The following is a 134170-nucleotide window of genomic DNA, read 5'->3' as shown; positions in this document are numbered from 1 at the left end:
TGTTTACAGGTGCAGAGTATAGAGTGGTGTTAAGAGCAGTCAAAGGAAGACAAAAAAGAAAGTAAACAAATTTCCTATAGTCAAAATTGTGCTATGAGGGTAACAAAGAGGATGCTGAGATAGAAAATAAAGCAGGGCAGTCTGGGAAGGCTCTCTGGACAGGTGACACTTAACCTAAGACCTGAAGGAGAAGGAGTCAACCATGGAAGGGAGAGAGTGTTCCAGACTGAGGGAATAGCATTCACTCACTCATCCATATGTTATATGTGCCAGGTACTGTTCTAGTTACTAGAACAGAGATGAACAAACAATAGAAGGGAAATCCTTCTCTCATGGAGCTTGTGTTCTAGTGGAAGGAGACAGAAAACAAACAAACAAACAAACACAATTTCAGGGAGTAATGAATGCTTTGAAGAAAATAAAAGCGAGGTTATGTGATAGAAAATGACTAAGGATGAGGGGGCTGTGGCAGATAGAGTGATGAGGGAAGGCCGCTCAGAGGCCTGAATGATGAGAAGGAGCTAGCTATGCAAAGGCTTGGGGGAAGAGCATTCCAGACAGAGGGAGCAGGAAGTGGGAATGAGTTTAGCGGGTTTAAGCCATATGACTGTGGGAGAGTGATGGGCAGTGAGGTGCAGGGAGTAGGTAATGAAGGGCATGGCAAAGCTAGGTGAGGAGTTTGGATTTTATTAGGAGAAGCTGATGGGGGAATGTGGGCAGGGGAGGGGTCTGATTCCTCTGGCTGTTCTGTGTGGGTGTGGGGTGAGGGGATGGGAGGGTAGGAGTGGAAGCAGTTAGGAGGCTATTGCAATAGGCTGGGCAAGATGGTGTTGGCCTGGACTAGAGTAGTAGCAGTGGAGATGGAGGCAAGTGAACAGATATATCTATGGGCTGAACTGAAAGGACTTAATGACTATTTATTTGGATGTAGGGTAGGGGTGAAGGAAAAGGATGACTCTTTTTTTTTTTTTTTTTGTGAGGAAGATCAGCCCTGAGCTAACATCCATGCTAATCCTCCTCTTTTTTTTGCTGAGGAAGACCGGCTCTGAGCTAACATCTATTGCCAATCCTCCTCCTTTTCTTTCCCCCAAAGCCCCAGTAGATAGTTGTATGTCATAGTTGCACAGCCTTCTAGTTGCTGTATGTGGGACGCGGCCTCAGCATGGCCGGAGAAGCGGTGCGTCAGTGCGTGCCCGGGATCTGAACCCGGGCCGCCAGTAGCGGAGCAGGTGCACTTAACCGCTAAGCCACGGGGCTGGCCCGATGACTCTTTGGATTTTAATTCCCACAACCGGATGGATGGTGATGCCATTGATTGAGTTGGGGTGGAAAATGAGAATTCAGCTTTGGAGAACTTACAGAGATTTCTGGTAGACAGACAAGTTGGAGATGCCGTGCAGGCAGCTGGCTCTCTGAGCCTGGGGCTCAGCGGAGAAGATTGGTTTAGAGACAATATTTGGCTTGGGGCATGGGACAGCGCTGGTTAGGCCAGCAGTGCCAGTGCTGTTCAAGGCACTAGAGCTAAGCTGTCCAGTACAGTAGCCAGCACTGGACATATGTCTTGTCTGAGGTGAGATGCCTGCAAGTGTTAAATACACACCAGATTTTGAAGATATAGCATGGGAAAAAGAATGTAGCATATCTCATTAACAAGTTTACATGTTGAAACTTGGATATTGGGACCATATTCTGGATATATTGGGTTAAATAAAATATATTACTGAAATTAATTTCACCTGTTTCTTTTTACCTTTTTTAATGTGGCTACTAGAAAATTTAAAGTTGCATTTGTGGCTTGCATTCTATTTCTGTTTGGCGGTGCTGCACTAGAGGGCCGGGCTGATGGGACACTGTAGGATGTGGCAGGTCAGGGCACCAGGGGGCAGCAGTAGATAGGAAATTGAAGGGCACCTCCAATGAAGGAAATCCTATATTTTGATACCCCGAGTAGTGTTTTTGGCTTGGCTCTCCCTTGCTCCCCTTCCTGGGATCTTGTCAGAGCAGAACTGCAGTACACCCTCTGGATTTCCCAACTCCTTGGCTTCTCAATTGGAGTTGAGGAAGAGGCACGAAGGGTCCCAATGAGGTGACAGTGGGAAGGACTCGGAAGGTGCTGTTACCTCAGATGCTGAATTCCCATCCTCTTCTATCACCCCTGGCTGACATCACCCTGCCAGGGGAATATTTCCACCCCTTGGGCTGAGCAGGGTATGCCAACCAACAGTTGGGTAGTCAAGGCAACCAAAGCCATAAAACTCACACTGATTAATTTATATGAAGTAGATGCGTCTGTAACCCATTTTCATCCATTAGCATTCTAAACACCTTATTCAAACTGCCTATAGTGTTTCTAGTTGGCAGGAAAACTGCCATTAGGGGAAAAAGAGCAGTGAGATGATTGGGGGCGAGATTGCATTCACTTCAGCTACTTTGGTGTGACTTTCGTGAGCCCCACTGTGTGCCAGACTGGGTTATTTAATGTGCTATCTTCAGGGAATATACGTCCAAATACCTTAATACTGTGGAAAAGTAAATAGAGGCCCATGAGAGCTCAGAGGAAGCGAAATTAATGGCAGTGCGCGCACGCACGTGTGTGTAACTTTGAACTCAGAGCAGGTGGCATCAGAGCAGAGGGGCAGGATTTGGCCATGCAGTGGAAGAGTGGAGAGAGGTTTTTCCGGGCACGTGGGAAATAGCAGGAAAGAACATGATTCAGGGAAGGGCAGGGAGAACATTTGGTTAGAATGTGGCGCATGTGGAGCAGGGTCCTAGGAAAAGAAAGTTGGTGCCAGATCTTGAGAGGCCTTCATTTCCAGATTAAGGACAATTGGCTTTAGATTGTAGGCCCTTGGGAATTATTGAGGAGGGACTGATCTGGACAACACTGTGCCTAGGAAGAAGAAACCACTTGCCTGGATCTTCTGGTGCTCAGGGGGCAGGACAGGGCAGGGAGAAGAAAAGGAGCTTGTATGAAGAATGGCGGGAGGTTAAGAGCCTTTCTGGGATTACCCTGCAAATAAGGCAGTGTACTGTAGAGGTTAAAAGCATTCATTTTGGAAATTGAAAGACCTGGATTTGAGCTATAGTCTTATAATTTTTTTGCAATAGCTTTACTGAGATATAATTCACATACCATACAATTCACTCATTTAAAGTGTACAATTCGGGCCGGCCCCGTGGCTTAGCGGTTAAGTACGCGCGCTCTGCTGCTGGCAGCCCGGGTTCGGATTCCGGGCACGCACCGAGGCACGGTTTCTCTGGCCCTGCTGAGGCCGCGTCCCACATACAGCAACTAGAAGAATGTGCAGCTATGATGTACAACTATCTACTGGGGCTTTGGGGGGAAAAGAAAATTTAAAGTGTACAATGCAGTAGTGTTTAGTATATTCACAGTTATACAACCATAACCACAATCAATTTTTCTTTTTAAAAATTGAGATATAATTCATATACCATAAAATTGACCATTTTGAAATGTACATTTCATTGGTTTTTAGTATATTCAAAAGGTTGTACAAACATCACCACTATCTAGTTCCAGAACATTTTCATCACTTGAAAAAGAAACCTAATACCTGTTAGCAGTCCCTCCCATTCTCCCCTACCCCCAGCCTCTGACAACCACTAATCTACTTTCTGTGTCTATGGATTTGCCTATTCTGGATATTTCATGTACTTGGAATTAAACAATATGTGGCCTTTTGTGTCTGACTTCTTTCACTCAGCATAATGCAGTTGTGAAACATAATTTTTAATAGTTTTTGTTGAGGAAGGGACCCATGAAGGCAACAGTGCCTAGGATCCATGAAAGTCCTACTGTGGCTCTGATAACATCTACCTCATAGGGTTATTGGGAGGATTAAGTATGATAATCAAGTCAAATACCATGCACTGTGCTGGCCCATAGTAGGCTGTCAGTAAATGGTCATTATTTATGGGGGAGCAGAGAGAATCTCCCTCACCAGCTTGGGCCCCTTTAACAGGACCGGCGCCTTGGCAGACTGGTGAATGATTGACTGTGCAAACCCATGAGGGAGCCACCCAGAGAGGTCAAGGGAAGGTCAGTGCTAAGGAGTTGCCCCTCTGCCCTGATTTCCTGCTCTGATACCTCTGAGGGCTCTGGGGGCACCTGTGGCCTCATTAGGCAGAAAGAGAGTTGCTGAGGTGGAGAGGAGGGGGACGATGACTGAACGCTCTGCCTCAATGCCTGGCCAGCTTGGTAAAGGTCTGTAGCTGTGACTTCCCGACTTTGTTAGGCAGAGGCCTTGGTGGAGAAGGCAATGCCAATGCAGAGTGATTTAAATGGCCCTGACAGCCCAGGTCTTTTTTTTTGAGGTGGAATTTATACAACATAAAATTAACTATTTTAAGATGTATAATTCAGTGGCATTTAGGACACGTTATTGTGCAGTTATAACCTCTATCTAGTTCCAAAACATTTTTATCACCCCAAAGGGGAAATGTACCAATTAGTAGTCAAGCCCTATTTCTCCCTCTGCTCAGTCCCTGGCAACCACTTATCTGTTCTCTGTCTCTATGGATTTGCCTATGCTGGACATTTCATATACATGGAATCATACAATACGTGACCTTTTGTGTCTGGCTTCTTTCACTTTGCGTAATGTTTTCAAGGTGCATCCATGTTGTAGCATGTGTCGGTACAGTCATGTGTCACTTAACAGGGATATGTTCTGAGAAATGCGTCGTTAGGCGATTTCATCGTTGTGCAAACATGATAGAGTGTGCTTACACAAACCTAGATGGTGTAGCCTACTACACACCTAGGCCATATGGTACTAATCTTATGGGACCACCATTGTATATGTGGTCCATCATTGACCAAAACATCATTATGTGGTGCATGACTGTACTTCATTCCTTTTTATGGCTGAATAACATTTCATTGTAGGGATATACCACATTTAGTTTATCCTTTGACCAATTAATTGACATTTGGATTGTTTGCTCCTTTTGGCTACTGTGAATAGTGCTGCAATGAACATTCATGTCCAGTTTTTGGTGGGATGTATGTTTTCATTTCTCTTGGGTAGATACCTAGGAGTGGAATTGCTTATATGGTAATTCTATGTTTAACTTTTTGAGAAACCATCAAACTGTTTTTCACACAAGTCGCACAATTTTACATTCCCACCATCAATGTAGGAGGGTTCTGATTCCTCAACATCCACATCAATGCTTGGTTTTTTTTTGATTATAACCATCCTAGTGGGTGTGAAGTGATATCTCATTATGGTTTTGATTTGCGTTTCCCTAATGACTGGTGATGTTGAGCTTCTTTTCATGTGCTTGTTGTCATCTCTTCCACTCTTGAGCTAAATCAAGCCCTGATGTATAGAAGTGTATCACCTAGAGGAGTTAGATGTGCCTGTGGCATAATCTGAGATTCTTTTGATCTAAGCTTGGTTAATTCTCCCTGAGGTCCTATACGAAAACCCTGCCCTGTGGAGGTTCCCTAAAGGGCTCTAGACTTAGATATTAAGTGTGCAGTCTAAGTGCCTTTCTGTCTCATGCATCCTGGTGGCCCCTTCTCTACCTGGCCTTATCCCAGTCCTTGCCCCAGGCTTTGGGCCTTTTCAGTTGGCTGCACCATTCCCAAGGGGTATCAATTGTGTCCCTGGGAGCTCTTCTCCTTTGCCCTGACAGATTCCTTATCATTTTTTTTTATCTGGAGCTTACCCACTGTAGCCTCTGTTCACTTTGGCCTCACTGAATTCTTTTCACCTCCTACTCATTCCCAGTTATCTTATATTTCTTGGCCTCCAAGGTTTCCTAGACTCTCCCTCTTAGTCCTAGGTAGCCTGGGTTGGCAAACTTTCCAATGTGGGGGCCCTTCTGTTCTGGTACATCTTGAGGAAGGGCAGGAGACTGGCTGGCTGGCCTCTCCAAGGTGAAGGGTGTTGGGGTGCTGATGATTCATCCTTCAGTTCTCACCAGGAATGGTGGGGGAGGTCTCTGGAGGACCCTGGCTGTGGAGAAGGAGGAGGTTGCCATCCTAACCCTCATGGTAGGAGCATGACAGTGATGGCAACCTGCATGTCATTCGTGAGGTACCGCCCCCTGGTCTGGTTTGGACTTAGGGATTCCTTCTTTCTGCAAGACAGCTCTCACTTTCTCTGATCTCTCACTCACTCACCTACTCATTCCCAACATATGTTTATTGAGTGCCGTCTCTGCAAGGCACTTTGCTAGGCCTTGCGACAATAAAGCTCAGAATTTGAAGACCTGGTAGTCTAGGGAGATAGACAAACACATCAATGCAATATGATGTGATGTGTATTAAAATAGAGGAATGTGTAAATTGCAATGGAAACATAGCTGAAGGAGGAATAATTTTGCCTTGAGAGAAAGAATGGGTAGCTCAAACTTCAGGGAAAAGGTGACATTTGAGTTGGGTCTTGAAGGAGGAGAGGCTGACACAGGGGAGAAAGGCATTCTAGGTAAAGGACTCAGGGATTCTTTGCATGCACTCAGATCAGGAGTGATTATGGGAGGCTCAGAAGCCCACCCCATTTCCTTTCATGTGACTGCCTCCCCAACAACACTGGGGAAACCTCGAAATCAAGAGACTCTATCTTCCAGAGAAGTGGCCCATACCCCAGACTGTCTCTTGTCCTCTCATGTTAATTCATTTCTCCTATGTCCTACCTACTCCAGATGCAGCCAACCAAGGTGATAAACTCACCCATACTGTGTTATTGGGACTGGATGGGTTAGTTAATTACTTAAATAAATAATTCACTCATCTAGCATTTATTTCAGTTTACTATGTACAAGGCATATGAAAGATTATAGTGGGGTGCTTAATAGGACAGGCCTAAAATCAGAATGACCTAGGTTCGAATTCTACCCATAGCTGGGAGACCTCACTCGAGGTATTTAACCTCTCAGTTTTCTCCTCAATAAAAAACAAACAATAGTGCTCTATAGTGTTGTGGGGATTAAATAAGATAGTATGAACTCTAAGCATGGTGCCTGATATAGTAAACATTAATTAAATGGTGGAATATACAGTATTCACATAAATACACATATATATGTATATATAGCATATACATACAAAATATATACATGGTAGTACATACATAATATATACAAATAAAATGAGTTATATATACACACATAGTTTATACATATAAAATATATACATGGTGTATATATAGTATATACATAAAATATATACATTATATATACATATATACATAGTATACATAAATATATATAATCTCCCTATTTTTTTTTTTTTTTGGTGAAGGAGAGTGGCCCTGAGATAACATCTGTTGCCAATATTCCGCTTTATGCTTGAGGAAGATTGTCCCTGAGCTAAAATCTGTGCCAATCTTCCTCTATTTTGTATGTAGGACGCCCCCACAGCATGGCTTGATGAGCAGTGTGTAGGTCCGTGCCAGGATCCGAACCTGTGAACTCTGGGCCGCCAAAGCAGAGCACGTGAACTTAACCACTATGCCACCAGGCTGGCCCCAATCTTCCTATTCTTAAACAGTTTAAAGACTTCAAATGGGAAAGAAAAGCACTCAAGTCAACTATAAAATAATACAGTATACAGGGACCTTCTGGAGACATTAATCAAAGGACAGTTATTCCCAGGAAGATTAATGTTTTTGAGAGGGAGAGTAGGACCAATGAATGAAAGTTGCTAGGAGGTAGATTTTTGTTCCAGTATGAAAGAGAAATTTGTAAGAGAGCATCTTGGAGGTAGTGAGTGCCTCATGTCCTGCGAGGTGACCAAGCAGAGGCTGGCTCACCTATTGGTAGAGGGGCTTCCTGGATCCCTAAGAAGGCTGTAGAGAGGATGCTGGGCTCCTGATGGGAATTTGGCAAGGGCTGTCTTTTCCAACCCTGTTCCCAGAAGCCCTTGCCCTCTCCCATTTTGGTGGCTCCTTTCTTTGGTAGGACCTGGAAAGCTGCAGGTATTGCGGTGCCAAAGACGGCTGCCAGGGCGGGTCCTCCTGCAGATGACCTGGCACCTCATCTCCCCTGCCCCCATCTCTCTCCTGTCTTTTCCGGTTTACCTCCTAGAGGAGAAATAACCCAGGGCCAAACATTAACTGTGAAACCATAAAACCACGTGAAGCTCAAGTGGCTCCCAGCGGCCTGGACTCGGCCTTGACTCTCGGTGCCCCTGTTATCAGAAAATTCTACCTCACCTCCCTATGGGTGGGGAGGGTGGAATGGCTGGAATGATGAGGGGAACCCAGCACTTCAGGCTTCCACCCTGGCAGAGCAGTGGGCAGAGGATGCTGCTAGTCTCTGAGGCTCAGGTGAGGCCTGTTTTGAATCTGATCCTTGGGGCTGGGGAGAAAACACAGCAGCATCTTTCAGCATCAATAGAAGATGTACCCTCACTTATGCAATCAGGAACTTCCCTAGCTCCATGTGGGCCTGATGTCCACATACCTATGTGCAGTGATTTCACAGACACCTACATAGTACTGAAAAACGTGTCTACCACTCATGTACCCTCGCGCACACCCATCCATATACTGTGTCTTATTCATCCCCAGGGCCTTGCACAGTGCCTGCAACATCAGTACATCTTCACTGAACTGATGGGTGAATGGTGAGTGAACAAATATTTATGCTTACCCACATACTCATCCACACGTGTACACATTTTCAGGAGGGTCTACACTACACACACATATACAACACATGCACACACTCAAACTAAACACAATAGCCTATCCATACACACCTGGACCTAAGAGTCATATGCATATGAATATGTGCATGTATTTACGGGTTCCTGAATGACCCTGCTAAACAGCAAAGCTGGGTATCATGAGAGAATATGGTTCCACGGATGCTGTACAGGGCAAAGATGATATTTCAGCTGGGAAACCCATCTCCCACTTGTGTGTTGGGGTGCTTGCCCACACTCCAAAGCTTTGACTCCTCTCTTCTCCCTGCTAAGCAAGGAGGAGGAATCCCCTTATTACAGAAGAATCTTTGAGAAAAATGTATTGATCTGGCTGGGAACTCACTGGGCTGTTTTTCCTTTAGAGAATGATGATAAAAGAGGGAAGAAAAACAGCCCTAGATTCTAAAGAGGTGGAGCCCTGAGCAGTCTGGAGCCAGTGTGAAGATATTCACAAAGTGTGTGTGTGTGTGTGTGTGTGTGTTTTCTTACATTGGTATGGAGGCAGAAACAGGCTGTAATTTCTTAAAAAGAGGGTTAAGTTATGATTTCTCTGTGCGCTGCACACCCCAAAACCCAGGATTGGGAGGCAGTTTCACACTCCCGTTAAGTGGTTGTCCTGCCTCCTGGGGTCCCTGTGAGGATCCAAGGAGCTAAGAGAGCTTCCAGGTGCTTTGAAGAGTGAAGAACATTTCCTAGTAGTCAGGGCTTATTTCTTAGCTCGGTGAAAAGAATTTCAAGTGTTCCAGCATCTTCAACAATGAACCTGTGCATAGGATAAAAGGTTGAACACAATACAGTTTCTACTCTGAAGGGGAGCAGCCAAGTAGGAAGAAGTACCCACAGGAGAGGTAGCTACAACCCCAGGCAGTCAGTGCTAAGCACCTTATCCTGGGGTAGAGTATAGTATAGTGAGGTTGTCAGAGGAGGTTGTGGTCGCAGGGACTTGGGGAGTCAGAAAGGTTTCATGGAGGAAGTGAGGATTGCAGAATTTAGTCAGAGGGAGGGGGACATTGGGGTGGGAGGTGAAGCACTCTGGACAGAAGGTGGGGCGATGGCACCCGGACCATGGAGGCAGGAGAGGGGCAATGCCTCACCAGAGTTACAAGTGGTAAAGATTAAAAGGGAAAACAGAGTAACCAAGTTAATTTTTGAGTCCTTTCTGGAACTGACCCAGCCCAATGGTTAATCATTGGACCCTTTAGGAATTACTTGGACCCTGTCCCAGGCATACATACACACAACCGGAGGATCAGGGGGGCCCAGAGTAGAGCTGAGGGGAAACTTGGAAGCCACCTCATCCAAGCCTGATCCTCTTCCAGAGGCTAAACTGAGGCCAGGAGAGGACGAACAGAGGGGCTGAGGTTTCACAGGGAGTTAGTGGCAGAGCAGGGATTTGAACTCAGGTCTCCTGAGTCTAGGCCATTATCACCTGGATCTTAAAAGTGGGCTGGGTTTCAGAGGTTTTCTGCCTAGTGTTGGGTAAGCCTGCAAGTTTGGATCCTTCCTTGTAAGTGTAGCTGTGTGTATTTGTTGATTGTTTCTAGGTGCAGAGCCTAAGGTTGCACGATGGCTAGGTTCCTGCAAGTAACCGAGGTAGGCAGTTCCCTGTGCCTGGGGATTTCAGAGGTGACCAGAAGGCCCTCCGTGTTCCTACCCGGCTAACTGATAGCTAACGTTCCACAGGTGGAGCTTCATGCCCACGGCACTAGGTTCTAACGTTTTTTGAAACCCTGTTCTGCTCTGGGAGGAGGAACATATGTAGTAAGTTGTTCACTGGTTGCTCATAGCTCAGTGTAAATGGGATGAGCAGATCCTTTCTTGAGAGCCAGTGTTGATGGGGAAAGAAAGCATGAAGGTATTCAGAGCTACCAAACGATGAGGGCAGCCTGGGAGGCCCAGCCTTTACAATCTGGTCTAGAGGTTAGGAGCTCAGTTTTAGAATCAGGCAGATTGATTTTTCTTATTAAAAAAGCAGTATCCGCTCATTACAGGAGAATCAGAAAATACGGAGGGCAATAATAACAGAAGAAATAAACCCCACAGTTTCATTCTCCCCTCCCTCCTTAGATGGCCATCATTAATACCTAGATATATGCCCCTCTGGTCCATTCTCTATGCATAGTCTGTGTGTATGTGGGTGTGTATAATGTACGTGTGTGAGTGTATATACGTGGATATTATTTATATGTATACTATATGTATATGTGTGTATGTAAATAAAAAATAATATGTAATCTCTTTGATTTCACTCTTGTCTGGGAAGTACACACTGATGGACATCTCAAAGAAGGTCCTTCTGTGCTTAACAATCATGCCAATTTGTTCTAGATTCCTCTCCTTGTCATTCTTCATTACTCTCAGAACAGGGGTTGGCAAACTTTTTCTGTAGAAGGCCAGATAGTAAATATCTTGTTCTATGGGCTGTATAGTCTCTGTCATATCTCCTCGACTCTGCCAGTGTAGCATAAAAGCCATCATAGGCAGTATGTAAATGAATGGCTGTGGCTGTGTTCCAATGACACTTTATTTATAGACACTGAAATTTGAATTTCATATAATTTTCACATCACAAAATATTCTTCTTCTTTGAAATTTTCAACCATTTAAAAATGTAAAAACCATTCCTAGCTTGTGGGCCATACCAAAACAGGTGATGGGCTGGGTTTAGCCCATGGGCCTCTAGAGCAGTAGCGTCCAATAGAACTTTCTGCTCTGATGGAAATGTTCTATATCTGTGTTGCCAGATACAGTAACCATGAGCCACATGTGGCTACTGAGCAGTTAGAATGTGGCCAGTGCAATTGAGGAACTGAATTTTCAATCTTATTTCATTTTAACTGATTTATTTATTTATTTATTTATTTATTTTTTTAAAAGATTTTATTTATTTTTTGCCCCCAAAGCCCCAGTAGATAGTTGTATGTCACAGCTGCACACCCTTCTAGTTGCTGTATGCGGGACTCGGCCTCAGGCTGGACAGAGAAGTGGTGCCTCGATGCGCACCCGGGATCCGAACCCGGGCCGCCAGCATCGCAGCGCGCGCACTTAACCACCAAGCCACAGGGCCGGCCCTCATTTTAACTGATTTAAATTTTTTTTTTATTTTTGTGAGGAAGATCAGCCCTGAGCTAACATCCATGCCAATCCTCCTCTTTTTGCTGAGGAAGACTGGCCCTGGACTAACATCCATGCCCATCCTCCTCCACTTTATATGGGACGCTGCCACAGCATGGCCTGACAAGTGGTGCATCGGTGGGCGCCCGGGATCCGAACCTGGCCAGCAGCGGAGCGTGCGCACTTAACCGCTACACCACGGGGCCGGCCCCTTAACTGATTTAAATTTAAATAGCAACATGTGGCTTGTGATTCCTATATTGGGTAGGGTATTATTTTCTGAGAGTTAACATAACAAAAATTGTCACAAACTGGGCGGCTTAAAACAACAGAAGTTTATTCTCTTACAGTTCTGGAGACTCGAAGTCTGAAATCAAGGTGTCAGCAGAGTTGTGCTCCCTCTGAAGGCTCTAGGGAGGAATCTTTCCTTGCTTCTCTCCTAGCTTCTGGTAACTCCTGGTAATCCTTAGCATTCCTTGGCTTGTAGATGCCTCACTCCAATCTCTGCCTCTGTTGTCATGTAGCAGTCACCCTGTGTGTCTGTGTCTCTGCTTCTCTGTTTTCTCCATTTATAAGGACACTAATCATGGCGTTTGGGGCCCACCCTAATCCAGCATGACTTCATCTTAACTAATTACGTCTGCAAAGAGCCTATTTCCAAATAAGCTCACATTCTGAGGTTCTGAGTAGATATGAATTTTGGGAGGACACTAATCAACCCAGCATAGATAGAGTAGCTCTAAAGCAGTGGTTCTCAAATTTAGTGAGCATCAGAACCCCCTGGAGGGCTTGCTGAAACAGATTGTTGGGATCCATCCCCAGAGTTTCTAATTGGTAGGTCTTGCCTGTCTAACAAATCCAGGTGCTGCTGATTCTGCTTCTCTAGGGACCACACTTTGAGAACCACTGCTCTAGAGGGCTTCTGTTAGTTTGCTAGGGCTGCCATAAAAAGTACCACACACCAGGTGGCTTAAAAAACAGAAATTTATTGTCTCACAGTTCTGGAGGCTAGAAGTCCAAGATCAAGGTGTCAGCAGAGTTGGTTCCTTCTCAGAGTTCTAAGGGAAGGATCTGTTCCATGCTTCTCTCCTTGGCTTGTAGATGGCTGAATTCATGTTCACATGGCCTTCTCCCTGTATATGTGTCTCTGAGCCCAAACTTCTCCTTTTTATAAAGACACCAGTCATACTGGATTAGGGCCCACCCTAACGACCTTATTGTAACTTGATTACCTCCATAAAGACCCTATCTCCAAATAAGGTCACACTCTGAGCTACTGGAGGTTAGGACTTCAACATATGAATTTTGAGGGGACAAAATTCAACCCATAGCAGAGCTTGACTGTGCATTTGGCACCCTGAGCCAAGGGGTACTTTCTTGGAGGCCCTATGTACAAGAAGACCCTGCTTCTCTTGTCTTTGAACTTTGGATGGAAGCTGTCCTGGATAGGAGCTTCTAGGACTGGGAGGCAGGAGTCTTGGCTTCCCATTCTGCTCTGTTGACATCTGACTGGGGGACCTTGGATAAATCACTTGTTTTGAGGCCTTAGTATCTCCCTGGTCTTCAGTTAGTTCTGGCAATCTATGATTCCCAGGTGGCAAGACAAGTTTAGTTTTTGGTTAGTTCTTGGCTTCCATGCTGTCTTGTAGACCTTTGATTTGTGCTAATGGGAACTCATTGATTTTTTTTCTGTGCTCTATCAATTTTTCATTCATTCATTCATTCATTCAGTCATCCTCAAACACTTATTGAGCATCTGCTGTATACAAGTCATTGCACTCAGCAGGTCAATCCCGGCCCTCTGAATTCAGTCTGGTGGAGAGATAGATATATAACCAAATGCTCAAACATATTCGATGAGTGCTGTAGCTGTGTTGTAAATACCATGTGCTATGGGTCCTGGGAGAATGAGGTGGATGATTCTGCCTGGAGGAGTCAGGGAAGGCTTTAGCAAGGAGATGAGTTGTATCTTAAAGGTTGAATAGTAGTTCTACAGGGAGAGGAGGCCAGAAGAGGAATTCTAAGTAAAGGGAACAGCTTGTGCTGTTTCTGGTGGTATTAAAGAGTAATTAGATGTGGCTGGTGCTCTGAGACATGTGAACAACTAGTGGGGACAAGGATAGACATGTGGCTTCAGAGCTCACTGTGGAGGATATTATTTGCCAGGCCAAGGAGTTTAGACTTCATCCTGAGACAAAAAAGGAACCATGAGGTTTTACATGGGGGATTTATATGTTCTCATGTTTGTTTTGGGAAGATGTCTCTCGCAGCAGCCTGAGAGAAGTGTTAGAAGGGAAGAGGCTGGAGGCAGGGCAAACACTTAGAGGCCAGTCCAACAGCTCAGGCCCATGATGAGAGACATTTAAGAGGTCTTCAGCTTGGGCCACTGGGTGTTTTGTTGTGCAGTGGCTGGTGAGGGAAGAGGAGGGGGATTTGGTTGGAGAAAGTAATGACTTCTTTTTTGGACACATTGCATTTAAGGGGCCTGGGTACTACCCAGGAAGGTGTGTGCTGTCAGCTTGTGAACTGTAGGTCTGGAGCTCCAGAGAGGGGCAGGGGTCGTCATCTGCTGCCCACTGTTCCAGCCACACTACCCTCCTGTCTCTTCTTAGATCATGCCAGCCAAGCTCATTCTCACTGTAGGGCTTCTGGTTTTCTGCATGGCTGGGTCCTCTCGTTCTTTATTTCTCAGCTCCATGAGGGCAGAGACCTTGACTGTTTTGTTGAGTGCTGTATCCTTAGGGCCAAGCACGGTGCCTAGCACATAGTAGCTTCTCAATGAATGTCTGTTGAATGAATAAGAGAACAGTAGCTAAAGTCTGGGAATGAAGCAGGGGGAAAGGATGTACATTAATATTAAGGGCTCTGAGGGGAGTCCAAGAGCTCCATAGTTGGAGGGAGGCACTGGAATCCTTTCTGTGTTATTTTTGTTGATAACAATAGTATTAAAAACAACAGTGTAAGAGTCGGAGTGCCTAGGTTCAAATTCCCCTCTTACTGGCTGTCTGATCTTGGACTAGTGCCTCAGTTTCCTCCTCTGTAAAATGGGTATAATAACGGTATCGACCACTTTGAGTCGTGAAGATTAAATGAAATAACGCCTGTGTAGACAGGCACAGAGTAAGTGTTCAGTAAATATCAGCTATTATTATTAATTGAATGTTACTTTATGCCACGTGTTATGCTAAGGACTTTCAATGCAAGTTCTTAGTTAATTTTCCCAATAACTTGGTGAGATAGGAATTTTGTTTTTTTAAAATTCATGTTTCATCAATGAGGAAATGGAAGCTCAGAAAGAGGAAGTGACTGAATCACACATTTACCAGCTGGGAGGTGGAGGCACTGGGAGTTAAGCCCAGGTTTTCCTGACTTCAATGCCTGTGCACTTAACCATTGCTCCACACTGCAACCCCTCTGCAGGAGTGACCCTGAAGTCCTGGTGTGGTAAAGGGAACTGGCCGCAGAGGCTGATCAGAACTCCAGGGTCTTGCCTCCTAGACTTTAGGCTTCCTGGGTCTGCAGAGGGCCTCTGTGGAAGGGCAGCAGAAAAGGTATCCCAATACAGGGGGCACCCCAAGATCAATCTTCCTACCTCTGACCAGGAAGGCTGGGCAGGGAACCTGTGAGACTCTGGCATTTACAGCCTGGTGACCCACACCAACGTATAGACCAGAATGTTAATAACTAGTCATCACATTTCTCTCCAGGATCTAGAACATTTCGGTAGGATAGGAGACTTCAATTAAAACACCATCTTCCCCTTTGACCAATCAGTCTTTAATTATCTTCCTACTCACTAACCTTGGTTGATATCATGATAAGCAAGAGGAAATGACTTTAGAATTAGTTTATTGACAATAAAGTCTTCCAAGGACACAGCGTTTTATATATACACGGATACACATGAACACACTGTTCAGCTGAAAACATGCAAATATGTGCCTCCCAGGGCATGTGTCTACACTGGCCACATACTCCTGGGAACACAAACAACCTTGCAAGGAACTTGCTGCACGTGCAAGGACTCTTATCTACTCAATTATGCACACATAGCAAAAAACAAAACAAAGCAACCACAGACACACACACACACACAAACCCTCAGATGACACTTAAGTTTGGAAGGACAGAGACTAAGTAAAAAAATAATATCAGTTTCCATTCATTGAGTGCTCACTGAGCGCTGGGGATTAGTGTTATGCACTTTACATATACTGTCTCACCTAATCGTCTTAACCACCATATCAAGCAGATATTAGCATCCCTGTGTTTCCTACAAGGAGACTGAGGCTGTGGTAAAATCCGGATGCCCCTGTGGTTTGTTTGCACAACAAAGTTTGGAAGCCTTGTGGTATAGCTTGCCTGAGGTCACACAAATAGTAAAACACAGAAACCAACATTGAATGCAGCTGCGTTCTGAGTACAAAACCTCTGTTTTTAACCACTAAAATCTTATCCATTTGTATTTCCATGACAGGGGCAGAGAGAAGAAATATGGATTTAATTTTTACTCAACAGCAGCATGAGACATCTTCCATAGCCATCACCTTTGGCTTAGAAGGAGAAGCTATTTAAAAAAAATTGTGGGGGGCCAGCCCTGTGGCTTAGCGGTTGAGTGCGCACGCTCCATTGCTGGCGGCCTGGGTTCGGATCCCGGGCGCGCACGGACGCACTGCTTGTCCGGCCATGCTGAGGCAGCATCCCACATATGGCAACTAGAAGGATGTGCAAAAGCCCAGAAATAAACCCACACATCTATGGACAGCTAATCTTTGACAAAGGAGCCAAGAACATACAATGGAGAAAAGAAAGTCTCTTCAACAAATGGTGTTGAGAAAACTGGACAGCCACATGCAAAAAAGTGAAAGTAGACCCTTACCTTACACCATACACAAAAATTAACTCAAAATGGATTAAAGACTTGAATGTAAGACCTGAAACTATGAAACTTCTAGAAGAAAACATAGGCAGTACACTCTTCGACATTGGTCTTAGCAACATATTTTCAAGCACCATGTCTGACCGGGCAAGAGAAACAATAGAAAAAATAAACAAATGGGACTACATCAAACTAAAAAGCTTCTGCACAGCAAAGGAAACCATCAACAAAAGGAAAAGACAGCCTAACAATTGGGAGAAGACTTTTGGAAACCATACATCTGATAAAGGCTTAATCTCCAAAATATACAAAGAACTGATGCATCTCAACAACAAAAAAACTAACAACGCAATTAAAAAATGGGCAAAAGACCTGAACAGACATTTCTCCAAAGAAGATATACAGATGGCCAACAGGCACATGAAAAGATGTTCAAAATCATTAACTATCAGGGAAATGCAAATCAAAACTACAACGAGATATCACCTCATGCCCATCAGAATGGCTATACTTAACAAGACAGGAAACAACATGTGTTGGAGAGGATGTGGAGAGAAGGGAACTCTCATACACTGCTGGTGGGAGTGCAAACTGGTGCAGCCACTATGGAAAACAGTATGGAGATTCCTCAAGAAAAGGATAGAACTACCATATGATCCAGCTATTCCACTGCTGGGTATTTATCCAAAGAACTTGAAAACACCAATGCATAAAGATACATGCACCCCTGTGTTCATTGCAGCGTTATTCACAATAGCCAAGACTTGGAAGCAACCTAAGTGCCCATCAAAGGATGAATGGCTAAAGAAGATGTGGTATATATACACAATGGAATACTACTCAGCCATAAGAAACGATGAAATCCAGCCATTTGTGACAACATGGCTGGACATTGAGGGTATTATGCAAAGTGAAATAAGTCAGAGGGAGAAGGTCAAATACCGTATGATTTCCTTCATTAAGTAGTAGATAACAACAACAATAAACAAACACATAGAGACAGAGATTGGATTGGTGGTTACCAGAGGGGAAGGGGGGAGGGAGGAGGGCGAAAGGGATAATTTGGCACATATGTGTGGTGATGGGTTGTAATTAGTATTTGGGTGGTGAACATGATGTAATCTATGCAGAAATAGAAGCATAATGATGTACACCTGAAATTTATACAATGTTATAAACCAATGTTACTGCAATAAACAAAAAAATTAAAAAAAAAAGAAGGATGTGCAACTATGACATACAGCTATCTACTGGGGCTTTGGGGAGAAAAAGGGAAAAAAAGGAGGAGGATTGGCAATAGATGTTAGCTCAGGGCTGGTCTTCCTCAGTAAAAAGAGGAGGATTGGCATGGATGTTAGCTCAGGGCTGACACAATAAAAAAAAATTGTTATAAAATATACGTAACATACAATTTACCTATTAAATCATTTTTAAGTGTCCAATTCAATGGCATTAAGGACATTCATGGTGTTGTGCAACCATCACCACTATCTATTTCCAGAACTTTTTCTTTATCCCAAACAGAAAATCGGTACCCATCAAACAAAGTCCCCTTTCCTCTCTTCCCCTAATCCCTTGGTAACCACTATTCTACTTTCTGTCTCTGTGAATTTGCCTATTCTAGGTACCTTCTATAATGTTGAATGTTTTCAAGATTCACCCATGTTGTAGCATGTATCAGAATTAGAAGGAGCAGTTTTAAGATAAACAAAATCCAGGAAGATGTCTTCTTTTACACGGCAAAGAGTTCATACCGAGAACATTATCCCAAAGTGGTGCTATAGTCAGAAAATCAAACAGATTCAGTGTGGGTTTAGACACAGCCTAGATGAGCGTTCTTGAGCTGGTTAGAAACAGGAATTCAGGAGGTTTGAGGAAGGCGTTCACAAAAAAGGATGGTCTTAAGAAGGACAGCCAGGCTTTCCCCGGCTCCTGGTTCAGGGTCTTCACCCCAGACAGCCTCTGCTCTGTTCTTTGCTCCAACCCTGGTAGGCTTCTCTTAGGAGTTGGGAGGGTCTGGTCAAGAACTTGACTCTTGGGGAGAGGGCGAAAGGGGTAAAGGGGCACATATGTATGGCGACAGATAAAAATTAGACAATTGTTGGTGAGCACGATGCAGTCTATACAGAAACTGATATATAATAACGTACACCTGAAATTACACATTGTTATGAACAAATATGACCTCAATAAAATAATTGGAAAAAAAAAAAAAGAACTTGAGTCTTGCCTTAGATTGCCTAAGGTTACAAGAAAACAGTGTGATGTAGTGGAAACAGCCTCAGGTGGGGAGGGCTTCAGTCTGGCTCCCTCGTTCCTCACTGTGTGATCTACAAGACACTTCCTGTTGGTCACTGAGCCCTGGTTTCCCCCTACAGAGGACACCACCACAGAGAGGGCTGTGAGGATCAAGATGAAATCAGAGATGTGAAAGGAGCTTTTTTTGTACACATGGAGATTACCTGTGTTTCTGTAGGGACCGAGTCTTCTGACTAAATAGCAAATGCGTTTTTTTCTGACCTAACTTTATTTGCTGAGGGCACCCAGACTCAGGCACCAGGCTCCAAATTTTTCTAGAAACTATCTGGGACGATATTATCCCTCTTGCCTCAGACTCGTTTGTGGACTGGAGAAGGGGAGTGGTGTGGGGGGGAGGTAGTGAGAGCCTTTCTCCTCTCCTTCTTTTTCATACCACCCAGGAGTGGGGGAAGGTGGTTCAAGTGAGAGAGAAGCAAGGAAACTTGAACCAAGGAAAGACCGAGCTTTAGTGACCTCATCTGTAAAATGGGTGATAATGTTTTTGCCATGTTTTTTTGTGTCTGTGAGAATTAATGAGACAATGAATATCAAGTGCCCTGTAAGAGAAAAAGGCACAAGTTAAGTGGTTATTATGAGCTTGCTGATTGGCTTAGCAAAGGGGCTAGGGGTGGGGGCTGAGCAAGTAGGTCAGGAAGTTCTCAAGGCCCGGGGCCGCATCCAGCACTGTGCCTGAAACATAGAGAAGCCTCAAGAAACATTTGTTGAATCAAAGAATAAACTAATCCAGAGTTGAAAAACTATAAAGTCAAGCCAAATTTTGTTCTATTTTTTTTTTCTGGTGGCTTTTCCCACCTGTGTGATGCCCCTATTTCTTTCCCTCCTCTGTTCCTCCAGGAAAACATTCTTAGGGCAAGACCTAACGAGAAACAGCGTGGAGCAGCAGAAAGAGCCCTGGACTGGGAATCAGGAGACCAAGGTTTCACCCTGGCTTTGACACTGAATGATCATGGGCCAGTCTCTTCTCTCTGGGCTTGTGTTCCTCGTTAGTATTGTAAGAGAGTTGGCTTGGCTAATCTTTAGGTTTGTTTTTTTTTTTTAATTTTATTTATTTATTTATTTTTTCCCCCAAAGCACCAGTAGATAGATGTATGTCATAGTTGCACATCCTTCTAGTTGCTGTATGTAGGACTCAGCCTCAGCATGGCGGGAGAAGTGGCGCGTTGGTGCGCTCCCGGGATCCGAACCCGGGCCGCCAGCAGCAGAGCGTGCGCACTTAACCACTAAGCCACGGGGCCGGCCCATAATCTTTAGGTTTTGTTCCAGTTTTGGCTTTCCAGATTTAATGCTACCCTCATAGTAAGGTGGCAGTGTTACTTCTTGCAAGGGTGTATTTGCATTTAAACACAGGACAGAGCCTTAGGCCGGAGGAAACAAGGGCTGATGGTGGAATAATAGGCTTCCTCATGTGGCTGTGAGCGGTATTTCCCTGTTATCACACCACCTAGGAAAGTACAGATGAGGTGGGTTCTGAACCCAGCCCCTGAAACTTGCCAGCTCCTAAGTTCAGCCCTGACTCACACTCAAGGGAGTGGTGGAGGAGTCTGTGGAGCAATCCCTGGGAACAGGGCCTCATACCTGACTGGTCTGAGTCCCTGTGGGCAGCTGGTATGAATAAGCCTGTATTCCTGGACACTCCCTGGGGTTTCACTAGGGATTAGTATGCCTAATGGGTAAGAGGAAAGGGTTGCATGGAAAGAATTGGTCACTGGAGAACAGGAAGGTTGAGGTTTAGTCCTGAGTCTGTCACTTGCTTGGCTAGTTGTGTGACTTGAGCAAAGTCTCTTCTCTCTGGGCAACAGTTTCCTCATAGATAACATAAAGGAGTTGAACCCTATAGTCTCCTTCCACTCTTTGGCCACCTGGACCTTCCAATTTCTCAGATGCACCACAGTCTCTCTCTGTTCTAGGCGTTTGTCCACCTGGAACACTCCCTTACCACATCTCCTACCCGCCTCACCTGGCTCTCTCCTTCATGGCATGTCTTTCAGGGTTCAGGCCACCTCATAAGAGATTTACTGAGCAGAATACAATACGGAGTGGTGGGGACCGTGGAAAACTGGAGTGTGCATGTCCCACTGAAGCTATTCAGGTGCTTGTTTTTTGTGAGGAAGATCAGCCCTGAGCTAACATCTGTTGTCATTCCTCCTCTTTTTGCTGAGGAAGATGGGCCCTGGGCTAACATCTGGGCCCATCTTCCTCTACTTTATATGGGACGCCTGCCACAGCATGGCTTGACAGGCGGTGCGTCGGTGCGTGCCCGGGATCCAAACCTGCGAACCCTGGGCCGCCAAATTGGAGTGTGCAAACTTAACTGCTACGCCACCAGGCCAGCCCCTCGGGTGCTGGCCAAAAACTTGTCTGTGGTTGAATTTGTCCCAGGCACCATGAGTTTGCAACCTCTGGCCTACAGACATGTAAAGCCCCTTCTGGACGCTCTCTGGGCACCCCACATTCTGCTTTTCATAACACTTATCATTTTTATGGTAATTATTTATTTATTACAGCCCTTCCTATTAGACTGTAAACTCCATTTGGGCAAGTACCCAACTGTCTCATTCTCAACTCTATCTCTAGCCTTTTTTTTCTTTTTATTTGGTGAGGAAGATCAGCCCTCAGCTAACATCCATGCTGATCCTCCTCTTTTTGCTGAGGAAGACTGGCCCTGAGCTAACATCTGTGCCCATCTTCCTCCACTTTATATGGGATGCCGCCACAGCATGGCCTGACAAGCGGTGCTTCGGTGTGTGCCCGGGATCCGAACCCGGGCCGCCAGCAGCAGAGCGTGCACATAACCGCTACGTCAGTCAGCCCCCAACCACAGTTTAACCATTCACCCACTGAAGGACATCCGGGTTGTTTCCACATTTTGGCTATTATGAATAGAGCTGCTATGAACATTCATGTACAGGTTTTCTTGTGAACATAAGTTTCCATTTCTTTGGGATAGACTCCCAAGAGTGAATTGCTGAATAGTATGGTAGTGTCATGTTTATTTTAGTATTTTTCTTAAAAAGGAAATAAACTGTTTTCTAGAATGTATGTACAGTCATCCCCCAGTATGTGCAGGGGATTGATTGGCTCCAGGACCCCTGCAGATACCAAAATCTGCTGATGCTAAAGTCCCTCAGTTGGCTCTCCACATCCACATGTGCAGAACCCGCTGATACGAAGGGCCAAGGGCCAATTGCTCCTTTTTACATGCCCACCAGCAAAGTATGTTGATCCAGTTTCTCTGCATTCTTGCCATCATTCAGTGTTGTCAATATTTTTAATTTTAGCCATTCTGATAGGTGTGTCGTGACATATCATTGTGGTGTCATATTACATCTCCCTAATGGCTAATGAAGTTGAGCATCTTTTCATGTGCTTATTTGCAATCTGTATATCCTGATGAAATGTCTCTTCATGTCTTTTGCCCATTTTCTAATTGAGTTGTTTGTGTTTATTGTTGAGTTTTGAGAGATCTTTATATATTCTAGATACTGGTCTTTTGTTGGATATATATTTTGCAAATATTTTCTCCCAGTCTGTAGCTTATCTTTTCATCTTCTTAACAGAGTCTTTCGCAGAGCCAAGTTTTAAATTTTGATGAGGTCCAATTTATAAAATTTTCTTTTTATGAATCATGCTTTTGGTGTGCAGTATGAGATCTCTTTGCATAGCTCTAGATCCTGAAGAGTTTTTCCTATGTTTTAAAGTTTTACATTTCACATTTACATCTATGATCTATTTTGAGTTTTTATATAAGGTGTGAAGTTTAGGTTGAAGTTAATTTTTTTGCATATGAATGTCTAATTGATCCAGCACCATTTGTTTTATTATTTTTAAATTTAATTTAATTTAAATTTTTTAGTCAAACAGAGGTAACTTTTATTAGTCTAATGAGCAGAGAGCACTGTCAGTGTCCCAACTGTGCCCTTCTCTAACTCAATGCTTCCCAAACCTTCATGTGCACACGTCACCTGGGGATCTGTTAAAGAAGCTTCTGATCCAGCTGGAGCGGAGTGGAGCTGAGACCCTGCATTCCTCCCCGCCGCCCCCAGCACCATTTGTTTTAATTTGCAATTCCCTAATAACATATGATGTTGAAAATCTTCTCATATACTATTTTCCATCTGTATATCTTCTTTGGTGAGGTATCTGTGCATATCTTTGGCTCATTTTTAAACTGAGTTGTTCATTTTCTTATTGTTGAGTTTTAAGAGTTCTTTGTATATTTTGGATAACAGTCCTTCATCAGATGTGTCTTGTGCAAATATTTTCTCCTAGTCTGTGGCTTGTTTTCTCATCCTCTTGACAGTGTCTTTTGCAGAGCAGAAGTTTTAAATTTTAATGAAGTCCAGCCTATCAATTATTTCTTTCACGGCTTGTGCTGTTGGTTTTGTATCTAAAAAGTCATCACCACACCCAAGGTCACCTAGATTTTCTCTTATGTTGCCTTCTAGGAGTTTTATAGTTTTGCATTTTACATTTAGATCTATGATCCATTTTGAGTTAATTTTTATGAAGGGTGTAAGGTTTATCTCTAGATTTATTTTTTTGCATGTGGATGTCCAGTTGTTGCAGGACCATTTGTTGAAAAGACTATCTTTTTCTATAGTATTGCCTTTGCTCCTTTGTCAAAGATCAGTTGACTATGTTTATGTGGGTCTAAATCTGAGCTCTCTATTCTGTTGCATTGATCTATTTGTCTATACTTTTGCCAATATCACACTGTCTTGATTACTGTAGCTTTATAGTAAATCCTGCAGTCAGGTAGTGTCAGCCCTCCAACTTTGTTCTTCATCTTCAATATTGTGTTGGCTATTCTGGGTCTTTTGCTCCCATATAAACTTTAGACTCATGTTGTCAATATCCACAAAATAACTTACTGGGATTTTGATTAGGATTGCATTGAATCTATAGATCAAGCTGGGAAGAAGGGACAACTTGGCAGTAATGAGTCTTTCTATCCATGAACATGGAATATATCTCCATTTATTTGGTTCTTCTCTCATCACGGTTTTGTAGTTTTCCTCATATAGATCTTGTATATATTTTCTTAGATTTATACCTAAGTATTTCATTTTTTTTGGTGCTAATGTAAATGGTTTTTTGTTTTTAATTTCAAATTCCACTTGTCCATTGCTGGTACGTAGGAAATCTGTTGACTTTTGTATATTAACCTTGTATCCTGCAACCTTGCTGTAATTGCTTATTAGTTTCTCTAGCACCACTTGTTGAAAAGGTGCAAAACGCTGTCTTTCCTTCTTTTTTACCTTTGTAAAAAGTCAGTTGGGTATTTATGGGTTCTCTATTCTATTCCATTGACCTATGTACTACCCTTCTGCCAGTAACACTCTCTTGATTACTATAGCTATATAGTGGTTCTTAATATCAGGTAGAGTGATTCCTCCCACTTTATTCTTCTCTTTCAAGATTGTTTTAGCTATTCTAAGGTCTATGCCCTTCCATACAAATTTTAGAATAAACTTGTTTGTGTCTACAAAAAACCTTGCAGGGATTTTGGTAGGAAGTACATTAAACCTATAGTAAAATTTTGGGAGAATTGACTTCTTTACTATGTTGAATCTTCCAATTTATGAACACAGATTTTAATTTATCTATTGGCTTTTTGGCTTTATCTCCTTGTATTTTTTATTGATTGTTCTAGAGATTATAATGTACATACCAAACTCTTCACAATCTGTTTTATTTTAGTAAAAGATAGAAACCTGATCACTGTACAGATTCTGTTACTCTCTCTCCGTTATATTATAGATATAATATGTATTAAATACGTATACATTGAAACTCCCTCAGACAATGTTATAATTTTTGTTTTCAAAAATCATACATATTTTAAAGAAATTAAGAAAGGAACAATGTTGTATTACATTTACCCAAATGTTTGCCATTTCTTTTGCTTTTTCTTTATTCCCAAAGGTTCAAGTTTACCTCTGGGATTACTTCTCTTTAGCTTGAAGAATTTCCTTTAGCATTCCTTTTAGAGCAGATCTGTCTGCTGTCAAATTTCTCTTAGTTGTCCTTAATCTGAGAATGTCTTTATTTTACCTTCTTCCAAAAGGGTATTTTCACTGGTTGTAGAATTCTGGGTTGACGGTCCTTTTCTTTCAACAATTTAAAATATTTTTTCACTGTCTTCTGGCCTCTGTGATTTCTCATGATAAACCTGTTGTCACTCAAACTGTGTTTCCCCTATATGCAATGTCTTGTTTTTCTCTGGTTGCTTTCAAGATCTTTTCTTTTTTCTTGGTTTTCAGTTTGATATTGTGTATTTGAACATGGTTTTCTTTGAGTTTATCCTGTTTGGAGGTTACTGAAGTTCTTGAATCTGTACATTTATATCTTTATCCCAATTTGGGAAAATTTCAGCCATTCTTTCTCCAAGTATTTTTTTTCTGCACCAGTCTTTTTCTACTTTCTTTCAGGGACTCCAATGGACATGAGTGCCAGGCATTTTGATATTGTCTCTCAAGTCCTCTGTTAATTTTTCTCAATCTTTTTTCTCTTTGTTCTTCAGGTTGGATAATTTTTATTGATCAGTCTTCAGATTTGCTGACTATTTTCCTGTACATCTCCATTCTGTTATTGAGGCCGTCCAATGATTTTTTTTTAAATTACGGATATTATATTTCTCAGTTCTAAAATTTCCATTTGGCTTGTTTTCTCAATAATTTCTATTTGTTTACTGAAATTTCTGTCTTTCCATTCATTTCAAGGGTGTTCATCTTTACCTCACAGTGGGTGGTTATAATAGTTGTTTTAAGGTCTTTGTCTTATAATTTCACCATTTGGGTCATCTCTGGGTGGGATCTATTGGTTGTCTTTTCCCTTGGAAATTGGTCAGATTTTCTTGGTTCTTAATATGTCAAGTATATTTGGATTGTAGCCTAGTCATTTTGTATGTTATGTTGCGAGACTCTGGGTCTTGTTAAAATCTTCTGGAGGATATTAATTTTGTTTATTTGAGCGGGAAATTAACTGTAGTTAGGTTCAGAACACAAGTTCTGTTTCACTTTCTGTGGGTGGTGATTCCAACGTCAGTTCAGTTTTTGAAGTCTGCTGGTTGTTTCAGTCTGCTCCTTGCATGCTCCATGCAGGAGTGGTTTCAGACTTGGGTCATTTATATGTTAGTTCAGTTCTCAAATTCTTACTTTGATTGTGCATGCACAGCTTGAGGGTGAGCCAAGGACTTGTGTTGGTTCATACATGGAATTAGGGGATCCCCTTTTCCTGCTCTCTTTTCTGTGAGATTTCCCCTACACTTCCCAGATCCCAGGAGCCCCTTCTCCCAGTCCTCTGGCTAAAAATACAGGTATTTCTCTTGGCATTGTAGCCACCATTGTTGCCATGCAATTCTGTGCACTGGGGCCCATACTCAGGGCAAAGCGGCAGGGCAAAAGTGAGAGATAAAAATAACAGGGCTTTCCTATACACTCTTCATACAGCAGGGGCCTTTTCTGGTTCATCTACCCAGAGGGACAGGTTTTCTCTTATAGTCTTTTAAGTTCCCAGGGTGCTGCTGATGCAGAGTGCAGCAACCAACTACGGCTGTGCTTGAGGCAGATCCAGGAGAGAATAAAGGAAAACCACCAATAACAAGGATTCTTCCCATACTTTCCAGCTTGCAAAGTCCCTTTTTCCCAGTCCTCTGGTCAGAAAGATGACTTTTTTCTTGGAGTTTTTTCTCTTTGTGCTCACTGTGAAATGTCCCAAATTGACTCGCCCTGTGTCAAAGCCAGAAGATAAAGAAAAAAATTCAAGGAAATTCACTGCCACCATTTCAGTGATTCTTCGGATTTTGACTTCCTTCCACAATCTACTCACTTGCTTTTCAGAGTCTTCAGGTAGTTGCTTCCTGCCCCCCACCCACCCTGGATTTATTGAGGTATAATTGGTATACAAAAAATTGCGCATAATTAATGTATACAAGTTGGTGAGTTTGGACATAGTACACTCGTTACATCACTACAATCCAGGTAGTAAACATATCCATCACCCCCAAAAGTTTCCTTGTGTCCTTCCCTTTTTTTGTGGTAAGAACACTTAACATGAGATCTACCCTCTTAACAAAATTTTAAGTACACAGTACCTTTTAAACTATAGGCATGATGTTGTACAGCATGGAACTTACTCATGTTGTATAACTGTAACTTTATACCCATTGAACAACAATTCTCCATATCCCCCCTCCCTGTATCTCCTGGTAATTACCGTTCCATTGTCTGCTTCCATATCTTTGACTATTTTAGACGCTTCATACAAGAGGAATCATGTAGTATTTGTTCTTCTGTGACTGACTATATTTCACTTAGAATAATGTCCTCCAGGTTCATCCATGTTGCCCCAAATGGCAGGATTTTCCTTCTTTTTAAAGGGAGAATAATATTCCATTGTGTGTGTATGTGTATATATGTATATATATATATTACATATATATATATATCACATTTTCTTTATCTATTCATCAGTTGATGGACATTTAGATTATTGGTTATTGTGAATAATGCTACAATGAACATGGGAGTGAAGATATCTCTTCGAGACCCTGATTTCTTTTGGATATACACCCAGAAGTGGAATTGCTGGATCATATGGTAGTTATTTTTAAAATTTTTTGAAGAACTCCATACTGTTTTTCATAGTGGCCGTACCAATGTACATTCCCATCAACAGTGTCCAAGGGTTTCAATTTCTCCTCACCCTCCCCAACACTTATCTTTTTTTGTGTGTGTGATAATAGCCACCCTAACAGGTGTAAGGCAATGTCTCATTGTGGTTTTGATTTGCATTTCCCTGATGATTAGTGATATTGAGCATCTATTCACAGAGCTGTTGGTGATTTATATGTTTTTGGAAAAATGTCTATTCAGGTCCTTTGCCCATTTAAAACATTAGTTTTTTTTAATTTTTGCTATTGAGTTGTAGGAGTTCCTTATATGTTTTGGAAATAAACCCCTTATCAGATTTTTTTTGTTTGTTTTTTATTTTTATTTTTTGTGAGGAAGATTAGCCCTGAGCTAACATCTGTTGCCAATCCTCCTCTTTTTTCTGAGGAAGATTGGCCCTGGGCTAACATCCGTGCCCATCTTCCTCTACTTTATATGGGATGCTGCCACAGCATGGCTTGACAAGCGGTGCATTGGTGTGTGCCCGGGATCCGAACCTGCGAACCTCGGGATCTGAACCTGCGAACCCTGGGCTGTGGCAGTGGAGCACATGCACTTAACGACTATGCCACCGGGCCAGCCCCCAGATATTTTTTTTCAAATATTTTCTCCCATCTCCCATTCCTTTGCTTTGTTTTGTCACTCTACTGATTGTTTCTTTTGCTGTGCAGAAGCTTTTTAGTTCGATGTAGTCCCATTTATCTATTTTTACTTTTGTTGCCTGTGCTTTTAGTGTCATGTCCAAGAAATCATTGCTGAGACTAATATCAAGAAGCTTTTCCCCTATGTTTTCTTCTAGGAGTTTTACAGTTTCAGGTCTTTTATGTTCAAATCTTTAATTCATTTTGAGTTAATTTTTGTGTATGGTGAAAGGATAAGGGTCCAATTTTATTCTTTTGGATGTAAATATCTAATTTTCCCAATACCACTTATTGAAGAGACTGTCCTTTACCCATTGTGTATCCTTGATACCCTTGTTGAAGATTCGTTGACTGTATATGTGTGGGTTTATGTGTGGGTTTATTTCTGGGCTCTCTTTTCTGTTTCATTGGTCTAAATGTTTGTTTTTATGCCAGTAATATACGTTTTGATTACTGTAGCTTTGTAATATATTTTGAAATCAGGAAGTGTGAGGCCTCCAGCATTGTTCTTCTTGCTCAAAATTGCTATTTGAGGTCTTTTATGGTTCCATATGAAATTTAGGATTGTTTTCTCTATGTCTTTGGGATTTTGATAGGGATTGCATTGAATCTATAGGTCACTTTCTGTGAACGTGGTGTCTTTCTATTTAGATAGTTGCTTTTTGTATTTTGTCTAGAGCTTTTAATTTTAATCAGTGAGAGAGATAGATTGCAATGGGTTTACACTGTCTTCATCAAAACCAGAAGACTTGAGAATTTTTCTTTGAACTTTATTTATTTTTTTTTGTAATTTTATTTATTTATTTTTTCCCCCCTAGGCCCCAGTAGATAGTTGTTTGTCATAGTTGCACATCCTTCTAGCTGCTGTATGTGGGACGCGGCCTCAGCATGGCCGGAGAAGCGGTGCGTCGGTGCGCGCCCGGGATCCGAACCCGGGCCGCCAGCAGCGGAGCGCGCGCACTTAACCGCTAAGCCACGGGACCGGCCCCTCTTTGAACTTTAAAAAACATTAATGGATGCAGGAAAGACTTGAAGCACAGCTAATTTGAGTCTTTGCAGAACACCTAGTGATCCTCCTGGGACACTAGAGGGTGGGAGGCCTGTAAGGTGCTACTATGAGACCATCTCCTACTCGCATTCTTACCTCCCCTGGGAAGCTGTCTTGAAACATTCCCTCATTGCCTCCAAGATTCTGATGAGATATGGGATTTTCTGCTCTGGCCCCTCAGAATAGAGCTGCAGAATATACAACCACTTAGCTTCAGTCTAGAATTGGCTCCTCAGCAGTGGGGAATCCCATAACTCATATTGCAGTCATCCAGCCCCTTTTATTTCAGTGTCATATTTTGGTGTGTAGGACAAGGACCATGGTGGACTGGCACCTTTGCTGATTCTTCCTTTTGCTGTTCATGTAAGTAATAAACTGTCTGAATCTAAGAGTGGCTCGTTGTGTTCTTACTGATTGAAGCAGTCAGGCCATGATCTTTGCTTTGTTTAGTCTTGTGTGCACTTGACATCATTAAAATTAATAAAGGAAACCTCAACTAAAATTGGAGCCTAGAAGGCCTTTAGAGGGAGCTCTCATGGCCTACCACTCATCATCAATTACTGCAGACAGGAAGACATCAGTTACAGACCCCAACAAGAAGCATCAGTTACTTCCTGAAATAGGCAGAGATGTACCTTACATTTCCAAGCAGGAAGTGCAACTGCTTTACCACTCCAGCAGGAGGAAGGAAGACTTCCTTCTTGCCCAGCAACAAGTTCAGCCAATGGAAAATGCTGCAGCTCAGCCAATGAGAAGCCACTGTCACTTGAACTTTTACTTTCCTCCAATGAACTTTCATTTTTTCTTTACTGATGACTTCCTTTCCTTGTCCCACCTTTCTTACTATAATCCTTCCATGTTGTGTAATCCCTCAGAGTATCTCTTTCCTTGCCAGATGAGATGTTCATGAATTCATGAACCATTTAATAAAGCCAATTAGATCTTCAAATTTACTCAGTTGAATTTTGTTTTTTAATAACACTAATCAAACTTTGCATTCTTATATTTTCAATAAATGGGCTCAGATGCCTACTAAAACCCATGGTTGGACAATTTTTTTTAAACTTTTTTATTGTGGTAAAATGTACATAACAAAATTTGCCATTTAAATCATTTCTAATGTATAATTTAGTGGCATTAAGTACACTTACAATGTTGTGCCGCCATCCCCACTATCCATTTCAAGAACTTTTTCATCATCCCAAACAGAAACTCTGAACCCATTAAACAATCATTCCCAATTCTGCCCTACCCCCAACCCTTGGGAACCTCTGTTCTACTCTCTGTCTCTGAATTTGCCTATTCCAGGTACCTCATATATGTGGAATCATACAATGTTTATCCTTGTGTGTCCGGCTTATTTCACTTAGCATAATGTTTTCAAGGTTCATTTTCTTTGAACTTTAATTTGACAATTTTAAACTTATAGAAAAGTTGCAAGAATAGTGCAAAGAATTCTCATATACCCTTCACCCAGATTTCCCAAATGTAACATTTTACCATTTTAGCTTTTAACTTTCTCTCTAGCTCTTTCTTTCTCTCCTCTCTCTCTCTCCTATATATGCATGCACACACATATATTTTTTTCTGAACTATTTGAGAGTCAGTTGTAAACATGATACCCCTGTACCCCTAAATACTTCAGTGTGATTTTCTGAAAACAAGGACACTATCTTATAAGACCACAATGACTCAGGGAATTAACATTGATATAATACTATTATCTAATCCACAGATCTTACTCAGATTTTGCCAAGTGTCTCAATGAAAAGAAAACCCCAGCTCATGTGTTACATTCAGTTGTCATGTCTCTTTAGTTTCTTGTCACTTCAAGCATTTCTTCAGTCTTTCTTAGTATTGCATGACACTGATATTTTTGAAGAGTATAGGCCAATTGTTTTGACCTGGGAGAGTTTTAAAAACTACTCATAGGGCCTCACTCTATGATTTTCTGTTTGATGGGTTAAAGGTCAGGCTTGCACATTGAGATTTTAAAAACTACAACAAATATAACAAAAGCTCTCCAATTTGTTCTAATGTGCAGCCAGGATTGAGAAACCGTTGGCCTTGGGACTTTAGAATAGGGTAGAAACCCTGCTGGGTGGGGCTAATTAGGGAAGGTGGGACTTTGGCTGAGCTTTGAATGATGATTTGTTAGGCCAAAGGCATGGACTCAGATATAAATTCAGATGCCAGCTTTGCCTCTTACTACCTGTGATTTTTGGGCCATTTACCTCACTTCTATGTGTCTCAGTTTATCTGTGAAACCTAGTAATAAATCTCACCTTATATAGGATTCTTGTGAAAATTAAACTAGCCAATATATTGAAAAGTGCCTAGCCCAGTACCTAGCACATAGTGAGTAGCTGCCATAATATTAGTATGGCAATGTTAGTACATCATTCATATTACTATTAAAGGGCAGGGCATTCTGGGCAGAAGTAAAGTAAAACTGTTGAGACAGGAACAGTGAGTTATGTAAGTGACATCTCTCTGATGAGGTCGAGGACCGTATCTGATTCATATTTGGCCTCCTGAGTGCTCAGCTATGTGCAGAGTGTTGTTCAGAGCAGGCTGGTGAGAGTCGGCTATGGCATGGGCAGGAGAAGAGCACTCTACCAGATGAGTAGTGTCTAAAATCAAGTAAAGTGGGCTTCATGGGTGGTTTTCAGTTGGTGTTGTGAGAGGCCCTAGGAGCCTGGGGCCTCTTGCAGGAAGCGGTGGCAAAGTGTACCAGATTCTGAGACTCCCCACCATGAGTTTCTGCTTTAATATATACTGGGGGGTCCGTGGGAGAGTTTATTTAAATCACAAACCTGCAAGATTAGATGGTGGCCAAGACTTTTCTTTGCAACTTGTGACTTTCCCCAAGACTGTGGGATGTGACTCTGGTCCAGCAGCTGGCTTGGCTGCCTCCTTCTTGCTGGGCCTGGGTGTGAAACACTTCTCCTCCAGTCACCTGCTGGTGTCTTCCCTGCCGTGAGAAGGGGAATAATGGCCCTGAAAGACATTTATATCCAAATCCCAGGAAACTATGAATGTTACCTTTTATGGGACTTTGCAGATGTGATTAAATTAAGGATCTTGAGATGGAGAGATTACCCTGGATTATCTGAGTGGGCCCAATGTCATCACAGGTGTTCTTGTAAAAGAGAAACAGGTGGAGATTTGACACAGAAGAAGAAGGCACTGTGACTGCTGAAGCAAGATAGTTCAAAGCTGTTGGCTTTGAAGATGGAAAAAGGGGCCGTGAGCTGCAAGAAATGCAGTTCTGGAAGCTGGAAAAGGCAAGCAAAAGGATTCTCTCCTAGAGCCTCTGGAAAGAGCATGGCCCTGCTGACACTTTGATTTCAGCCCAGTGAAACTGATTTCACACTTCTGATCTTGGAGTCAAAACTGTAAGAGAATAGATGTGTATGTTTTTTTTCGTTTTCAAATAAAATCAGTAATGAGAAAATCTTCATAAAAAAGTGCTAAGTAACAAAAGCAGGCTACAAAACTATATATACACAGTTTGCTTCACAAATAATTATATATGCTTGTGCGTGTGTGTGTGTGTGTGTGCGAGCACATGCATTAGGGGCTGTTGTATGTGCATACAATAACATACATAAAACTTGGAAGGAAAACTGTTAGTAGTGCTTATCTCTGGATGCTGGATGACTTAAAAATACTTTTTTTTTTTTCTGGGAAAGATTCGTCCTGAGTTAACATCTGTTGCCAGTCCTCCTCTCCCTCTTCTTTTTCCTCCCCAATGCCCCAGTACATAGTTGTATATTCTAGTTGTAAGTCCTTCTAGTTCTTCTATGTGAGCTGCCACCATAGCATGGCTACTGACAGATGAGTAGTGTGTTTCCACGCCTGGGAAACGAACCTGGGCTGCCAAAGCAGAGCGTGCCAAACTTTAACCACTAGACCATCTGGGCTGGTTCGACTTAAAAATACTTTTTAATAATAATTACGTTCCACAGCATATGGGAACCCTCAGCTATGGTTTGACAGACAACATAGAAGAAGTAGAGATGAGACACAAAGTTAGAACAAGAGAGTCTTGACATTATTTGGGTTTCTGGATCCAGTCATGCATAAATCCAGCTCCTCATTGCCCTTCCCACGATTTCGTTAAATATACAGATGTGTTACTCACACTTTGTTTTTTGCTTGTTTTGTTTTCCCTTGTGTAGGTTTAAACTGGGTTTCTATTAGTTGAATCAAATTTGTGTGTTGTTTTAAGCCACGAAGTTTGTGGTAATTTGTTATAGCAGCCATAGGAAACTAATACAACCGCCCTCCTCCCATCTTCACCCCACACCCTTTTTAGAACATCTGGATGTTCAAGATGCTGCTTTTGCATTTGTCAATCATAATGTGGGCTGTGGTTGAGACCCGGTTTACAACCTCCTCTATAGGACCATATGCAATACTGAAACAGTTAAAAAATGAAAAGAATAAACTAGATCTTTTCGGTTACATGATGTAAATAATTCAGATGAATTTTTTCATCAAATACGATGACTTTTTTTTTTTACTAAGCAGCTAGTTTTTTTCATTGATGTCATAATAGTTTATAACATTGTGAAATTTTGGTTGTACATTATTGTTTGTCAGTCATCATATACACGCTTCCCTTCACCCTTGGTACCCACCCCCCAACCCCTTTGCCCTTGGTAACCACCACACAGTTCTCTCTGTCCGTGTGTTAGTTTTTATTCCACATATGAGTGAAATCATGTGGTGTTTGTCTTTCTCTCTCTGGCTTATTTCACTTAACGTAATACCCTCCAGGTCCATCCATGTTGTTGCAAATGGGACGATTTTGTATTTTTTTATGGCTGAGTAGTATTCCATTATATATATGTACCACATTTTCTTTATCCAATCATCAGTAAAGGGACACTTGGGTTGCTTCCACTTCTTGGCTATAGTGAATAATGTTGCAATGAACATAGGGGTGCATAGGCCTCTTTGGATTGTTGATTTCAGGTTTGTTGGATAGATTCTCAGTAGTGGGATAGCTGGATCATAGGGTATTTCTATTTTTAATTTTTTGAGGAATCTCCATACTGTTTTCCATAGAGGCTGCATCAGTTTGCATTCCCACCAGCAGTGAATGAGAGTTCCTGTTTCTCCACATCTTCTGCAACATTTGTCTTTTGTCTTGGTGATTATAGTCATTCCAACGAGTGTAAGGTGATATCTTAGTGTTGTTTTGATTTGCATTTCCCTGATGATTAGTGATGTTGAACATCTTTTCACATGCCTATTGGCCATCTGTATATCTTCTTTGGAGAAGTGTCTGTTCATTTCCTCTGCCCATTTTTTGATCGGGTTGTTTGTTTTTTTGTTGTTCAGTTGTGTGAGTTCTTTATATATTATGGAGGTTAACCCCTTGTCGGTTACACGTTTTGCAAATATTTTCTCCCAGATGGTGGGTTGTCTATTCATTTTGATCCTGGTTTCATTTGCCTTGTAGAAGCTCTTTAATTTGATGAAGTCCCACGTGCTAAGCAGCTAATTTAATATTGAATTGAACTATAGTTAACAATACTGTATTACATACTTGAAAGTTGCTAAGAGAGTAGATCTTAAATGTTCTCGTCCCCAAAAATGTTAATTATGTGAGGTGATGGAAGTGTTTACCTTTATTGTGCTAATCATTTTGCAATATATATGTGTATCAAATCATCACATTGTACACCTTAAACTTACAGCATGTTATATGTCAACTATACCTTAGTGAAACTGGAAAAAAATACTGAATTGACAAAGTTGACTAGTTTTATATAATTCAGTATTTTTCCCTTCAAAATGATTGTTTTAAAATGTAATGTATTTTTTTCTCAGCAGATTAACCAAATTTACACTCACTGAAGTTGCTTATTTTTGCCCTGAATTTAGTGATTGCCTCTGCTCCACCCCAGGTGATCTGTAGAAAGAATCTGAGGCCAGGTAGCTCCCTGGAGTCTCTGGGCTCCCCACCCCAGCTGTGAAAAGAGAGATTTCCCAAGAAGAGGGTGTGACAATGCTCATAAGGTGATTAGTGTTTCTTGCTTCAGAGACAGGTGTAACTGGAAGAGGGTGGCGCCAGCCTCTTACGCCAAACTCCTCTTGAAATGAGCAGGTGAAAACATGTCCCTGCCTGACGCAGCTGGAGAAATGAAGGAGTACCATACAAAGGCCCAATATTCCTTCCCGAATCTTGGCATCATGAAATTGGGGCCGACCTCATGGATCATCTGAGGACATTGAGCTCAGGGCAGGGGTGAGACTTACCCAAGGTCACACGCCATGACTGTGGCAGAGAATCTCAGGACTCTGCCCTCCGCCCTAGGCTGCCTCTTATTTGGCAAGTACTTATCAAGCACTGTCTGTGTGCAGGGTGCAGTGATGCTCTGACTTGCCTCTGTGCTCCTTGTCTTGTGCTGTGCCTTCTGTCCATTTGCCCCTTTCTCCTGGATCATTATCAGCAGTCTTTTCAGACACCACTCACATCACTCTTCTGGGGAGCTTTCCCTGAGCATCTCCCTCCCAAGACACAGCCCCCATTTGGTGCCCTTTCTAGAAGCTCTCGAGCACTGTGTTGGTGTCTTGGTCATAGCACTTATGATCCTGTATGATATGGAGGTCAGCTGTTTCCTCGTTGTCTGCCTCCCCACTAGTCTCTGAGTCTTCAAAGCTGTAGGCCTGGTTTTATTTATCTCTGTATCCCCAGTTTTCTTCACAATTCTAGACACATAGCAGGAGCCATGTTTATTTTTATTATTAGTAATATTGCCTTATTAATCGAACACTTACTATGTGCCAGGCATTGTGTGTGATCTCATTAACCATTACAATAACTTTGTGAACTAGGTATTATCATCCCTATTTTGCAGAGGAGAAAACTGAGGCTCAGAATGCTTAAGTACTTGGCTGAAGGTCATGCTACTAGCACATGATAAAGCTTGGACTCATGCTAAGGTCTGTTGGACTCCAAAACTGTTTGATAAATTGTTAATGAAAGAAAGAATTAATCAATGAATAAAAGGCACCATGATGGGCCTGTGGGAAACATACAGATAGATGGATATGTATTCTGCTTTTGAGGAGGTTTGTATTCTGTTAGGAGAGAAAACAGGTACATAAATACTTAAGGTCTAAGGTATATCCACCAGAGGAGGGAGCAATTACTTCTCTTGGGAGTGGAGTATGGAGAGGCTTCACGGGGTGAGAGGGCATTTGAGCTGAGCCTTGTAGGACAGTAGATTTCAGACAGGTGGAGGTGACAGATGGGGTGGTTGGCAGGGCGGTCCTGCAAACTTGGTGGAGGAAACAGCACTGATCAAATGCAGGAGCAAAAGGGAGGTACTGAGAACAGCCACCAGTTGAGTTGGGCTATACTTGAGGTCTGTGGGGAAGGGAGGTAGAGGGGGCGGGAAGCTGTTAGCAAGCTGGCACCAGATGGTGGAGGGCCTTGAACACTAGGTCAAGGTTTTCCAGTTTTCTTTGGTAGGTATGGGGAGCCCCTGACAAGTTTTGGGTCAGAGAGTGACATGGCACATTGCCCAGGATGGACGAGAGGAAGGGGAGACTTGGAGGAGGGAGATCACAAGAGTCTGTTGCAACAATCTAGGGAGAGATGATGTGGCCTGGTCTGGGAGGCTGCCAGGGGAAAGGGGTGAAAAAACACTAGGAGAGGCATTTCAAAGGAAGATTCCATGGGGTCCAGTAACTGGCTGAGAGAAGAAACAAGGGCAAGCATCAAGGAGGCAATGTGGGGGCAGAAGGCCTGAGTTCTGGTTCCAGCTGAGCCATGTGGCCTCACTGGGCCTCAGTGTCCTGTTTTCGAACGGTGGAGGATGAGTTATGCCGTCTCTAGTGGCCTTTCCAGGGCTCACATTCAAGCTATGTAATTTCCAGGTCTTTGAAAGAAGCTGAACAAGTTGCAACTGAGGTGAGCAGATTTGGAAATGCAGACAAATTGGCTTCCTGTGGGCAGTGAACTGACTTTGGCAAGACTTCCGCTCTGGGCTCTTTGGTGAGGTAGCTGAGGAGTGGTGATGGCTTTGTTACACGTGTAATCGGGGAGCTGTGATAACAGTATCAGATACTCTGCTCCCTCAAACATTTTCACAGTGGGAGTATGTTGGCATGACTTAGATTATCTCCTAAATTGTGTACATTTTGAGAAGGGAGCGTGTGGTTTATTGGCCTCTGAAAGTACCAGACTCATTATGTGATAAAGCTCAAGTTATGGGCCTTGCTAAAGGTCACAGAGAAAGAGGCAAGGATCTTGAGCCAAGTGGAGCTCCCGGGAATCTCCTCTCCATCCCTCCACCCACAGGCCATCAAGACTTTGGGCCCCAGTCAGAACCTGAGTCTGGCACAGCTGGAAATATGGGTAAGAGGGGTCAGTAGCATGATGCTGGGATCCCCTAAAGGATGACGGAGGCCAATGGCTGAGGAATCAGGGAGATGCTAATGGAGGTGGGTTGCTGAGGATCTCATGGTTTTGAAGAGGAGCGGGGGGTCAGAGAGAGGAAGGGATTTGTCAGGGTGACACGGTGAGTCAGAGGTGGAGCCGAGACTGGAAGTCAGTATTTTAAGTTTCTTCTCAGGGTTTTTTTTTCTTCCCAAGACACTCTCTCGGCCCATTTTTTTCTTCAGCTTTATTTAAGTATAATTGACAGATAAAATTGTGTATATTTAAAGTGTACAATGCGATGATTTGATATATGTGTTCTTTTTGGGCACATATTTTTAATGTGTGGTTAAGAACAATGGGTTCAAATTCTAGTTCTGTCCTTCATGAGTTACTTAATTTCCCTAAGTCTCAGTTTCCTTATTTACAAATTGAGGATAATAGCACCTATCCCATAGGGATGTTGTGAGGATTAAAGGAGATAATGTTTGTAAAGCACTTACCACAGTGGTCAATAAATGATAGCAAGCCATCGCTTAATGATAGCTCTTTTGTTATTATTCTAACAATGGTCTCCCGGAGAATCATTGCCTGGGTTTAAGGGAGTTGGGGTTTGGTGCAAGGCCTTGAACTTCGCCTTCTTCTCTGGCCCTGCTCCCCTGACCTGTATACCTTCTCTCCTTTTTCCTACAGCTTAGGACTTGTCCGGACTGCGATCATCCCTTAACGCACACGCACACAATGTCAGAAATCTCCACAGCTTCAGGCCACCTCCAGGTCATGTAGGCACTTTTTTGCAGGTGGTCTCCAAAGACAGTCCCCCTCATATTCGCGGGTTTCTGCACCCTGGCTTTGGGGGGGGGTGCTCCAAAATGATTTCCAGTATTACTCATGCTATCTCTTCTCTCCAACTTTTAGGACAACTGACTTCCTTGCTTAATACCTCCCTTTTAGAGAGCTTCCTTCCAAATGGTGAGGGCCCTTTGTTCTCCCAGCCCTTCTCTGGGCATAACAGTCACACTCCTCCCCTCTTGGAAGAGAACTGTGCCTATTCTAAACACTTCCACACCCTCCCCCTTCCTTTGAGCCTCACCTGGAGATGGATAGCTAAACATTTTTACTTGCATTTGATGCATGGGGATACTGAGCCCCAGAGAGTTGAGGTGACTAGCCCAAGGTCAAAAAGAAAGTTAGTAGCAGACTCAGCATTTGCATACAGTAATCTTGATTCCTAGTCCAGTGTCCTTGCCTTTATGTTAAATTCCTGGAAGAATTCCTGCTGCTGGATTAAGCAGCAGCCAAGGCCTTTGATAACATAATCCTGAGTCTGTCTCTCCAACCTGCATTCTGTTCTCTCCCTGCTGGCCCCTCGGGGCCTTTGCCCTAGCTGTTCTGTCTACCTGGGAGACCTTTGCCCCAGACATCTACGTGGCTCAGTCCCTCTTTCCTCCCACGCCATTCAGGAGGGGCCGTCCTTGGTCACCCTTGCCCCTTCCTGGCCCTCTTTATCTCCTTATTCTGCTTTATTTTCCTTGCTAGCACTTATCATTGCCTGGTGTATTATATATACTATTTGCTTGCTTTTGCAAAATTTATCTTCCAGAACTAGAATGTGAATAAGGATTGTGCCTTCTTCCCTGCAGTACCTCTAATGCCTAGAGCAATGTATGTGGCACATAGAAAGTGTTCAATAACTATTTATGGAATTATATGAACAGGTATAGTAAATATCCATTCAAACTGGACTATTCATGTTCCCGGCCTTTGCCCATGCGGTTTCCTCTACCTGTCATGCCGGAGAAGCTTTATACATTACATAGGTGTTTTTTCCCCCACAGGAACACCTCATAGGTTTCTTTCTTTCTTTTTTATTGAAGTATAATTGACATATAATATTATATTAGTTTCAGGTGTACAACAGAATGATTTAATATTTGTATATATTGCAAAATGATCACAAGTCTAGTTAACATCCATCACGATACATAGTTACAAAATTTTTTTCTTGTGATGAGAACTTATAAGATCTACTCTCTTAGCAACTTTCAAATATACAATACAGTATTATTAACTATAGTCACTGTGCTGTACATTACACCCCCAGGACTTATTTATTTGATAACTGGAATTTGGTACCTTTTGACCCCCTTCATCCATTTCACCCACTCTCCATCCCCTGCCTCTGGCAGCCACCAATCTGTTCTCTGTATCTGTGAGTTTGTTTTTTTAGATTCCACATATAAGTGAGATCATGTGGTATTTGTCTTTCCCTGTCTGACTTTTAAATAGGTATTATTATGTTGCCTTCTCTATAAAGCTTTTCTTAGTTCTTCAAAGACACTAATAAATCTGTGTTAAACTCAGAATGGAAAATCATCTACTGGCATCGTCTTCTGCCAACACCTGTACTTATGTAGGCATACGCTTATGTACACCTTTATCTATATGAGGCATTATAAAAATTGCAACCTTGGACACACGAGCCAAAATGTCGGGCTACCCTCTTGTTGATTGCAACAAAACAACACAAAACAAAACTTGCCAGCAGAGTCACCTCCTGTTCCACAGATAGCCTCTTGACATCCAGCAATGTGAGAATGGGTTAGATGTGAGTCCTGCCTATACTCATTTATTTTTTTTCTAATTATGCCTGCAATACATTATATTACTTGAAAAAAAGAAAGACAATATAGACGAGCCAAAGGAAAAAAGTCTTATTCTTAAGCCCATATTGTATAAATTGCCACTGTTAACATTTGGTGTCTATATCCCCTCAGACTTTAAAATATGTATTAAATGTAATACAGTTATGTATTAAATATATTAATATTTATATCATCTATTTATAAATATCACATGCTTACAAAATGGGATTGTACTATAAATAACACTTTATAGATCTACAATATCCTTTTTATGACTGCAAATTATTCTAGCATATTGGTATATTTATGTTTATTTAATGAATCCTCTTTTTTCAGATATTTAGGCCATTTAGAGTTATTATCATTATAGATATTACTGAGATCAATGTTTCTGTCACACTTGTCTAATTATTTTCTTAGGACAAATTCCTAGGACAGGACTTGTTAGTCAAAGGGCTTGATTATTTTTAAGACTTTTATTTGTGTCGCCAAGCTGCTCTGCAGATGACATTTTCCTTAGCAGGATGTGAAATTGTGGGTTCACCCATATCTTTACCATAGTGGGATTTAGAATTCTTATTTTCTTGCTGGAATTTTTCTTTTCTGTTGTGGTAGAGTATATATAACATAAAATTTGCCATCTTAACCATTTTTAAGTTCAGTGGCATTAAGTACATTCACACTGTTGAGCAGCCATGACCAATTCCATCTTCAGAATTTTCCATCATCCCAAACTGAAATTCTGTACCCATTAAATACCAGCTCGCTATTTCCCCTCCCCCCAGCCCCTGGTAACCTCTGTTCTACTTTCAGTCTCTATGAATTTGCCTATTCCAGGATCCTCATGTGAGTGTAATCATACAGTATTTTTCCTTTTGGTGGCTTTCCAGACCAAAGCAAGCAAGGAAGCCCCACGTTTCTTTTCTTTTCTTCTTCCAAACTTTTATTGTGGCAACATACACATAACTTAAAATTTACAATCTTAACCATTTTTAAGTGTGAAGTTCACTGGTATTAACCACATTCATAATGTTGTGCAACCGTCACCACCATCCGTCTCCAGAATTTTTTTCATCTTGTAAAACTGAAACCCTATACCCATTAAACAATAATTCCCCATTACCCCCTACCCCCAGTCCCTGGTAACCACCATTCCACTTTATGTTTCCATGATTTTGACTCCTCTAAGTACCTCATATAAGTGGAAACATAAAATATTTTCCTTTTTCTGACTGGCTTATTTCACTTAGCATAACTCAAGATTCATCTATGTTATAGTATGTGTCAGAATTTTCTTCCTTTTTAAGCTTGAATAATATTTCACTGTATGGATATACCACATTTTGTTTATCCATTCATCTGTCAATGGACACTTGGGTTGCTTCCATCTTATGGCTGTTGTGAATAATGCTACTATGAACTACTACTGTTCAAATCCCTGCTTTCAATTATTTTGGGTATATACCCAGAAGTGGAATTGCTGGATCATATGGTAATTCTATTTTTTATTTTTTGAGAAACGCCATACTATTTTCCATAATGGCAGTACTATTTTACAATCCCACCAGCAGTGCACAAAAATTCTTTCTCCACATCCTTGCCAGCAATTATTTTCTTCTTTTTTTCCCCAACAATAATCATCCTAATGGGTGTGAAGAGGTGTCTGATTGTGATTATGATTTGCATTTTCCTGATGATTGGTAATGCTAGCATCTTTTTATATGATTATTAGAATTATTTTTAAAATTTGCTGATTTTGTCCCTATTTCAGTTTGGTTCAGTTCAGTTCACTGCAATTTAATTCACATGTATTTTCACACTCTTTCCTAGAGAGCTGTAACTCTTGTAAAACAAAGAACATCTGGAGATGTAGGAGAATGGCCCAATCAATTATCATACATACACACTATGGAATACTAGCGGCCATTTCAAAAAACAAGGCAGGAGCCGGCCCCACGGTGTAGTGGTTAAGTCTGGCATGCTCTGCTTTGGCGGCCTGGGTTCATGGGTTCGGATCCCAGGCGTGGACCTACACCACTCATCAAGCCATGCCATGGTGGCGACCCACATACAAAATACAGGAAGACTGGTGCAGATGTTAGTTCAGGGCAAATCTTCCTCAAGCAAAAAAAGAGGAAGATTGGCAACAGATGTTAGCTCAGAGCTCACCAAAAAACAAACAAAAAAAACTATACAACAAAAAAATAAGGCAGTTATTGATATATAAGAAAGTTTTCCTCAACATATTGTTATGTGAAAAGAGCTTTATAGGATTCTATATTCTAACCAATCCCCTACAGTGAACATTTAGATTTTTTCTAGTTTTTTACTCTAATGTGTAAATATTTTTGCTCACCTGTGTGATAGACACCTTAAAGTTGGAATTGCTGGGTCAGAGAGGACACATTTAAAAATTTGATAGATATTGCTAAATTACCAGAAAAATGTACACTCCTATTAACAATGTACTAGAGTGTCCATTTTCTCTTATCCTCACCAACACTGGATATTGTTAACCTTCTAGACATCTGACAATGTCACAGGTAGAAAATATCTTATTTTAATTTTTTTTTTGATTATTAAGATCTTACTTTTGCAGTGGTGGCAGATACCCTTGGGTGCAATAATACTGGGACTTGTTTCATAAGAAACCACCCTGTGGATGAATTCATTAGAACCTCGGAGTCCTCGACACCTAGCTGAGAGCAGGATCTGAGGAGCCAGAATTTACATGGGGAAGGAAAAGTGTAGAACTGGGATTTTCGGTTTAGCTTGGGGAAGTCAGGCATGGAGTCCCCAGAGGGATCTGAAGGCAGCACAGGCAACAGGACCAGGCCTCAAGCTGAGCGAGGAGAGAGAGGAGCAAAAGTGCAGTGGAGAGGCTCAGCGGTCCTGTGAGCAGAGGGAACCCACTGAGCCAGGAGCCAGGGGTCCAAGACCCTAGTCCCAACCCTGCCACTGATTCATTGTAGGACTTATCAGTCCCTGTCCCTCTGAGCTGCAGTGTCTGTCTGACAAGTGAGGGGTGGACTGCATGCCCTTCAGGTCCTGTGACCACAGAAAAGCTCCCAGTAGCTGGCCCAGGAGGCTGAGGCTGCTGCCTTTCAGTCTCTCCTATAAAAGGGAGACAGTGTCCCCTGCCCTACCTCTCTGACCTCACAGGGCTGTTGTGAGGTTATTGTGAGATGAGAAGTGGGAAAGTGCTCAGTGAACAGAAAAGAGCAATGCAAATGTAAGGGCTGGTCTTTTCCTTTTTTACTAATTAACTATGTTAAGGCACAAGTTACATACAATAAAATACACAGATTTTTTTTTTTGTGAGGAAGATTAGCCCTGAGCTAACATCCATGCCTATCTTTCTCTACTATATATGGGATGCCTGCCACAGCATGGCTTGATAAGTGGTGCATCAGTGTGCATCCAGGATCCGAACCTGTGAACCCTCAGGCAGCCGAAGCGGAGTGCATGCACTTAACCACTGCACCACCAGGCCAGCCCTAAAATACACAGATTTTAAGTGTACAGTTTGGTGAGTTTTGACAAATGTTTACACCCATGTAAACCACCATCTCAATCAAGTTATAGAACAATTGCCAAGACCCCAGAAAGATCTCTCCTACCCCTCTGCAACCAGTCACCACTCTCCTGCCCTAGACAACTATGATCTATTTTCTGTCACCATAGACCAGTTTGCCTGTTCTAGAACTACATACAAATGGAATAACACAGTATGTATTCTTTTACGTTTGCCTTCTTTTCTCAATTGAATGTCCATGAGATTCATCCATATTACTCTATGTATCGGCAGTTTGTTCCTTTCATTGAATGGATATACCACGATTCGTTTATCCACTTACATGTTAATGGACATTTGGGTTGTATCTAGTTTCTGGCTATTATAGATAAAGCTCCTATGAACATTCGTGTACAAGTCTGTCTGTGGATGTATGTTATCTTAGTCTGATTGGGCTGCTATAACAAAATACCACAGACTTGGTAGCTGATAAACAACAGACATTTATTTCTCACAGTTCTGGAGGCTAGAAAGAGATTAAGAGACTGGAAAGAGATCAAGGCGCCAGCGTGGTTGAGTTTTGGTGAGGACCTTCTTCCTGGTTTACAGCTGGCACCTTCCCTCTGTGTCCTCACATGATAGAAAGGGCTAGATGATCTCTCTGGAGCCTCTTTTATAAGAATACTAACCCTATTCATGAGGGTTCTGCCCTTGTGATCTAATCACCTTCCAAAGGCCTGACTTCCTAATACCATCACCTTTGGGGGATTCAACATATGACTTTTGTGGGACACATTCAGACTATAGCATATGTTTTTATTTCTCTTGAGTAAACACTTAGAAGTGCAATTGCTGGGTCATAGGATAGGTGCAAATTTAACTTTATAAGAAATTGTGAGAGTTTGTTTTGAACAATGTTTTTGGAGAAAGCAGAGCATTGGATGAGGAGCTCAGAGACCATGCCATGACCTTGGACAAGTCACCTTTCCTCTTTGGGTCTCAATTTCCACTATAGAATGAGGGGGTCGGGTGAGTGCTCTTAACCCTTTTCAGATTGAAGAGTCTATTATTCTTAGAGGTTGTGAAAATCAAAAACCTGGCACATGCCTGATTCAGGCATTAAAAGAACTGGCCCTCAAGGCCACTCACCAGCAGCTCCCTGTGCTCAAGAAGGCACAAGCAGCCCTCCCATATCAGGGCTATGTGGGCATAATCACAATGTTAATGATAATTGTATTTTAAAGAGGCCTTTGCCCCAAAGAGCTCACAACTCTTTCACATGGAGCAATGACTTTGGAGAATACTGAAGGAAGCTCTCCAAGCTCAGGTGCTTTCTCAAGGAATGGAAGTGGGGAACAAGTGAGGAGTGACTCGGGATGAGCCAAAACAAGAGATTAAATGGACCTGAGATGACTGCCGGCTGGAGAACAGAGAAAACAGGTTTTGCAGCGGCCCTCCATTGAAAATGAGGCCCTGTGGTTGGCTCCAGGGCCTAAACCCATAGAAAAAAATCTGTTTTTCTTCTCCACTCTTTTCAAGCACAACCCTGAACCACCTCCTCTCTCCCATCAGCAATTGCAGTCTCAGCAAGGATCAATTCCTTGTTCCACCTACCAGTCAGAGCCAAACTGAAGCTGGAAGGTCAACCAGCAGGCTCTCCTCCAATCACAGCATCACTCCAAAGACAGAGATTTTAGGATTTTGCATTTTGGAGCATCACGGTAGTTCTTTCTCTTAAGTATAACCAATTTAGAATTGATAATTCTTCATCTCAGACTTTTATTCTGTGCTTTGGGGTTGATATTTGTGTGTATGTCTATGTGAGCATGCATTTGTGGGAATGTGTATATGTGTTTGTATATATACGGTTTCATTTTTGTACATGTTATATAACACTTGAATCAAAGTCAGCCAAAAACAGTAGGCTAAGTACTAGCTGTTCGTTGTTACACATTTGTCATTCAAGGTAGTCAGAATGACACTCCTTTTTTCTTTTCTTGCTTCCTGGTAGGATTTCCCGAAATTGGAAAAACACTGTTGAGGAGTTTACCTAAGATCCTCAGAAAATCTAAGGGATCAGGGACACTTGACCGTAGATTAGGTTTTTTCCTCTTGCTCAGACAGAAGATCATTCTTTAGCTGAGTCTCTGTCTATGGCTTTGTTTTAGCATTTTTCATGTCTCAACAGGGACAGATGAACTATCATTTGGAAAAGTGTGTGTGTGTGTGTATTAATATTATTTATTTATTTAATATATCCTAGATAATTGTTTGTGTGAGTGGAGGATGAAGATCGGAAAGCACTGGGAGATCGTCCCATTGGCCGGCAGTGACTATGACTATTAGAAAGCCCGTGTAGGAGAGGAAAGCTCTTTCTGGGAAGCCAGTTTTGTGGTTCACTTATCTTTACACTCATAAACATTGCCTGCGTAATCAAGTCCATTTCCTTCACTACACTTTAAGCCCAGGGTAGGTAATAAAACCAAACAGGAGCCTGAAGACCTGAGTTTCAGACTTAGCTCTCCCACCAACTCCCTGGGTGACCTTTCGGAAAGGTCCATCCTTTTTCTGGGTCTCAGTTTCTCAGTGGTAAACTGTAAGGTCTTTTCCCCATTAGGTCGTGTACCCCTGTATCTTTGCATCTTGCTATCTAACAGCACCTGGAACAGTTCCAGGCATATATAAGGCACTCAAGATATATTTGTGGAGTCAATATATTATGGAGTCAAGTTTGAAGATCTCTGAGGTCCCTAACTGGATATTCAATGATCCTAGGGTAGTGTCCATCTTCATTCTCTCCCTCTTTACCTTCCTCCTTCCCTTCCTTCTATCTGTTGATCTAATAAATAATATATTCTCATGGTTCATAAAGTACATAATGGTACATAGAGAAAGCCTCCTGGTCATCCAAATTTTCTCCCTGAAGGCAATCAATTTAGCCAGTTTCTTGTGTATCCAAGAGATTATTTTGTTTGTTTGTTTTTTGTAAGAAGGACCAGCCCTGAGCTAACATCCATGCCAATCCTCCTCTTTTTGCTGAGGAAGAGCGGCCCTGGGCTAACATCCGTGCCCATTTTCCTCTACTTTATATGGGATGCCACCACAGCATGGCTTAACACGCTGTGCGTAGGTGTGTGCCCGGGATCCGAGCCGGCGAACTCCGGGCAGCCGCAGTGGACCGCGCGCACTTAACTGCTTGCGCCACTGGGCCGGCCTCCCAAGAGATTTTGTTAAATGTACGTGTAAGCAAATATGTACCTATATTCTTACTCCAACCCCTGATGTTTTACACTAATTTTAGTATGCTATATGTTGTTCTGCCCACTTCGCTTTTTTCACCTGACAAAATATCTTTGAGATCAATCCATATTGATATATAAGGGCTTTCTTACTTGTTTGTTTTCTTTTTCTTTTTTTTTTTGAGGAAGATTAGCCCTGTGCTAACATCTATTGCCAATCTTCCTCTTTTTCTTTTTTCTCCCCAAAGCCCCACTAGATAGTTGTGTACCATAGTTGTAGAGTTGTAGCTCTTCTATGTGGGATGCCGCCTCAGCGTGGCTTGATGAGCGGTGAATAGGTCCATGCCCAGGATCTGAACTGTTGAACGCTGGGCTGCCAAAGCAGAATGTGCAAACTCAACTGCTATGCCACTGGGCCAGCCCGCTTGCTTTCTTTTAATGGCTTCATAGTATTATTCCATTAAGTGGATAAACTGTAATATATTTAACCAGTCCTTTATGGATGGATGTTTAGGTTGCTTCTAATCTTTTCCCATTACAGATAATGCTGCAATAAATAACTTTGAATGTAGGTCATTTTGCTCTTACATTAGCCTATCTGTTGCATAAATTCTTAGAGGTAAAATTGTCGGGTCAAAGGGTATGTGCATGTATAATTTCTAAAATAGGCTTTATTTTTTTTAGAGCAGTTTTAAGTTCACAGCAAAATTGAGCAGAAAGTACAAGGAGTTCCCATATCCCACCCCCTCCCCTGCCCCAACCCCAACACACACACACACACACACACACACACACACAGCCTCTGTCACCATCAACTTGCTGCACCAGAGTGTTACATTTGTTACAATCAATGAACCTATATTGACACATCATTATCATCCAAAGTACACAGTTTATATTGGGGCTCACTCTTGGCACTGCACATTCTATAAGTAAGACAAATGTATAATGACACGTATCCACCATTATAGTATCATACAGAATAATTTCACTGCCCTAAGAATCCTCTGTGCTCCACTTATTCATCCCCCCTTCACCCCCCAAACTCTGGCAACCACTGATCTTTTTACTGTCTCCGTAGTTTTGCCTTTTCCAGAATGTCATATAGCTGGAATTATACAGTATATAGCCTTCTCAGATTGGCTTCTTTCACTTATTAATATACATTTAACATTCCTCCATGTCTTTTCATGGTTTGATAGCCTATTTCTTTTTATCACTGAATGCTATCCCATTGTCTGAATTACAGTTTGTTTATCCATTCATTTACTGAAGAACATCTTGGTTGCTTCCAAGTTTTGGCAATTATGAATAAAACTGCTATAAAAATCTGTGTGCAGGTTTTTGTGCAAACGTGTCTTCAACTCCTTTCAGTAAATACCAAGGAGCACAATTGCTGGATTGTATGGTATAAGTATGTTATTTTTGTAAGAAACCACCAAACTGGTTTCCAAAATGGCTGCACCATTTTGCATTCTCTCCAGCAATGAATGAGCATTTCTGTTGTTCCACATCTTTGCCAGCATTTAGGGTTGTCAGTGTTTTGGATTTTGGCCATTCTAATAGGTGTGTAGTGGTATCTCGTTGTTGTTTTAATTCGCAATTCCCTAATGACATATGATGTTGAGCATCTCTTCATATGCTTATTTGCATATCTTTACTTGCATGTCAGAAGATGTCTATATATCTTCTCTGATGAGGTGTCTGTTCAGATCTTTTGCCCATTTTTTAATCAGGTTGTTCATTTTATTGTTGAGTTTTGAGTTCTTTGTATAGTTTGTATAACAGTCCTTTATCAGACGTCTTTTGCAAATATTTTCTCCCAGTCTGTGGCTTGTCTTCTCATTTTCTTGACGTAATTTTGATTTATATTCTCAAATTACTCTGTTAGAGGTGGTACCAATTTATGCTCCCACCTGTAATGTATGAGAATACGTTTCCTCTTACAACACAATGTATTACCAATTTGTTTGCAATCTTTTCTAGTCTGATAGGTGAAAAATAGTATCTCACTGTAGTTCTAATTTGCATTTATCTAATAAGAGAGAGATTGGGTATCTTTTAATGTGTTTATGTGCCATTTGTATTTTCTTTGATATAAACTGTTTATATTTTTTGTTCATTTTTCTGTTGAAATTGGTTCTTACAGTTGCTTTCGATGGTGAGACTATGGGTGAGCAAATCCTGTGGGCCATTTCAGAGCAGAGCTCAATATTCTCAAAATCTCCTCTCTTTGCACTCTTCATTTATATTCACTTTTTTGGCATTTGGACCCCTTCACTGCCAGCATCCTCTGTGGCTCAAGGTCTTGAATTTTCAGTGACTCTGTTTTTGCTGTTTTGACTGATATTATGGTTGTTGCATATTTGATAATGAATGCGGTTTTTACCCAACTTGAATCACTCCCTTCCCAGGGTTTCCACTCCGGGAAACCCCATTCTTCTTAGTCAGCAACGCCTTAAGGTCTAGTACATAATCCTTTTACTGATGCATGCCAACTGTGATCATGAAATAGAACAGAGTTACTCATTTTTATGAATATTTTGAAATTCCCTTCAACTCAATACCACTTCCATTGTTATAATCGAGTCACTGTTACTTCTCAGTATCTCTGATGTCTGGTGTGTCATGTGGATGGGAAGTGTCACAGCCAGGACAGGAGACAGATCTCCTAACTCCCAGTTCGGAGGTCTTTCATTTATCTATCCGTCCATCTGTCAATCCATTATCTATATATCCAGCCATCCATTCAACCACCTACCCATCCTGTGACTACTCCTTATTTCAAAAAGGACTAAAAAATACCTACACACCCATGTTCATAGCAGCATTATTTGCAATGGCTAAAAAGTGGAAGCAACCCAAGTGTCCACCAATGAACAAATGGATAAACAAAATGTGACATATACATACAATGGAATTATTTAGCTTTAAAAAGGAATGAAAATGTGACAGGTATTACAATATGGATGAACTTTGAGGGCATTATGCTAAGTGAATTAAACCAGTCACAAAAGGACAAATACTATATGATTCTACTTATATGAGGTCCCTAGAGTAGCCAAAGTCATAGAAAGTAGAATGCCATGGGCTGGATAGGGGTGGGAGGATGGGGAGTTATTGTTTAGTGGGTACAGAATTTCAGTTTTGCAAGATGAAAGGAGTTCTCTGGATGGATGGTGGTGATGGTAGCACAACAATGTGAATGTACTTAATGCCACTGAACTGTACACTTTAAAATGGTTAAGATGGTAAATTTTATGTTATGTGTATTTTACCACAATTGAAAAAACACCTACAGTAAGATTTATTTAGTCCACAAATATTTATTGAGCTCTGTATGTTCCAGGCCATGTGTGCTAGGCACTGGATATATACCCTCAGACAAGAAAGACATGGAGGTTGCCTTCTAGTGAGGAAGACAGGCAATAAACAAATAAGCAAAGAAATCAACAAGATATTTATATTTTGTTATGAGTACAATGAAAGTCACAGACTGGGGTGGGGTGGGGTTAGGGTGGTCAGGGAAGGTGATTCTTAACCTTTTTTTTGAGTCACTGATCTTTCTGAGGATCTCAGGAAAGCCATGGGCCCTCTCTCCCAGAAAACCATAATCTGACCACAATTGTGTACGCAAGTTTAGGGAGTCCATGTATGTTCAAAACCCACCTTGAGGGGTCCATAAATTTAAGGTCAGGAACCTCTGCTTTACTGGCTCCTGAGTGTTCTATGGGATGGATTCCAGGATGCTTAGTATGCCACACGAGGACCCCTGTGGTCCAATTTCTGCCCACATCTCTGACTTTATCTTCTGCTGTTCTGCCCAGCCATGCAAACCACAAGCACTTACCGTTCCCTAAATACGCATGCTGTGTGCTCTCACATCTCAAAACCTTTCCCCAACTGTGTTGCCTCAGGAACTCCAACTTATCCCTAAAGACTCAGTGCAAATATCCCCTCTTAATGATTATTCCTTTTGCCCCTCTCTCTACATCCCTTAGCAAGACAAAGTCAGACATGTTCTGCCCCACCTTGCCTCACCATCAGAGCATCTATCACATTATAATTGTTTGTGTTCATTATTTTAATTCGTTTATTCACCCAGCTAATATTTATTGAGCACCTACTATATGCCAGCTCCAGTCCTAGGCACAGTGATGGCCAAGAGACACTGGCACTACCCTCATGAAGCCTATAGTATAGTGGAGACTATAGATATTAAACTTATAGTTTTACAACTAAATGTGAACTGAAAATTGAGACAAGTGTAGGAAGGATGAGAATAGGGGTTGAGAATAGGGTTCTCAGAGAGCTTTTAGGCTAGGGGTAGAGTGTAGGTCAGGAAGCTTCTTGAAAGAAATTTCAGCAGAGATTGAAGGATTATGAGAGTTAGCCAGGTGAAGAGCAGGGGAGAAAGGATTCTTGCATAGGGAACAGCATGTGCATATCAGATGTAAACTTTCCTTGATGGACTAGGAGGTCCCGAGGCAGAGATTGTGTCTTTTTTTTGGGGGGGGGGATAGGGTGTATTTTCTTCTTTTTTTCCCCACTCACTTTATTGAGGTGTAATTGACAAAACTGTGTATATTTAAGGTGAACAATGTGATGATTTGATATACATATACATTGTAAAATGATTGCTACAATCAAGTTAATTAACATATCCATTTTTTAATATCCAAAAAATAGAAGGAACTCATACAATATATGAGGAACCAACAGGCACATGAAAAGATGCTCAACATCACTAATCGTCAGGAAAATGCAAATCAAAATCACAATGAAATATCATCTCACACATGTTAGAATGACTATCATCAAAAAGGCAAGAGATAACAAGTGTTGGCAAGGATATGGTGAAAAGGGAACACTTGTGCACTGTTGGTGGGAGTGTAAATTGGTGCAGCCACTATGAAAAACAGTATGGAGGGTCCTCAAAAAATTAAAAATAGAACTACCATATGATCCAGCAATTCTACTTCTGGGTATATATCCTAAGGAGATAAAGTAAAGTATCTTGAAGTAATATCTGTACTCCCATGTTCATTGCAGAGATTGTGTCATATTCAAGGCACACCCCAGTGCCTGGCATGGAGAGGATACTCTGAATGAATGCATTTTCTCAATGTAGAGTTATCAGGACCAGCCATTAGATGGGAGAGAGTGTTCTTTTGATGGTGAAATAAATTCACCTTTTCATTCTCCTCAAATGACTTGTTGAACAAATGAATGAAACTCATGAAAATCTCAGGACCAGCCAACAGGTTGGGGAGAAATTATCTGGGTGGGGAATTAAATTTTTATTATCTCTAGGCCTGGTGCCTTGTGCATGGTTGTGGTTTTTTTTTTTTAATTGAGATAAAATTCACATAATATAAAATTAATCATTTTAAAGGGAACAATTCAGTGGGCATCGAGTGCATGCAACTGTCACCAATACCCTGTTCCAAAACATTTTCATTACCTCAAAAGGAAACCCCATACCCATTAAGCATGTGCATGGGTTTTAAGCTCCTGAAAGGCAAGGATTGCATTTGTCTTGTTCACTTTGTATGCCTGATGCCTAGACAAATGCTCAACTGGTATTTGTTGAATACATGAATGACTTGTCATCCCCACTGAAACCTTCAGCCCCAGTGTAACCCCACTGTGGGTCTTTCAGCGGCCCAAGGATTTTTGAGCCTGGTTTTTGTGTTCCTGGAATCCCAGCCTTAGTGGTGGGTTGATGGATGGGTGGCAGTTGGCTGTGTAGGAGGGTAAGGTTCACAGGTGAGAGCTCTGGTGAGTTCCTCAGGCAATGCCTGCAGGCCTCTGGCTGCCTCCTGCCAGGAGCTGCTTCTCTGTCTCATCTCACAGAGGGAGTTGGAACACATGGGGTGACAGTCACACTGAGGTATGGCTCTCAGAGAGCCGACTTCTCCAAGACCTGAGTGACAGTTAACCTTGCTACTCCACCTGCTCTCATTCTGGACTCTGGGTTTTCAGAAAATGAGAGTGTTTGGCAGAAGATAGTGCCTGTAATGCTGCAGACTTTTACCTGCATCTGTTATAATTAATGACTCACTGAAATGCCTCATACCTACAGGCACCTGGGGCCAGGTGCCAACCTGGGGGTGAGGTGGGAGGAGGAATAAAGGGAGACTGGCTGGGAAGTAGGCTCAGAATCAGGGCTCAGATTCACTTCCCTTTCCTTTGTCCCCTCCTCTCCCTGTTCTCTGCACCAGTGGTTAAAATATAGGCTTTGTTATTAGACCTACATGGGGTTGAGCTCCAGCTTGGCTTTTTACCAGCCTGGGCAAGTTACTTAACTCCTTTGAGTCTCAGTGTTCTCTTCCATAAAATGGGAATAACAATAGGGTCATTGTGAAGATTAAAGTTGTACCACTTGTCCCAAAACACAGTATATGTTTTGTTTTTTTGTATCTGTCTTTTGCTCGGTGAGGGTGGGCCCCCAGCTAGATGTCTTTGAGTCTAGATTAGATGATGATGAGGAAAATAAAACTTAATATTTTATTGAGCACCAAACATGTGCTTGGCAGTGTGCCGAAATGTTTTCATACATTCTCTCATTTATCTTAGATGTTATCATCCTCATTTTGTAGGTGAGGATACCAAGGCCCCCCAAAGTTAGAGAACTTGTTCCAAGACTACCTAGGTAATAAGAGGAGGATCCAGCATTCCAACCAGGTATGCTTCCCATGCTGCTTTAGAGCTCTGGAGCTCTTTGGGGGAGGAGTGTCCAGGGAGGGGTGAGATGCTTTATGAGCAATGGTCATGTTCCCCCTTTCCACTTAGAAATGGTGGTGAGCAATAGAAAATGTCAGCCCTGGGGCCAGCAGATGTAGCGGGGGGAAGAGACTTAGGATGAAGTGAGGTTGACATGTTTTTGACGTGTAACTGTCCAGGACTTATTGTCCCCAGTTTATAAATGAGAAAAGGAGGTTCAGGGAGCATCAGGGGTCTGACTAGAGTCATAGAATTGGTACCTGGATCCTTCTTAAGAGACTAGTTGGTCAAATTCTGCTAATTTGACAGGTGAGAAAAGTCTTAGAGAGGGAAGTGACTTCAAAAAAAAAAAATCAAAGCTGGAGGTATTACACTCCCTGATTTCAAAGTATACTATAAAGCTATAGTAATCAAAATAGCATGGTACTGGCAGAAAAACAGACACATAGATCAATGGAACAGAATTGAGAGCCCACAAATAAACCCACACATCTTTGAACAGCTAATTTTTGACAAAGGAGCCAAGAACATACACTGGAGAAAGGAAAGTCTCTTCAATAAATGGTGCTGGGAAAACTGGACAGCCACATGCAAAAGAATGAAAATAGACCATTATCTTACACCATACACAAAAATCAACTCAAAATGGATTAAAGATTTGAATGTAAGACCTGAAACCATAAAACTCCTAGAAGAAAACATAGGCAGCACGCTCTTTGACATTGGTCTTAGCAGTATCTTTTTGAATATGTCTCCTCAGGCAAGGAAAACAAAAGAAAAAAATAAACAAATAGGACTACATCAAACTAAAAAGCTTCTGCACGGCAAAGGAAACCATCAAGAAAACGAAAAGACCTAGCAACTGGGAGAAGATATTTGCAAATCTTGTATCTGATAAGGGGTTAATTTCCAAAATATATAAAGAACTTACACAACTCAACAACCAAAAAACAAACGACCCGATTAAAAAATGGGCAGACAGGGGCCAGCCTGGTGGCGTAGTGGTTAAGTTCACGTGCTCTGCTTTAGCAGCTTGGGGGTCACGGGTTTGGATCCTGGGCACAGACTGATGCACCACTCATCAGGCCATGCTATGGTGGCATCTCACATACAAAATAGAGGAAAAAGGGCAGAGATGTTAGCTCAGGGCTAATCTTCCTCAGCAAAAAAGAGGAGGATTGGCAATGGATGTTAGCTCAGAGCCAGTCTTCCTCACACACACACACACAAAAGGGCAGAGAATCTGAATAGACATTTTTCCAAAGAAGATATACAGATGGCCAAAAGGCACATGAAAAGATGTTCAACATCACTAATTATTAGGGAAATGCAAATTGAAACACAATGAGATATCACCTCATGCCTGACAGAATGGCTATTATTAAAAGACAAGAAATAAGTGTTGGAGAGGATGTGGAGAAAAGGGAACCCTCATATATTGCTGGTGGGAATATAGCCACTATGGAAAATAGTATGAAGATTCCTCAAAAAATTAAGAATAGAACTACCATATGATCCAGCTATTTCACTTCTGGGTATTTATCCAAAGAACATAAAAACACTAATTTGAAAAGATATATGCACCCCTAGGTTCATCACAGCCTTCCTCACAATAGCCAAGACTTGGAAACAACCTAAATGTCCATCAGCAGATGGATGGATAAAGATGTAGTATATCCAATGGAATGCTACTCAGACATAAAAAAGATGAAATCTTGCCATTTGCAAGAACGTGGATGGACCTTGAGGGTATTATGCTAAGCAAAATAAATCAGGTGGGGAAAGCCAAATACCATATGATTTCACTCGAATGTGGAAGATAAAACAACAACAACAAACAAACATATAGACACAGAGAATAGATTGGTAGTTACCAGACAGGAAAGGGGTAGAGGGAGGGTGAGAGGGGTAAAAGAGCACATTTCTATGGTGATGGATAGCAACTAGACTTTTGATGGTGAATACAATGTAATCTATACAGAAATCGAAATATAATGATGTACACGTGAAATTTATATAATGTTATAAACCAATGTTACCTCAATAAGAAAATGAAAAAAATTATATCATTTGAAAAAATAAATGCTGCCAATTTGACAGGTGAGGAAAGTCTTAGACAGGGAAGTGACTTGCCTAGGCCACTTGGTAGAGGAAGCAGCATCTGAACCCAGGCCTCCTAAATTCAGGCCGTGCTCTGTTCCTGCTGCCCCAGGCTGAGGACCAGGGTTGAGGCAGTGTTCTGTGAAGACCTCTGGGGATGGTAGGCTGGGGCATTTTACAGTGTCTTGCCCCGCAGCTCCTCCTTGAAGCCTGTCTGAGATTTGGGATCTAGAGGAAAGAGCTACGGCTCACCACCAAGCAAGCTGGGTTCTGGTCCCAGCCTGAAGGTGACATACATGGTGGGCACTCAACAAGCCTCTGTTGGATCAGATTGGATCTCCACTATAGAGGTGATTCTCAGAGAATGTAGGGACTTGCCCAAGGTCACCCAGCATGACAGAGGCCTACCCAGGGCTCGGACGCTTGGATGGGAGCCACAAGGGGACAACCCGCTGTTGACTTCAGCTTTAGAGGGAGGGTCAGGAGCACTTTGTCCCTCTCAGTTTTCTGTCTTCTCCCTTACTCCCCCCATGCCCAGCCACCGGCTTGGGGGCAGGGGGCAGGCAGCCCGAGGTCCACTCACTGGTTCCCTCTCTTCACCCACCTCACTTCCTCTTTGCCTGGCAGCTTTTTAGCTTTTACCTCTGGGCCTGGACTCACCACCCCTAGCAACGCCTTCCTCCCCACCCAGCCCTTCCCTAAGCAGCTCCAATCCTGCTTCCTCCATCAAATCCTTCCACATACCGACTCCTTCACCATGACTGAATGCAGTTGCCAAATAAAGGCCACCCAAAGATATCAGGTCCTAATCATTGGAACCTGTAAACACTACCTTATTTGGAACAAAGGCCTTTGCAGATGTGGTTAAGTTTCTCGAGATGAGGACAGATCGTCCTGGGTTATCCTGGTGGGCCCTAAATGCCATCACCAATGTCGTATAAAGGAGAAGCAGAGGGAGATTTGAATAGACAGACACAGAAGAGAAGGCAACGTGAAGATGGAGGCAGATACTGTGATTCCACTTACATGAGGTACCTGGAGTAGTCGAACTTACAGAGACAGAAAATTGAATGGTGATTGCCAGGGGCTGGGGAGGAGGGAATGGGGAGTTATTGTTTGATGGGTACAGAGTTTCAGTTTGAGGAGATGAAAAGGTTCTGGAGATGGATAGTGGTGATGGTAGCACAACATTGTGGATATACTTAATGCCACTGAACTGTACACTTAATGGTTAAAATGGTAAGTTTTATGTTATGTATTTTTTACCACACATGTACAAAGATGGAGGCAGAGATTGGAGTGATGCAGACACAAGCTAAGGAATGCTGGCAGCCACCAGAAACTGGAAGAGGCAAGGAAGGATCCTCCCCTAGCACGTCAGTAGTGCTGCCCTGCTGACGCTTCGAAACTGATTTTGGACTTCTGCCTTCCAGAACTGTGAAAGAATAGATTTCTGTTGTTTAAAGCCACTGAATTTGTGGTACTTTGTTATAGCAACCACAGGAAGCTAATATACTAGATCAACAGCCTGCTTCCCTGGGCTTTCTACAGTTGAGCTTGCAATAAGGAAAAGGAAAGGGAAAAGGAGAGAAAATCACAGCAGCCCTCTCAGTCTCTCACCTTTGCCTTCTCATTGTCAATGAGGCCCCTTCACCGTAATCTCAGTTGGACCTTGTACGGTGATACTGTCTTTGACATTTAAGCCATTTTGCAGATGTTCAAAGGGAGGGTCATGGATGTCAAGTGAGGTGTCCATAGTCTGCTGCTGGTTGATGGCTGAGCTGAGATTCAAACTAGTCATGTGGGTCCCTTCCCCAGGCACCTTCCCAAACTCATGACCCCTGCAGCTAGACTGATTTTGCTGTGTGACAAGAGTTCAGGAGCTGGCCATCCCACCATGGGATCCCTTGCCAAGAAGCACAGTTGGCCAGTGAAAGGTGGACACTGCACATTTGGAGCCTGCTGGGAAGGAGTTCCTGGGCTGGCAGGAGTAGGTGGGACTCCTGTGGGATCTGGACATATGAGTAGTGTGGAGCGAGGCAGAGAAGAGGAGACAGAACAGTTCTCACTTAGTGATGAGTCATTACCCTCCAAATCCTGAGTCCCTCCCCTGCCATCTGTAGATATTAGCTTAGCGACCTCAGAGTCATTGGAATATTTATTCTTCTCCTAACTGTCAGGTTTAGCCATGCATCTGTGGGCGCCTGGCCTTTCAAACTTAGGACTCCAATCTGGTCATGGATTGTGAACCTATGTGGACTCAGGTGGGGTCTCCTTCTCATTCTCAGGCCTGTCTTTCCTCATCAGCCTCATCTTCTTCCACGGCCTGGCTGTTTGGCCAGCTTTCTTCTTTCTCTGGGGTTCTGGCAATAAGGTCCCTTTCAGTGACCAGATCCCGGTTTTGGTTGGCACCAGTGAGAGCAGGAGAGAGGCCAACAGGATCCTTACCAATGAGCAGTGACCCGGCAGCTCTGACCAGCTGTGGGGGGCAGGCGGTACATCACACCATGTTCCCCTGAAAGCATCTGTTCAAGGGAAATGAGTTTTTTTTTTTTTTAAAAATTAGGTTGTACATGATTTTTTAAAAGATGTATAACGTGATGATTTAATATATGCATACAGTGTGATTGCCACAAGTTCACTAACACATCTATCACCTCATAGTTACCATTTTGTGTCTTTTTTTGTGGTGAGAACACTTAAGATCCACTCTCTTAGCAATGTTCAAGTATACAATACAGTATTGTTAACTATAATCACCATGCTGTCATTGGATCTCTAGAACTTATTCATCTTAAAACTGAAAGTTTGTACCCCTTGACCAACATCTCCCCATTTCCTCCACCCCCAGCCCCCGGCAACCACCATTCTACTCTCTGGTTTATGAGTTCCATTTTTTTAGATTCCACATATAAGTGAGATCATACAGTATTTGTCTTTCTGTGTTTGGCTTATTTCACTTAGCATAATGTCCTTCAGCTTCATCCATAGTGCAAATGGCAGGATTTCCTTCTTTTTATGGCTGAATAATATTCCATTGTGTATGTATGTATATATATAAATATCACATTTATTACATTATATGTGATATATCACAAATATATCACATTTTCTTAATCTATTCATCTGTTGATGAACACTTAAGTTGTTTCCGTTATCTTGACTATTGTGAACAATGTTTCAGTGACCATGAGAGTGCTGATATCTCTTTGAGATACTGATTTCATTTCCTTTGGATATATACCAGAAGTGAGATTGCTGGATCATATGGTAGCTCTATTTTTAATTTTTTGAGGAACCTCCATACATTTTCTTGGGTTTAAATTATACTTTTGGAAGAGACCAATGAGGAAGAGAAGTTGCAAAAGGGTCTCAGGCAGCCTGGAGATGGCCGTGGTGGGGGGTTACTTGCTGATGACATGCTTTTCATTTATTTTTAGCCCCATCTGGTCCCTCCCTATACATTGTAGACACCTTCCCCCGTCCATGCTTGCCTTCTCCTGGTATGTCCCTCACTCCCACGTTACTTGGCTCTCTCCTTCTCTTTCAGGGCCCTGCTCAAACCAGACCTTTCCCAGGCCTTCCCTCAACCTCATCTCATCCCCAGGTCAAAGTCCTTGCTAGCCATTTGAAGCATCAGTTCTTCTCTTTCAAAGCACATATCACAATTTTATGGGTATTTGTCTCATCTTTGTTGATGGTCTGTCTCCTCCACTGGCCTGGAAGCCCTGGAGGGCAAGAACCCTGTGAGTCTTATTCACAGCTGTATCCCCAGGGTTGGTGTACATGACCTGGCACATAGAAGCTGCTCTTTTGTTGCAAGAATGAATGAATGAATGGACTTTTTGGTCTCTCCCTGGCCACCATCCCTTTCCTTCTCTGGCTACCCAGGTTCTGCTGTCCTAGAAAGATCAAGGGATGGCTCTGTCCCTCTTTGAAGTCCTTTAGCTCTTCCAGTCCTCCCTCCTGCTCACTTTTGAGGTTTGCTCATTTCCACAGACTTCACTTTTGGAACTTGGCATGGGCTGGCTGCCTGCTGCTGGGGGTTCAGGGCTGAACTTTTCCTGTGGGTGGGCTCACTTCAGACCAGACCAGAAGTTCCCTGAAGGCAGGGACTCTGTTTGGCACAGAGCCAGGTGAAAATGCTTTGCTGAATGTGGGAATGAATGGTCACGGATGGAAGATGAGTTGTTCCAACCTGCGGCTGACAGCTGAGCTCTAAGTCTTCAGAGGCATCCATAGCAAAGAGCCCCTGCTTCCAGGTTCCCCAGAAGAGGAATTCCTGCTCCCTATGGGCAGGCGTTATTATGGGTCCTGGACATAGCCTTATACAGTTTACAGTCCTGGGATGGGTGGGGGGAAATGGAGAAGACTGCAGCACTGAAGAGGCAGGAGGGGAGTGGACCTCAGAGGTAGCGAGGTGTAAAGGAACAGGCTGCTGGCATTTGGGCTGTAGATGGTTATCTGGTGGTGGCAGGGAGGTCCTCAGGCAGAACAGCCTCCTGGCAGGGTTTGTGTGGTCCTTCCCCCTCACTGCACCTCATCAATCGAGCAAGGCTCACCTTTCCAAAAGTGGCTGCTCTGTAGCCTCCAGCACCAGCCCCTGAGTGCATCCCCTAACCCTCCTCTGAACTAGGCCTGCCCTGGCCTGGGCTGCAGGGCCACCTCTGGCACTGGCTCACTGTGTGACCTTGGGTGAGTCAGGTCTCCTCTGTCAGCCTTCTTTGTTCTGAACCCTAACTTTCAGCTTAGACGTGTGTTTCCAGATGGGCAGGCTGAGTCCCCAGGAAGGGTTGGGGTTTGATGAGCTCCTTGGAAGGGATTCTTCCCTGCCACCTTCCTCGAAAGGGCTCCAAATCTCATTACTGGGTGAGGCACAGGGCAAGGAAATAGCTCCCAGTGGGATCCCCTCTACCAATCTCAGTTTCTTCCTCCTTACAATGGGGGTAACAGTGCCCCTGGGGCTGCAGGCTGTAGAGGGGGAGTCAGAAAGGTGGGTGGCCACCCTTGTGGCCAAGAGATTGTGATTGTGCTGAATTTTGCCAGCAACCTCAGGTCTTCCCCAGAATGTTCTCCGTGGAGACCAAGAACTCCGTGGCGGATTCCTGAGAACAGTTCTGCACCCATTCTGCACACGGAGAAGCCAGGTCTGCAGAAGGCGTGGGCAAGTGGCAGGTGACCTGAAACCTCTAGGCCCCTGGCCCCAGGCAGCCTGGTTCCTCAATGGAGTGTCCCCGCTCTGCCTGGGGTGTGGCCGCAGTGTCGTGGCTGCCCGGCAGGGTGCCCACTGCGGGAGCACAGCGGGCCTTTGTGCCAGGCGGGCACCACCCCCTGGCCGGCCCCTCCCCGCTCAGGGGACAGTCCTTACCTGCCGGCCTGGCCCGCTGCCGCCCAGCCAACAGCTCGGCGTGCTCCTTGTTCCTCGCTCTGCGTCCAGAGCTGCTCCCCGACGGCGCAGCGCAGGGGCCCCCGCACGACAGCCCAGCTGCCCGGACTTCGCGGGTCCCCTCCCCCGGGGCTGATCATTAACCCGGAGGTCGTATAAGGAGCAAGTGGCCCGGGGCGGGAGGGACGCATCGCCGCCGCCGCCATGGACAGTAGCACCTGGAGCCCCGCGACCGCCACCACCGCCGCGCCCCTCGCGTCCCACGAGCGCATCCGCAATGCGGCCGACATCTCTGTCATCGTCATCTACTTTGTGGTGGTGATGGCTGTCGGGCTGTGGGTATGTGGGGGCCCTGGAACGCGGGCTGAGGGGGCGAGAGCCACTGGGAGGACGAGAGGGGCGCACGGAGGAGCGACGGCCTCCGTGAGCTGCGAGGGGAGAGTGGGCTTAAGGGTCTATGGAGCGGAGTGGAAATGACTTGAAAGCGCTCGGGAGGAGTTCAGGGGGCACAGAGCGGAGGTGAGGGGCCGGCAAGCACGGATGAGCAGAAGTGAGAGGGGTGCCGAAGGGAGCCGCCCAGGAAGGCCCAAGGAGGATATCTCGGACCCAGGGGCAGAGAAGGAAGGTGGGAGACTGGAGAGGCTGGGAGAGGGTGTGAGGGGCAGGAGAGGACCAGCTTGGAGCTGCAGGGAGGGTCCCCCGGCTCGGGAGATGAGCCCTGAAGAGGTGACTACTGTCCTGCCTCTTTGTCATTCAGTGTTGGATGGAAAAGAAACAGTGTAGAATGAGAGAGACACGAGCCCCTGCCAGCTGCAGGTGCTGTGGGGCAGCCCAAGGTGAGGGCCCTGCTGGGTGTCCCCCTCCTGGGAATGCTGACCTGAAGCCTTGTGTCCTGGGATCACAGGGGCTGGAGTGAGTTAGAGTTGGGAAAGCTAGGTCACAGAGGAGGAGGAGGAAGACCAGAGCGTGGCCAGGTGCTGGGAAGAGGGAAATGCCTATGGCTCCCCTTTGGCGCTCTGGGGACACACCAAACCAGAGAAACTTGTTCTTGGCAGCCTGGAACTTGGAAATTTCACTTATGACAGACTCGGGCACACCCAGCAACTAGAAGAGATGTTTTAAATGAGCAGATATTCCAGCCCCTCTCAAAGGCTGTCATGGGGTGGTGGTGGCGGTGATAGGCCAGGAGGCTGCAGTGCCAGCAGGTGGTTATATTGAACTCTTTTGACTTAGAGGAGAGGAGAGTGGACGTTAACCCTTCCATGGCCACAGAGTTTTTTCAAGGATAAAAGGAAGTGTTCATTTTTTTTTTAAGGAATTGTAGAAACCAGATGTGATTGAAAGTTTCCTCAAGTGTCACAAGAGATTGGTGTCGCTGATTCTTTCGCAATACTCAGCTTCCCACATATAGTGGGGAGTGTCTAACTAGGAGCCAGGATTCTCAAGTTGAGTACCAGCTTTGACATGGTTCCAGCCATGTGACCTTGGGGGACCCCCCTCAGCCTCAATTTACTGAAGTGTGAAATAGGTACAATCTTGCCTATATTTATGACTCCCCAAGGTTGTTGTGAGCATGTGCAGAGATGAATCTTTATGGACTCTAGGAATCTTTTTCTATACCGTTATCATTTGCCCTGCAGGCTATGAGCCAGGCCCTGAATTATTTTTGTCCTTTTAAGTAAAATGGGCAAAGGTGGTCAGCTGGGTAGGACATCTTCACAAAAAGCTACGAGACAGAGAAGGCAGGAATGCTAGTGCCCATTTTACAGAAGAGGAAATTGAAGCCTCATGTGGTTGTGATTTGCCTAAGGTTGCAACACATGGATGGTTCCTGGAACTCAGGTCTCTGGACTATTCCACAGTACCGGGCATTTCTCACCTTGCCTGCCTTCCTCCCCCGACCTCACTCCTGCATATAAGTTCTGGAGCCAAGATGTGAATCCATCATTTGCAAGCTGTGCTGTACTGCCTGTTTCCCAGACAATCACTGATAATCTCCGTTCCCTTAACTGATCTCATTTTAGCCCTGCTGGTTATGGTGTTTACACTTTTCAAATATCTGTGAATCAGTATCACTTGTCCTGTTAAATGCTACTTAATGAGCCTGCTAGTATTTGTCTAGATTTAATCTTCCCCCATTAGTCAGTGCCTCTGGAGCCTGGTCATTGAACGTGCTGGATTTCTTCCAGTTTACATTCCTCTTTTTTCTATTGGAGCATCAAGAGTGTCTTGGTTCAGGGACAGGCATCCTGACTTCTGCATGATTTCTGGGCTGCACGGACAGAGCACTCCAGGCTCATTGTGCTTCCTCAGCTTAGAAAAGGCATCCACAGCCAATGTCCCTCTGTCACATCCTCATGTCTTCTAACATTACTTTGTCTATTTTATCCTCTTCCAATGCTGCCTCATCCAATTATATTTGGGCTTGAGCTTATAACTTCTTCTGTGTCTATTTCCATGTTTCTTTCACCACCTCTTGGTTTGTTTTTTGGGGGATTTTATATCCTTTTAGGCTGAATCTCTGACTTTATTCTTTCTGGAAGATTTCATTGAGCTAATCTGAAACCCCATATGTAAGGGGTTGTTAAACTCTGGCCATGGGCCAAATCTGGCCCACAGCCTATTTTTGTATGGCCCACAAGTTAAGAATGGTTTTATTCTTTTAACGGGTAGTAAAACCCAAAACAAAGTAAGAAGAGTATGCGACAGAGATTGTATATATCTCACGAAACCTAAAATTATTTACTATCTGGCCCTTTTTCTTTACAGAAAAAATTTACTCACCCCTGCCTTCTGTAATCATTTGCACTAATAGCATCATTGGATACCTGAGTAGCAATGGCCCCTGTGATAGCCCAACATCCCCATTTTATAGATGAGGATCAGAGAGGGTGACCAGAAGTCACTCAGATGCATCAGCAGCAGAGCTGGGACTAGAACCCAGGTCTCATGATGCCAAAGGCAATACTCTTTCCACTATCTTACCTTTCCTCCTCCCTAAGACATTATCCTTTCTGGAAATACCCTCTCCATGGTCTTTCCCACCCCCTGCATTGCTGTGACAGGGTCCTGGTGGTGCTCAATTCCTTCTTTCCTCACATATTTTCATAAAGTGAGGGCCTAAAGTTTATCAAGTTCAACCCTCTTCATCCTATACTTGAGTCTTTTCTTTACACCACTTGACAAGTTGTCAACAATCTTCATTTGAATACTTCCAACAGAAACTCTCCCCGGCGCATTTCCATCTCTGGACAGCTCTGGCAGTGAGGAAACTCTTCCTGGTACTGAGCTCAGATCTGATGTCGTGGAGCCTCTCCCATTGTGTATGGTGGTGCCTTATGCAGACCACGCAGAGCGAGTCTGTCCCCCTTTACGTATCAGAAGATGATAGGCCACACCTGAGTCTTCTCTTCTCAAGGCCCAACATCCCCAGTTTCTTAGGCTTCAAACAAAGGTCTGAAGTGCCTTCCTTTTGCTCAATATTTTTATTCCATTGAGGAAAAAAATGTGGGTCAGTAATTGTGCTTCTTTTGCCCCTGTGCCTTGCAATTGTGAAATCATTCTTTTCTAGTTGCAGAGTGGACAGGCAAATTTAATGCTATGGTTTACAAAGTGGGGTCTGGAACTTTTCTTTTTTCGAGCATCCCTTGCTTGCAGAGACAATGTCTTTCCATTTGTACGATGTGAACAGCGGGGAGGAAGGAGGCAGGGTATATGAGCTGGAATGCATGCCCCAGGAAGCACCTAATGAATGTTACTGACAGACTGCAGAATGTCTGTCTGGAGGGGTGTTGCTCATTTCCAGAAGGAGTGTTCAGGGTGGGATATGGGGGAGGAGTAGAGGCAGAGGGCACTGAGAAACGCATTTATCCTTTTTACTAAATGTGTGCCATGCATAAGGCATTACGCTAAGCATTATTAGGGAGGATTAAAAATTTGTAAAATTTTACCATAATCAAGCTAATTAACATATCTATCACCTCACATGGTTACAATTTTTTATTTTTATGATGAGAACACTTAAGATCTACTCTCTTAGCAAATTTAACTATACAATACGGTATTATGAACTAGTCACCATGCTGTAAGTTAGATCTCCAGATCTTATTCATGTTATAACTGAAACTTTGTACCTTTTGACCAACATCTATTTCCCTCACCCCCAGCCTCTGGCAATGAACGTGATGCAGTCTATATAGAAGCTGAAATATAATGATGTACACCTGAAATTTACACAATGTTATAAACCAATGTGACCTCAATAAAAAAAATTAAAAAATGAATATGTATTTCAAAATGTCACACTGTATACTTAAATATATAAAATTCTTATTTGTCAAATAAACCTCAATAAAGCTGGAAAAAATTTGTAATATAGTAATGCAAAGTAAAAAAATTGTAAGGGCTGTGAAGGGGGTATGGACCGAGTTCTCTCGATGTTCAAAGGAGAGAGGGATAATTTTGTTTGGGGAGGGAAGGAGGCCATCCAGGAGGAGGAGGTTTCCGAGGGAGAGTGTTAGGTGAGGTTTCGTGGGGAAGGTGGCATTTGAGGGGCCTTGAAGGATGGGTACGCAGGGTCTGGGCTTGCAGAGATGAGGGGATGAACATTCTGAAGAGGAAGAGGCCTGATGTAAACACATCTCTCCTCACTTTTTATCCACCCCCCAAATCATCCCTGAATTATCCAGCTTTTCGCTCTAGTCTCTGTCCTCACATTCTTCCTCTAAGCTCCTTGTTTCTGAGACCAACTTGGAAATGTTGTGTCTGGGCCCCAAACCCGCTTTTCCAGTCCCTCCAACCCTGCCTGGGGGCATCATCCTGCTCTCACTTCAGAATGACCTTCAGAACGGCCTTTCCCTGGCCAACTGCTGGAGCTTTAGTCCTTGGGACTTATTTCTGTTTCAGCCCCAGCTACCTTCCCTGCTCCTTGAGTCTGTTGGTCCTCTTGTTATTCCCTGAAAAATCACTACAGAGGCTCCAAGAATATGTTCTATGGGAGGGAGGACCCTGCCAGGAGTCCAGAAGGATCCTAGCCACACTCTCCCCGGCACTGCCTAGCACACAGGGGTGCTCAACAATCTGTGATTGTTTGGACGCATGAATGACCCTGCTTCCTAAAGGACTAAGCTCAGTACCTCTTTGCAGTCTGAGCACCCAGCAATGTGCTCTCTGTAGCACACATGTTTGCTGAATGAATGGCCAGTTTCTAAATGCCTGAAATGTCACCATCGGAGGTTAATTCCTTTGGACTAGTGATGCTCTTCAGCCTCAGGGGTCACCTATGAAAATGCAAACAACTCTGACAGGACTAAGTCATTATCAGCCATTAGCATTTTCAGGGAGATTAGCAAGCCTCAGCTAAGGGAAGGCTGTCGACACAGAGAAAGAGGAAGAGGGAAGGAGGCCAGGGACAGAGACACTGTCCCTGTTTTGTGGTGGAGGACTGGGCCTGGGCCTGGGCCTGAGCTGGACCAGAAATAAGCCGAAGGTTCAGAGGCAGCGTTCCAAGGGAGCTGTGAAAGGGGCTGGTTGTCATTTATTTGTATGTCCTTCTTCTCATAAACCTTCAGTGGCTCCCTACTGCCTATGGAATAAAGCCTCCACTTTTTAGCCTGGCACTTGAGGGTCTGCAGTCAGCCCCCACTTCTCACCACTCTCCCCATTTATACACCTCAGCCAGGTGGCCAGATAATACCGCTCACCATTCCCTCCCTCCCGACGCAGGTGCAGTGCCACCTCTGGGACATCACTCGTGCTGTTCACACAGTCTGAAATGTCCTTTCCTTCTTTTCTCCGATAATAAATATCACGCTTTCTTCAAGACTTGCTGAAATGCTCCCCACTCCGTGAAGCCTTTCCTGACACCCCAGTCAGAAAGAATCCTTTCCTTCCTCTGTTTTCATAATAATAATAATAATAATAATAATACCTCAGTATTCATAATATATTGAAAAGTAATGTTTCCATTAAGCTCCTACCTACATCCCCAGAGAGGAAAGTTTTGAATTGAGTTTCAATGTTCAGTCTTTTAGGTAATATTTGGTACCAATACAGTGCACTATAGCATTTTTCTTTCTTTTTGTTTTAGTAACAGCATTATTGAGATATAATTCACATACCATATGATGCTTTTAAAAAGTATGATATTTCACTAGACACCTTCGGTATGCTTGTAAAAAGGCATAAAAATTTCCACTTCCCCTTATTTACCAGACAAACAGATCCAGGCCAAGTGACTTATTCAAAGCCACACCTTAAGATCCTTGCAGAGCTAACACTAGGGCAAGCTGTTTAAACCGTCTGAGCCTCAGTCTCCTGTCTGTGAATGTAGGTCCCTGCCCACTTCATCTGAGTGTACTGGAGTTCTGGGGGAGTAAGGAATGTGGAAGTGTTTTAGAAAGTGAAGTGGGTAGAAGAAAGTGTGAGTATAGGGAGGTGGGAGGGTATATCCTGTTGGCTGACATGGTCACTCTGTTCTTGTTTTCTATTGAATTTTTGACCCTTCCTCCTCAGGCGATGTTTTCCACTAATCGTGGGACCGTTGGAGGCTTCTTCCTGGCAGGACGAAATATGGTGTGGTGGCCGGTAAGTTTTCTCTAAAATACTATTTGCTTAACTACGATATTCACTGTAGGAGGAGGCCATTTTCTTCCTGGCTTTGGGTGGTGGTGATTCTTCCTTCCTGCCTTAGATCCCTCGTGGTGGGTCTCCTGCTCACCAGGTCTCCTGGGCACCCTTAATCTCTTGTGGTAAGGGAATAGCCTTTAAATAAATAATGCTTGGAATCCTTCAAGGGATAAATAGGGGGAAAGACTACACAAGGCGGGCAGTGTGGAGAAGCAAAAAAAGCCACACAGACGGAGGTGATCTGGGCAAACTTGAGCTTCTACTTCAGTATCTATAAAATGAGGATGGCAATATTTACTTTGCAGGAGTGTTATGAGAAGTAGAGACTTCTTATGGGTGGAAACTCAATAAGTAGTAGCTCTTTTGCTATCTTTTTGCTACTTTGAGCCCCATGGAAGAGAGACTTTATCTGTCCTACCTCAGGAACCTAATGCAGTGCCTGACACACAGGAGGCCCTCAATAAATACCTGTAGAATGGATGGAGGAGAAGGCCCCCACTATTTCCTATTACAGTTTTCCTCATCTCTTGGTGGATTTTGTATTTTGTATATTTGAGAGGTGTTTCCCTGACCCTTGTACATGGGCAGCACTATTCCAATCAAAGGACATGTGCATGGGTGGACGAGAACCTGGGAGGTCTCTTCCATCCTAACAGCAGAAGGCTCTGGCTAGTTTATCAGTTCGGTTCAATGACCATTTCGATTCAGAGTTCTCACCAAAACGACTGGTTGACCAAACTGGCCAAATTATGCGAGCCCTTGGGCTTAAGATACAAGCAACACTGGCTGGTGAAAGAGGGTGATAATGAAGCGTACATTACAATGAGATTGACAGCTATGGGTTGACTGGAGGAAGCAAGAAAGTAAAGACTGTCCCTGTCATATACATAGCAGAGGGAGAAGTTACGAGGAAATCACGCAGTTGGCCTTAGATCAGCTATTTTGGGATGGATTTTAAGAACTGGCATCTTCACAGTTGCTTGGGTTATCCCTGAAGTCATTTCTGCTTTATCCTTAAGGTGGCCAAGAATACTGGGCAGATGCTGGTTTCTGTAGTGGATCCCTCATGGTGATCTCTCCTGACACATTTTCTCTTCTCATGCTTTGGATTTTGGTGCTTTTAAGCTAGTGTCAAATAGGCAGCTCTGATCACAAAGTTCAAGACAAGTCTGGGGTGGTCCCTCTAAAACTGTACTGTCCAATATGGTAGCCACTAATCACATTGGCTATTTACATTGAAATTAAAATTAGATAAAATTAAAAATTTCTTTCCTTAGTCACACTAGCCATATTTCAAGTGCTTAATAGCTACATGTGGATAGTGGCTACCATATTGAACAGTGCAAGTCCAGAACATTTCCATCATTGTAGAAAGTTCTATTGGGCAGTGCTGCTGTACAGATTTCAGAGCCAAGTCTGACATGAAATCCAGTGGATTTGAGATTTGCTAAATTGAAGAACTGAATAGGACCTTGAAGTTTACTTTAATTATTTTGAAGACAGTGCACTCTCCACCCCATCTAATGCTTCAGTGTCCCCTACGGTAAACCTGCCAAGTGCTCATCCAGCCTCAGGTTGCATCCAGCCCCGTAGTCTCCCTCCCTGCCCCCACTGCTATGATGAGAAACTCATATCCCTTCATGTAAAATTTCTAGGGCTGATTTATTGGGGGGTAAGATCTCAGCTTCCAATCTCTAGGTTGTGGAGAAACCAACAAGAGGGCGAGGCATGGGGCAGAACCACCTTTAGGAGATATGCATTTTGGGCTAGGCCTGGGAGCACATCACGTCTTAACCAGCGATAATATCTTTCTTCCTGATGGCACCCAGGTCTGAGTCTGGGCTGAGAGTTGGTTGTTGAGAGGAATTAGCCCCACCCAAAGCAGGTAGGATTCAATGGTTCGTGTGGGGTTTCCTGTGAGTACTCTTTTTCTTACTCATGTCTCAGTGTTGGATTATTCTAACCAACAGAGAAACATGGCATCGTTCTTTTGTGCAGGTCACTGCTTCCTTATGAGGCTGAAACTCAACTTTTCTTCCTCCGATAGTTTCCATCTAAGGCTTCATGAGATTACATTAATGATTTCTAAACCTGCCCATGTGTCAGAATCACTGGGTGTACTTTCTGAAAATACAAATTCCTAGGCCTCACTCCAGACCTACTAAATGAAAAAACCTTAGAAGAGTGTCCCAGGAGTCTGCAATTTTTAAAAAAGCTTCCCAAATGCTTTTGATGATCAGGCAGGTTTGATAATCACTGGTTTGGGTAGACTCTTATCTATCTGGTCAGATTTATTGAAAACATCACCATCGGTTAGGGATACTGAGAAGGGGGATTCTTGAATGGGGAAGCAGCGACCTCTAGGTCTCTCCTAACTCTGAGAATGCTCTAATTCTAGAAAATTCTATAGTAGAATGAGCATGGGCTTTGAAGTCAGCATATCTGAACTGCCACATTTATTAGTTGTTTGACTTCGGGCAAGTCACTGAACTTCCCTGAGCTTCAATTTTTACCTCTATAAAAAAGGATAATAATACCTGCTTTGGAGGGTTCTTGCCAGTATTAAACGAGATAATGGATGTATAGCACTTGGCACGGTGCTTGGCTAGTGCTCAATAAATGGGAACGTTGAGAAATGGTGGGAAGGGGAGTGCCCAGTAGTGTAGTGGTTAAGTTCGCGTGCTCTGCTTCGATGGCCTGGAGTTCGTGGGTTTGGATCCTGGGCACAGACCTATGCACCGTTCGTCAGGCCATGCTGTGGTGGCATCCCATATGCCAAACGTAGAGGAAGATTGGCATGGATGTTAGCTAAGGGCCACTCTTCCTCACCAAAAAAAAAAAAAAAAAAGAAAGAAATGGTAGGAAGGTCAGGAGTGCCAAGGAACCCTCCTATTGGCATCTGTCTGGTACATAGCACTTAGTCATGCCCAGTAAATGGAAGCTACCATTTATGTGATGCTGTTGCTGCTGCTTCACTTAAATTTAATGTTCAGATTGACTGTGTGGATAAATGAACATGATTTATATGCATATTTATTTACACTCTGTAAATTTATTTATATTCTGTAAATCACCTGGCTAAACATTGACCACATTTAACATCTCTGAAGTTGGCTTTAGTGTTATAATCAATCAGTGGCTTGCCATGGTTTAAATGGCAGTGTTTTTTCTTTCTTTGTGCTTCATGGTACATCTTACGATAGTTGGTGTGTTAGATTCAGTAAAGTATGGTTACATTCTAAAGTAGTGGTTTTTGAAAATGTGTTCACTACAACCCTTATGTGCTGCAGAAATGCCTCAGGGGCTGCCTTCCCCCACCTTCTCAGCAACTTGACATTTATTTATTTTATATAAGGGGAATCTGCTAAGATTGTGTTTGAGAACAAGATTCTGCTGACTTACAAAGTTTAAAAACTGCTCATTTAGAAGAAAAATAGGCATGATGATTTCCATTCTAAAATTTAAAATGGTTTTAAAACACTACTGCAATACACACTTGAAAGAAAGAGTTGAAGGAAAACACAGCATGCAAGAAAATGCAAATCTTGGTACTTTCCAAAAACTGAAAAATAGTTTAAACTATATCAAACTTATATTTCTAAATTTCCCTTTGCGTTAAATACAAAGTCAGTTCAAGCCTGTCTGTCAGCCTAGAAGTTCCTAACTGGAGTCTCAGTTCTCAAATGTGCTGGCCCAAAGAGAACACCACAGGGTCACAGGCTCTTCAGAGCTGACGTTTCTCTCAGCCTGTTGACTGCAGCAGAAACCCTCCAGTGGGACACTTGACCCCCTCCATCTGCCTTTAGCCCCATCGCTTTGTGCTGTAGGAGGAGCAAGCAGCCAGAGAGGCTTTGGGAAGACAGTCCTAGGGGATACGAGGAGGGGGGGACCTGTGTTGACCTTGGATTGACACACCCGAGGCCAGGAGGGCTTGGTTAGTCACCCACAAGAAATCAGGGGGAAATCAGAGCTTGTCAAGTCTAAAAGGAGATTGGACAAAGGAGAGGCCAGTTAAGGGCATTCCTGGGAGCTTTGGGGACTTTGATAGGAGCAGTTGTGACCTGTAACAGGTGAAGATCCAGGACGTCTGGAAAAAGACCCCTTTCCTAAAAAGTTAATGAGGCCAAGAGAGAGAAATAGTTTGTGCCTTGGCCTGGAGAGAGAAGTGAGGGACAATTGGAGAGGAGGAGCCAGGACTCCAAGGCTGGGCTACAAGAGTAGTCAGCTTACACAGGGATCCAGGAGGGAGGTCCCCAGAAGCCTGAGTCATGCGTGAGGCAAGCCAAGCCAACTGAGTAACAGGAAACCATGAAGCTATACCTTTTCTGACTGTGGGCTGGTTGGAGGGCCAAGATTCCCCTTTTTTATGGCACTTTTAATAAACAGCTGCCTATGAGGTGTGTTGTAATGATTATTTGGGGATATGGGAGATATGAAAGCAGGAATGTGAGGTTTGAGGGGGAAATCCCCCGCTCCTTGGCTAATGGTAGCAGAAATTACTCAGAGATCCCAGGTACATAGCCCAGTGGAGGACTCTTGTTTTGGAGTAGAGTTTGGTCACACCTGCCAGAGCTAGCTCCATGGGAGCAGCAGGGTACAATTGTGCTAAGCCAACCCTTCCACAGCCCCATGCAATGCAGAAGTAAGCATTCCAATAGGAGTGGGAACTGGAGACCTCTCAAGGAACCTAAGGACTTGGCTTATCTCAGCTTTTTTTTTTTTTTTTAAAGATTTTATTTATTTATTTTTCCCCCAAAGCCCCAGTACATAGTTGTCTGTCATAGCTGCACATCCTTCTAGTTGCTGTATGTGGGACGCGGCCTCAGCATGGCTGGAGGAGTGGTGCCTCGGTGCGCACCCGGGATCTGAACCCGGGCCGCCGGCAGCGGAGCGCACGCACTTAACCGCTAAGCCACGGGGCCGGCCCTTATCCCAGCTTTGTGACATTGGGCAAATCATTAACCTCTCTGAGCCTCAGAGAGTCTCCTCTTTTGTAAGATTCCACACCACAGAGGAAGGAACAAGCAGGAGGAAATGGGTGTGGGCATGCCAGCCAGTCCATCGCCAGTGAGGGTCTTGAAAATGGAACGGCTGTGTGTCTCTCAATAACCATAGTTTCTTTCCTTTCCCTGTTATTAGAGAATCATCAGAGAAGAGTATAGCACAGTGGTTTAGGGCAAAGGTTGACAAACTTTCTCTGTAAAGGGCCAGATAATAAATATTTTTGGCTTCACAGGCTATCTGATCTCTGTCACAACTACTCAACTCTTGTTGTCGCATGAAATCAGCCATGGAGGATACATAAATGGAGGGGTGTGGCTGTGTTCCAGTAAAACTTTATTTACAAAAACAGGCAGAGGGTCAGATTTGGCCTGTAGGCCCTAGTTTGTTGACACCTTGTTTAGGCCTGCTCTAGAGTCAGGCTGCTTGGGTTCGAATCCAGCCTCTGCCCCTTCCTATCTGTGTAACTCCGTTTGAGTTACTAACATCTCTATGCCTTACATTTGCTATCTCTATAATGGGGATAACAGTACCTCTCGAGGTTGTTGTGAGGATGCACACACAGTCTCAGAACGGTGCCTGGCACACAGTAAACTCTCCAGTTTAGTTCTTATTCTCCTTTTTTCTTTTTTTTTTTTTTTTAAAGATTTTTTTTTTATTTATTTTATTTTTTCCCCCCAAAGCCGCAGTGGATAGTTGTATGTCGTAGCTGCACATCCTTCTAGTTGCTGTATGCGGGACTCGGCCTCAGGATGAACGGAGAAGTGGTGCCTCGATGCGCACCCGGGATCCGAACCCGGGCCACCAGCATCGCAGCGCGCGCACTTAACCACCAAGCCACAGGGCCGGCCTTATTCTCCTTTTTTCAACTGGAATCTTTTGAAGGACCATCACATCACTGATTGGATTGAATCTTCAGCGATCCAGCAAGAATGGTGATTAACCCCATGGGTTGCCCATGTTCACACAAGATAACAACAGAGCTCTCTGTTCTTCTGGTATTTCAGGTCTCTTTCTCCTTATCATTTGAGATGGAAATTTATGAGATCAATAGAAATAGTCTAAAAGTTTATCTGAAAACCAAGAAATTCTTTCATTTAGGGCTGACTAGAGACCCTGATAGAAGTTTTTCCTGAGGAAAGAGGACAGCTTCTCATACTTCTTGAACTCTCTTGAGTAAAATGTTCTGATTTTATCTTTAAGTCTCTAAAACCTAACGATCAAATCAGAGTTCAACCATTTAGGATGCTACCAGAGTGGCCAATGGGAGGCCTGGAAGAGGCTGGTAGGCCTAAGACCTAGGTGGGAACTCATGAATGAGAGAGGAAGAACGTGAACTGGGTGAATGGACACAGGAGAGGCCGAGAGCTCACCAAGGGAGCAAAGCTCAGAAAGAAATGAGATGGAAGATGGACAAATACTTGGCCTTCATAAGCCTGGGTGGAAGTGACCACCAAGTCTAGTTGGCTGTCTCTTCCTGCTCTGATTGCTTTCCACCCGCATGTAGCTATCTGTGCTTTCATTTATCCCAGTGTCCAATGATAAGAGCTGAGTCTGTATTTTTCTTAATCTTTTTCTTTATCTCTTCTAACACCTAGATGCAAGGGCCTTGCATCTAGAAGGCACTTGACAAATATGTGCAAAATTAAAGAAATGGGAGAGATGAGAGGGACGTGTTCCCAGACTCTCATGCTGAACCCCCTGTTGATGTCACCTGGGACCTCAGTCTGTTATTCTGCAGTGGCCACACAGTGTAGGCAGTGGTAAGAATTCAGGTGGTTAGGAGGCTGCTGGGTCTGAGTCAAAGCCGGCCTCCAGCAGCGCTCCACATTTCTGTTCCTATGTACAGAGAAAATTTATTTTCTTTAGGTTTCTTTTTTAGGCTCATGGTAGTAAAATTGGAAAAGCGAGCCTAGCCCCAATCAGAGTGCCCAACTTCAGCCCACATGGGACCCCTTGGTAAAGTCTGGTATGGCCTTGCTTCCTCACTAACTCAAACATTTGGTTTTTCTCAGTTTGAGTCAAGATTTTGCAAAACTTGTCAGTTCCCTTAGATATGTATCTCCTTTCTGGTGAGTTTTTTGCTTAGTATGCCAGTTGCTGCCTTGCTCTTAAAGGACCTGTTCCCTCTCTTCTCCTCCCTTTCCTCTTCCTTCCTCCTCCTGTTTCTTCTCTCCTCCTTCTCCTCCTCTTTCTCCTCTCTGCTCTCCTCCCCTCTCCCTCTCCCCCTCATCCTTCTCTCTCTTTCTTTTTGGTGGGGCCATTTCCCTCCCATTCTTCATGGCTTAGTCTCCTCTGAGGAGTTTCTCTGATTAATGCACAGCCACTCACCACCCCATTCGTGTATTCTGTGTGTTCCTAGGCATCAGTGGACTGGTATGTAGCCAAGTTCCTATCATCTAGCTCGTACCTAAGCTCCTGCCTGCTCCTTTCCCTCTGGCTTTCTTCCCAGTATTTTCTAACACATTAGCACTTCCGCAGACACAGAAAGGACAAAGTAAATTATAGTCAATATTTCTGGTTGGTTGAAGTCAGAAGAGTGCTGAAACAGTCGATTAAGATGAAATCTTTGGATTATGCATGTTAGAAATCTTTCTAGGCCTTCCCTGTCCATTGGCATGGCACAATTTAAGTCAGCTGCAGCTATATGTATCTCTTTGGGTGAACTTTATATTAGGGAGATGTTTTAGAATTGGGATTAAGAGCATGGACTCTGGGGGCCGGCCCGGTGGCACAGCAGTTAAGTGCGTGTGCTCTGCTTTGGCGGCCCGGGGTTCGCAGGTTTAGGTCTCAGGAGCGCACTGACGCACCACTTGTCAAGACATGCTGTGGCGGCGTCCTATATAAAGTAGAGGAAGATGGGCATGGATGTTAGTCCAGGGCCAATCTTTCTCAGCAAAAAATGAGGAGGATTGGCATCGGATGTTAGCTCAGGGCTGATCTTGCTCACAAAAAAAAAAAAGAAAAAAAGGAGCATGGACTCTGGAGCCAGGCTGCCATGGTTTGAACCCCAGCTCCACCCATTCCTAGCTTTGTGGCCTTGGGTGAGTTACTTAACCTCTCTGTGCCTCAGTTTCCTCAACTGCAAAATAGAGATCATAGTACCTACCTCATAGAGTTGTTTTGAGGATTAAATTAGTTAATACATGTAAATCTCTTAGAACAGTATATAGTTGGTACCACCCAAGTTGACTATTCTTACCATCATCATCATCATTATCGTATCTCATCTCTAGATCCTCCTCTTTAAATTGTGAATTCAATCATTTATCCACTTATGCATTGCTGTTCTTTCATTCTGCATCTACATGTTTGTGACCTACTAAGTGCCACATTCTGTGTTAGGTGCTGGTATATATTTGTGTGTGTGTGTGTGCGTGGCACACATAGTCTTATAAAATATATCTAAGATTACAAATATTATGTTTGTGTAAGTGTTAAGCAGGAAATGTATTTGAGTCAAGGGTGGGAGGGAAGGAGAGGGATCTGTCTTAACCTACCTAAGAGGGTCAGGGAAAGGCCTTTCTGAGGATTGGGCATTTAGATTGAGACCCGAAGGACCAGAAGGAGGCAGCCACATGAAGACTGGGGGAAGAGCAATCCAACAAGCAGAAGGAACAGAATGGTCAAAGGCCTGAGGTAGGGAGGAGCTTGAGGTACTTGAGGAACTGAAAGGGGGCCAGTGTAGGGGAGAGATCGTGGATATTGATCAGGGCCTTTGGGTAAGGGCCCTGAGTTATTGCTGATCCCAAGGACAAGCCCATCTGAATTGGTGGGAGGGTTGGCCTCCAGCCTTCTTGACCTATAAATGCCAACAGAAGACATCACCTGCCTTTTGTGCCAACAACCTGTGGGAAAATAGCACCTTTGGCAGTTATTTCCTGATTTCCTGCCCTTTTGACTCTTGGGGCAAGGAGAGACGTCTGTGAAGATAATGAATGAAAGGCACCTATTGTCTGTGGAGGAAGTGAGCTGATATAGAGTAAACAGAGATTATGATGACTCTGGAGCAAGGCCTGTGTCTAAATATTTACCAGAGTCTCAGAAATAAAATATTCTGAATATATGAGCCCCACCTTTTCTTCTGTCCCAGTCCAGGAAGTGTGATATCTGAGAGATGGGAAGTGTCAAAGATTAAACCTTTCCAAACTTCCCCTATGAAAAGATAATTTATGAAGGGAATCAAGATGCTAATTCGGGTTAAAGACCGGTTCCCCAGAGGATGAGGGAGGAATCTGAAATACAAGTGTGATGCAGATGTGAACATGCTGTTGGTGAATTTACTGTGAGATGAGGAGGGGGCTCTGACCCCACTGTGCCCCTTCAGGAAGGTTCAGGGAAGTGTGGTGCTGTGGCTTCCCTTTCTGTCCCTTGGATGTCAGTCACGTTTGGCTGTGGGGCCTCAGGCAAATCACATCACATCTGGTCCTCAGTCTTCTCACCTGTAAAATGATGAGAATAAAACCTAACTCACAGACTGTTGTGAGCACGAAATAAGATAAAGTGAATGAAGTGCCTGGCCCCACACTTGGCCTTTTTAAAAGAGGCACTGTAAAAATTAGTCATCCTCTCTCCCTTTCTTATTCTCCCCAGATGGGGCTCTCAAAGTGTGGTGCCCACACCAGCAGCATCAGTAAGATAGGGGGTCTTGTAGAAATGCAAAATTTCCAGCCCCAATCCAGATCTATTGTATCAGAAACTCCAAGGGATAGGGCTCAGCAATCTGGGGTTTAACAAGCCCTCCAGGTGATTCTGATTAGGGTGGACCAATTTAGCAAATAAAACTACAGCATGGCCAGTTAAATCTGAATTTTAGACAAACAGTGAACACTTTTTTAGTATCAGTACGTCTCATGCAATATTGGGATATACTTTTACTAAAAATGTATTTATTTATCTGAAATTCAGATTTAATTGGGTGTTCTGTATTTTACCTCAAGATTCTGATACCTGCTAAAGTTGGAGAACCACTGTGTGAGGATATCTCAAGGGAGGCATGTAGCACAGAGAAGGAGCGGAGAGGAGGCCCTGGGATATCCTGGTGTCATTCCTTAAAGCGAAGACTGAAGCTGGGAGCAGAAAGCCACCTCCAGAGCTCTGGACATTCTGGGTATTATGTGGTCCGTTAACAAAGAAAGTGGTTTCCTGAAACACATTTTCTCTTTGAGCTGTGAAGATCTTGCTCCCTCCGAGAGAAAACGACCACTCTGTCTCTTTCCTTTCGGGCACTCCATATAAACACGGGCTGTGTGAAAGCATCATCAATATTTCTTCAGAATAGCATGCCTTTGTGGGGCAAAACTTTCTTAGAGGTTTCTCACACTTGTCACCTCACTTAGCCCTTGTGAGGTAGGCAAAGACGGACTCTTTGGTTTATGGTGGAGGAAACTGGGTCTCAAGGCAGTCAAGTGACTGGCTCAAAGTCATGTAATTTACTCTGGCAGAGCCAAGATCAGAACCAGGTTGGAAGGCTCCCAGTGTGCTTAGAAGGAAGAGAAGAGAGTGAGGTCCACACCATTTACTTATGCTTTCAAATGTGATGATTGATACGGAGTACCTTTTTCAAATCCGTGTCTGCTTCTGGGAGTGAAGCTAGGAAAACACACACAGCCGTCGTCTGTTGCCTTACACAATTTTTGACTCCTGGGTTGGTGGTGCTCAGTGTACACATGCTATCTTATTTCCTAAGGGTGTGAAAGTCAAGATAAAATTAGTATGTAAACTTGAATCACTTTCTTTCTCTGGACTATAATTTTGTTTTCATTTGAAAGTGACAAGGTCGACCATAATCATTTCCCAGGTAATTCCAGCTCTAACATCAGATGACTGGGCTAAGATGTCTATTTTCTATTTCCTATCACACAAAACATAATTTTTAGTTAGCATTCAATGACATTTTTGTCTTTTTCTACATCTCCCGACAATAAATGCATAACTTCCCTGCATGTTTTGTTCTCAGGTCTGAGGCTCTGCAAGTGAATCTGAGGCACCTCTGGAATTGTTGCCCTTTACTGTTAAAGGTTTTAAAGAATTGTGTTCTGATTATAAAATTGCACAGATTGTGGAAAAATTAGAAACGTATAAAAAATACAAAAACACACTGATTGATTTCTCTTCCAAAAATAACCACTGGTAAATTTGGATATAGATATATATATACAATATATATACATACATATAAAATTTTGGGGAATCATATGATATACAAGATTGTATGTTATTTTTTTGTTTGACATTTTATTACGGTCATCTCCCCATGTCATAACAAACTCTTCAAAGATATAATGTTTTGTGCGTGTGTGTGTGAGGAAGATTAGCCTTGAGCTAACCTCTGTTGCCAATCCTCCTCTTTTTTTGCTGAGGAAGATTGGCCCTGGGCTAACATCTGTGCCCATCTTCCTCTATTTTATATGGGACGCCTACCACAGCATGGCTTGATAAGTGGTGCGTAGGTCTGTGCCCAGGATCCAAACCTGCGAACCCTGGGCTGCCAAAGCAGAGTGTGTGAACCCAACCACTACGCCACTAGGCCGGCCCCAAAGTTATAATTTTAATGGCTGTATAATATTCTATCTTAAGTGTGTACCTTAATTTAGTCAGTCATTTTCTTATTGTTGGGCATTTATGTTATTTCCAACTTTCCTATATTGTAAGTAACATGGCAATGAACATAGTAATGAAATCCTTGTATATAAATCTTTGTCTTCTTCTCTGATAATTTGCTTAAGATAGAGTCCTAAAAGTAGGGTTGTATGGTGGGAGGAGATGAGATTTTTATATGTACCAACAAACAGCTTTCCAGAATTTCTATTCTATCAGAAATATATGGGAGAACCTATTTACTTGCCAACACCAAGTATTATCACTTAAAAAATTTTGCCTACATGGTGGACTAACCCACAAAGTCCTAACCCCCTTGAGGTCTTGTTCTTACTAACAGTGAGGTCGCCATATTGACATATCAGAGCAGTTTACCCACAAAGTCCTTTCCCCCTTGAGGTCTTGTTCTTACCAACACTGAGGTCACCATATTGACATATCAGAGCAGTTCATAGTTTCTAGTGTGCTCCATTGTTCTTATGGGTCCCTTCTGGGCCTGGCAAGCCAGGTTTATTGCCTCTTCCTTAGGAAAGAGTGGTCCTTGGTGGGTCCCCGTGAAGAGTCCTGACTCCATGCAGCCAGCAGGAACAAATGCATCTCTAAGGCATTAGGTCACCATGGTTCCTGTTGTTTCTCCAAGAGGAGAAGCCAAGGATTTGGTATCACTCACTCACTCAGCAGACTTTTTTTTTTTTTAATTGATGTTTTAATGGTTTCTAACATTGTGAAATTTTTGGGTTGTACATTTTTGTTTGTCCATCACCATATATATGACTCCCTTCACCCCTTGTGCCCACCCCCACTGCCCCTGGTAACCACAGTCCAGTTTTCTCTGTCCATGTGTTGGTTTATATTCCACATATGAGTGAGATCATACAGTGTTTGTCTTTCTCTTTCTGGCTTATTTCACTTAACATAATACGCTCCAGGCCCATCCATGTTGTTGCAAATGGGACGATTTTGTATTTTTTTATGGCTGAGTAGTATTCCATTGTATATATATACCACATTTTCTTAATCCAATCGTCAGTCGAGGGACACTTAGGTTGCCTCCACTTCTTGGCTATGGTGAATAATGCTGCAACGAACATAGGGGTGCATAAGCCTATTTGGATTGTTGATTTCAGGTTCGTTGGATAGATTCCCAGTAGTGGGATGGCTGGATCATAGGGCATCTCTATTTTTATTTATTTTTTATTTTTTTTTTTTTAATTTTTTGTTTATTGCAGTAACATTGGTTTATAACATTGTAAAAATTTCAGGTGTACATCATTGTACTTCTATTTCTGCATAGATTACATCATGTTCACCACCAAAATACTAATTACAACCCATCACCACACACATGTACCCAATTATCCCTTTCACCCTCCTCCCTCCCCCCTTCCCCTCTGGTAACCACCAATCCAATCTCTGTCCCTATGTGTTTGTTTATTGTTGTTATTATCTACTACTTAATGAAGGAAATCATACGGTATTTGACCTTCTCCCTCTGACTTATTTCACTTTGCATCTGGCATCTCTATTTTTAATTCTTTGAGGAATCTCCATACCGTTTTCCATAGAGGCTGCACCAATTTGCATTCCCACCAGCTGTGTATGAGGGTTCCTGTTTCTCCACATCCTCTCCAACATTTGTTGTTTTTTGTCTTGGTGATTATAGCCATTCTAACGGGCGTGAGGTGGTATCTTAGTGTTGTTTTGATTTGCATTTCCCTGATGATTAGTGACGTTGAGCATCTTTTCATGTGCCTATTGGCCATCTGTATATCTTCCTTGGAGAAGTGTCTCTTCATTTCCTCTACTCAGCAGACTTTTATTGTGTGCTTGCCACGTGCAAGGAAAGTCCTGTGCTAAGTGGAATCAGAAATGCTCTTTGAGGGCTAGAAGATATCTGGGGGACAATACTTGTGCCAGAAACAGTTACCAGCGTGGGGCGTGACATGCACCAGGAGAGTGCAACAGACGACATGGGTAAGACATCATAGGAGGAAGAGTTCAGCTCTGGATGGTGTCAGTGGACAGATGGGACTGGCTTTCTTTTGAGGACTGAGGCATTGATTTTGTAGGCAGAACTTGATGGATAGGGAGTTCCAAGCAGAGGGAAATGGCATAATTAAAAGCAGGAGGCAGGAAAGCCAGAGCATATCTAAAAGACTGAGTCGGTGTGGTTTAGCCAGAGCATAGGGCACCTGAAAGGACTTGGAGGGACTGCTGGGTGTGGAGGAGGAGGAGGGGGCTGGATTGCAGAGACCCTTGAGGGCCTATAATTCTTCTTCCCAGTTTCTTGCTATGGCAGAGGAGTCCTCCAGTCATCAGTATTTGTTGCCTCTGCTGGTTGAGGTCACCCTCTGGGAACCCTTATAACCCCATCTCTTGAGGAGACAAATTGTTTGTGGAAGGATTTCCCACAAGGTCTTTGAGTGGCTTCTGTGGATTTCCATTTGAAATGTCTCAATCACTTTGCTATGGCGTGAGGGTATTCTGGAAGTCTTTATTCCACTGAGCCCACCAGTTCTGGGGATTTGCCGGTGAGATTGGTCAAAACTTCTTGCAGTCCACGTGCTACATGTTGGCATGTGGTTGAAGCGACGGTGCCTCCTACTCGGTAGCAGAAGTGCTATCATAACAGATGTTTAAAACTCGAGGGATTAAGTAAGGGATTTTGGAGAGATAGTCTCTTTCACTCCAAACTTTTTGTCCTCCACATCTCAGCATCCCAATTTTGTAGATAGTCACTACGCTCCTGTTCATGAGGAGAGGTCAAAACAAGTTTAAGGAGGAAGCAGTGACTTTTGATATGGTCTAGGGCAGGCTTCTCAAACTTTATTGTGCATAAGAATCACCTGGAGAGCTTATTACTCTGATTCAGTAGGTCTGGGGTGGGGACCAAAGATTTGCATTTCTCGCAAGCTCCCAGGTGAAGCTGATGCTCTTGGCTTACAGAACATTCTGTGAATAGCATTGGATCAGGGATCCCATTTCTAGGGCCAAGTTAAGGACTGATGGAGTAGTCATTAAGTAGACTAATGTCCGCCTTTTGTTCGAGCGATAGATCCCATCCTTGCTAGCTTCTGACTTCTGACATTAATAGTTAGTAGGAAGAAATGAATTTGGCCAAATGTTTTCATTTATGATTTAAGTAGTTTTCCCTTTAGAGAAGGCTCATGGGAAAACAGCAAATTTGTGCCAAACCCTGGAAGAATTGAAGTAAAAAAAATTTAAGTGATAGAGCCACTGTATTGTTAAGGCAATCCAAATTGGTATTATCAGAAATCTAAATTGCAATGAGAAGAAATCTGTTCTTGTTAAATGGTCCAAATAAGTTAAAGGCACATTCTCTTGCAGTGACAGGAATTAGAGGGACTGGCTTAGTTCTCACCACTGCCAAGGACTCATAGATGAGTGGCAGGTTTAAAAGAGGATTTGAAGCCACATGATGTTAAAACCAGATGGGAAGTCAAGAAGGGCAGCCTGCTTCGCTCTGGACAGCCCATGTCTGGAGTGGTCCATTCAGGTCTGAGGTCTACTGGACGACATAGGTGGGTTTTAGGGCAGCAGAGAGCAGAAAGGATGGTGAGATTCAAGTCCATGGCCAGTGAGAAGCAGACACTTGAGAAGAGGAAGTTTAGCCTAGAGAAGATCTGTGGGTGGACACAGCCCCTGTCCTCAGATATTGGAAGGGCTGGCTTGCGGCAGAGAGATTTGACTTGTTCTGTATCACTCCAGAGGGCAGAAGTAGGACCAGTGGGGAGATTTCAGCTCAAGGTAAAGAAGGACTTTGTAACCATTAGAGTTGTTTCATTACGGATTCAGCTGCCTTGTAAAGTGGGTAGTTCTCTGTCACTAGAGGTATACATACGGAAGCTAACCATCACTTGGGGCATGTTGTAGAGGGGATTCAAGCTGTGACACCTATGGGTCCATCCAACTCTGGAGGATTCTATGATTCTATAATTTCTCCATATGTTTCCCTTCCTGCTAACTTTCTAGGATAGGAAATTTAGGTGGTAAAATTTGTTTGTGAATTCCCTGAAGTCAAAGGAATACATAATCTTTTTGCCTTTTGTGATGTGACATTATGTTATTTCCCCAGTTACCATGCTATCAAATCTGTTGGGTTTGGTCAGACCAAACTGTGCAAGGCTCATCTTGCACAGTGACAGCAAAACTACCCAAATACTTGTCATGCTTCTTGAGCCCCATAAGGTGATGAGGAAGGTTTGGAAAGAAGTTAGTCAGAAGCAAGGTCAAGCTGGGGGAAATTTTAGATAAAGTCTAAATCCTGAACTCAGAAGGAATGTGGGAGGAAAATACAAGAAGGCCATGATGATTCATGTCACTGAGTCACTCCCTAGATGGGGCATGATTCCCACATGGGTATGAATGTGGGTGAGGAGGGGACAGAGAGAGTGTTTGGGAAATCAGAGTGATGAAAGCATTGTTAATGAGCTTCAGGGAGAGGAAGGGCAGTGTAGGTAATAAAGCAATGGTGTCTATATTAGCCTGCTTGGGCTGCCATAACAAAATACTATAGACTGGGTGGCTTAAACAACAGAAATTAATTTTCTCACAGTTCTTGAGGCTAGAAAGTGAGGATCAGGGTGCTGTCAGGGTTGGTTTCTATGAGTTCTCCCTTCCTGGCTTATAGATGGCTGCCTCCTCTCTGTGTACTCACGTGAACTCTACTCTGTCCATGTGGAGGGAGAGAGAGATCTCTGGTGTCTCTCCCTTTTCTCATAAAGACCAGTCCTATCAGATTAGGGCCCCACCCTTGTGACCTAATTTAACCTTAATTACCTTCCTAAAGACCCTATCTCCAAATACGGTCACATTGGGCGTTAGGGCTTCAACATAAGAATTTTGAGGCAACACAGTTCAGACCAAAATGGTGTCCATTGTAGTTATTGTGGATTGTCTTTGAGGGTGAAGTGATTGTCCTCTTGGAGGAAAGAAAGGACATTGGTTGAGGGCCAGCTGAGTGTCGGTCACTGCTGATTCATAATCTCATTTGACTCCTGCACAACTCTGTCATGAGAAAAGATTGAAGCTTGCAGATGTTATGATCATCCAGATAGTAAGAGGTCAAGAAAGCATTCAAAGTCTAAGTTTTAAGCTCATGCTCTCTTCTCACTAGAGGGGACTTTAACTTGAAATCTTGCTGAATTCCTATGACTAAGTCTTTAAACTTGGAGCTGCCAGGAAGACTATTGGCAGACCCATTTTGAGGGTCTGGGAAGGTCTCTGAATGGGGAAGTGAATTAATCAGTGTTGTGCTTTGGGGAGGTAACTGGCCATGTGAATGGTGGGTGACTGGAGATCATCTAGAAGCCTGCTGCCATGGTCCTGTTAAGATATATGATAGCCTGCACAAGGGCGGTATAAAAAGTGCTAGATGCCTATGATATTGTGAAGGTGGAGTCAGGGTTTTGGTAAATGATTGAGTGAGGGCCATAGGGTGAAGGGAGGAAATCTCAGATGTGGCCAAGGTGAGCAACTGGGAGAATAGTAGTGCTCTTGCAGAAATGAACCGAACCTGGGCCCGGGACATTCTGGAATCCCCAAAGCTCTCCTGCTCTCATTCCATCAGATGGTGAGGGGGGATCTCAGGAAAGCCTGCAACTACTTAAAGTCCAATGTCCCCCTTTGGGGGGATGTTGGAGAGGACCTCTTGAACTTAAGGTTAATCTAATATGGTTAATCATTACTGGTAATTATGCCCATAATAGTACAACATTAGGCTTAATAATTTATCAAGTGAGAGATGATAAATGAAAATATAGTGGCTCAGGAGAGGCAGGCTATAGGCAGAAGAAAATTTTTATTAAAAGTGGGCTGTTATCCCCACCAAGCTTTGAAGAGAAAGAGGTGGATGTATTTAAACATCCTGCTTTCCTCCCATTTTCCCCTTCTTTTTTTGAACTTGCAAAGCATTTTAATGTTTATGCTATAATGAGGATGAGATGTAGTCTGGACCAATAGAACTTTTCACACCATGAGAATTCCACTTATAGTCAGAGGCAATAGTAATTTACTTCTTTATGCAAAGTTTACTGGATCCTGTTTTTTAACTGGCAGTCTAGTGGTTAAGATTTGGTGCCGTCACTGCGGCAGCACAGGTTCATTTCTTAGTCAGGGAACTATACCACCCATCTGTTGGTTGTCATACTGTGGTGGCTGTGTTTTGCTGTGATGCTGAAAGCTATGCCACTGGTATTTCACAGAGTCACCCATGGTGGACAGGTTTCAGCAGAGCTTCTAGATTGAGACAGACTGGAAGAAAGACCTGGCCACCCACTTCCAAAAAAAATGGCCATGAAAACCCTATGCATAGCAGCAGAGCATTTTCTGATATAGTGCCGGGAGATGAGAGAATGGCACCAAAAGATGGGACAGGGTTCCACTCTGCTGTACACAGGGTCACTAGGAGTCTCAATCCACTCAATGGCACTAACAACAAATTCTTTTAACAAAGGCAAGCATGCTTATGTTTTACAATGCAATTTAAAGTACAGATAACAAAAGATTAAAACTTTTAAGTTCGTAGTTTCTCCTTCTTAATGAATGGCATCCACCCAGTTACTGAAGTCCTGAATCTAGGAGTTCCCCTTGATTACTCTTTCCCTCATTTCCCAACCTGATCCATCAACAAGGCCTGTCAACTTTGTTTCTCAAACATTCCTCCAATCTTTTTGCTTGCCTTGTCTCGACTGCTACCACCTGAGACCAAGCTGCTGTCCTCCCTCACCTCGATGGAACAATAGCCTCCCACATATTTCTCTGTTTTCTCCCTTGCCCCCAACACTACACTCTCCACACACTTCAGAGCAATCTTTAAAAGCAAATTAGATTTTGTTCCCTCCACTACTGAAAATCCTGCAACGGCTTCTGATTACACTTAGAATCAAATCCACGCTTCCTAGCCCGGCTTGCTGGGACCTACATGAAGTATCCCCTCCCAACTTTCCATCTCATCCTCTTGCCCACCACACTCCAGCCACTCTGGCCTTCTTTCTGCTTCTCAACCATGATGGCCTTCTCCCTTGGGAGTCTTTGCTTTGCCAGAATGCTTTCCCTCTGATCTCAGCATAGTTAACCTCTTTTGTCATTCTGATGTCAGCTTAGAGGTCACCCCCACAGAGGGACCTTTCCCCGACTCTCCAATCTAAAGTGGTCACTCATCACACCTACTCTAATCTATTCATGGCTCTTACCACTCTCTGATCTTTTATTTATTTATTTATTTCCTCTGTTAGAATATAAGCTTCTAGAAAGTAGAGATTTTGTCTGTACTATTCACAGTGGAATCCCCACTGTCTAGAATAGTGCTTGACACATTGAGCGATGCTAAGTTAATATTTATTGAGTGAATGAATGAAGGCACTTACACCACTGTCTCCTCATCATTCCAGAGACCTCCTTCTGGCCCAGTCTTCAGGGATCTCCCTCTCCTCTGACTTAGCATTTGGCACTAAGCACCCACTGCCTTATATTGGGGGATAGGGTCTGGTACAGCTAGGACAGTTTCTTGGAGTAATCTGTCTTTTGGGAAATAATGTGTTTTGTTCTAGATTTAGACCATCTTAGGGATATTAGACAAATAGCTACCAGCCTTCCCCCGTGGCTCAGCAAGAATGGGGATAATTATAGTAGTTTGGTATCAAATGCTGCTACGCCTTCTCTTCCTGAGTATAGAAGGACTCTAGAACTTTCTCTTGGACCTCAGATGCAATTGAGTTGATGGCGCAGCATCATGATTGGTCAGCACAAGATCCCTCTCTTGTTTCACCGAATATTTTTTCCTTCATCTCCCATTCACAATCCCATTCTCTTTTCGCCTTCCAGGCTTCCACTCTTAGGTATTTGATATATGTCCCTCCAGTCTGTCTTCTAACCTACGTATATCCTTGAAAAATGCAGTGTTTTGTGCATGGGTCTTTGGGGTCTCTGGGACCTTTGTAAAAAATAAAAATACTATATCGATTTAAAGACATTATTATTAACAGCATCTCTTGTTACTTGGGAGCACATGGAATCACAGAATTTAATAGCTAGAAGTCACTTGGAAGTCATCGGCCCTACCCCCTGCCTCTTTGACAAGTGAGGGGACTGAGGCCCAGAGACTTCCTTTTAAATGAATTTCTTTCAGCAAAACTGTCCACATTTACTGAGAGCCTGCATTGGTCAAGATCCCAAGCAAGGAGTGCTGGAGGACACAGAGGTGAATGGCACAGGCCCTGTTCCTGAGCCCACAGCCTCTTGGGAGACTTCAGAGGAGGCCTGGTGGGCTGTGGAGCTTCCCATGTCTTCTTCACTATTGTGCACTGAACTCACAAAGGATTCACAGATGATCTGTTTTGGGGATGGGTCCCACTACCCCTTCCCCAGTCGTCTTCTTTTCATCTTCACTAGTACCCAGGTGCCCACATGAGCCTCCTGAACCAGCGCTCCTGACAGACTCCAGCACAGTCAAGTTCCTGGCCTGCCTCTGCTCTTTCTTGTCTTTCTCTTGGCTGACATGTCTCTTCTCTCTTTGGCCCACTCTGAGTGGCCTGGTAGAGCATAGAGTCCTCACCTGACTTTCCCTTTTTGTTTCCAGATTGGAGCCTCTCTCTTTGCCAGTAACATTGGAAGCGGCCACTTTGTGGGGCTGGCGGGGTCAGGAGCAGCTTCAGGCATCGCCATGGGGGGCTTTGAATGGAACGTGAGTAACATCAGAGACGTTGTGTCCTGGAGCTGAAAGGCGCTTTAGCAGTTGACCAGTTCAATCTATGCTCAGAGATGCTCTAGATGTTAGGGAACCTCTCAGGGCCACCCTGGGTGCAGATGGAGGAGGGGCACAGCTTCAGGATCCCCTGGGTCCTGATCCCTTTACACCAAAGTAGCATGAGAAAACCACTGACATGACAGCATTGGTGTTTCTTCTCTTAAAAAGTCAAGTCCTCCTGTACCCTTTCAGCCACATTGGAGGTTTGGAAATGCTTACCAACAGATTTCCATTATTATTATTATTTTTATTTTTTAAAAGGTCTGTATGGTATTTTACTCCTTGTAAACCAGGGAAGAGGTGAAAGGAGCTGTGATGTCAGTGGTGCAGACCCTTTGGGTCCCCTGCACTGTTACCCAGCTACCATTCCTGTGGGCCAATCAGGCAGCAAAGCCCTCCTCCAGTCTCTGATGGCCACCTAAGGAGTTGTCGTCAGAGCCCAAAAAGAAAATGCTGGGTGATTGTCCTGCACAGCTGAGGATCCTGCAGGATGGGCTAAGATTCCTCCTGGTTTGACTCCACCTCTTTTTCGATTTCAGGCCCTGATTATGGTGGTTGTGCTGGGCTGGGTGTTTGTCCCCATTTACATTAAGGCTGGGGTAAGTATCTGCTCTGTTATTCCATTTCCTGCTGACAAATATATGTGTGAGCTTGGTCCTCCTGGAAGGCAGAAGAGACTTTATGGGATACGCGGCAGAGAAAGCCTGTGGCTTGGGTTTCTTTCCCAGGTTATGAAGTTCCTGACTGCTCTTGGGGGCGTTAAACAGATTCACTCAGCCACAACTTGTCCCTCTAGGAAGCCTTCCTAAGCAATCCCGTTCTATTCAGAGCCCTCTGAAGCATCACATCCCTTCATGCTTGGTGTGTACTTGCAAGATACTTGCATGCATTTGCCTATGGTACGTAATTGTCTCCTTCTGCCCCTGGAATGGAAGCTTCATGAGAAAAAGAACCATATTTCCCCCTCGTTTACATATATCAGCAGCTCTTGTTTGCTGAGCATGCAGCTGGTACTCAACTGTCAAATGCATTCTTGGTCTCTTGACTGAATGTCTCTGACATTTTACATAAGACAGCTTTAGTATCATCTGTTCCATGAGATATAATGAGCACCTTCTCCGTGTAAGTCTGTACATTAGGAGCCGAAAGCAATATGGAAGAAACACAGAGTAGACTCTGCATCTTCTGGAGGCTCATGGACTATTGGTGACACATATCTGATCCCAGGAGACAGCAGGCTCAGGGTTGAGGGAATGAGACGGAGTGTGGTTGGAATTTGAAGAAAGGAACTGGGAGAACAGTTCAGCAGGCCTGCAGCTACAATCCTTGGCAAGGCATGTGTGCAGAGCAGGGTGAAACACATGCCCAGCCTGGCCACATTGTTTGGTGCACTGAAAAGATGCCACTGTTGTTATGATGTTCACAGTAGGTGCTTTGTATAGGAGTATCTATCTATCTATCTATCTATCTGTCTGTCTGTCTGTCTGTCTGTCTGTCTATCTATCTATCTATCTATCCCCTCCTCCTCCAGGGGAAAGATTTGCCTTCTTAGTTATGTGCAGTCGTGTGTTCATTAAAAAAGGTGTTTATTGGGCACCTTCTATGTCATGGGATAGTACCCAGCTACCTCTGCAGTGGTGGGGCATGTGGGATTGAGATGAGCAAATGGCTGGCAGGATGGAGGCCATCTGTCCACATCTCGGACTTCTCTGAACAATGAGGATTAACCCTTGATCATACTTCTGACACCAGGTGGATGCCACTGCTCTGCTTGCTTGGGCCTTCTGGTCACTCTGGCTGGTGGTGACCTCCCTTACCTCCCATGCAGGTGGTGACGATGCCAGAGTACCTGAGGAAGCGATTTGGAGGCCAGCGGATCCAAGTCTACCTCTCTCTTCTGTCCCTGTTGCTCTACATTTTCACCAAGATCTCGGTGAGTACACTGCCCTGGGAGCTGGGCACTGGCTGTCTTAGACCTGCCCACACTCACTCCTCAGCACATGCTGGCCCACCAAGGGGCAGCCTATAAGTTTCTATTAACTTGGTCTCTTAGGCCTGTCACTTCTTAGGGTAAAGGCCTATTTCACGCATTAAAGAGCCAATGCATGGAACTCCTTATCCTCTATTGTGGGGAACGTTAAAAACATAAACAGGTTCAAGAAGGCTCAGTGAAAGCCATTCTTAATAGAAGATTAAAAGGCTGTTAGGGATGTCTGAGGGCTGGCCCCAACCTTAGAGGTAGCCGCGGGACTTTGTGCCCTGTCAGGGTCAGAACCTGACTCCAGCTGTCATTTCTGATTCACTTAAACATGGGAAGTCAGTGACAACTCTTGAAGGGACCTCAAAGATGCTCCTGCTTCTTTTATGGACAGGGAAGCAAAAACCCTGGAGATGGAAAGTACTTGCTCAAGGTCCTGAATCAGGAGTAGACCCCAGACCTATGGCTCCAGCTCGCTGTCCTGTTCTCTGTGCGAGGCTTCTTATATTCACTTAGAATCAGCTCCCTGGTCCCTTGGTTGCTAACCATCTAGGGGATTTCTACTCTCTCTGAATCCAACCACTAGGGTGCTCTCCCCACTGTTTAGCCTGTCTCCCTGCCAATTTGCAGAGGGCTACAGGACCCAGTTTGCAGAGCTGAGATTCCTCATAGATTGGCTGGCTATTGTGGTGTGCTTGAGAACTGTGCAGAGCTCTGGGCTGACCCACTGGAGCAAGTCTTGTATTCCTTCTCCACTTCACTTTTCCTTCCTTGAAAGTGTGCAAGTCAACACCTTTTGATGGTACAACAAAACAAATCCAAAGATCCAGGAAACAACTGAAGTTCTAGATAGTCCCCTGACAGCCCAAAAGATGGCGGAAAGAGAAAAGTTTGCTTATAGGTTTTGCCTGACATTTTTTTTTTTATCCCCGAAGTGATTGTCAGTCTGATAAATGTTAAAGCAACAGTGAAAAAAGAAAAAATGAAGAAGGAAAAATGGGAATGATAAAGAATAACAGGAAGAAAATAGGACCTTGGTCAGAAAACTACCTAGGAGGATAATTTGAGAAAGTATGGGGTTGTGGAGGAGCCTGGGCTCCTGGTCTGCTCTACTGCTCACCAGCAGGTGACCTGGTGCAAATAGCTTATTGCTTTACCTCTCTGGAGCTTAGCTTCTTCATGCGTAAGATGGCGATAACAATTCCTGCCTTGCCTATCTCACTGTGTGGTGGTGAGGATCAAATGGATTTATCTGAAAACATCAAGTGTCACTGGAATGTAAAATATGATGATGAATGTGAGAGCCCTCGACACTCCCCGTGAGAAGCCCCCTGGGTTGTCTCAGATCCCTAACCTAGCTAGAGAAGAAGACTATATATTCTGGATACTAGACCCTTATCAGATATGTGATTTGCAAATATTTTCTCCCGTTCTGTAGGTTGTCTTTTCACTTTCTTGGTAGTGTCCTTTGATGCACAAAAGTTTTAAATCTTGGTGACGTCCAAATTATCTGTTTTTTCTTTTGTTGCTCATGCTTCTGAGTCATTTCTAAGACTTCATCGCCAAATCCAAGGGCAGAGAGAAGTGGCGTTTTCTGAGATCACATAGGGAGTAGCTCCAGCTTTTCCTCTTAGTCGGCAGTTACAAAGTGTTCATTGCTCTATCAGAGGGGTTATCTCATTGGCTATCGTCGTTTTTTCTCCTTTTTCTTGTCTTTCCCCATCCAGCACCAAAGGTGAGATTGGACCAATCTCAGCATCTTGCAAAAGATCTGCCCTGGCTGAAATCTGAGTCAGGTGGGCTCTGAACTGAGCCTTCTGCTCTCACTAGGTAGGGTGCTGAAAAAATAGCTGCTAGTGCTTCCATTTCCTGATTACTTGAAGTTGACACAACAACAATGTTAAATAACATTTGCAATTTTTTTATTTTGGAAAATGTCAAACATACACAAGCAGAAATAGAATAGTATAATGAACACTCATGAATCTAATACTCATCATTTGGCTTTAATAATTATAAAGATTTTTCCATTCTTGGTTCATCTATCCCCTTCCACCTTTTTTTCCCAGCAGTATTTTAAATCAAATCCCAGACATCATGTCATTTCACTGTAAATTCTTCAGAATGCTCCTTTGACTTTTAAAAGACTTAACCATTATGCAATTATCACACAACAAAATTTATAGTGATTTCTTAATTTAGGTAGTTTAATACCTGATCCATATCCAGATTTTCCTGATTATCTAAAAAATGTCTTCTTACCAGTTGATTTGTTTGACTCAGGATTGAAATGAGGTCTACACATTGCATTTGATTGTATTTTCTTTAAAGGAAATACATATCTATATATCTATCTATATCTACAGCCTATCACAATTATTTTTTCCTTTTATGTTACTGTCTTCTAGTCTTGGCCTACATGCACATACATTTGTTTTTTGATTGAGGTTTTTTTTTGTTGTTGTTGTTGAGTTGAAAGAGTTCTTCATATATTCTGGATACTAGACCCTTATCAGATAAATAATTTGCAAATATTTTCTCCCATTCTGTAGGTCGTCTTTTCACTTTCTTGATAGTGTCCTTTGATGCACGAAAGTTTTAAATCTTGAAGTTCAATTTATCTATTTTTACTTTTGTTGCTCATGCTTTTGATGCCATTCCTAAGAATCCATTGCCAAATCTAAGGTCATGAAGATTGACTCTTATGTTTGTTCCTAAGAGTTTTATAGTCTTAGTCTTAGGTCTTTGATCCATGTTGGGTTAATTTTTGTATATGATGTGAGGTAGGGGTCCAACTTTATTCTTCTGCATGTGAATATCCAGTTCTTCCAGCACCATTTGTTGAAGGGACTATCATTTCCTCATTGGGTGGTCTCACACATATGTTTTTTACACAACTCAGTGAAGACATGCTCTAGTCAAATGGCGCATAGGGCTTTGTCTTGGAGTTGAGACTGACATCCAGAATTTTTGCTCCCTCCCTGCCCAGCTTCCTGACTCAAACTGCTACTTCCCTTGATTGGTGCCTTTGTAATTTCCCTGCCAATGTGACGATTCCTCCTCCTTCACTTTCTCCTCCCCTCCTTTAGGTTGAGTTTTAAATTACAAGATGAAAACCCTGGGCTTTTCAGTCCTATTTCATTAGAGACCAGTGTACAGAGTCTGCACCAAGTGCTGGGAAGGGTGGAGAAATCAGGCTTCCTGAGGTTGGTGAGGGAATTGCTCCTCCTCTGTTCAGCTTGTGAGGTGGCACCTGTCTAATGAGCATGTAGAGGAGGGCACTGGGATTCCCCTTCTTGGAAGCAAGCCTTCTCCAAGTCCACAGTTCAAGCCAGTGAAGGTCTGTTGACTGCAGTTGCCATGGAAAGGGCACTCTTTGCCCTTGGAGCTGATGTAGGGGTAGTCATATAAATAAACTAAAAGCCCAATCACACTCCCTGCCTTCCCGATCACCTCACCTATTGTTCGGGTTACTGATTAAACCTCTTTGGACTTGGGAGCCCCCAAGTAGCTGAGCTCAGGTCCTGATGGAGCCCATTCCCCAGCAGTCAGCTTTTTCTGAATTTTCCTTTTGAATAGTACTTGATGTAGGCTGCTCCTTCTTTGTGTAATTTCTGGGGCTCCTTGCTGGAGGCCTTGCCCAGCTGTTCCACCTGCTCCTCAGAGCCAGCGATCCCTTGAATAATGCAAAAGAAGGATGATAGCTGCCCTTTATTTAGTGCCAGTCTCTTCAATTAGTCTCCAATAGGGGCTTTACTCATTCCATCTCCAGTTCTCGTAAGAGTACTGCAGGAGTAGGGATTTTTTTAAGTTTTATTTTCTACTTCATGGAAGAGAAAACTGAGTCTCAGAGAAGTTAGGTAATTTGTCCCAAATCACATGGCTAGTGAATGGCAAAGCTAGGATTAGAACCCAGGTCTCTCTAGTCCCAAAGTCTGTGTTCTCCTCATGTATCTGCTCTGTGCTTGGATGGGATGAAGGCATAGGATGACAGAATGGCATAGATCATCTAGTCCTATGTCTTGTGCTCTCATTTTATAGACGGGGAAACTGAGGTCCATATTGGGGAAGGGACTTTGTGGGGTTAAACAGTAGCAGAACTAGGATGGGAAGCAGGTTTCCTGATACAGAATCCAAACCATTTGACATTATGTGCCCCCTACTTTCTGTGTCTCTCCTTCCTCTAGTACAGAGTAGGTTAAAATTCAAGACCTTGTGGAAAATTAAGATAGCCAGTTAAATGATCTTCCAATATAAATGAGTTTCTGAGAGTAGGATTTGAGAAGACTGAGGAGAGAATATCCGCACACACTGAGTGTATGAAGGATATGGAGAAGGGACATTCTAGGCAGAGGGGAAGGGCAGGGAAGGGTCAGACAGGTAAGCTTTCGTCTTTATAAAATTGGCTCACTTCAGGTTCACCATGGGTCATAAGGCATGGAATCTTTAAAAGAATTACACTGATGTCAACTGTGCCTGCCAGGAGCACACATTAAGATACACTTGAGTTCAGGGTTCATGGACAAAAGAAAAGAATTGCTAGTTAACAAAGTAGGGTAGTCAGGTCTTTACATTGCACACAAAGATTAATCAATTTTGTTGTGTGTGGAGAGGCATGGGGAGTTTGTGGTGGATGAGAAAAGGAGAAGAGTGGCCTTGTGAGATCCATGTCCAGACAGCGAATAACCAGGGACCCACCAGCAAGTCTTGCAGAAGAATGTAGGGATCCAGTGGGTGTGTAATTGTTGGAAGAGAGAAAGCAAAATGCATTTCAGGTGCAGGGCCCAGGCCATTGGGCAGTGGTGGTGTGGAGTCTTGGCTGTGGCTGCCATCTTGTGGCCACGTCCTTCAGGGCTCTGAGATCCAGACTTGATTATTCCTCCATGCATGCCTCTGAATTTTATTGGCTCCACCTGAGCACACTGCTTTATCGAGTTCTGAGAAGCATTCTGCTCTGTAAAATTTCTTGGCATCATGTATCTTTTTCAAATGTGCACGATCACTTGAGATAAAGCCTCAGATTTTATGAATTACACGTGATGACTAAATATCCCTGTTTATGTTTTCTGGGGCTATTATCACAGATCACAACTGCAATAAACTTTTACAGCAACTCCACTGTCCATTTTGGATCCGTGGGTGAAAAAGACAGCAATGGGGCTGTCTATCTCAACCCTCATTGCCAGGCAGGATTTACCAGGTGCTCGGATAAAAGTAAGACCAGAATGGGCAGCAAATACATGCATATAAAATCACAGGATCTCAAAGCATCAGAGTTGAGATGAAGCAACCTGCCCAAGGCTCACGGTCAGAGACTCAGTCACTCTAAGAGGTTTTCCGATTGGATCTGTAATTTTATTGTTCCCCATGAGTCCCGTGGACATTGTTCAGCCAAACTTTCAAAGTTATGGTAACAAAGCTCTTGGGCTAAATCCCACTTCCTGTCTGTTTTTGTAAATAAAGTTTTACTGGAACACAACCACACTCATGTGTGGATGTATTGTTCATGGCTGCTTTCATGCTTCCATGGTAGAGTTGAGCAGATTGGACAAAGAACGTATGGCCAGCAAAGCCTAAAACATTTATGATCTGATCCTTTACAGAAGAAGTTTGCTGACCCCTGGTCTAGAGGACTGTGATTTTCTATTTCACTTCAAGTTGGTTTTGCCTAGCAGCATTGGGAAAATTTGCTTTTTTCTTTCCCTCCCACCCTCCCTCCCTCTCTCCTTTCCTTCCTTCCTTCCTTCCTTCCTTCCTTCCTTCCTTCCTTCCTTCCTTCCTTCCTTCCTTCCTTCCTTCTTTCCTTCCTTTTTTTCCCTTTGTTAAAGGCTAAGAGTAGTTTAGAGAAGGAGCAATCTGGGATGAGCTGTGAAACAAATGGTCTCATAGGAATATAGGGGAGTTCTTTTATATCAAAGCTGGTGGTATAGTCCTTCTCCAGTCCTCTATTTTTATAAATCAAAAAAGTAATGACATACTTAAACATACAGAAAAATACAAATAATAATAGAGCAAATACTACTACCCAGATTCTATAGATATAAACAGTTTATCATTTTTTAAAAAAAGAAATTAAATGTTACACAGGAAGGCTTATCTGTATCCTTCCTTGACCCTATTTCTTTCCTTCTTAAAAGGTAAATGCTATCTTGAACTTGGTATGTATTCTTGGTCTATGTTTATATATATATATATATATTTATATATATATATATATTTATTTATTTTGTATAAATAAAATAAATAAATATATATATATTTATTTATTTTGCTGAGGAAGATTTGACCTGAGCTAACATCTATTGCCAATCTTCCTCTTTTTGTATGTGAGCCGCTGCGACAGCATGGCTACTGACAGACGAGTGGTGTAGGTCTACACCTGGGAACCGTACCTGGGCCACTGAAGTGGAGTGTGCTGAACTTAACCAGTTGGCCACTGGGGCTGGCCCTATGTTTTTATATTTTTACTATATATATGTGTGTACTTACATATCCACAAAGAATATATTATGTTTTTAAATTTCTTCTCCCTCCACCTTTGAAACTGTAAGGAAAATGTAATAATGGTATTTAAGAAAATCTGGAGGGGCAAAGCATGCGTAATCCTATAACTCTAATACAGACGTTTTCATATTTTGGCCTTGCCCATATTGTGTGCTTTCATTTACAGAATTGCAATCAGAGTATGCATAACATTTTGTGGTCTTTCTCCCCACTCTTAGCATCAAACTGTACACGTTTTTCCATGTTTCCATCTTCAGAATTATTATTTTTAGGGACTGTAGAACATAATTGTTGATATACAATTTTCAACAAGCCATTTAAAAGTCCTCTGGTAGACAAAAAGCTCTTGATGGTGGTCATCCTGGGGTCAAGCAATGATAATGTGGTCACTTTTACTTTTTGATGAATAACTTTCTATGCTGTTTGTTTTTTAACTATACACATAAATTATTTTATTTTAAAAGTAATTAAAAAATTGTTTTTGATTAAAAAATACCTTGCTCTCTGCAGAAAATATTCCAGAAAGGAGGACCTTTACCTTTCAGTGTTGTGGAAAGGTCATTGAACTTGGAAACAGAAAACCTGTATTTTAGCTCTTGAGCAAGTCATTAACTTTGTGTCTCTCATTGGTAAAGTGGAGCCAATTTACCTGTCCCATTACCTTGTTTTGAGGATCCAAACAATGCTTGTCTCTGAAAGCCCTTGGTAAACTATAAAACCTCCTAGATATGGAGGGAAAAAATCCCTAGTGAAGAAGGATAAAGTTTGGGCACCTAGGGGGTCCAAAGACTCGTGTCAGAGCGCTTGGGCTAAAGTGAGTTTAGCTGTGGTATCCCCGGGCACTCCTGCTGGCTTTTGGGGTTCCAAGGGCAGAAAGAATTTGTCCTTGAACTTAGGAATGACTCATGGGAGGAAGAATTTGTTAAGTTTCTTCAATTCATGAGGGAGGATTTCTTAGAATTCTTTATCTGCCCTGCTAGCTGGAAATAGAGTATATAAAACAAAATTTCTATTATCTCAACACTTTCAGTAAGTCTTTATATATTATTATAGCATTATCTTAGGAGTTATGTGTTACTTATTTGTGACTAAAGACAGCAAGGCAAATATTAATGAGGGTATGACAGTCGTCTATGGCGTCTTGTCATAAAGCATTACATATTAACTACTCTGGAGAATAAACCAACCAAGGGCATTTTTAAGGCAGTAGCAGCCTTGGAATCTTTTTATAGCTCACTTATGCTTATTAGCTAATCCACCAAATCAAAAGTGTATGCACTTAACAGCATTCCGTTGTAATCAACGAATGGGGCCCTTTCAATTGAAATAAATTTATGTGATGATATAGAGGCATGGGAGGGGAGGGACTGGGAATATGAATACTCATCACAATTTCAAATGGCCTAGTGGGCAGAGTCAGGAAGGAGTGGTTATTTCACCCTAAACAAGGCTAACATGCAGCTGAAGGCTCTTTCTTCCTCTTCAGCCACTGCAGAGGGGAGAGTCGAACAGATCCAGAACCTGGGAGGCGAATGCTCTTCTTGTCTACAGGACTTTCCCACTTCTAGCTACTGAGAATCACCCTGGGAGGGGAGTCTCTTTCTAAGTCACCATCTCTCTCCTCACTTCCTGGCTCTGCTTCTCCTCCTTCCCCAGGAAAGATGCTGACATTGGGTCCCCTGGGGCTAAGAGAATTTGTAGGGGAGCTAAGGCACCAGGTCATCAAGAGACCCATCTTGGGGGAGGGGGTCATGCATTAGCACATAAACATGGAGTTATTGTAAGACAAGCTCTCTGCCATCTAAAAGAGGCAGGGAATAGGAGATTTGGTTGGTGAGGAACTGAACCAATGGAAGGCCCTGAGGAGCTGCCAAGAAGTAGAGAGGGGAAGATAAGAATAGAGAAGAGACGCAAGGGCACTATTCCCCAGGGCTCTGACTGGGTGGCCCTTTACATGCCCTGAAATGTAGTAGGTTTTGTGCAATAAAAGAGCTCATGCATTGCATCTAGGGGAAGTCTAGTTTCTTTTGCACCTAGAGACTTGAAAGCAAAAGATTCACCATGATCATCCCTTAATACTACCCCTCCTGGTACTATTTTGGAGCTGCCATGAAAATTCTTTTTGGGTGACCCCAGCATTCTCTGTTGGTTTAAATTAGCAATGACACCGTCCAGCCAGGTAGAAAGTTCTTTATGGGGCTAAATGAGGCAGGGAGGAAAAAAAGAACTGCATCAAGAAATGGGGAATTCAGGGGTGAAGAAGGAAAAATTCTCCCTAAAGTTACAAGAGATAGTCTAGATGAAACCACCTAACACCAAGCCTGCCATGCAAGAAGTTCTTGGTGATGTTCTGGTTGTGTTTGAGTCAAGATGGACTCCACTGGGGCTGGGAAGGTAAAATGATGTTGGTAAAGTTACTCTCCACTCGAAGAGATGGGGGCTTTCTCTGTCATGGACTCTCTAGCACTCAAACTTGGTTTTGGGAATAGATCTGATAATCCTTTGAACATTGATGTAAATGATGGATAATAGCTTAGTGCAGCAGTCCACTGGTGGGTTGGGAGGAACCTTATGGTGTTAATAGTTGCTTGGCAAACAGAATTCCATAGTTAAATAAGTTTGCAAAGGGTCATTTATCATATTCCTCTCCTGAGGATTCACAATATATTAAAGACTCAGAGAAGTAGTGTGGTAAAGAAAATGCCTTAACTTTGTTTAATCCAGCATTTCACCAACCTCTTTGATAATGGAATCCTTTTTTCCATGGACTACCTATTATCATCTTGAATAAAGATTGCTGAGAAACTTAGGACTAGAGCATGACTCTTTTTCAAGTATTCATATCCTTTTATTTTATTGTGGTAAGAATACTTAACGTGCCACCTATCCTCTTGACAAATTTTAAGTGTAAAGTACATTATTTTTGACTATGGGTACAGTGTTGTGTGGCAGATCTCTAGAGCTTATTCTTTCTACTTAACTGAAACTTTATGCCTGTTGATTGATAACTCCCCATTTCCCCCTCCACCCAGCCTCTGGTAATCACCATCCCAGTCTTTGCTTTTATGAATTTGACTATTTACCTCATATATGTGGAATCATGCAGTACTTCCATATTGTAACTGGGGATAAAAATATGAACCTCTAATTGTGGGATTCAGCCAAAGCTCAAGGGGGTGTGGGCCAACATTGGGCCCCAGAAATCACAGGCATTGACACTACTCAGGAGACAGCTTCTGCTAATCCCTCCAAGTTTACCCCCCTGTCTCTGCGGCTGAAGTGCCTCAGCCACAGCCTGGGCACACCCTGCAACCAGCTGGCCTCTCTCACTGCTAACTCCACCTCTCCTCTCCTTCCAGGCAGACATCTTCTCTGGGGCTATGTTTATTAACATGGCCTTGGGCCTGGATCTGTACCTGGCCATCTTTCTCTTATTGGTAGTCACTGGCATTTACACAATCACAGGTGAGTCTACTCAGCTCAAGCCCAGCTCGGGGTTAGGCACTTGTGAAGGATAAAGGGAAGTAGGAGATGGCTTTTCCCTTTGAGGAAGAGAGATACACCCAGGAAACAGCTTAAGGGTGGGGTATTTGCTTGGCTCCAACTCACAGACCCTAACAAGTTATATACTAGTTGCTCCAGAAAACCCCAGTGTTGGCTGGAATAGTTAGGACAGCTTCTTACAGGAGGTGGGGAAGGGCTTGGTCTTGCAGGATGTGGAGAGAACTTGGCTGAGTTGGGAGAATCAGGGAGGGAATACCAGGTGCAAGGATAGTGAGAGCAAGGGGACGTAGACAGGAATGGGCATAGCCTGGGATGGAGGCAGGATGAGAAAGCAGATGAGCTTGGCTGGAGGACGGTGGTCGATGGAAAGTAGTTGGGGTGTGTGTGTGGGTGATAAAGCCTGATAGTTCAAATGAGGTCACAGTGCAGAGGCCTTGGAAGCCAGACAGAGGCCTTGGATTTGATGTGACAGAGACTGGCAGGCGCTGTAGAAAGAAAGAGAGTGAGTGACACACACAAAGAGATTTTAGAGGAAGACTCAAGACATGATTGGAGAAGGTAGTGACATGAATAACATTTGGGGGCACCTTTGCAGAGGTGTTACTCTGCCCCAGTTAGCGGGGCCAGGGTCAGTGATGGAACTTGCTGCTCAGCGGAAGCCCCATAGCTTTGGGGACAACAAGTTACTGAGATGGTCTGAAAAAAGAGACAGTAGACATACAAGTAGCAGTTTGAAATGTGCCGATTTGGTAATGTCCCTAGGCATCTTGTAGAGATGTCAGCTCTTTGGTCTTCCCTTCCTTTGTTTGTGGAAGATGCATCTTCCTACCACAGAAGAGCCATCTCCTGGCCTAAAAGAAGCACATGAAGCTCTTCCTCCTCAAATAGGGAGAAAATTCTCCTTTCCCCAAGGCCTTCCCAGCATTTCTGTGAAAAGTGGAGATGTTGGAACATGCTAGGTAGCAGGCTGCTGTAACAGGACAAGGGAGGGAAGGAAGGACAGGCAGGTGGGGGACTGAGGGGCATGCTTGGAAGGGTGGAGGGTGGGGAAAGGAGGCAGGCTGACAGGTTGCCCTCCTACGTGGTGTCAGATGTATTGTCTCCTTGCCTGCTTAGGGGGCCTGGCGGCTGTGATTTACACGGATACCCTGCAGACCGCAATCATGCTGGTGGGGTCTATTATCCTGACTGCATTCGGTAAGTGGGGCTGGGGCAGGCTGAGGAGGTGGGGAGGCAGAGGTAGTGGCCTAGGGAGAGAAAAGTGAGTCCAGCCTTGTTGCTGGCCCCTGGCCCAGGCGGTGAGTTGGGCGTGCTCTGCCCTCCCCAGGGGAATGGTCTGGCCATCACTGTGAGTGTGCAGGGGGCACCTTCCTCAGCCCTGGAGGTCTCAGGCTGAGCCTGGCCCAGACAGCACCCGGATTCCTTGCTGCCCTCTCCAGACAATCTGGGCCAGTGGTCTCCAGAGTGGGCCTCTGATGACATGGTCTTCTACCCATAGAGAAACTGGACAAAGAAGAGGATAAGACTAGACATCCCTCAGGCTAAATATATTCACATGTTGCATCTTAAATTACGTCTTATCTACATTTTGATGTTAAATGTTCTTTTTTTTTTAATGTATTGGTGATAGTAATTGATCATTTTCTTGTTTATATCCTTATTTGACAAAATTTTAAAAATCAGCCACTCTATGTTGGGCCCTCCCCGCCGCCCAAATTTTGAAATTTTATTTGTCTGTGAAATCCTAAAGATCCAGAGGTGCTTGCTATGGGAGGATATAAAATGCATTTTATTTTTACGGGGCTCATGCCTTCTGTGTGTTCTGTGGAGCCTCTTATCCGCTCTCTGTGTTCTGTTTTCCAAGAGCTGGAAATTCCCATTCTTTGTCCACCCCACCACTGCTAGGACCACTGCTGGGACCAGGCTGTGTGTCTCTAGGTCTGTGTCCGGGATCTCAAAGGCTGCTACTGGCAGCAGGGGGTGTGGGGAAAAATTGAGTCTTTGAATCTGGTTCAAAACCAAAGTCTTTCTTTTAATAATTCAAATACTTTCCCTTTGTAAAGAGGTTTATGGTTGGAGTACTTTCACAGATTATTGTTTTGGACCCTCCCAGTAGCCCCCTGAGGGGGCTGGGCAGGGTTAATAAACCCATTCTATGGATGAGAAAGCCGAGGCCCGGAATGAGAAAGCGACTTGCCCAAGACCACACAGCAAGAGTTCTGGCTGTGTGGGTTGGGTCCTCTCAGTTTCTCAGGCATCCACAGCAGGAAACTGCCATGAAGAATTGAGAGCTTCAGAGTGTTGATTTTCGTTGCCGATGTTTTCCAGCTTTTCACGAAGTGGGAGGGTATGAAGCCTTCGTGACAAAGTACATGAAAGCTATTCCAACCCTGATTTCTGATGGAAACATCACCATCAAGGAAGAATGTTACACCCCAAGGGCCGACTCCTTCCACATCTTCCGAGATCCCCTCACGGGAGACCTGCCATGGCCTGGGATCATCTTTGGGCTGAGCGTCCTCACCCTGTGGTACTGGTGCACAGATCAGGTACTCACGTTGGATGTGCAGGGTGGACAGGGTCTCCCTCAGGGCACTACAGGGACTCTGGCTTGTGGAGCTGGGAAAGGTAGGGCAGGGCTCATGTAGTCTGAGGGTCACTGAGTCTTGGTGACATGGGAGTGCCAGGTGACATGGGAGTACCCCAGGAGCTAGGGTAGCTGGAGGGTGTCTCAGGGTCTCTGGCCTGCACCCCTCCCTCACCAGCGTTTCCCTGGCAGGTCATTGTGCAACGCTGCCTCTCAGCCAAAAACATGTCTCACGTGAAGGCTGGCTGTATCATGTGTGGGTACATGAAGCTGCTGCCCATGTTCCTCATGGTGATGACGGGAATGCTCAGCCGCATCCTGTACACAGGTGATGCCTTCTGCTGGACTCACTGGCCACTCTCTCCCATTTTCCTGGCCCTGAGTCACTTCTAAGCCCTGTAGCTCCCTGTCCCTTCTTTTCCGCCCGCTTCTTCTTTTCTTGCCATGATTACTGTTCACCCTCAAGTGAGCAACTTGAGGTCACAGAACCTGTGGAGTTGTCTTCCCTGGTTCCTTACATTGGCAATTGCTTTTCCCCTTTTTGCAAATTCTCTGAAGTCACAACGTGCCTCCAACTGTAGCTTCTTCTAGCTAATATTTTCTCACTTCTTGCTCAGTCCTTCCCCGTCTAGGCTGTAGTAGTGTGTATGACGTCCTTAATGTCCAAGGACCTCAGCTGCCAGCCAGTCTCTAATTGCCTGCTGCTCTGAGCTCTTTGTCCTGGACCATTTCCTTGAAGGAGCCCTGAGCTTTGCACTTTGCTATCCAGGGTGATAGATTTCTTTCTTTGCCCTTTTGTGGCCTCTCCAACATTGCCATTTGCATGTGTTCTTTGATCAGTCATCATAGGTCAAAACTGTTTCCTTGGACATTAAATAATGACAAAAAAGAGCACTATGGAGTGAAGGTTTGGTGAGCGCCCTCCAAAATGAAGACAGGACAGTCTGGGGGCAGTTGCTGCCATTGGCTGTGAAAAGTGCTCCTAATAGTGCTCTCACACTCCTACACTAGCTCGCCTGTCATGAAAAAAATATTCCTAATTTAATAGTTTATATTATAATAGGTATAACGCACATAAAAGTATTTCGGATAGACTGTAATGAATCACTGCTATATGGGGCAGCACTAAATGACATACCTGTAGTAGGTACCTCATAAATGTTTGTTGGTCTGAATTCTATAGAAGTTTCTAGAATTTCCTCTAAGTCTCTAGATCTAAGTCTCTAGATGTTCCTTTCCCCTCCCAGGCTACTTTCTTTCTATCTCTACTCCAGATTTTCCACATCTTAGAAGTATTGCCCAACTGCCCTCCTACTGGGGAATTCCCTCAGTTGTCTGGGCATTCAACTGGGCATTCACAACAGCTGCTTAAAATAAACTTCAAAATTAGGAACCACAAGTCACTGTGATATTCAGGAGAAACAGGATAATAGTCCCTGCTGAGCTGCCTGGTAGCTAGCTAAAGTGTAAGGACTGTGCTCCCTCCCTCCCCACCCTAACATTTCTTTGCTTCCCCCCTCCTTTGCCTAGGAACTCTTTTCTCCCCAGTCAGAGCTTGGGGATGGTCAGGACCAGCAGGGAAGGGGCATGGCATGGAAGGGCTCAGCTGGGAGCTTCAGTCTTTGTGGAACCATTTCAGGGCCTTGGGCAGGAATGTCCTATTTGAAGCCTTGTTTTAAGAAAGTGCATCTTGGGGCCAGCCCTGTGCCTTAGTGGTTAAGTTTGGTGTGCTCCGTTTCAGCAGTCTGGGTTTAGTTCCCGGGTATAGACCTACACCACTCGTTGGTGGCCACGCTGTGGTGGTGATCCACATACAAAATAGAGGAAGATTGGCACAGATGTTAGCTCAGTGTGAATCTTCCTCAGAAAAAAAGAAAAAAAAAGAAAGTGAATCTTGGAAATATTTCCCCAATGTCAGCTTGCTGACATGGCTCTTTATCTCTCACCAGAAAGAGTGGCCTGTGTCCTCCCCTCGGAATGTGAGAAATATTGTGGCATCAGCCTTGGCTGTAGCAACATTGCCTACCCAACCTTGGTGATAGAGCTCATGCCCAACGGTAAGAGGCGTCCTCGCTGGTGGGTCTTTCTTGGGAGGCTGGTGGGGCTTAGGCTTTACACAGGTTTCTGTGGACCTTCTAGGGCAAAGCCATTTCTGATCCTGCGGGGCCAGTAGGGAAAGCATCATTCTGGGTGTTCTCAGTTTTTGAACATGTCTTCCTTCAGTGGGAGGGAGACATATGAGTTGGTTGGGCTCTATGAGACCTGATGCTTGTCCATCAGTCAGGCTTGGAAAAGGGATGATCTGAAAAAGTGTTAGGGAAAAACATGACGTTTCCATGCTCATCTTCTTCAAAAGAAGGTCTTTTGAAACTCTCCAATAGACATTAACATAAAGACTTGAACTAAATGGAGTATTACCTGGAAAATGAATCGAATTGCAGACTGTTCTCAGGAAAAACATGGTGACAAGGGCAAAGAGTGATTTTAGTTCTAGAATGAGGATGTTTGAGGCAGTCGATGGATGGGAAACAAGGGGGCTTCTCACTAAAGAGAATGTGTTATCCTAGGAGATTGAGTACTTAGAGTCCAGAATAGTTAGAGTTTTGGGGCAGACCTGTGAGGTTACTGTTCATATTTCATGTTGAAGAAAAACCTAATTCTGGCTCAAGAGATGCAAATCTCATCGGGTTCGGGGTCTCAGGAGACCGAAAATTCAAAGATATTGACCAGGAAAATTTAGAATAAACTTATATAAAATTTTCTTACTGAAAGGAAACATAGAGACCATCTAGTCAAAACTTTCATTTTACAGTTGAGGAAACTCATACCTACAGAGAGAAAGTGACTTTTCCAAGGCCACACAGCAACTCAGTGTCTGGCTTACTTAACTCTGCTCAAGGCTGGAAGTGAGGAATTTGGGATGGTCTTTTGTTTTAACCGCAGACTGGATGCATGACGCTGGGTAAACCATTTGCATTTAAATTCTATAAAAATGGGAGTAATAGTTAACTATTCCACTGAGCCAGGCTGCTTATTAATTAAGGTTGCAATTAGCAAGAGTCTCATGGCTCTTTTAGAGTTCCGGCTTGAATTACATTGCCCTTTCTGGGGGTGTTTATGTTATTTATTTAGATTGGCAGATCCTGATGCGGACTGTAGTTCTGAACACTGTGTTAGTGCGGACTGTGCATGACAGAAAGACCTGTGGGCCAGAGGACAATGAGATGCTGTTTACATGTGCCATTGTCATTCCCTCACTTTTGGCTGGAATCTGGCTTCTGTAAACACTGAATTCCCTAATGACTGCCATGTGCTAGATCGAATAGATATTTTCCGTTCCTCATCTTACTGGATCCCTCAGTAGCATTCAGCATTATATATGACTCATCTTTCTTGAGTTACTCTCTTCTCTTGGATTCCATAATAACTTCTATTTGTGTTTTTTCCCCTCCTCCTTTCAGCTGCTCCTTTCTGTCTCGTTTTCCAATTCAGCCTCCTCCACTCAGCCAGTAAATGTTCCCCCACCAATCCATCACCAAATTCTGCCCATTTTGTCTCCTAAATATCTCTTATATTCATCTACCTCTCTCTATTTTTACCTCCATCACCATACTCTGATATACCATTACTTCTTGCCTGGACTGCTGTAAAATTAGGTTCAACAAATATTTGTTGAGTGAGTAAATGAATGAGAGTTTGAAAAGAGTGTAGTACAGAGGGGAGAATTCTATCCCAGCTTAGCAATTAACAGGTGAAGTAACCCTGACAAATGGCAGAGCTAGCGCTCGAAGCCCTACCTACTAACTCTTTGAAATGGACCTTTGTTTTATCAAATGAAAAGTGACAGAGTTGGACTAGATCCCGATAACTCTTTTTGTAGCTCCAATAGTCTGCAATCTACTTTATACGAACTCAGGAGGAACCATTTAAAAAACCTCTCCACAAATAACAAAATAATTGGAATAGGCAGTCTTTATGTTTCTTTTTGCAAGGCTGTAGATGAAAATGAAACTATAAAATGATTTACAGATACAAAACCTAGAGGAATGTTAGAATCATGTTCCAAAAAGATCTCAAAATGCAGGAATGTTGACTCAGATCTAACAAGCTGAAGTTTAATAGAGAGATATGTCAAGTTCTATATATTTGGGTCCCCCAAACCCAGTTATACAGAATATTGCAATAAACTGAGGATGTTTAGCTTGCAGAAGAGAGAGTTCAAGGGGACATAAGTTGTCTTTGAATATATGAATGACGGTAAAATAAATGAAGAGTAACACCTCTTCTGTGGGGTAGCATAAGACTGTGTCTGAGGCTGTAGAGAGCCAGACATCAGCCTAGTCAGGACCGTCCAAGAGAGAGCAGGCCCCCTGTGGGGTAGTAAATTTCCTGTTGCGGGAGGGTTTGGGCAGAGGAAATGTGTAAGGGATTCATGTGTCAGATGGATGGTAGGCCTAGGTGACCCTGAGAGTACTTCTGAGACTGTACTCTCAATGGTGGGACCTCAGCATGGCCTGGCCTTCCAGCTTCAGCGGGGACAAGCTTGTGCTCTCCTTGGTACAGAAGGAGTAATAGAGTTTATAGCCAACCGTGCTTGCCGTGATTGGGAAAAGTTTTAAAACAACAATCCCTTAATCTGATTTGGGCTGCTGTAGTATTATCCCCATTTAACACACCAAAAAATGAGGCCTAGATATTGGCATGACTTGCTTAGGTCAGAGTTGGAAATAGAGCCTTGTATTTTTTTTTCAATGACAACTTTATTAAGCTGTAAGTCACATACCATATGATTCATCCACTTAAGGTGTACAACTCAACGGTTTTTAGTATATTCAGAGTTGTGCAACCATCACCACAATTTTAGAAAATTTTTGTCACCCCCCAAAAGAAATCCTGTACCCATTAGTAATCACGCCATATTTCACCCCAATCCCCCCTATGGCCTAGTGCAGCCCTAGGCAACCACTGATCTACTTTCTGTCTCCATGCATTTGCTTACTCTGGATACTTCATATAAATGGGATCATACAATATTTGTTATTTTGAGCCTGGCTTCTTTCACTTAGCATAATGTTTTCAAGGTTCATTCATCTTGTAGTATATATTAGTACTTCATTCCTTTTTATTGATGAATAATAGTCCATTGAATGGGCATACCACATTTTGTTTATCCTTTCTTCAGTTGATGGACATTTGGGTTTTTCCCACTTTTTAGCTATTGTAAATAATACTGCTGTGAACATTCGTGTTCAAATTTTTCTGTGGACATATGTTTTAATTTCTCTTGGGTAGATACCTGGGAGTGAAATTGATGAGTCATGTGGTAACTCTATGTCGAACTATTTACGGACCTGCCAGACTATTTTCCACAGTAGCTGTACCATTTTACATTACTGCCAGCAATGTATGAGGGTTTGTATGTCTTCACATCTCCACCCACACTTGTTACTATCTGTCTTTTTTTTTTTTAAATTATAGCCACTCGAGAGGGTGCAAAGTCAGTATCTCATTGTGGTTTTGATTTGAATTTCCCTGATGTTGATCATCCTTTCATGTAATGATTAGCCATTTGTTTATCTTCTTTGGAGAAGTGTCTCTTCAGATCCTTTGCCCATTTTAATTGGGTTATTTGTCTTTTTATTATTGAGTAGTAGGAGTTCTTTATATATCTATTCTGTATACTAGACCCTTATTAGATATATGATTTGCAAATATTTCTCCCATTTTATGGGCTGCTTTTTCACTTTCTTGAGAACCTCATCTTTTGAATTCTAGTTTAAGCATTTGTGTTATATCATGATTCTTTTGGGTGAGAGATCTTATAAAAGTCCCCTCATATGGAAACACACACACACACCATCACCACCACTACCATCATAATCATCATCCAGTTACAAAGTATTTACCTCATATATATTTTATTCTAGCTCTTTGTTGACTGCTGTGGGCTTACCATATAATTTAAAGCCACAGTCCATTCCTTAAAACTTCTAGTCTTTCTGGAGAGAGAAATCAGAGAACACGGCATGGTTTCAGAATGCAAACAAACTTTGAGTCCTCACACTTTCCAAGCACAAAAGAGCTGAGGTGCTGTGTGTGCCACTCAGAACCTCCTTCTCTTCCAGGACTGCGAGGCCTGATGCTGTCAGTCATGTTGGCCTCTCTCATGAGCTCCCTGACCTCCATCTTCAACAGCTCTAGCACCCTCTTCACCATGGACATCTACACCAAGATCCGGAAGAGAGCATCTGAGAAAGAGCTCATGATTGTAGGAAGGTAAATGCAGCATTCTCATGCCATGCACCACGGAAGCTTGAATAATCAGAGAGGTTCCACCTATGTTACCCCTCAAGCTAGGGAAGATTGCTAGGTGCCTGCATAGAATGGGAGTTATCTCTGTAGCTAGTTATGTTTGCCCTTGAGTGGCATTTAGTTTTCATTTGGAGATCATCAAACAATGCCCCTCTGGAGCAAGAAGTGACATCAGAGATCATCTAATCTAACTCTTATTTTATCAATGAGCAAAATGAGGCTTGTCCTGCTTAGATCCAGGCAACCTGGACAGCGGCAGGGCCAAGACTGGAACTCATGGCCAACTGAGTTCTTGTCCAAGGCTGTTTATACTGCCCCACACTGTCCTCCTCAGCCTTCAACACTGTAGCTCTCCACATTGGCTGTCTTTGAGGCCCAGATGCCTCCAATGCCTTGACCCTTTGCTGCAACATTTTGCAAGACCATTGTGAGGGTCAAGTGTGCTTATGAGCATGCTCTGTAAAGTCTAAAACACCATGCTATGTGCACATTTGTTATTGTCAAATGGGTCAATGGACACAACAGGGTACTGAAGGCAGTAAGCATTGTTACATGTGTCAGGAGTGCTCATGATCACAGTTATCCATGGAGCAGATTCTCTGGATAGGGGACTAGCAGAAGGTCTGCTATGTCTCTCCATTGGGCTAAGGCAGGTCGACCTCCTCAGGGCAGGTAGAACCAGTCCGTGGGGTGTCAGTCAAGAGAAAGGTTTCCATTGAGTGCAGGAGGGGTATGAGCTGCTGCCTCATAGGTCTTATCAGCAAGATTAGGGCAAAGGAAGGAAAAGAAAAATGACAGGCCTCTCTTGGGTGACAAGACTCGGGAGGTCTGACCAGGCCCGAGTCTACTACTCTGCTTCACAGGAACAGCACTGCTACCCTGACTGGTTTTCCCTCAGAAAGGAGTTTCCTGACTTTTTCTGTTATTTCTAAGGCTCAAGATGCAACATGGGAAGAGAACCATTTTGTTGCTTGGCTCAGGGCTGGACCCCTTGGCCCTGAGATTATGTTGTGGCTCACATTTTTGTGCATCCCAGGACTGCTGCCCGGGGGCTTGTCCTTGCCCTGGATAAGCTTACAGTTATAAGAAACAATTCTATTCTTTGCTGTGGGGACTGTAAGAGCAATCAGGGGATCAGAGAAGGGAGAGGTGAGTGTGGCATGTGGTAGATGGGGAAGGCTCCTGTGGGAGGAAGACCCTGAGCTGAGTCCAAAATGATGGGTAGGATTTGGGTAAATGGGGGGCAATAGGAAGGGAATTCCAGAAGGAGAAATATGTGAGTGAAAACACTGCTTTGTGAGGGTTAGTTTAAGACTCTTTTGCCTTAAATTCAAGTAAGTGAGGTAAGGGAAACACAGCCTTCTTTCTAAATAAATCAAGATTATAAGTAAGAAGAGCTTGTAAGGGAACCCTACACTCTTTTCAGGACTTGAAGTGAAACTCAAAAGGAGGAGACCTGAAAATACCTGGTAGTGTGCCTTTCTATCTAGATTGTTCCTTTATAAACTCTTCTTGGCTTGTGTTTTTAACTTTATTATGAAGAAGAAGAAAGAGGAGAAAATAATAATTATAGTCTTTACCATTTATTGGGTGTCTACTATTTGCTAGGTGTTTTACTATCAGTAATCCTTGTTCCAACCTTGCAAGATTTGCCTTATTATTCCAGATTTACAGATGGAGAAATTGAGACTCAGAGAGCTTAAGCAACATGTCCAGTATTACACAGAGAGAGTAAGAATTTGAATCCAGGACTGTCTGGCTCCAATACCCTGATCCTAAACTCTACTGCCTCTCAGAGGGAGATTCTCTTATGATAGTGACTGGGTCTACATTGCTATTGAAAGTCAAGGGCATTTCACTTACTCATAGGCATAGATGATTTTCCTGAAGAGAGAGAATACAGAAGAAAAAAGCCTAAAGAATGAATTTGCTAATTATTTTTCCTTGCTGTGATCATATTATATGTATGTAATATGTATATATACACACACATATATATATAAAATTTATATATATAATATATATTAAAAATGTATACATTTATGTGTATTTATATTTGCTAGTTGTGTGTGTGTATGTATATATATATATATATACATACACACACACACACACACCCCCCTAATGATATATATCTACTCATATAGACCCATTTATTGACACTCTGTTGTGGGGGCTTTGATTTCAGGTTGTTCATCCTGGTGCTGATTGGTGTCAGCATCGCCTGGGTGCCCATTGTGCAGTCAGGACAAAGTGGGCAGCTCTTCGATTACATCCAGTCCGTCACCAGTTACTTGGGACCACCCATTGCAGCTGTTTTCCTGCTTGCTGTTTTCTGGAAGAGAACCACTGAGCCAGTAGGTATCATTCTGGCATGTCCAGAAAAGCCATTCTAGCACAGAAGTTCCCACATGGGTTTGCATGTTCTCTATGAGAAGGATTCTATTTCCCAGACATCTTAAGCAGGAATGGGTGTGCTATTGAGGGTTTGTATTGGAGACCCTCCAGGGACGACGGGACTCTCCTGGGTTCACATTCTCTAGGACTCTTCTCCTTGCTGCTGGTTCCAAACTAATGATGTACACTTTCCATCCACTCTTCGTGATTTTGACCCAACTGCCTGGCACTCCCTGGGACGTCTGTAGCCCCTGGGTGAGCAGCTCCAGAAGAAGTCCCAGCACAGGCTGCTTTCAGTGGTTCTGTAGTGAGCAAGGCTTTCCAGCCAGCACTTTTCAGGGCCCAGTGAAGGACGACGACCTGGTCCTCAATCAATTTATATGCAAAACAATGTAAAGTAGATAACAATTGAAGGATAAAATGTGGCACAAAATCTAAGTAGGGAGGGATCCCCAGAAACGCTACATCAGTGTGGGCTGAAACTGAGAGGGAAGAGAGGGCTTCCAAGGCAGAGAGACTAGCACTGCCAGGAACTTGGAGGTGGAAGTGGAAGGATAGGAGTGAGGGTGATGAATCTCCCCTGGGTCAAGAGGGAGTTTGTGTGTGTGTATAATGGAAGACATAACTGGAAAGGGAGGTTAGGGTTAGTTGAGGAATGGCCCCTTTGAAAGCTAAGCTAAAGAATTTGAGTCGTCAGTGGGGTGACATTGCAGATTTTGAAGCACAATGAAAAAGATGCCTTTGGATATGCCTTCTGATTGGGGTGTTGCTCAGCTGTGTCTGTATCCTACCATCAACGTGATTGGGGAGGGTTGGGAAAGAGTAGGGGTGCTGACTATGTAGCTGATCGTCTGAAACAATGTAATTGATAATGTATTTTTGGTTGGAGACAACTCTTTTCTCCCAGTAGGATAGAAACAAATATATACCAGTGAAATACTTCACTGGAGTGACCCCAGCTTTGAGGTACATAAATCACCACATGTGCCTCTCTTCATTTGACATTTGCCATTAGGAAGACAGTCCAGATTTGCTGGTGACACAAAACTGGGTGCTTAGATAAATGCCCTTAAGAGGTCAGAATTGAACCTGAAAGTGATCTCAACAGGTTAGAGAAATAGGGACACATCTTGGGATATGTTTCAGTAGAGGTTGGCAGAAGCTGGTTCACTGAGCGATTTCCAAAATACAATTTAGGAAAGAGTGGCTAGAAGCCCAGTTGGGTGTTGCAGTGGGCTATAAGTAGATTCAATCCAGCAGTGGACCAAGGCTTTCAAAACAAAAGGCTAAGAACTGGCTAGACTGAGGAGGTTCTGAAGTGGGGGTGATTTTACGCTCTCCCAGGGGACATTTAGCAATGTCTGGGAACATTTCTGAGGGTTATGACTTGGGGAATGCTATTGATATCTAGTGGGTGAAGGCAAAGGATGCTGCTAAACACTCTACAATGCACAGGACAGCACCCCCTGTCCCCGCAAAGAATTATCCAGCCCAGCTGTCACAGTGCTGAGGGTAAGAAACCCTGGCCTTAAGTCTCTGGAGTATAGCACATAGAGATTGCAAGGTGACTGCAAGGACTGGTTAGGCACAGAGTTTGCTGAGGGGTGACTCCAAGTCTTGAGGAAAATGTCATAGGTTCCTAGATTTTTCAAGAGCTTCTTGGGAATAAAGACTAAAGGAATAGGAAGAGGCTAATTGCCAAAAGAGAAGGAAAACCTTAGCAAGTTTTATCAATGCTATTCACACAAACTAAATCAAGAAATATTTTTTTGACTTAATATGTTCCGGGGGATGAATGGGGAACACTTTTTTCTTTTTCCGTATTCCTTCATTCGTTTACCAGACACTTCCAGATGTCAGACATGGGCCTAGGCACTAGCAACACAAAGAGAATGAATCCTGGTTCCTTCCTGGGTAGGCTCCCAACACAGATGGGGAGACAGAGAAGTGAATGGGTGATTACACAGCAGTGTGGTCAGTACTGGCGTGGAAGTGTGTCCACAGTGCGGCAGCCATAGCAAGGAGGAGGCACTCACCTAGTTTTGTCTGGGGAGGAAGGGAGGGGACATTTAAGCTGGAACAAAGTTACCAGGAAGGGAAGAGTCTGTGCTCTTCCAGATAGAGAGAATGACCTTTGCAAAGACTTGGGACATGAACACACATGACATATTTAAAGAATAACTGGTAATTTAGCACACCTGGAATATAAAGTGTAGGCATACTGATGGCTAGCAAAGGGGCTATTCAGATCAGCACTTGACATGAATGCTCTTTCTGTCCACCCTTCTATGAGCTCGCTCTACTTTGTCCTTTTAAAATGTGGCCTCTAGACTCAGACCTCGTCCTCTAGGTGAGGACTGACCAAAAGAAAGAATGAAAGAAAGGAAGAAAAAGGTTTAAAAAAACCTGAAAAGTTGTCCCTCAATATTTCTAGTCTTTTAAAGGCTTTCCATATTTGTTATATGCAAATCCAAAATTTAATGTAAAAACATAGTATAATTTTATGTTCTCGAATTAAAAACAGTGACTTTGGATCTATAAAAGGGCCTGAAGAAGGAAGTATTATGTATATGTTGATGGAAAAGTTCATTTCTTTCTCTTTCATTCCCAAAGACCCAATTTTTTCCCATGTCTTCGAGGAATACAAATTCTTTCACAAGTAATTACTTTATATCTGAATGTGCCTAAATCTGGAGGCTGATGGTGATAGTAGCTGCAGGCAGAGAGATTCAAATTATTTTTAAATCCAAGGGAATTTTTGGAGTTGAGGCTTTCGGTTGACATTCTATACCAGTTATTAGACACTTTACCACATTGTATTATGAGTCCTTGTTTTATGACCCAGTGAAAGTCACATCACTGAAACGTGATGAACACACCCACTGAAGACCTGACTTAACACTCCTCTCCACATTCTAAACTCCAGTGTCTGGCTTCAGACGGGCTGGAGCTGTCATTTCTCTTACCTTTATTCCTTTGCCTCTGTTCCCCCAGGAATGCTTGGCTGTTTTGTATGTTTGGTGTCAGTTAACCCAGAGTTTTCTTTTACAGGGAGCCTTTTGGGGACTAATCTTAGGATTTCTGGTTGGGCTGGCCCGTATGATTACTGAATTTGCCTATGGAACCGGGAGCTGCATGGAGCCCAGCAACTGCCCCACGATTATCTGTGGTGTGCACTACTTGTACTTTGCCATCATCCTGTTTGCCATTTCTTTCATCACCATTGTGGTTGTCTCCCTCTTCACCAAGCCTATTCCAGATGTGCATGTGAGTATCCATTTGGGAGGCCTGTCCTGCCCTTGTTTCCTGTTCTCGCTGCAACACCTATCCTGGTTGGTCTTGGCTCAGTTAGACATCTCACACTCACATGACTAAAACAGTCCACATTTGCTTTTGGTTTCATGTAGATGGATACAGGACAGGGAGCACGATGTGCCAGCAGGGCAGTATCAAGCATGTTTCTTCAACAAGAGTCCTCACGGCAGTCCACATTTCAGTCCAGTGGCTATTCTCTGGATCCTGCTCCTGTGATGGCTCAGGTGCAAGGAAATGGGATCACACAGGTGGCCACACGGCTTAGATGCTCATGTCCCAACTAGGAACTTCTATTTCTTGTAAGAGTCTCATGGTCAGAACTTCCAGGGATCCCAGCAAGGGACATACTTAGTTAAAAAAACCACCACACTCAAGGAAATCTGCAGTATGATTTACCCTTTATATATATTTTCCAATTAAGCCACCAAACAGTTGCCCATAGCATTCAAGATATTTCAAACAATATTAAAGTCCAGTTGATTCAAGACTTCGAAAATGGCAAGTGCTCTTCTTTAGCTCTAGACATTGCCCTTGGTTTAGAGTTTATTCATAGCCTTCCCAATGCAGATGAAGATTACAAATTATGGGCCATTTTTTTCCATAAGCAATATAGTCTAGTAACCCAACACAGCTGACATTCTACCTTTTTCAGGTTTCTAAAGAACAGAACTAGAGAGTTAACCCAAGGTCATACTTCTCCGTAGAGAAAGAGAAAGGGTTTCTTAACCCTTTGCTCACACATATACAAATATGGAATCCCTAAGAGACCTTCAACCTCATTGCCAAATTTTCAAAGCTGTGACCAACCTTAATGTCAAATAAAGACTACTTTGTAGAAGGAGGACCACCATCATGTTTATTGGCTGAATCTGTCACAGGCTTTCTTTGTGTTGTATCAGTTGCTTCCCTATGTCTCAGTCTGAAAATATTGCAGCCCCAAACACATCTAGCTCCATGTTTCCTCATGAAGGAGAGAAAGCAAGGTAGTCACCATAAAGGGCATGGTTGGGATGAATACATTGCATTGATTTTCAGACTTCTTCAAGTTTCTGGTTTCAAATCAATAGAAACTATGTCTCCAGCTCTTCCCTATTCTAAATGGATCATGATTCTACAGATTCTCTCCCCATAATATGACAAACATATTGTGAAAAAATCGGATCTTACAGATTTTGGTCTTAACAAATGGATGTCTAATCTTGTTTCCCAGCACCAGCGCTAAAAGGAACAAATTCATTTGTCATATGCAACAAGAGTTCATTCATTCAACAAACATTTCTATATTTAAGGCAGTCTCTTAGCCTCTGAATATGCATATGTCATAAGGGCTAGTGTATACATGTGTATGATTTACATCTAACTTCTCCACATATTTAGAGATAATGCTGTGGATGGACACTATTATCTATGTTCTTGTTGATACTGAGAGGCCACATTCCTTTTCCTTTCTTGATGCATATCTCTTTGTATTCCCAACATTTTGGTCCAAGACACTATTTGGATCTTTCTACTAACCTGTTCTGCCTCCTCCACAGCTCTACCGCCTGTGTTGGAGCCTGCGCAATAGCAAAGAGGAACGTATTGACTTGGATGCAGAAGAGGAGACTATCCAAGAAGCCCCGGAGGAGAGCATTGAAATAGGTGATTTATGACTGAAAGCCTATTCCCAAGCCCTAAAATCTTACTCCTACGGCAGCCAGAAGACTTTACCGAATCCTTCACTAAATGCCTTCATCAAAGTTCAGATCTTTCTCCTAGAGGGGAGTGAGGAGCAAGTGGGGTGTGAGATGGATAAATGGGTTTTGGGAAGATCACTCTAAGGCCTGGTCAAGGGGAGGAGCGGGATACAGAATCATCCCAGCTCGCCCACCCCTCATAGTTTACAGTGCTCAGTGAGTAAGTGTGGATGAGGTATTTGCCACCCTGAATTGATTTGGGACAAGGCCAGGGACAAGGGAAGAGTCAGAGCTCTTCCGACATAGCCTATGAACTGAAAGCAGGTGGAACCAAAGCTATGGTCAGTTCTAGTGACATCAGCGGAGTGGAATTGAGGCTCTTGGGGTCTTGTGTCTTACTGGATTACCACATCAAATTTAGAAAATCAAATTTCTCTGGAAGTCCAGTAAGACCATGCTTAGTCAATGCTCAGAGACTTATCCTGATCATGGGGAAATGCTTTCCTCGGCTTCTGTGTTGCAACGTTTCCTCTCTACACGGGAGGGGTGCACGCATGGAGGATAGTTGTGGAGATGTGCGGTATGCAGACATGTGGGAGCTCAAGGTCATATGTGCTTTACCTGGTGCTGGGCTGGAGGTCTCATCACTCCATCTGAAGGTGAGTACAGATGCAGCAGAACAAGTTCTGAATCTGGCCATCAGGAATATCATAGAATCTTAGCTCTGGAAAGGGCCATAGAGGTCATTTGGTCTTATCATCTCATTTTACAGACATGTAAATTGAGGCCCAAGGAGGGACAGGCTTTACCTATGGTCCCAGCTCTGATACAATCTGCTCTTGATTTCTAAAGACCTTTCAGTTCTGAAACTTGTAGCTCTGCAAGTACTGGAAGGAACCTGCAGCCACAGGCAGCTGACCATGGTGTTGAAAAACACAGCCCCTTCCTGCTTCCTTGGAGCAGGTGGGCACGAACATGCCCCCTACTTTTCCCACCTCCAAAAATGTCTCCACATTGAGTGAGAATATCATAGGTTTAAAAGGGACATGGATAAGGAGTATCTAGAATGTTCTAATATGGAAGAAGTGATTAGTTGTGTACCAGAAGGCAGACTTAAGACTGATGTGTGGAAAGAACTCGTTCAATTTTAACTCCAAGTAAGGAGGCAGGATAGGGCAGAGTGTAGGATTTGGATTCAGGAAGAACTGGGATTGAATCCTGACTTCTCTACTTACTACCCTGGGCAAGTGATTCCATTTTTCTAAAGCTTAGATTCCTTATGTAAAAGTATTCTAAATGATAGCCCATATCTTCTAGTACTGTTGGAAACATAGAATGACATAATGCTCCACCATAAGAATTGGCTATGATTATCACCATCATGATTGCTACTAAGGAAGAGTTTTCTAATGGAGTTGGTCTGGAAAAGGGTGAGCAGCAAGTGTGCATCTATTAGGGATGCCATATAGGGGACTCCCACACTGGCTATGGAATTAGCTTAGTGACTTCTGAGGTTCATGGAAGCACTTGAATCCTGTTGTTGAACTCATGGTGAAACCAAACTGAACACCATGCCCTTAAAGTACTATAAACTAAGATCTCTTGAGGGCTTTTATAGGCAATGGGTGTCACTCTCACCATTCTCTGAGAAACAGCAGCACAAGGAACCTTACAGCTGCATCATCATCCTCATATCATTATCATCACCACTATCATCATCATGATTGATAATGATACGATCATAACATATTTTAATTATGTATACCTTATTCTATTCTAGCGATTCATTTTGGTACCACATCATACTTTTAAGGCAGATAATGCAAGTATAATTTTTCCAGTTTTACAGATGAGGAAAATAAGACACAGAGACTTTCTCAAGGCCACCTAACTTTTTATTGACCCAGATAACTGTGCATTTCACACTTGGGCTGGTCAGTGAGCCCAGCTCCTTGCTACTCCTTCCCTATTCTTCTGTTTTGGTGGAGTGGACCAAAGTGGATGGGTACAAGGAGGTTTGTCTCTCTTTCCTATGCGTGTGAGAAGAAAGAGAGAATAGGAGGAGACTAACACTACTTGACACCTACTATGTACTGGGTGCTCTCTCTTTCAATCTTATGAGGAAGAATATGTTATTTATCAAATTTCACAGATACAGAAGATGAGAGGTGAATTAACAAGGCCATAAAACTGGGTTTTGGTTCCAGTTCTGACACATGTATGTGCTTGATCACTAAGGTTCTTTCCAGTTCTAAAATTCTGTGACTCTTAAAGATGGCAGAATGGAGAGCAGTTGTCCCTGACCATGGTGCTGAAAACACAGTGGGCTTCACTTCCTATCTAGTGAGTTACAGACCTGAGATTCTAACCCAGGTCTGTCTACTTCCAATGCCACACCTGGGCTCAGAGGAGAGAATTAGTTCCCTGGGTGGGCATGCACTTAGAATGGCAGGGCCAGTTGGATGGTTTGATTCAGCAATGTTGATATGCAACATGAGATCTTAAGCCCTGGAAGTGTTGATCACTGCTGCCCCATATCGGGGACCGTTCAGACAAATCCTTACCACATATCTGGATCTGTTGTGAAGACTTGGAATTTCAAGGTGTAGCCAATGCACTCCTGAGTCATGCCAGTTTCATTGCTTTCCAGCGATGTAGCAAACAGATATGAGTTTATGTGCTTTAGAGGTGGGTTTTCTGTGTCCTTCATATGTCCCAGTTCCCCATCCCATTGTTAACGTTTCCCTCTCAAAAACTATTATTTTCTGTTTGATTCTAACTGTTATATATCAAAATGCATTTGTGTGGGGCCTGATAGAGATAAAACTTAGGCTAGCTGATCATAAGGATGTAGAATCCATCTATTAACATCATCTTGTAATTAATTAAGTTCACTCAAACATTTTGTACTATATCCATTCCTGCAAATGAGAAAATTGGGAAATGTCTACTCCCCTGGAAACCTTTTCTAGTCCCTTCTGCTTCTGTATCCAATAGTTCTTTTATGGCTTTCCCCAACACAGAAGTTCCTGAGAAGAAAAAAGGATGGTTCAAGAGGGCCTATGACCTGTTTTGTGGCCTGGATCAGCAGAAAGGCCCCAAGATGACAAAGGAAGAGGAGGCAGCCATGAAGCTGAAGATGACAGACACCTCCGAGAAGCCTTTGTGGCGGACGGTAGTGAACATCAATGGCGTCATCTTGCTGACTGTGGCCGTCTTCTGCCACGCATATTTTGCCTGAGTCCTGCCTTCTGCTGCGGACTGCACTCATGAAGGCCAGACTCTTTCCTCTGCCTCCCTTTAGCCCCATTCAGTGGTGTTCAAGGGAAACCAGCCAGTTGTAAACTTTGCCCAGTCGATAAATGTGTACCTGTGTAATTACAGGCTAGCTGGAGAAGAATCATTAACTTTCTGTTAACTTATGTATTTGAGGCCACTGTGATACAGTCAGCAGTACAGATTAGAGCTGCAGAAGGAAAGTCCACTTAGTCCTATCTAGGAAAACACAGTCTAAGAAACAGAAGCCCTGTGATATCTGATGCAAGTTTGTCTCAGGTAGATTCAGTGTGTCAATATTGTTTGTGATCCTTGAGTATTATTTTAAGAGTTTGGTCTCCCTTGTTCCTGCTACTTTCCCTGTCTGACCTCCCTGTCATCTTTTTTTTTAAATGTCCCACCTCATCACATCCTTGTCAAGTTTTTCCTGGCATAAGAAAAATCAATCTGATAAACTGATGAATGCATGGAAGTTGAAGATAGAGGCCTAATGGAATCCCTGTCTTGGGTGTTTGTTTTTTAAAGGAGTAGCCTGGGGATGGCAGTGCTTACCCCAAAGAGATGGACCCAGCCTCAGCCCAGTGGGGAAAGCAGATAATCTTGAATCAGGAGATTTTCTAGTCTTTTAAAAAATGTCCATTGTGAGTTCTTCAAGTTTGGGATTTCACTCATTTTGGCATTCCCTGTGCCTGGAATGTCTTAGCCACCCAGCAATGTTTGTGAGCTGAATGAATGATGTGGGCATTTATTTATAAACACTTGCTTTATGTTTGGTTAACCTTTCCTTGTGGCTGCACAAAGTATACACTCTGGTGACTATAATGAATTGGAATGCATTTCCAGAGACCACTCCCCTTCATAGTGTTGATGCTGACCTATGAGCTTAGAAGCTGACTCTGTCTCACATAATAGAGCAGATGTGCCTCTTGGGGGCATCTGTCACCTCAAAGCAGCTGCATTCTCCTGAAACATTAAAACAATTAGCCCGAGATCCTCCTCCCTATGAGTTCACGTGACCACAGCCTTCCTCTTTTAAATGTCTTAATTGGTGATCATCCATTGCTGGGGTTAGGGTAGGTGGTCTCTGTTCCAGGTGGTAGTGCTCAATGCTTTTATTTCTTATTGAACCTGTTTCCTAGGGGGACATTTTAAAAACTTAATTTAAATTTAATTAATGAATTGAATTTAATTCTCTTAATTCCATCTAGAAATATTAATTATATTGTAATATAATCCCATTGAAGTCATGATATTAAGTATTGACTGATTTAAGGCTAGCTTAGAAAAGAGCTGGGATCTGAGGTTCTGTGGAGCTGAGAGTGGTTCCTGGGTGTGAATATGGTTCAACAGGTAAAGGGATGGCTTATTCTTATAAAAGGGAAGGAAACTATTTGATGTGGCCTCATATTCCCCTTAAGCTAGGCAGAGAAGAGGAAAAAGTGGAGAATTTCACATGGCTAGCATTACTGAGAGTACTCAGTTTTGTGTGGAGTTTGTGATATTTTTGAGCTTTGAAGGGATAAAAGGAGAGGAAGTGAAAGCCAGTGGATGGAGCAGGCTTCAAGTATCTAGATTGTCCTTGATTCTGTTTCTGGCTTTGCCAACGATTCACTGTGTATATTGTAGTAAATTATTTTGTCTCAACTGTGTGTTTTTCTCTGGAAAAATGGGGACCTTGGTGCTTATAGCATCTACCTACCTCCTCTGGATGTGACAAGGGCACTTTCAAAAGGGGATGGGAGATATGTACATGAAAGATGCCATACAGATGTTATACTAAGCCACAGTTAGTCCCATAAAGTAAAATGTATTACTGTGATAAGAATAAAAACATTTATAAACTGTAACATCCTGATTTCTTGTTGTCTAGAGATTCTAGACAAGTACTGACCATGTCTGTGTCGAGCTTTACTCGGTACAAGATACGGATTAGGAAGCAGGAGCCAGGACCATTAAGAATAGAATCTAGCAACTTGAACAATTTAAAAAAATGTAGCAAATTTTGGAGATGATTTCAACTTCAAAAGCTCTAATAAACATGAGGAGAGTAACTCTACCTTCAAAGCATAATGTTCTATTAGAACAGACTGAGCGACTTGGGTAATCAAGGGCCAGTAAGTGATAAATTGTGCTAGAATAATTTCAGGAGTGCAAGGAAGAGCTATTCTTTTCCTCAAATTGAAGATGAGTGTTTGGGGCAGAGTGACTACTTATTAATGCTCACTTTATAGAACTGAAAAATCATGCCCTATCAGGCAAAAAAGCTTCTTTAAGTATGGATGACTATTTTAAAAGGAATCTCTTGAAATGAGAAGACAAGCCTCCTTCCCTGCAGAGTAAGGTTGATCCTAGGGCCTTTGACATACCTGAGAACATTGCTTACTTCTGTATAGCTGAGTCAGGCATTGGTATTAACTTAGAGAAATGTCTACCTATGGAACTCACAGGAACCCACTCTTTCCTAGTGCTGAAATCACCATCTCCTAAAAGATCCACTACAGCTTGTCTCGCTTCACAAAGCAAACCTTGGGAGAAGAACATATGGGTGCTTATTTGGAAAAGAGAGGCTTCTTAACATTACCCCCAACCCGGCCCCAGGAAAACTCCTTTTAACCTCCAAAGTGGATTTCAGTGAATGAAGTTGTTTGAATAAAGTATTGTTGCATTGATGGGTTGGTGGGGATGGAATTAGGAAGATGTGGGTGAGGTCAATGGAACAGCCTTGTTTGACGCACTCTGGAGGATTCAGGTGCATGTTGTTCAGTCCCAGAGATCCACATTGCATCCTTGATCCAGCCCGCTTTTTTCATCTAAGAGCAACTCAAAGAACAAGTAAACTGACACAATTCACTCTGTGCTTGGAAAACTGGTGGCAAATGCCCACTTGATAAAGGGCCCTTCTTTACACACGAATGCTGGCAGCACATACACATGCACTTCAGAATCAGACAAACGGCTTACAGCAGTGGTTCTCAAACCATAGCTTGTATCAGAATCCCCTGGAGAGTTGTTAAAATGCAGATTGCTGGGCTCCACCCCCAGAATTTCTGAATCTGAAGAATGTCTGGAGTAGGGCCTGAGAATTTGCATTTCTGACAAGTTCCCAGATGATTTTGATGTTGATGGTCTGGGGAGCACACTTTGAAAACAACTATGTAGAACTAATTTCCAAAGGCCCTTCATTTCATCACCAAGGCCGGCAGACCTGGAGGAGTCTCTTTCCCAGGCCCTCTTTTGATTTTTAGTGATGTCTCAGGACCAAAAGTCTTTTCTGAAACCAAAGGCATATAGGTATGGTTGAGGCACGTTACAATGAAAAACCCCACCCCGTTGACCTTTAGGGCTCATCTACTTAATTCTGACCTTCCCTCTAGATGTCCAAGGCCTGACACTTTAATAGCTTGACTTTTGTTTTATTTTATATTTCATACTCACCATGTGCCATATATATGGCCCTTGAGGTCAGTCTCACAGGTACTATTTTTTGCAGACAGGTGGTTGAGGGGAGAATGTGCTAACATTGATTGGGAATTTTCTATGGACAAGGCCTTTTAGGCAACATCAAATGACCTCACCTAATCTTTACAACAGTTCCATGAAGTCTGCATTATATTTGGAGGAGACTGAGGTTCAGAGATTCGGGGACTTACCCAGGATGAGGACCTCGGTGGTCATGGCCGGGAGTTGACAGTCCCTCCTCCCTGTCACAGAATTTCCTAGGGCAGCCTTCCAACAGTGGTCCATGTTTCTCCTACAATTCTAAAGACCCTGGAATGGGGAGGGGTGTGGACAAGTGAGGAGACGAGAATCTATTGAGCACATACTTATTTAGATTAATACGTGTTATAAATTTATAACATTTGAATCTATGAGTTAAGCATTCCTATCTCTGTTTTCAGACGAACGATGACGGTTCAGGGAATTGATTGCTTTGCTGGAGGTAGGTCTGTCTCTAGAGCCCATAGTCCTAGTTGTGGTTCAGATGGCTATCTCCTCCTGACCAAGGAGTGACAGGAATATATCTTTTCTGTCAGACCAGCTTCTGCTCTTCCATGAGGGCTCTCCCAAGACTTCTAGGACATGGATAACGGTGCTTTCTGGTTCTACTTCACCCCCAGCATGAGAGAAGATGGTCCTTGAATGGACCCGCCCTCCTAGATCACACTCCAAGGCCAAATCTTCCAACTAAACAACAGATATTTCAGATTAGCAAAAATGGAAATCAGAATGCTTGTGCTTTGCTTGTACTTTATGATATGTGCTATGGTCCAGGAATCAAGGTGCCTGAGTCCTGGTAGCAGAAAATGCCTTCTCATTGATTTGTTGTTGAAAAACTCTGTGGTCCAGACCACCCAAAGGCCCTGCCCCATCTGCCATTCTTCACCCACGGGCTGTATATGTTCATTTTGTAATTCTGTTTCCCTTTGCTGCGTGATGTCCACTTCAGACTATTTTTTCCACAAGAATCTGTGACTTGGAAATCCACAAGGTACATAATTAACTTTATCTGTGTTATGGGCTTAACAGTGTCCTCCTCCTCCACCCATTCATTTGTTGAAGTCTAATCCCTTGTACCTCAGAATGTGACTGTATTTGAACATAGGGTCTTTAAAGAAGTAATTAAATTAAAATGAGATTATTAAGGTGGGCCCTATTCCAATATGACTGGTGTCCTTATGAGAGGAGATTAGAACACAGACATACACAGAGGGAAGACCATGAGAAAACACAGGGAGAAGACGGCTATCTACAAGCCAAGGAGACAGGCCTCAGAAGAAACTGACCCTGCTGACAGCTTGATCCTGGATTTCTAGCCTCCAGAACTGTGAGAAAATAAATTTCTGCTGTTTAAGCCACCCAGTTTGTGGTACTTTGTTATGATAGCCCTAGCAAACTAATACAACCTCTAAGGGAATTGGATCCTGTTCTGTGTTTTCTTAGATTCTGTATTTGTCTATATGATATCTATTCATCACAGGGCCAATTATATGAACTCTTTTTTCATATTTTCTGTATTCTTGGTGCTCTGGTATTTGGGGGCCTTACAGACAGAGGAGAGACTGCCCTTCCCAGGGCTAGCCCTTTCTTAGAGATAGCAAAGGGCTTGGATGGGAGCACATCTCTCATATGCAAACCAATCAGTCTCGAGTCTACAGCCCCAACCACCTCCTTATCTAAGTCTCACACACCAAGGCAATTTCCCCCCTGCCCTGAATCCTCCCAGGACCAGGTACTAGGCAACTAGAAACAACATCAATAGCCCAAAGCCTGCTAGAATTACTCAAACTAGCCAATTCTAAGCTGTTTACTCTGCCCTACAGAAATGCCAATAAAGTATGGCCTAGGCCTTCTCCTTGCTCTTTTCTGCCTCTTGACCAACACTGGTGCTTCCCTTGTGGCCCTACGTGGCATGCAGTGACCTCCTCTCTGGTACCTGTGAATATAATATATTTCTTCCTTTCAAGCTTTGTTCTCCTCTCCTGTGACTGCACAGACTTTACTCTCCCACCCCCATCTACATTCTTAGCATAGATCCCTTCCACTTCTCATAGCTAGCTCAAAGGTCTGTAGGATGTTAGCAGACAGCCTTTTGATCAGGAATTGCACTACTGTTTCCTAGAAAGACCATCTGTTTCTTTTTCAACCTTTCTTCTGGCCCCATTCACTCTCTTTTCTTCTTCTCTCTTTGTCTCCATTCTTCTCTTTTTAGTACTCATTTGCCTGGTCCAGCCATCTTATGGATTCCATTTTTCTATTCAATGAACCCAACATCATCAGTCTCTACCTTCACTTTTCATCCCTTTCTGACCCCTCTTGAAACTCATCAACTGGAGCCCCTGGGGAATACACCTGTGGTCCCACAAAGCTAGGTTTGTTCAACTTGCTGCAGCAAGGGAGAAATTCAAGCAGAAGTGCAGCTTCTCACCAAACAGGGGAAGAGTTAGGGTCATTATGGGATTTTGAGGAAGGGTGGAGTTTGGGGAAAATTTACCTGAGGTTGTGTTTTGTTAGGCTAAAAGTAAAGTAAAGAGAGTGTGTAAAGGTATTAATATTCATCCTGGTCTAAGAAGCAGACCCAGGGTTCCTGTTATCTTGGAAGTTCAAAGTTAAGATAAATATGGAATGTTATGTCTAGAAACCCCTTATCTGAAGCTCTGCACCTGGGTTGGAAATTGAGGCTACTTCTCTGTCAGTGACCCACGTCACTCAGAGCCTTCAGGTACAAGTGAGATATTTCATTCTCACTGATATGATTTCAAATAGCCAAGTTTCTCAGTCTTTGATTTTAGAGAACAGGTTTTCAGCACCACGTCCTTGGTGTTAGTTAACACAGGCTGTTTTTACGGGCTCAGACTCCTGGTCTCTCATTCTCAAATCCAACTCTGACTGCTCCAGGGCCAGGGTCCTGACTCCAGAGTTCTAGGTCTTAAATACTGCACTATACTGTCTACCCAAAGATATTGAAAAGGGAAACTTTGCTTGTTGAAATAGAATACTTGGATTATGGGCTAAAGAGTAGAATGGACAGAAATGAACTTAGTGGATGGAAATATGGAGCCTGGGGATTATCCTAAAATGTAGTAGAAAAGAGATAAGATGATGGAAACTGTGAAATAAAACTCAAAAGACGTGACCCAGGAAGTCCAGCGTCCATTTCACTGGAGCTCCAGAAAGAGAGTAGGGAGAACATGAAGAGAGGAGGTGATACAAAGAATAGTAAGCAACTGATAGCTGGACTATTCAAGGGATTCCTGTGAATCAATAAGAAAAAGACAGGAGGCAACTATTAGGAAGAAAATGGACAAAGAATATAAATAAGTCTTTAAAGAAAAGGAAATCAAGTGGACATCATAAAAATGATGACACCAGCAAAATGGTGGAGTAGGCTACTCCAAGCTGTCATCTCCCAACGGAACATTGAAAAATGAGCAATAACTGTCAGAGCCAATTTTGTGAGAATTCTGGAAAACAGTCAAACGTTTATAGCAACCAAAAAAGCACGGATTCAAGAAAGAGTCACTACAGCATGGTAGGAAGGTTTTGTGGCAATCTTACTCACCCTTCCCTCACCCTCTCCCTTGTGTGGTGGCAGCCTTAAGGCAGCAGCACTTATAATGTGGCAGCAGTCAAAGTGAGCGCAGCCTGTGTCCCCAGTGTGGAACCATTTCCCTAATTCCAGAGGGAGCAGAGCCGACCATATTCACAGATTATTGTGTATATCTGTTCTAACCTGTCTGGGGGCTACCTGAAGGACTGGCACAAGGTGCTCCTCTGTTTCACCTACCTCAACTCAGACCAGAAAAGCTTGAAAATATTGTAAGCCAAACTAACAAGGCTCAGAAACTTGAGGCAAAAAATTATAGTCAAAACATACAATAGATTGTTTAAGGCAAAGTCTGGAGAAAGTGTCTTTGGGAAATTAGGACATCCAAAAACAACCATTTATACTGGGGAATTTAGAAAGCCAAGTGCATGATCAGGGCAAGACACATACTCAGAAAAGAACTGAGAAGACCCTAAGCTTTCACCTTGGTCTGATTCTTAGGCTCAGTGCAAGCCTGGCTAAGCATTGGAGATGGGCCTCTGCATATAGTTAATTTCCAAAGACTGGGAGAGCTCCTGGCATTTGAGGAAATCTTTTTCAAAACAGTAGCTGAACAAAAGCTAAGGAACAGAGACTTCTGTGACTACATCAATAAAGAATATGGTCTTTGCAATAATAGTTTGGGAAAGTCAATTAAAACAATGGACTTCTATACACTTCAACAACCAATAAAAGAGCAAACCCCAGGGAAGGGAGAGAATCTGATTTCCAGAGTTACCACATTATAATAGTCAAATGTCCAGTTTTTGTAAAAAAAGAGAAATCACAAGACATACAAAGAAACAGGAGCATAGGCCTAGTCAACAACAACAACAACAAAATGGACAGAAATTGTCCTGAGGAAGTCCATATGTTGGAATTATAGATGAAAGCTTCAAAACAACTGCCTTAAATATGCTCAATGAACTAAAGGAAAACATGCAGAAAAAAACTAAAGAAAATCAGGAAAACCAAATTAAGTGTTTTTTTTTTTTTTTAAAAAAGATAAAATTGACAAACCTCTAGCTAGACTTACCAAGAAAAAAAGAGAGAGGACTGAAATAAATAAAATGATAACTGAATCATGAGACATTACAACTGTTACTGCAGAAATACAAAAGATCATAAAAGACTGCTATGAACAATTATACACCAACAAATTGGACAACCTAGAAGAAATGGAAAAATTTCTAGAAACATAAAACATACTAAGTCTGAATCATAAAGAATAACTTACTTGTTATTGGTAACATAAGGAGATTGAACAATAATGAGTAAGGATATTGAATCAGTAATCAAAAACCTCCCAACAAAGAAAAGCCCAGAATCAGACAGCTTCATGGGTGAATTCTAACAAACATTTAAAGAAAGATTAATGCCAATTTCTCAAACTCTTGCAAAAAATTAAAGAGGAGAGACCACTCCCAAAATCATTTTATAAGGCCAGCGTTACTCTGATACTAAATCCAGATAAGGATACTACAAGAAAAGGACATTATAGGCCAATATCCCTGATGAATAGATGCAAAAATTCTCAACAAAATACTTGCAAACTGAATTCAATAACTCATCAAAAGGATAGTATGCCATGATTAAGTGGGATTTATCCCTGGGATGCAAGAATGGTTCAACATATGCAAACCAATAGATGTGGTACATTATATTAAAAGAATGTAAGAAAACCATGTGATCATCTCAATATATGGAGAGAAAGCATTTGATAAAAGTCAACATGTTTTCATAATAAAATTTCTCAATAAATTGAGTATAAAGGGCAGTATATGACAAGCCCATAGCTAACACAGTACTCGATGGTGAAAGTTTGAAAGCTTTTCCTCTAATATCAGGGCCCAAACAAGGGTGCCCACTCTCACCACTCCTATTGAACATAATACTGGAAGTCCTAGCCAGAGCAATTAGGCAAGAAAAAGAAATAAAAGTCATTCAAATTGCAGAGGAAGAAGTAAAAATATCTCTGCTGATAACATGATCTTTTCCAAAAGAAAATCCAAAAGATTCCACAAAAAAACCTGTTATACCTAATAAAAGAATTCACTAAAGTTTAAGGATACAAAATCAAGATACAAAAATCAGTTGCATTTGTACACACTAACGATGAACTATCTGAAAAAAAATAAAGAAAAAATATACCATTTACAATAGCATAAAAACAATAAAATATTTAGGAATAAATTTAACCAAGAAGGTGAAAGATCTGTATGCTGAAAACTACAAGACATTGATGAAAGAAATTGAAGAAGACACAAATAAATGGAAAGATATCCCATGTTCACGGATCAGAAGAGTTAATATTGTTAAATGTCCACACTACCCAAAACTATCTATAGATTCACTGCAATCTCTATCAAAATTCAATGGCATTTTTCACATAAATAGAAAAAACAATGCTAAAATTCATATGGAACCACAAAAGACCCGAATAGCCAAAGCAATTTTGAGCAGGAAGAACAAAGCTGGAGGTATCATACTTCTTGATTTCAAGCTATATTACCGAGCTATAGTAATCAAAACAGTATGGTACTGGTATAACAACAGACACATAGACCAATGGAATAGAATGGAGAGCCCAGAAATAAACTCATGCATATATGGTCAACTAAGATTTGATAAGAGCACCAAGAATACTCAATGGGGATAGTCTTTTCAATAAATAGTGTTGGGAATACTGGATATATCCACACGTAAAAGAACAAAATTGGACCCCTATCTTACACCACTTATAAAAATTCATGTATAAATGAGTTAAGGACTAAATATAAGACCTGAAACCATAGAACTCCTAGAAGAAAATGAGGAAAAAACTCTTTGACATTGGTCTTGATGATGATTTTTTTGGATATGACACCTAAAGCACTAGCAACAAAAGCAAAAACCAACATGTGGGACTACGTCAAATGAAAAATCTTCTGCACAGCAAGAGAAACAATGAATAAAATGAGAATTCGACCCTATGGAATGGGAGAAAATATTTGCAAACCATATATATGATAATGAGTTAATATTAAAAATATAAGGAACTTGTACAACTCAATAGCAAAAAACCAATCAACCAAAAAATGGCAGACGACTCGAATAGACATTTTTCCAAAGAAGACATACAGATGGCCAACAGCTACATGAAAAGGTGCTCAACATAACTTATCATGAGGGAAATGCAAATCAAAACCACAATGAGATATTGCCTCACACCTATTAGAATGATGATTATCAAAAAGTTAAGAGATAACAAACATTTCTCCACATCCTTGCTATGGATGTGGAGAAGAGGGAACGCTTGTGCACTGTTGGTGGGAATGTAAATCGGTACAGCCACCATGGAAAACAGTATGGAGGTTCCTCCAAAAATGAAAAATAAAATTGCCACATGATCCAGCAATCCCACTTATGGGTATATATTCAAAGAAGATGAAATCACTATCTTGAAGAGATATCTGCACTCTCATGTTCATTGCAGCATTATTCACAATAGCCAAAACATAGAAACAAACTTTGTGTTCATTGACGGATGAATGGATAAAGAAAACGTTTATACACACACACACACACACACACACACGCGCGCGCACACACACACACACACACACACGCAATGGAACATTATTCAGCCAGAAAAAGGAAGGAAATCCTGTCATTTGTGACAACAGGGATGGACCTTGAGGGCATTGTGCTAAGTGAAAACAGTAAGACAGAGAAAGACAAATACCGTATGATCTCACTTATATACGAAGTCTAAAAACGTCAAACTCATAGAAACAGAAAGTGGTTGCCAAGGGTGTGGGGTAGGGGAAAAGGGAAGATGTTTGTCAAAGAGTACAAACTTCCAGTTATAAAATGGATAAGTTCTGGTGAATCTAATGTATAGCATGGTGACTATAATTAACAATACTGTATTGTTTACTTGAAATTTGCTGTGAGGATAGAGTTTAATGTTTTCATCATAACCACAACAAAATGGTAACTATTTGAGGTGAAGGATGTATTAACTAATGCTACTGTGGCAAACATTTCTTAATGTATACGTGTATAAAATCATAACATTTTACACCTTCAACTTACACAATGTTATATGTCACTTATATCTCAATAAAGCTGGAAAATAGTTTTCAATTTTGCTGTTGTCCAATGTATCATTTTTTCTCTTATGATTAGTACTTTTTGCATCCTCTCTGCAGAGACATTGTCTATTCCAAGGATACGAAGATATTCCTTTATAATTTTTCTAGAGTCCTTATGATTTTAGCTTTTATATTTAGGGCTGTGCTTCAAATCAAATTACTTTTTTGCATATAGTATGAAGCAGGGGTCAATGTTCATTATTTCCAGACAGAAATCAGGGATTCATTTAAAGGAAAAAAGCCCCATTATTAACTCAATAAAATTTTTGATAAAGTTCAAAACCTGTTTGTGATTTTGAAACAGCCTCTTAGTAAATTAGGAATTAAAAGGAACTCCCTTAACCTAACAAGAAAAATTTTAAAAACTTAAATAATTCTTAATGGTTTTACATTAGAAGTGCTCCTTTTAAATCAAGGATAAATCATGCATCAAAGGAAGAAAGCTCTTGGGATAACTTGGGAGGATAGCTTCCTTGGACACGTGCTTATTGGCCATGCTAGATTACATTGTAGATTACAAGAGTTACATTGCATCTAGAAAACCCAAGTCTGTTCCTTCGCTTCCAGATCCAGTGCAACAATCAGGCTTGCTCGTCTTTTTCTAATTTATTTAGGGGAGCTCTTTCTTTTTCTTGTGCTGCAATATCTTTTTGGCTCCATATTTTAACTTCTGTTTTGATATAAAAAATGTCAACAGTTTATTTAGTTAAATATGTATTTTTACCTTTTACGATTTCTAGGTTTCCTGTTTTACTTAAGAATGTTTCCCATCATAACCACCAGATAGAAAAATAGGAAAAATTTATAAATAGACAACTCACTAAAGTTAAAATAGATGATTAATTAGAGCGCCTATAAGATTTTTCACAGGATTAGCAATTTTTGAAAAAGTAACAACTTTCAGTGGTACTGAGCCTGAAGGGGAACAGACTTATTATTTTTCTGTTGTTGATAGGAATGTGAATTGCTTCAACTTTTTGGAAAGTTATCTGTCAGTATATCTACTAAAAATATAAATAAATCTATCCATGGCTCAGTAATACCACTTTGAGGATTCTATCTTATAGAAATAGAACCATCAGTGGGGATCTATATATAAAGATGACTACTGCAACATTATTTGTGGTGGCAAAAAAATTTAAACAACCTGAATATCTGTCTAAAGTGGAATTGTTAAGGAAATCAAATATATCTAATATTATAAATTATTAGTCAGAAATTAAAATGAATTCATGTGTTCTACATTAGTTGGGATTAATGATGTCCACCATGTACTATAAAAAGAGAAAAATAAATTGCTAAATAACGTAGGATTTGAGCACATTCTTTAAAACAAAACAAAACAAAATAATGACAACAAAACTCGCAAAGGACAAACTATTGAAAGTAAGTCACAAAACTCAGAAACTATAAGGAATATATGAAACAATTTGACTAAATAAAAATTAAAGCTTCTGTACAACAAAACACAACATAAAGTTAAAAGGCAAGACACAGGCTGCAAGAAAAAATATTTGCAATTCATATGCAAATAATAAATAATCGACTATCTAAAGAATATCTATAAATAAATCAGAAAATTGGTAAAATATATCAAGAAATTCACAGCAGAAAAAATATGAATAGCTAGTAAATATATATAAGTACATACAGTCTCGTTAATAAGTGCAGAAACACAAATTTAAAAAATGAAATTATTTTTCAATCATGGAATTGACAAATATTAATTAAGAATGGTAATATACTCTGTAATCAAGGATGTGAGTAAATAGGAACTTTCATACAGTGATGGTGAGAATATAAATAGGTGAATACTTTTTGGAACACGAATTTTTAATTTTTATCAATATATTAAATGTTCATACTTCGTGACAGTATTTTATTTGTAGAAATAGATCATTAAAGAAAATAAAACTAATTTGCAAAAAGATGAATATACAGGTATGTGAGTTAAGTATTGTTGATAATAGCAAATAATTGAAACCAACGGAATGATTCTCAGTAGAAAAATGGTCAAATTATAGTAAATGATTTTATAAAATAATGAGCAACTATTAAAAAGAATGAGGGATATCTATATGTCTTAATAGACAAAAATCTCCAAGATAAACTTTATATGGAAAAGCCAGTTACAGAACAACACATAATGTGAAATTGCACTATGTGAAAACACGTGTGGGTTCATGTATATATATAAAGGAATAGAAAAATTACTTTAACATATGCTTTAAACTGTTAACAGTTATTCCTTTGGAAAGTTAGTGGGAATAGATGGGAGCGATGAATTAATTGTCAGTGCAGAGTATTATATTTAATTCTATAGACCAAAGCATTGTTTGAATTTTCATAACATTATGATAGGTGTTTCTTATGTAATCTATTAAAAGCATTTTAATTTGTTGATTTACTTCTTTTTTTAAATTTATTTTTATTTTACTGTGGTAACATTGGTTTATAACATTATATAAATTTCAGGTGTACATCATTGTATTTTGATTTCTGTGTAAATTACATCATGTTCACCACTCAAAGACTAGTTACAATCCATCACCACACACATGTGTCTAATCCTCCCTTTTGCCTTCCTCCCTCCCCACTTCCCCTCTGGTAACTACCAATCCAATCTCTGTGTCTGTGTGATTGTTTGTTGCTGTTTTTCTCTTCTACTTATGAGTGAGATCATACGGTATTTGACTTTCTCCCTATGACTTATTTCGCTTAGCATAATACCCTCAATGTCCACCCATGTTGTCACAAATGGCTGTATTTCATTGTTTCTTATGGCTGAGTAGTAGTCCATTGTGTATATATACCGCATCTTCTTTTTTTTTTGTGTGAGGAGGACTATCCCTGAGCTAACATCAGATGCCAATCCTCCTCTTTTTTTTTGTTGAGGAAGATTGGCCCTTGCCTATCATCTGTGCCCATTTTCTTCTACTTTATATGGGATGCTGCCACAGCATGACTTAACAAGCGGTGCGTCGGTGTGCGCCGGGGATCTGAACCTGCAAACCCTGGGCCGCTGAAGCGGAGCGTGCGGAC

The 134170-nt window shown here is 42.7% G+C and overlaps 1 protein-coding gene across 1 annotated transcript; it reads left to right on the top strand.

The window, feature by feature from the left end:
* Window positions 1–61568: 61568 nt before the first annotated feature.
* Window positions 61569–119873, top strand: SLC5A1 (solute carrier family 5 member 1). The gene is made up of 15 exons (XM_087423613.1): window positions 61569–61703; window positions 67878–67949; window positions 88192–88296; window positions 88899–88958; window positions 90188–90292; window positions 100201–100306; window positions 101462–101542; window positions 102674–102894; window positions 103125–103260; window positions 104882–104989; window positions 109058–109208; window positions 111433–111601; window positions 114693–114908; window positions 116492–116597; window positions 119656–119873. Exons 1-15 carry the CDS (start codon window positions 61569–61571, stop codon window positions 119871–119873), a joined length of 1989 nt encoding a protein of 662 aa, XP_087279739.1.
* Window positions 119874–134170: the final 14297 nt, after the last annotated feature.

This window comes from Ceratotherium simum, chromosome 35, assembly GCF_057802395.1.
Source record: "Ceratotherium simum simum isolate JZ-2026a chromosome 35, ASM5780239v1, whole genome shotgun sequence".
Lineage (NCBI taxonomy): Eukaryota > Metazoa > Chordata > Mammalia > Perissodactyla > Rhinocerotidae > Ceratotherium > Ceratotherium simum.
This window is presented reverse-complemented; position numbering and strand designations above follow the sequence as displayed.

What these genes read in the sequence shown, in the direction of transcription:
- SLC5A1 (XM_087423613.1), top strand. Translation starts at nt 61,569, where the DNA reads ATGGACAGTAGCACCTGGAGCCCCGCGACCGCCACCACCGCCGCGCCC. An exon ending in TGATGGCTGTCGGGCTGTGG is followed by an intron (nt 61,704 to 67,877) that starts GTATGTGGGGGC and finishes CTTCCTCCTCAG; the next exon opens with GCGATGTTTTCCACTAATCG. An exon ending in GAAATATGGTGTGGTGGCCG is followed by an intron (nt 67,950 to 88,191) that starts GTAAGTTTTCTC and finishes TTTTGTTTCCAG; the next exon opens with ATTGGAGCCTCTCTCTTTGC.